Source organism: Chanodichthys erythropterus, chromosome 4 (assembly GCF_024489055.1).
Source record: "Chanodichthys erythropterus isolate Z2021 chromosome 4, ASM2448905v1, whole genome shotgun sequence".
Lineage (NCBI taxonomy): Eukaryota > Metazoa > Chordata > Actinopteri > Cypriniformes > Xenocyprididae > Chanodichthys > Chanodichthys erythropterus.
In genome coordinates, this window is record NC_090224.1 from 36,371,103 (window position 1) to 36,515,281 (window position 144,179).

Genomic DNA, 144,179 nt, shown 5'->3' on the forward strand with positions numbered 1-144,179 from the left:
AATATAATTTAAACGGATGAGTTATAAAAAAATTCACCCCCCTCAGAGTTGTCATGAAGGGCAAAATTAGCAGTATAGACCAAAACTCAATTTGAACCAGACTGTAAACATGTTTTTTTCTGCTGTAAACTTGACTAATTTAACATGATGGTCAATGAGATTCTGCTCACTTCTGCAGCCTGTCCCTAGCGGCAAGTTGATGAATTGCAGTTTAATTCACTTCTGTATTGGCTTCACGAGAAACAGGGGGAGGTTGCCGCTTGGTCTTACGTCAGCAGCGTCACTGCAGAGTCGTGAATCACACTCCGGAGCAGAAGGGGGCGGTAATGCACCAATAAGCTGGAAAAACAGGAAAGAAGAAGCAGCAGCAGCGGAGTCGTGAACGCAGATTGACAACAGACCCGGAAGAGAATACAATGCTGAATAAAGTCATAGTTTTTGTTATTTTTGGACCAAAATGTATTTTTGATGCTTCAAAATGTTGCGGATGTCCTAATCGCCAAAAACAACCACGACAACGTAAAAGTGCATTACTAACGCCGACAGATGAAAGGATTCAATGGAATCAATTCAGTGGAATCAATTCAATGGAAAGGATTCCGGAAGAGAAGACAATGCTGAATAAAGTCGTAGTTTGTTGTTATTTTTTGACCAAAATGTAATTTCAATTCTTCAACAAATTCTAACTAACCCACTGATGTCACATGGACTACTTTGATGATGTTTTTATTACCTTTCTGGACATGGACAGTCTACCGTACAAACATTTTCAATGGAGGGACAGAAAGCTCTCGGACTAAATCTAAAATATCTTAAACTGTGTTCTGAAGATGAACGGAGGTCTTACGGGTTTGGAACGGCATGAGGGTGAGTCATTAATGACATCATTTTCATTTTTGGGTGAACTAACCCTTTAAGAAGTTGCAATAGACTTTTCTTTTCTGGTATGACATAAATCCCAGTGAAACAGCTTTTTGAAATATAGGGTGGGACTTGATTTTGACAATCAGAAATTAATTCGAATGGTTGGTTGGTTGAGTGCTGCCTTTGACACTGTTGATCATTCTGTTTTACTCTCTCGTATGGAATCTGTGTTTGGCATCACTGATACTGCTCTTGACTGGTTTAAGTCCTATCTCACCGACCGTAGGCAATTTGTCTCCATGGGTGGGCACAAGTCTAACATTGGCTCTATCAAATTTGGGGTGCCCCAGGGATCTATTTTGAGTCCTATACTCTTTAGTATGTATATTTTTCCCCTTGGTCATCTTTTGAAATCTCTGGGTCTTAAGTATCATTTTTATCCAGATGACACTCAAATTTACATTCACTCAAAACCTGAAGATCACACTGCAGTGGCGTTTCTCGAACATTGCAATTCGGAGATTAAAATTTGGATGTCAAAGAATTTTCTCTGCCTTAACAGCGATAAGACAGAGGTCATGCTCCTTGGCTCTATTCCCCAAATACGCAAAGCTGGTTCTCCTTCTCTCAGTGTTGTTGGCACTGTTCTCGAGTTTCAAACAAAAATAAAAAACCTGGGGGTGATATTTGATTCTCATCTCACATTTGATCCATATGTACAGAATACCGTTAAAACATAATTTGTTCACCTCCGAAACATCGCAAGGCTTCGTCCTAAGCTTTCTTTTAATGTTGCAGAAAAACTGATCAATACCTTTGTTTTTTTGCGCATTGATTATTGCAACGCCCTGCTCGCGGGAGTATCGAAAAATACCCTCAACAAACTCCAATATGTTCAAAACTCAGCTGCCAGAATCCTAACAAGGACAAGAACCCGAGAGCATATCACCCCTATCTTGGAGTCCCTACATTGGCTTCCCGTCAGGTTTCGTGTAGATTTTAAAATTATCATGTTGACTTATAAGGCCTTACACGACTTAGCCCCACACTATCTATCTGAGCTTTTAACAGTTTATACTCCCAGGCGTGAGCTCCGTTCTTCGGAGTTAGGCCTCCTGACCATTCCCACGACTCGTATGCGCACGATGGGCAACAGGGCTTTCTCTTCCTATGCTCCAAAACTTTGGAACTCTCTCCCCTGTGATATTAGACATGCAAACTCTCTTAGTGTTTTTAAAGTTTCTCTTTAAACTTATTTTTTTAGACTTGCTTATATGTAATTTGTATTTTTGCTATTTCGTATCTATTTATCTGTCTATTTACTATTTTTACTACTTATCTATCTTCTTTATTGTGTATTGACTGTTTATTTCTTTGTACTATGTGTAAAGCGCTTTGAGAATACCCTTTTAAAGGCGCTATATAAAATAAAGTTTATTATTATTATTATTATTATTTGCTATTGCTGTGATGTCATGTTAGTGACAGGTTGCCCCGCCCTCACACCAGGAAACACGTAATCAGAGAAGAGATTTCTATGCAAGAGGAAGGGGAAGAAATTTTGATTAAAAATCACAAGGGAACATGAATTAAAAAGTAATTATGTGCACGGATAAAACATTTATAATAAATACTGCAATATTCCATGAAAAATAAGAATTGTCAATTTTGATTTCATGGTGGCTTTAAGTGTAGATGAATGTTGCTGGAGAGTGTGCAGACATTTGCAGGTCTGTTAAAGTATAGAGAGTGGCATAAATCAGACGAGATGGGTATTGTTATGCTTGGAGTTGTCTCTGCTTTAGGACTGAGCTCGCTCTCAGAGCTGCTGGCAGATTTATACACGCACACACACAATTTATTTTACATTGACAGATTGAGCTGAAATATGAAATCATTGTAGACATGGGCTGCACTGTTGGCAGGAGCCGTGTGTGTAGGTGTGTGTGTAGGTGTGTGTGTGTGTGCGTGTGTGTGTAGGTGTGTATGTGTGTGTGTGTGTGTGTGTGTGTGTGTGTGTGTGTGTGTGTGTGTGTGTGTGTGTGTGTGTGTGTGTGTGTGTGTGTGTGTGTGTGTGTGTGTGTGTGTGTGTGTGTGTTTTTGGCGGGAAAGTGAGTGGATTGAGGAGGAAAGGATCAAAACAGGGAGAATGAGAGGTTTATAGGATGCGGACGAAAGAAGGAACAAAACAATACAACAGAAAAGAGACCAAAACAGCAGACAATGAAGGTATTGAGAATAAACAAAAAGAGATTGTTCATTTCTGATTCATAGCTGTTAGTACCAGGGTTATTATTGTATACTAAAACCCATATCTGATGGAAAGACAAGGTCTAAAAGCATGATTGTAAACATAAATCAATTTAAAAATATATTAGCAGTCATCAAGCACTCATCAAATTGCAGAATAATGTCACCTGTGTGGGAGAAGACGTCCCATCTGCAGATGGTGGTATGATGATGGATAAACAAGAAAACAAAGTAAGTTAAAGTGAAATGCAAGAGGAAATTAGATTACAACTTTTTTCTTCTTGTTAAATGAAGGTCATATTAAAAGTAAAAACTTTTTTTTTTTTTTTTTACTTTTTTTTTACCATGCCTTCATTATTTATTTTTGCTACTTTCCAAGTGCCTTTTGACTTTATTGTTTTAGACTTGTTTCTTTCTTAGTATTAAACCATCCAAATCCATTATATAAAATATTAATTACATTTTTAAAAATTTGATGATCTAAATAAGAGAGATAAACATAAACAAATTAAGTATTTATTATATGAAAATTACAATTGTCCTTGTGACGTCATTTCAACAACTTTGCCAAAGTAAAGTTCTATGAATGAAATTTTATTAGTAAAATGAATGTACTGTTGTCAAGGAGTCACTGAAGATCTTGAAATACGTCGAAGTGTGAAGAAAACAAAGAAATATAATAAATATCACTTGTGAACAGAATATTTTTATTAGGGCTGTCAAGTGATTAAAATGATTAGTTCATCTAATTAATTGCACATCAAATCTGGCTGAGAAATTATCCCCAAAAGATAACTCAAAGTCACAGGGCCAGATTTACTAAACGGGGCAAATTACCCTTTTAAGAGTGCCCTTCCACAAATGCACCGATGGGAGTGGCAAGTTTTGCGTGTGATCTACTGCTGATGTGCAAATTAAAGTACACAGACGCAATCAAATAATATACATAATGACCAACACAATCTATCAAGAGCAGCACAAATTAGCTTTGGGTTGCAAATGAGCTGATGCTCATCAGTTGCGGGTCAACACAGGCATAACTTGTTACATGTAATATACGGATATAATGACAAAAAATGATGACAAAATTGCGAGTTATAAAGTCAAAATTGTGAGATATAAAGTCGCAATGGAGAGTTATAAAGTCAAAATTGATATATAAAGTCAGAATTGTGAGGTATAAAGTAAAAATTGCATAATTTGTATGTAAAAATGCTTAATATAAAGTCAAAATTGTGAGATAGAAAGTCAAAATTGATTAATATAAAGTCAATTGCGTAATATAAAGTCAAAATTGCTAGTTATAAAGTCAAAATCGTGAGATATAAAGTCACAATCGAGAGATATAAAGTCTTAATTGCATGATATAAAGTCTTAACTGCGAGTCAAAATTGTCAAGTCACCTTTATTTATATAGCACTTTTTACAATGCAGATTGTGTCAAAGGAGCTTTACATTGATAACTGGTACATAAATTTTGGCTGCACAGCAAAAGAATAGTGTCAATGCAGGCAGATCAAAGCACTGTTGAATAAATGTCAAGAATACTGTTGAATATCAAATGTCAAGTCAAATGTCAAGTGTCCCCAACTAAGCAAGCCAAAGGCGACAGCGGCAAGGAACCCAAACTCCATCAGGTGGCAAACAAGTGGCAAATAGGTGTTAAAATGGAGAAAAAAACCTTGGGAGAAACCAGGCTTAGTCGGGGGGCCAGTTCTAGTCAAAATTGTGAGATGGAAAGTCAAAATTGTGTAATATAAAGTCTTAATTGCAAGTTAGAAAGTCAAAATTGTGAGATAGAAAGTCGCAATGGAGAGTTATAAAGTCAAAATTGAGTTAGAAAGTCAGAATTGTGAGTTATAAAGTAAAAATTGCATAATTTAAAGTCAAAATTGCAAGTTATAAAGTCACATTTGCAAGTTATAAAGTCAAAATTGCGAGATATAGTCAATTGTGAGTTATAGATTAAATTTTGACTCTATAACTCGCAATTGTGACTTTATTTTATGCAATTTTGACTTTATATTACACAATTTTGACTATAACTCGCAATTGTGAATTTCTATCTCACAATTTTCACTTTACAACTCACAATTGTGACTATAACTCGCAATTTGATTTTAAAACTCGCAATTAAGACTTTATATTACACAATTTTGACTTTATAACTCTTAATTGCAAGTTTAGATATCAGAATTCTGAGAAAACACTCAGAATCATGAGGGGAAAAAAATCTGAATTGCGAGATAAAAAGTTGCAATTATCTTTTATTTTTATTCCTTGGCAGAAACAAGCTTCCATGAGAAACCCCATAAATATGAATGTAATGAAAACAAATGAAAGCCGTAACAATGTTAAAGCACAATCCAATCTAAACCGTTCATCACTTGTGGTCATGTTGTACTTTTGTAAATGATCATGTGTAATTATGCCACCCGTGAGGCATGCTGGGTAACGGCGACTCTCATTAAGCTCGCTCACCGATTACATGCACCAGTGAGAGCTGTGGTCTCATTAGATCTCTTAATGTCTCCCCATAATTCATTTAGCTGCCGTTTACATTAGACGTCTTTTATTTACACGTCGAACACAAGCAGGGAGCCTTCACTTCAGCTCCAGGTTCCTGTTTATCCTCTCCTTCCCTGTGTTTTATCTCCATCCTCCCACTCTCCCGATCCTTTCTCCTTAGACGCTTGTCTCTTTTACTTAAAGTCATTATAGTTCAGTCAAAATCTCTCTTTCTCCCTCTGTCTCTCTCTCTCTCGCTCTCGTTATCTCTGGCCCTCCTACAGACTTCCTCTTCCTTTCCTATTAGTGTCGCTCTGTAACCTAGCAACGGACAGACTGTTTAATCAACAGACAGATTCAATGATGATGAAACTCTAAAATAGGACAGGCTCCGTCAAAATGTCTCTCTGTCTCTATACAGATATGAGCGCACTTTTTTTGCCCTAGTTAAACATTTATATGTGTTGTGAGAGCAGAGAGAGGACCACCTAATAAGCAAACAAACAAAAACAACATAAACGTAGCACTTTTTGTGTGATTTTTGTCATATCCAGTAGGGAAATCAGTGACATGAGTCGTTTGTGATTGTGCAACACATAGATTAGCCTGTGTTTTTTTTTTAAAGGATGTGCCGTTCTTTCTGGGCAGCGATTTATGTTGTTCCCGAAAATAAACCTCTACACATATTTTCCTTGAATAAGATTTAACCTTAACTGCCTGTTCTCCGCTTCACCTCCATGAACAATCTCGCTCACTCCCGCTCGCTCTGTGAAGGAAAGCTCAAGAGTAAATGGTTATCATTTAATTGAGGCTGTTTCTCTTTATTTTCCCTCCTCTCTCCACCTCTCTATCGCACTTTCTGTCCTGTGTGAGCTTGACTGCAACAAATCAGGCTAGACGAGAGGAACATCAGTTCTGCCTGACACTCACATAAACACACACAGGCATGGCTGGGTCAAATACAGAGTTTAGAGACCTGTTTTTTAGCAGATCTACACATTTAATTATTGCTGTTATGTCTAAACTTTGACTCATACTGCACTCTCATTTAAAGTCAATTGCACTTTGATATGTCGATTTATTTATAAAACATATACTTTTAATTTAAATAATATTTAGTTATGAAACAGAGTAGTCATAGTACTGTCAAATCAATTAACATGAGATGTCAGCAGATTTTAATTTCACAATACCTTAAAGTTGTCAAAAACACTGGGATAAAAACAACCCAATTTGGGTTGTTTTTAACAGGTTTTACAGTATATATTTAATATCATTTTTAATACATATTAGAAGTTAAAAAAAATAATAATTTAGAAGAAGTTCAACTGTAATTGACCATCTCTTTTGTCCTGTTTCCACTGTAACGGCGCTGAATCTCATGCTGGGGTTTGTATCATGTTCAGCAGGGGCACTCAGACCGCCGCCCTGCATTTCACTCGTAGCCTAAATGTGCTGTCTCCATAACCTGTCCATAAACAATCAGTGTACAGTTCTGGGAACATATTTTAACATCCTAAGAATTTATATTCTGTACCTTTTTGAATAAAATCATAACATAATGTTCATAACATTATGCATCAGGTGTTTCCATCATGCGAAAAGACAGACGACGCGACGCTCGTGTAGGTGACTCACATCATGCCCTTATATATTGCTTTGCATAAAATTAAATGATATAAAGAACAATAATGAATTTATAGATAAAATAACGTACGCAAACCTGTATTTTACCGAAGGCATGCACCAATTTGACGGAGCTGCACTGCTTTCTCCTAAAGAGGGCGCAAAAAGCCTGCAATAAATAACTCGAGCCCTTGGTTGTTACGTCTGACCCAGGATCTGGGTAACACAAAAACTACGCAAACACTGGGTTGTTACGTCTGACTCAGGATCTGAGTAACACAAAAACTACCCAAACACTGGGTTGTTACGTCTGACCCAGGATCTGGGTAACACAAAAACTATCCAAACACTGGGTTGTTACGTCTGACTCAGGATCTGAGTAACACAAAAACTACCCAAACACTGGGTTGTTACGTCTGACCCAGGATCTGGGTAACACAAAAACTACGCGAACACTGGGTTGTTACGTCTGACTCAGGATCTGGGTAACACAAAAACTCCCAAAACACTGGGTTGTTACGTCTGACCCAGGATCTGGGTAACACAAAAACTACGCGAACACTGGGTTGTTACGTCTGACCCAGGATCTGGGTAACACAAAAACTCCCCAAACACTGGGTTGTTACGTCTGACCCAGGATCTGGGTAACACAAAAACTACGCGAACACTGGGTTGTTACGTCTGACCCAGGATCTGGGTAACACAAAAACTCCCCAAACACTGGGTTGTTACGTCTGACCCAGGATCTGGGTAACACAAAAACTCCCCAAACACTGGGTTGTTACGTCTGACCCAGGATCTGGGTAACACAAAAACTACGCGAACACTGGGTTGTTACGTCTGACCCAGGATCTGGGTAACACAAAAACTACGCGGACACTGGGTTGTTACGTCTGACCCAGGATCTGGGTAACACAAAAACTCCCCAAACACTGGGTTGTTACGTCTGACCCAGGATCTGGGTAGCACAAAAACTACGCGAACACTGGGTTGTTACGTCTGACTCAGGATCTGAGTAACACAAAAACTACCCAAACACTGGGTTGTTACGTCTGACCCAGGATCTGGGTAACACAAAAACTCCCCAAACACTGGGTTGTTACGTCTGACCCAGGATCTGGGTAACACAAAAACTACGCGAACACTGGGTTGTTACGTCTGACCCAGGATCTGGGTAACACAAAAACTCCCCAAACACTGGGTTGTTACGTCTGACCCAGGATCTGGGTAACACAAAAACTCCCGAAACACTGGGTTGTTACGTCTGACTCAGGATCTGAGTAACACAAAAACTACCCAAACACTGGGTTGTTACGTCTGACCCAGGATCTGGGTAACACAAAAACTACGTAAACACTGGGTTGTTACATCTGATCCAGGATCTGGGTAACACAAAAACTACCCAAACACTGGGTTGTTACGTCTGACTCAGGATCTGAGTAACACAAAAACTACGCGAACACTGGGTTGTTACGTCTGACCCAGGATCTGGGTAACACAAAAACTCCCCAAACACTGGGTTGTTACGTCTGACCCAGGATCTGGGTAACACAAAAACTACGCGAACACTGGGTTGTTACGTCTGACTCAGGATCTGAGTAACACAAAAACTACCCAAACACTGGGTTGTTACGTCTGACCCAGGATCTGGGTAACACAAAAACTCCCCAAACACTGGGTTGTTACGTCTGACCCAGGATCTGGGTAACACAAAAACTACGCGAACACTGGGTTGTTACGTCTGACCCAGGATCTGGGTAACACAAAAACTCCCCAAACACTGGGTTGTTACGTCTGACCCAGGATCTGGGTAACACAAAAACTCCCCAAACACTGGGTTGTTACGTCTGACCCAGGATCTGGGTAACACAAAAACTACGCGAACACTGGGTTGTTACGTCTGACCCAGGATCTGGGTAACACAAAAACTCCCGAAACACTGGGTTGTTACGTCTGACCCAGGATCTGAGTAACACAAAAACTACCCAAACACTGGGTTGTTATGTCTGACCCAGGATCTGAGTAACACAAAAACTACCCAAACACTGGGTTGTTACGTCTGACCCAGGATCTGGGTAACACAAAAACTCCCCAAACACTGGGTTGTTACGTCTGACCCAGGATCTGGGTAACACAAAAACTACGCGAACACTGGGTTGTTACGTCTGACCCAGGATCTGGGTAACACAAAAACTCCCGAAACACTGGGTTGTTACGTCTGACCCAGGATCTGGGTAACACAAAAACTACCCAAACACTGGGTTGTTACGTCTGACCCAGGATCTGAGTAACACAAAAACTACCCAAACACTGGGTTGTTACGTCTGACCCAGGATCTGGGTAACACAAAAACTCCCCAAACACTGGGTTGTTACGTCTGACCCAGGATCTGGGTAACACAAAAACTACGCGAACACTGGGTTGTTACGTCTGACCCAGGATCTGGGTAACACAAAAACTCCCGAAACACTGGGTTGTTACGTCTGACCCAGGATCTGGGTAACACAAAAACTACGTAAACACTGGGTTGTTACATCTGATCCAGGATCTGGGTAACACAAAAACTACCCAAACACTGGGTTGTTACGTCTGACTCAGGATCTGAGTAACACAAAAACTACCCAAACACTGGGTTGTTACGTCTGACCCAGGATCTGGGTAACACAAAAACTATCCAAACACTGGGTTGTTACGTCTGACTCAGGATCTGAGTAACACAAAAACTACCCAAACACTGGGTTGTTACGTCTGACCCAGGATCTGGGTAACACAAAAACTACCCAAACACTGGGTTGTTACGTCTGACTCAGGATCTGAGTAACACAAAAACTACCCAAACACTGGGTTGTTACGTCTGACCCAGGATCTGGGTAACACAAAAACTCCCCAAACACTGGGTTGTTACGTCTGAACCAGGATTTGGGTAACACAAAAACTCCCCAAACACTGGGTTGTTACGTCTGACCCAGGATCTGGGTAACACAAAAACTCCCCAAACACTGGGTTGTTACGTCTGAACCAGGATCTGGGTAACACAAAAACTCCCCAAACACTGGGTTGTTACGTCTGACCCAGGATCTGGGTAACACAAAAACTCCCCAAACACTGGGTTTTTACGTTTGACCCAGGATCTGGGTAACACAAAAACTACCCAAACACTGGGTTGTTACGTCTGACCCAGGATCTGGGTAACACAAAAACTCCCCAAACACTGGGTTGTTACATCTGACCCATTTCTACCAGAAAAAAAAAAAAAAAAGCAAAGAAGATCGATATATTTACATGTAATCTCTCAACCAGTAGCATTACATTTACCTCAGGCAAGTCATTTGGTGTCCACAACATGTTAGTTCACTGGAGAAATGAATTCTAGAGGGAGCATTTCACTAAATATATGCACTATATTAGCTTATATATTCATTATATTTACTTTACTTGTTAGTAATGTCTTCATTATTTAATATATGTTTAAATAAATGTACCATTAAAAAACAAGTTATGAGAGTAACTGAGTAAATAATTATATTTCAACAATGAATGGAATAGAAAATTAACTTTATAATTAGATTAGAAGTAAATGCAAAACCTGCCTTATGTGCAATTTACATTTATATATATATATATATATATATATATATATATATATATATATATATATATATATATATATATATTGCAGCCATTTGCTAAAATCATTTAAGTTCATTTTTTTCCTCATTAATGTACACACAGCACCCCATATTGACAGAAAAACACAGAATTGTTGACATTTTTGCAGATTTATTAAAAAAGAAAAACTGAAATATCACATGGTCCTAAGTATTCAGACCCTTTGCTGTGACATATATTTAACTCGGGTGCTGTCCATTTCTTCTGATCATCCTTGAGATGATTCTACACCTTCATTTGAGTCCAGCTGTCTTTGATTACAGCTCACAGTGCATGTCAGAGCAAATGAGAATCATGAGGTCAAAGGAACTGCCTGAAGAGCTCAGAGACAGAATTGTGGCAAGGCACAGATCTGGCCAAGTTTACAAAAAAAAATTCTGCTGCACTTAAGGTTCCGAAGAGCACAGTGGCCTCCATAATCCTTAAATGGAAGATGTTTGGGACGACCAGAACCCTTCCTAGAGTTGGCCGTCCGGCCAAACTGAGCTATCGGGGGAGAAGAGCCTTGGTGAGAGAGGTAAAGAAGAACCCAAAGATCACTGTGGCTGAGCTCCAGAGATGCAGTGGGGAGATGGGAGAAAGGGTTCTGAATACTTAGGACCATGTGATATTTCAGTTTTTCTTTTTTTATAAATCTGCAAAAATGTCAACAATTCTGTGTTTTTCTTTCAATATGGGGTGCTGCGTGTACATTAATGGGGGAAAAAAAAAAGAACTTTATGATTTTAGCAAATGGCTGCAATATAACAAAGAGTGAAAAATTTAATATATATATATATATATATATATATATATATATATATATATATATATATATATATATATATATATATATATATATATTATTATTATTATTATTATTATAGGAACTGAATTTAATAGTTTGGGCTCTGTTGTTAATTGTAACCTTTAATATTATAGTAATGTGCAAGAAAGGGCTCCCTATATATAGTTTACAGCATTAGCTGAGACAGATTTTTTTATCCTTAAGAAATATTTAATTATAATTGAATTTATTTAAACACAGAGGCATTTGTTAAAAAAACACACAAAAAAACAATTTTATACTGAACCGTGACTTCAATACTGAGGTACCTACCGAACCATCATGTGAATTATGAAAATGAAAAAGTGTTTTTAATTTACCTTGTAAAAGCTTGCAGAAAATAGTTTTGTGAGAATCATCCTCAAACCTAATCCTGAACTTGGTAAAACAATTATCTTTTTTTAAAATATGTTTTAAGCCTTAATATGTTTTTCTCCTGTTAAGTTTTTCTTAAACACAGCCCTAACTCGAAAATTTTCCACCAACCGCCACTGGTTCAGACTGAGCCGTTTATTTATTCATTTTTACCAAGATAGAATTTTTATTTTTTATTAAGGTTATTAAAAGTGTATGCATCACAGTGGAACTGCTTTGTGTCTCCATTTAACACACACACACACACACACAAAACATTTCTCTGCAACCCAGAGGACATAGATCTTATTTATGTAGCTTTCACCTACTAACTCTAGAATACACACACAGAAATGCAAACGCACAGACACACAGGCCTCTTCTATAATGTATTGTGCCATTTGTTTATTATTCAGAGATTGGTCTTGACTCCGAAATGTTTTAGCCCTTATCTCGAAAGGTCCCTGGATCGTTTGAGAAATGTGTACACTGTGAGAACTATGTGTATCTGTGCCTGTCAGTGTGTTTGTGTAGGATAGTGCACTGTGTGTGTGTGTCAGCTTTCTGTGTCAGTGTTAAAGTGTGCTGCTGCTCTCTGGAGGTTGCTGTGAGCAGTTCTGACTGAAGTCTTTATATGAAGAGTGCTTTATACTCTGTTGTCACTAGGGGCCGCTGTGGAGCATCATTAAGGCATCATTTCTTGCTTTGTTTGTGGGCTTTTTTGCAGGAAAGAAAGTGTGTCACTTTATGTCAGTGTGAAAAATCATTAGTACAGCCTTTTCAAAGCACAGAAAGAATCTCACATTTATTAGTGTTCTTTCTCTTCCTTTGAAACAGACTCTTCCAGTCCTCTGTCCTACTTCACATTTAAACCCCGAGGAGAGAGACGCTACTGCTTATTGTCCCAATAGAGACGCTGCTGCTTATTGTCTCTGCGTCCCCTGCTGTGGCTCATTGTGTGGCATTCTCAACAAATCAGAACGTTGTCATCCTTCACTTCCTGTGCATGCATGAACACACAAATGCACGGCAAACACATTTCATGTCAAGAGCCCTGCTGAGAAACACATCTTAAACTAGCCAAAGCTGGTTTGTTGGTCTGTTGGCTGGTTTTAGGGGCGTGCTTATTTAATGTGCACTTGTAGTGTACTGCAAACCTGAAAAACTATTAATAAAAAAAAAAAACTACTGTACTGCAGATATGACGATTATGAAATAAAAAGCCACTTGAGTGTACAGAGTACACTTTCATGACTACTTTGTAGCTCACTTAAGTAGGCTACACTGTAAAAAAAAAAGCTTTGTAATAATATCAAATTAAGTGTTTTACTTTAAATCATTGTGTTTTAATAATCTTTTGTCATGTTTTAAAGAAGTACACTTATTTTGATGTGTTGACTAACATACTTAAATCTATGGAAGCTTGTAAAATAATAATTGCGACTTTTTATCTCTCAATTCTGACTTTTTTCTCCTCACAATTGCATGATGTAAAGCCAGTATTATGATTTATAAATTGAATTGTATTGTGAGTTTATATCTTAATTTCTGACTTTATAACTCACAATTCTGACCTTTTTTTCTCTGAATTATGTTAGATATAACCTAAGATATACACCTAAGATATATATTGCGAGATATACACCGATCAGGCATAACATTATGACCACCTTCCTAATATTGTGTTGGTCCCCCTTTTGCTGCCAAAACAGCCCTGACCCGTCGAGGCATGGACTCCTATAGGCCCCTGAAGGTGTGCTGTGGTATCTGACATCAAGATGTTAGCAGCAGATCCTTTAAGTCCTGTAAGTTGTGAAGTGGAGCCTCCATGGATCGGACTTGTTTGTTCAGCACATCCCACAGATGCTCCATTGGATTGAGATCTGGGGAATTTGGAGGCCAAGTCAACACCTCAAACTCATTGTTGTGCTCCTCAAACCATTCCTGAACCATTTTTGCTTTGTGGCAGGAGCATTATCCAGCTGAAAGTGGCCACAGCCACCAGGGAATACCGTTTCCATGAAAGGGTGTACATGGTCTGCAACAATGCTTAGGTAGGTGGTACGTGTCAAAGTAACATCCACATGGATGGCAGGACCCAAGTTTCCCAGCAGAACATTGTCCAAAGCATCACACTGCCTCTGCTGGCTTGCCTTCTTCCCATAGTGCATCCTGGTGCCATGTGTTCCCCAGGTAAGAGACGCACACGCACCCAGCCATAAACGTGATGTAAAAGAAAATGTGATTTATTAGACCAGGCCACCTTCTTCCATTGCTCCGTGGTCCAGTTCTGATGCTCACTGTTGGCTCTTTCGGCGGTGGACAGGGGTCAGCATGGGCACCCTGACTGATCTGCAGCTATGCAGCTCCATACGCAACAAACTGTGATGCACTGTGTATTCTGACACCTTTCTATCAGAACCAGCATTAACTTCTTGAGCAGTTTGAACTACAGGAGCTCATCTGTTGGATCGGACCACACGGGCCAGCCTTCGCTCCCCACGTGCATCAGTGAGCCTTGACCCTGTCGCCGGTTCACCACTGTTCCCTCCTTGGACTGCTTTTGATAGATACTGACCACTTTTAAAAAAGTGCACTTCTTCAGTGCACTTAAGTCACAAGAGTAAGCTGGTTTAAGATGCCTTTTTTGGCTGTGTTCCTGACTCAAAATGTGTTTGCTTTGTGTGTTTCATTGCTTTGTTATATCCGTGACACAGTGGTGCTGAAATACAAAAGTGATTTAATTGGTGAGTTTGGTTTCAGTGCATCAACTGAATTGATATGGATGGCATCCCAACTCTGCAATCTGCTCAGACATCTTGTTTTGAAATCTGTGAGATGAACACAAAGAGAGTGAGGCAGAGAGAGTGTTGATTGAGTGGATCAGATGAGCTGTGTTGTGGTAGTTATAGCTGGCTACTTCCAGCCAGGTGGTCTTCTGGTGGATATGACACCCCCTACAGAGTGCCAACCTACCTCTGTGTCTAAAAATAATGTTGCTGCAGATGAAATTCAGATCTGGACATCATGTTAAAAATAATCTGCAGCAGAGGTGAAGAGTTCAGAGTGCTCTTCAGACACTTTTAAAGGCTTAGTTCCTTCAAATATCTTCGGCTATTAGCAGAGGATGCACTAACGTGTTCTTAACCAAATATTTTACTCATCAGACTTAAATATGTTCAATTACAAAAATATACTTTATGTATTTAATCTCACTTTATTAACCAATGTCTTTGCTGCTGACCTTTGATGATCCAATTCAACCGTACCAACAAGCAAAAATGACTTTAGATAAACATTACATTTGTTTGTTGTTTTTTTAAATAAGATGCAGGGTCCCAATTCAGAGGCCGCATCCATCAAAGGACATGGACTTCAAAGGCCACGAAGGTCAGAACGAGGCATGCAATGAATTCGGGGGTTGGCAAGGCAGCGAAGGATCCATCTGTTTTATCTTTCATTGCACAGGAAACAAAGGATGCATTTGGAAGAGCTAATGTTGAGCGATAAGGCAAAAAGTAAAATCTTGATTTTTTTTCAGAACGATTAATCGATGCACGATTTTGATTTGAACTAATGTTAACTTAAAAACATAACTACAATATGATTCAAGTAACATTCTCTTTATTAACAATCTGGTTAAAAAGGTCTATTCCAACTGCACCACCTGACCAATGGTATTAATGTAAAATATATGACTTATTTGTTAAATATCTTTGCAGAAAATATGTATGAAATATGAAGGCGAATATAGTACAAACGTATCTTAAACATATCCTATTTACTCAGAAATAATATAAAATAAAAAAATGCTAAATATTTATTAGCCAAAAAGAAATAGCAATAAATAACACCAGTAATAGGCTAATATTAACAGCAAATCCTTTGTAAAAACAGAAAATAACAGCAGCTTTCAGCCTATCACCATCATGCAAACATGAAATATCAGACATACAGTAGTATGTTCTTTCAGCTCTTTACAGGTTTTTGCATTCCATTGTGCGATTTGTTCTATTGTTTTTATGTTTGCCGGACGTGTTTAACTGTTGCACTCGTGTCTTTTGCAGCGTCTCACCCATGAAACGGCATTCTAAAAACTTGGAGCTCAAATTAACTCACATCTAATAACATCTAATGCTTTATTATCATTCCACTGCCCACATCTTGTTTTTTCAGCACAATAACGCTTATCTGAGTGAACAAAAAGCTTAAGACTAGCGATGTGTTCATAGAGCGTCACACAAGCGCGGTTAATCGGGCGTGCCATCATGTGGTCGGATCATTTTCTTGTCTTAACTGTTATCATTGCTCAAGTGTCAACATGTCTTATTGTAACGTTTGCTAACATGTTTTATTAAAAAACACGGTTTCTCAATTTAAAAATAATAAAATCTAGCAAAACAATAAATTCGAATTAAATAAAAAAAAATCGCTAAAATTGCCCAGCTTTAGGAGGAGCCTTCGAATTAGGACAGCCTTTGTCACGCCACTGTGACACAATCAGCCTTTGAATGTAACCTTCGAAGCAGCCTCTGAATTGGGACGCAGCTAGAGTGTTGAACTTTTCTCCTGTGTCCTATTCGTCTGTATTCCGGAATATTCCAGCACAGTTGAAAGCTGCGCCCTCTACTGTACAGGTGTGAATCTGCATTTCCTTCAGCCTTTGTTTTTGTTATTAAACAACAAACAAGCAAACGTAATGCAAGAAAAAGAGTAACGCAAACATACCACATTACTTTCCTTAAAAAGTAATCACATCCAGAACAATAACTATAAAGATAACGATAAAGATAAAAATGATAAAAGCCAATCAGAATCCATTCTAATTTAAGGGCTCGCGCATTTAAAATGGTGGATGACATTGCGAAGAAGTTAATTGATGAAATATCCACCACTGTTTGACAAGTCAAACCCCCTTTTCAAGGAAACTTTAAAGAAAATGGATATATGGAAAACAATCGGTCATTCCCTCTGAATAATTGGTGAGAAGTATTAACGATGAGATCATTATGCTAGGCTAGCTAGCAATATAAAATTACCTCAGGTTTCCAGCGCTAGTTTCGACAACATTGTCTTGCTTCCTTTGAAGTTGCTGTGAAAATGACTAGGTGTTGTTTTTATTCCACTATATTGACTTCTTCAGCTAAATTCACTGTTAGATTAGATCGATTACACTAGCTATTCACTCAAAATATAGCATGCTGAGGACATCTGCTGGTTATGCTGTGTAAATGTTCAATGCATGTTGTACACACTTTGAAATAGCAGCGCACGAGCTTAGCATAAACAGACCGTTAACTTTCCTCGACACTGGTTACTATATTGATTGTTTGTTTATTACTAATTATTTATTTTCTCTCTTTCAGGAAGGTGGTATCTTCTTGCCAGGTTGTTGTTGTTATATAAAGAGGAGGAAGAGGGGGGAAAAAACTAATTGTAGAGTGGGAGAACGCAATTTAGTGAAATAACACCATCTCAGGCATTTAAATACCTAAACAGGCATTTAATTCTCTCAAACAGAACATTTGTATGTTTTGAAGGCCCATGTTATTTCCTTCTAATTAGTTTGCAATTCATCATCAGCCCACTGCCACTGGATCAAAGGCATTTTCTTCCATTTCTCTTAAGGCGCGAGTATTTCCTGCCAGCCTGAGCTAGTGTCTCTGGGATTCAATTCTAATATCTCAACAATGGGTCATAATGCATTGCACCGTAACGCTCCAGCCAGTGGCTATTACTATGTGGGTAAAGTTGTGTGGCAGATTAGATGTTTGATGTTTCAGGCGTGTTCGCAGTGTTCGCGCCCCCCGCATGGCTGATTGTTCGGTCGCTGCTCTGGGATACTGGGAGTGAGTGAGTAAACATACACGCTTGCACACATGCTGTTCTCACAATGCTGCGTGTCCGTGAATAGAGCGTGATGTTCCACAAACACACAGTCTGATCCACTGTGAAGTGATACTAATGCAGACCAGTGTGGAAAAGTAACAAAATATACAGGATGTAACAAAATGTTTTCTACTGCCACATATTCAATGTGCAATTCTATTAAAATTCAAAACCCTGTCAATCTGTAGGTGTTATTAGCAGACGGGTGGCTACCCCAGAACATTTGTTGAATATTTTTACAAGATAGGATATGATGAACAGATTTTTCCTCAGCAAGCCAATAATGTCCTGTGTATACTGTAGTAAACTAAATAATTTCATGTTTTTTATGTTAATGCTATTAAAAAGGTATTAATGTACATTTTTGTGTACTGAATTTCTCTCTAAATATAGGTTTTTACCTTAATGCTTTCATTTTTAATGGATACAGTTCCTCTTTTAAGAAAATAAATATTTGGGATGTGCTGAATTAGAGTGCTTGACTCTTGCATTGTCAATAATGGATTTTGACCAAAAATGGATGCACCGCTTGATGAAAATAAATGTTGTGATGTTATTTCCATCAAGAGGTGCATCAGTTTTTGGTCAAGATCTTGTATTGACAATGCAAAAGGTGAACACTCTATAAAGTCTACTTCAATTAATTTAAAGGGGATGTATCATGAAAATCTGACTTTTTTTTATGTTTAAGTGCTATAATCGGGTCCCCGGTGCAAACCCAGAAAATATGGAAAAAGGACAACCCAGTAACTTTGTTTTGGTAAGCCTTTCTCTGCAAGCATGTTAAAAAACGGGACATTCAGATTTTCAAGCTCCGCCCTCTTCTGGAAAGGGGGCGGGAGCAGCAGCTCATTTGCATTTAAAGGGACACACACAAAACGGCGTGTTGTTGCTGACACTCAAACAGGAGCAAATTTGACAAGCGATAATAAATGATCTGTGGGGTATTTTGAGCTGAAACTTCACAGACACATTCTGGAGACACCAGAGACTTATATTACATCTTGTGAAAGGAGCATTATAGGCCTCCTTTAAGGTCTGGACTCAGAGGTGCCAATTCATGTGTGAAAATGATTCTTCATGCTCCCTGCCAACCGTTCTTTCACAATTTGAGCCTGATGAATCTTGACATTGTCATCCTAGAATATAGCCATGATGTGTCTTCATGCATAGTTGTTTAAGAAATGAAAAGCTACACACTCCATAAAGCAGGGTTAAAAGAACTGTTTCCAAACATACATCATGCTAGAAACATAATAATCACAGCAATAATGATCCAATTTTAGACTTTTTTGGGCCGGGCATTGTATAATATATATATATAATATACAGTATTCTAAATTTATAAAGGGGGGTATGGCACCAATTTTGTTTTTCCGACATACTTTTCCAAGGCAAAAATGTTTCCACCAGGCCATTAAGTCCTGATTAATTGTTCCTTTCTGATTTATTTATCTACTATGCATAAATCCCAGAATCTACAGTGGCAGATGAAGGCAAATCTGACCATCAGAAAATAAATATTTCCACACCAAGGCTCTGTTGTGTCTTTTCCTCCACTTTCTGGAGCTCTGAATTACATCATTATTTAAGAATTGAAAGCCGTTCATTCATGTGTATAATAACACAGTACTAATAGGAGGATTTTCACATGCATAGAAAAAAACAAACATACACACATCTCCCGTCTTCTTTACCCCTCCAGAGTCATTGTAAATTCCAACAAAACAAAGAGAGAAATCTTTATGCATTAAATACTTTATACAGTGCTTTAGCTTTTGGCTTTAGTTTAGATCAGTGGCAATTAGATTACATGTGTATTAATGTGCATTTGTTTTCTCGTGACTTGGATTGAGTCTGAATATTATCAGGGATGACTTTTAATGATGTTATAATCCATCTGCTATAATGTAAGAGAACATATGCTTGAACAGTTCAGAGAGGGAATGGGAGAATGAAATGTGGAACACTGACAGCACAGTGTGTTAATTGTTCATTATTACTGCAGGACAAACATGGATCCTGGCAGAACCTGTATGGAAATTCTGTTTATACTTGTGTGACACACAAATACACAACAAGTAATTGTTTATGAGTCTCCTACTAATGAGCGCTTCAAGTTCTGAGATTATATAACACATTCACACACTGCCCGTAATATACAGCAATAATATTCTATTATTTATTTAACAGATGTCCCAGCGAATGTTCACACATGTTCCTATCTAAAAAACAATGGGTTATTTTTGTAACCCAAATACTGGGTTCAGGGCCTGTTGGGTCATTTTACTGGCTTATTTTAATATTCAAATGATGAACCTCCTCACATACTTACCCAGCGCGGGTCAAAGTAACCCAATGTTGGGTAGTCTGTGCTAAACCGGTTAAATCTGGATTTGCTACGGTTTGAGATACGTTTTCTCTTGTTTGGTGGGTGTGTCAAAAATGTCAGCACAATCAGCAGCAACATGTATATAAACCACGCAGTTTTAAAGAGTCAGCTCGCACAATGGGTCAGCTCAAGCTTCAGACATGCCCCGTGTGAATGCAGCGTTAACGTTTCACCTCCGCTATTGATCTAGTGCGCTAGTGTTGCTATGAGTTTGCCGGGTTAAACTTCAATGTATGACAGATAAGATGGCACAAGGTAAAGCTGTTTTCGGTTTAACTTTTTAAACATGAATATATATTAAATTTTATATATATATATTAATTAATATAATATATATTATATATATATATATATAAATATATATATATATATATATATATATATATATATATATATATATATATAAATTTTTATTTAATGAACTGGAACAGAATGCAAAAAATCAAATGCACATGTGTGACCTGCGTGTACAAAAAGTATACGCAGTTACAAAAATACTTCGGGCTTTACCCAGCGCTGAGTTGCCAAATAACCCAGAAATGATTGTTTTTAACACAGCATTTTTTAGAGTGTATAATCCTGCCAATCGCAAAAAAAAAAAAAAAAAAAAAAAAGCAACAGCTGCTTTCCACACTGATGACAATTGTTCTGGCAGCCCTCCAACACCCCAAATCCTTTAGCATTTTCTCCATCGGCTTTGACTCTCTTCAAAAGGATTTTCACAAACTATTTAAACAAATTCAGTCGACCTCAGCCAGGAAATCTGTTGCATCCTGACAAACAGGCAGACATCATTTTTTTTCTGCAAATGAACTAACAACTATTCACACAAACAGCACTCCTTTAGTCACACGTTCAGTCAGCTCAAACCCTGATGAATATGCGATGAAACTGCTCATTTGATAAGATTTTATCAGAAACACCCGGGTGGGAGGTATTTGTCACTTTACACCCTGTCCAGACTGTGAGGTCACAGCACGGAGCTGAAATGGACTGTTGCTTTGTGCTTTTTTCATCCTCAGAGGACACTTCTAGTATATAGTCAGCATAACGCACAGTGCATTATAGTAAATCCTTGCATCATGAATGAGATTGGGTGTTGTGGATGACTCAGAGGCAAAATTGCACTGGACTGAGATGTTGCAGAATTTCTTGTTATGGGTGGACCTCCAAAAACTCAGAAAACAGAAGAATTATATTGTAATACTTGACTCCTTCATTTTTTTTAGGTGTGGCACGTAGTAATGTGACTTGCAGCTAACCTTACCTGTGATTGTTGAAAAGGTGCTGAATAAGTTGTTAGAAGTTGTTTTTTAAAGGGATAGTTCACTCAAAAATGAAAATTATCCCATGATTTACTAACCCTCAAGCCATAGGTGTATATCTTCTTTCAGATGAACATAATCAGAGTTATATTAAAAAATATCCTGTCTAAGCTTTATATTGGCAGTGAATGGGTTGTTTTGAAGCCCCTTAAAAAAATGCATCCATCCATCATAAAAGTAATTAATTTGACCCCAGGGGGTTAATAAAGACCTTCTGAAGTGAGACAATGAGTTTTTAAGAAAAAATATCCGTAATTAAAATAACTATAGCTTCTACCAGATGACCATACACATACTGCTCAAAATTAAAAATTCATTTTAAAATATATTAAAATAAAAAAATGGTTATTTAAAATTGAAAAAAATATTTCATAACATTACTGTTTTTACTGTATTTCATTCAAATGCCTGGTGAGAATAAGACACTTCTTCCAAAAACATTATAAATGGCCACATACAATAATTTGCATGTGACATTTTACATGCAAAGTGTAAATTAACAAAAAACAAATTATCACATCTCTTTAGCGGTTTGACCTTTGACAATATTTCAGATTGTAACTTTAAATATGAATAATTTGTCTAGTACCAGTATAATTAATTATGTGATAATAAGGATGGAAATTGATTTTTAATTTCAAACGCTTTACCCATTGCTGGATAGATAGATAGATAGATAGGTAGATAGATAGGTAGATAGATAGATAGGTAGATAGATAGATAGATAGATAGATAGATAGATAGATAGATAGATAGATAGATAGATAGATAGATAGATAGATAGATAGATAGATAGATAGATAGACAGTTTTTCCTTGTAATATTGTCTCATGTAATATTCTGTGTGTGATATGATGAGGCGTGTGTTGTGTGAGTCACTGCTGACACAGTCGATGCTGTCAGATGAGTTGTTCGACAGCCTCATATCTCTGTGCTGTGGTCTCTCCGCTCTTATTTGACCATGAAGAGCCGGTAACACGACACTGAGAGAAGAGTACTCTGAGCTGCCAGTCAGTCTGAGGAAGGCATGACAAGCTGTGGAGCCCTGGACAGGTGAGTTCAGAGCAAACGTGTTTATACTGCCATGATCACTAGAATGCTACAGTTGTACATATTTATGCTTTTCTTGTGGGTTGATTTGTATTTGTTCAAACACACTCCATAAACCAAAGATAAATAAGGATATAATAGATATAAATACACCTAGGGAGTGTGAATGTCATCTTATGAAATGTCATGTATGAATTGGGCAGATGCTTATAATCTGGCATTCTTAAGGCCCATCAATTCATTTTATTTTATTTAGAATACTTACACTCTTAAAACTGCTGAGTTAAAAACAACCCAAGTTGGGTTGAAAATGGTAAAAACAAAACAGTTTGGGTTGTTTTAACCCATCGGTTGGGTTAAATGTTTACCCAACCTGCTGGGTAGTTTTATTTAACTCAGCTATTGTTTAGAAATGATTGTATTGCTTGCTTAAAATTAACCCAAAATATGTTGGAAATTAATATTTATTAATATGTTTAATAAATGAACATTTGTAAGTAAGTTTCATGAATAATAATTAAACAATAAACATTTATAATAAATGTTCACCTTTTAATTATTATTGTTGCCTCTAGTAATTATGTGTCTGATATTTAATTTTGGGTTCATTTAAAATCAGTCATATAGTCATTTTTAAACAATAGCTGGGTCAAACATTTAACCCAAACGCTGAGATTGTCCATTTTCAACCCAACTTGGGTTGTTTTTAACCCAGCATACTTACTTTATATTGCTGTATTGTTGTAGTATTTATACTATAGTTTATATTTATAAATTATTACAAATATTGAAGATTTATTGCATTAGTTTTCGCTCAGGTGGAGGGAGGTAAAGCGTATACCAGCAGTTATTATGCGCTCGTGTTTAATTGAACTTAATAGTTTTAATCGGTGCACAGGGGAAGCGCGCGCGCGCGCGTGTGTGTGTGAATCAGAGGGAGGAGATGCATAAATCACACCTCATAGATGATGAACAACACTCAAGACACACACACACATATATTGATCACTAAAACAGAGAGCGCTGTAACAGATCATTTCGCCTACAGCGCGATCCTGAGCTTCAGATGTCTTGTTTGAGGTAACGTTAGACTCTCCCACCGAGAGGATGCTTGTTCAGGGATGAGAAGAGCGTTTTCGCAGGTCTTGGTTCCGAACACTAGTTCTGGCTTTCTTCGGTGAGTTTGTCGATTTTGACTCCATAGTAAGAAGTTTTGGCTCGTAAAGTGATGTTTCTGTTCTCTGAGCACACGGGGTTAAATGTTCACATGACGTTGGGTTCACCTGCCAGACAACATCCCTGATTCACGAAATGATCGATTAAAATCATCCAGGCATCGTCGTCTTGTTTCAAAGAGAGTAGTTTAAAGTAGGCCTAAACTTAAATTTAAGAACCATAGAATTGTTTATCATAATTTCCGCCAGAAATCCATAGTTATTATTAGCCTATTTGCAGTCCTACTGTATTGCATATAGCCTACTATATTTTAAACCAGTTTAAGCTGGTTTGTTGGTCTTAGCTGGTCTTTCCCGGAGGGTTTTGTGTACTTTTTAGTTGATCAGGCTGGTTTAAGCAGGGTTTTTTTCTGCACAGGGAAGAAAAAGCATAATTAATATGCAATAGTCTACATTTTCTGCAGTATGCCTATGGTTAAATGATTGTTGATGATAGTAAACATAATACAAAGATATCAAAGTTTACAGTAAGAAGTGGAGCTATCTTGTTAGAAACTCTGATTAACATGGTCATTTTTTGTAAATGTATCTTCCACAACACTTTTCACCACACTTAAGGCCTAGTTTTTCTGTCTTCATGATGTTTTCAGTGTAATTAGTGTTGCTAATGATCTGTACATGCATTCCATATGCATTTTGCTGATGTGTACTGAATAGTTGCTGTTTGGTTAATAATAGATCCATTTTGTTATTGGGATGTTTCTGTTCCTGTGCTCTATGGAATCTTTGAAAGGAAACTGAGGCCACTCTTAATTGGATGAATTTCCACTTGGAAGGAGCGCACAGATTAACTGCATGAAGAGACACTTTAAAACCATACAGAAAGAGATAAAGACACTATAACAGTCTTTTACACTATAGCATGCTTGAAAGTAGTTTTCCAATATATATTCTTCTCTCTCACTATATTCTCAATCATTGTTTTGTTGTCAATAAATGCAATATTCTTCTGTCCTCCACAGTATAACAATTACAGTAGATGGTCACAAATCTGAGGGAAAAAAAAAAAAAAAAAGGTTTAGGATTTTCTAAAACAAACATGATATTAAATGTAGCAAAATTATGTAAGGTACTGCTCTGTTCTTAGGTCAAATAAGCAAATTTGTGACCCTGACAAAGATGGTCAAAAATCTCAAATCATGCTGGATCACATGATCGTCAGGTTTATACAAACTTGTGGAGTTTATTTGGCTCAAATGCTTTCGTTAAAGCGGTCATGACATGAGAAATCAAATTTACCTTGATTTTTTGACATATAAGAGGTCTTTGCACCATTAAAAAGTTCCATAACTTAAAACGTCCTCCTCATTATAAACAAATCACGCTCCAAAAAACAGCTCATTTTGATATTGAGGGATCTGTGACGTCACATGGGAAAATACATTTGAATATGAATGTCTTCAAAGCAAGACATCAACGAATATTTATACATCATCGCACCATAGGCTCCGCCCTCTGGCGTTCAGCCAATTAAAAACCGACATTTGCATACACTGGGTGTGCTTGTCACATCAAAAGCAAATAGAAGCCATTATAATAACTGACACTGGATACAGTATACAGATGTGTGTTCAGTTTCTGACATACTCAACACACTGAGTCTCCCGACAACAGAACAAATGGAAGAGTGAACGAATGTTCACTTTCACACGTCCAGTTTAGACAGCTTGTTTGCGTCTCTGTAGAGACTTCAGAAGGGATCCCAGCATGGATAGTTTACTTACTGGCATCACAGATCACGTGATAGGATAATATGTTTGTTCGGAGCATTTTGTTTTGTCAGCAAGGCAAAGAGTAATGAAGAGTTTGCAAAGAAACATTTGTTGACAGATGAAGCAGCCAACTGTATTGGATCTGACAGCAGCTGCATCACAAACTGTGAGTAAATGATTTCCGAATGCTTTGTCTGTAAATGAAAGTTTAATATTGATAATGTTTTCAGAACACTCTGTGCAGTAGTGAGTGGGCTTTGATACTGCTTCCTATGCAGTGACATTAGCCAATCATATCAGTGGCCTTAAAGAAGCCGTGGCTTAGAAACGGATCATTCTGGACAGAGCGTCGGAATGAAAATTGAAATAAAGTTTTTCTGCATACCGTATATACATTTTTTGCAAAAAACTTTATTAACATTATAATAGAAAAATATAGCTGCAAGCAGCAATTACCGGGGTTCAAGCTCTTTAGGCCTTTAAGCTCAAGTATAAAAAAGTATGTTTTAATTAGCAATCCTGTAACCATCTCAATACTAGATGGAAAAGACCATTTACAGCCAAAACAGGCAATTTGGACAGCGTTGGTCCTAGAGACAAAGTTGTTCAGACTGAGGAGTTATACCATATGGTATGAATGTTGTGGGCATCTGTGAAAAATCACGTGATATACAATCCTTTACGCACATGAAAAACGCAAAGGCAGCCCCCAGTGGCTGATTTCTTTTGAATTTCTCACAGGCTCTGAGTCAAACATGTGTTAAACCTCCGTTAACCTTGTTTGACAGCTGCTCAAACTGCACTGGCCGCGTTTTTCGAGATACGCAAATGTCCTCAAAGGCAGTCTTGGCACCTTGGACAAAGACACCGCATGCCAATTTTCAAGTCAATCAGACTTGGGGTTGCGTAGTTATAGCCATTTTTAAGTTTTTTCCTTGTTATAGTGCCCCCAAGTCGCCACATCCTATTTCACGGAACCACAGAATGGTTGGTGTATAGTTTGGTGAAAATATCTCATTCCATTCATGAGTAGTTACATTTTAGTAGCTCCGCCCACTTTGAATGTTTTGCCGGTCCTTAGGGACCGTAAATCAAAATGACAACATTTTTTGATAATTATTGACAATTAGACTCCAGAGAATTTTGCTGCACTTGTTCAGGCCAAAAACCTAGGACTAGATTGTTTTGAAAATAGTTTTTTCAAAAAAGTCCAAAATACACGTAAAAGGCATTTTGTCCATCTTGAGCCAAGAATTTCAACGATATAAGACACTTTAGCCTTTGCCTAACGGTTTAGGAGTTATGAGACATTTCGTACTTTTGACCTCTGTAGCGCCCCTGTCAGACCGATCGGTTGGTGATGTTGCACTACCAGCCCTCAAAGTTTGAAGTCTCTACAACTTCCTGTTTGGTCTTCCTGATCACTTTTAGTGGAGAATGCTGATCCTTGGAAATTTAAACAATTACAATAGGGTTTCACTTGAACCCCTAAAAATACATGTCATGACCCCTTTAAAGCAAAAGAGGGACAAACCAGTATTTAATTCAAATTGTTATGCAAGTAATATAATAAAAAAATTGTATTAAAAATACAAAACAGAAGCATTTTCACTTGTCATCTTATGATATGAATGGGTATGAATCACAAATACAGATCACCAACGTTTTTTCTCTCTCTCATTTTATTTCTTTAAGGAGGTGTGTGTCGTCTTGCTCGTGCAATAACCGTATCATGGCAGCCTTCAAAGGTGTGTGGACTCAGGAGTTCTGGCGAGCGGTTTCAGGGGAGTTTTTAGCCATGATGATATTCGTGCTGCTTAGTCTGGGATCAACCATCAACTGGGCAGCAAAACAGGAGAACCCTCCACCTGCCGACCTCGTCCTCATCTCTCTCTGCTTCGGCTTATCCATCGCAACCCTCGCCCAGTGTTTCGGGCACATCAGCGGCGCCCACATCAACCCGGCCGTGACTGCGGCGATGGTTGCCACACGGAAGCTGAGCCTGGCAAAGGGTGTTTTTTATTTGTTGGCACAGTGTCTGGGGGCAGTGGTGGGGGCGGCCATCTTGTATGGAGTGACACCAGCGTCGGTGAGAGGAGGTCTGGGAGTGACTTCTGTGAGTATTTTTAATTAAAGGGATAGTAAAATTATGTGATTTACCCACGCTTTTGTCGTAAACCTTGAACACATAAGAAGATATTTTGATGTATGTCTCAGTTTGTTTGTTTTTTGCAATGCAAGTTGTTTTTGTTTTGGACCCCATTGACTTTCATTGTATGAGAACAAAGCATGTGGAAAAAAGCACATTTCTTCAAAATATCTTCCGCAAATGTGTTCCACAGAAGAAAAAGACAAACTGAACTATTAGGGTGGGTAAATGATGACAAATGTTCGGTTTTGGGTGATAATTTTAAGAATTGATTAGTAGTTTTACACCTGATTAAACTAATCAGTAGGGTTGGGTATTGTTTAAATTTTAACTATTCTGATTTCTGCTTATCAATTCTGATTCTTACGGACTCCTAATTTCGATTCCAATAAGGTAAAAAAAAATTAAATATCATTCACATTTATTCTAAGTCTTATTGCAAAACAATGTAGCTGAATACCATGAACAGAAATCAACAGGCTACTTTTGACTATATGGATTAAATATACATACAAAAATACAAAAACAGCTGAATTTATCATTTCAAATATTATTGAAGACAAGTAAACACTTTATTAGAAATTGCACAAATAAATACAGCTGAACAAAGATACGATTGAAAAACAGTGTTTTAAGATTTTCAAGTATTCAGGTACAGAAACAGTAATCAAATATAAAATAATACTGCACTTTATGAATAAAATATAGGCTATACATTACAAATATAGTTACAAAAGTTATTCAGTTAAAAACAGAGAGTGAATTTTCTCTTTTGTTTCGATTAACGTTATTATAGAGACGGCAGCAGGTTTATTAGGCTGCTGTCACTTTAAGAGCTGCACGGGTCCATTATACTGTTACACGTGCATTTTCTTTGTTAAATGTTTACGTTCAGACATAAGACATAACCAACTGTGTTCACGAAGATATTTTGACATATTTTTTGGAAGTATTTGTCTGTTTGAGTTCAAAAAGACACAGAAGTAAACTCAGTTCAATATCGCACACTATTCAGTATGAGAGGCGGCTTTCTGTGCGCCCGTTTTGGATGTGTGCAGAGCACATAAAACAGATCGTGAGTCTTCTTTTCACTTGAATGGTTTAAAATCACATTAAAATCACTTTTTCTGTGCACTCGCTTTGTATGTGTGCAGAGCAGAGAAAACAGCTTGCGCTTTGGTTTAAAATCACATTAAAATGCGCACAGAGGAACCGATGAAGTTCACATTATGCAAATAACTCACTATCGCCCCCCTGCAGGTCAATGCTGAAATCTCCACCGGTCATGCCATTGTGATAGAGCTCATAATCACTTTTGAGCTCGTCTTCACTGTCTTCGCCACCTGTGACCCCAAGCGCAGTGATCTGAAGGGTTCGGCAGCGCTGGCCATTGGTCTGTCGGTGTGCATCGGCCATCTGTTTGCTGTAGGTATTTCCTGATTTGCACCACTAGAAACCAATAAATTAGTTGTATTAAATTGCATGTTTCTTGTGAGCGCTTTAACTATAACTATCATTTCCAATCCTGCACTGTCAGGCACATTTTTAAGCAGTGCTTGAAGATTTTTATCCTATAAAGATTAGTCTCTTGAGGTGTATCTGCTCAGTTCTCCTTTGGAGAATTTGTAGCCTAGCTACAATCCCAAGAGATAGTGGTATTTCCATGCCAATAATCCCAGCAGAATCTGCAGACGAGGTGTTTATATGAAAGCTCATTTGTGTTGCTAAGAAAGTTGGCATGAGAGTGGGATGCCCTCTACATGCCCTCATGTATTTAGGACTGGCACTGAGACAAACACTCCTTAAGACCCTTTAGAGCAGATTTATGATTTAAAGTGCCAAACCACTGTCACTCAGCTTACTCATTCCTCCATCTTTTCCTTTGTTTCATCTTCTCTCACATTGTTTCTTTGCATTTCTTCTGCTCTTTTTTTAGAGTCTCTTCTTGTCTCAAAATTTCAGGCCTGTGGCGGCATTTCTGCAATATGATATATTGTAGCTTCTTGTGCTTCATGATAGGGTGTTTTTTGCTGGTTTCAGCCCAGCGCAGTTATAATGTTCACGTCCTGTGCCTTGATGTTTAAATAACAAATTCACTCGCAGCCATTTGTGCGCCTATGGTCGTGCTGGTCTGAAAATGGCGTAGTCTGCTTGCAGTCTCGCAACTGGCTTTTAAAGGGAATGGGAGATGAGACTTTGGTTTATTGCACATTATGCCCAAAACACACCCATTACTCATTAAGAGAATAGGGACAACCCTTTTAGATCATGCGGCGACCATTTTCTTTATACCATGTGCTTAGATCGTTAAAATAGGCCCCATAAGTGTTTATTAATTGATAATCTTATAATCATAATTCGTTGGAGTTTTACTGCCACAAGTGTTCATATCAGCTGGAAACAGCAGTGACTTGTATGTAAAATTTAAGGCGAGACACCCCAGGTGAATAGAGTAAAAAATAAATAATAGATATCACTATACTTCCCCATTTGATTGATTAAATTAAGAATTGCACAAAAAAAAAAAAATTACAAGTTTTCTGAAAAGTTATGTTCAAATATGCATTTGAGGCATTATTTAATTAAACTGCACTAATTTGCATTCATTTCTAGAACAAAAATCTGAACACTGGATGAAGTCAGGTTGTTTTATTTCTTTTTATCACTTCATAAATCAGAAAATACTGTCAACAGCTAGGAAAAAAACAACTAATTTTCACCATTTTTAGTAATAAAATGTTGTATAAAATCAGGCAAATTATATATGAACAAAAACCTTTAGAATGTAGATGAATAAAACTGTAAAGTTTGGTGTATGTAAGTGCTGCTGAAGTGGAGATTTCAGGCTCAGCGTAGGAGAAAACTCATTTTGAGAAAACCTCTTTTATAAATATATACTATAATTGAAATCTGCAGACACAAATAGATAAAGTGCTTTAAAAGATGCACTTAAAAGTGTATTTGGGATGTTTTCTTTCCACTAGTCTGAAAAAAGCACTTTATGAAAAGCCAAAAAGCCCCAAATCTCAAACTTGATAGATGCATGAATAAGCAGTGCTTTTGCCTGTGGTGTTACATTTTTAGAATTCTGAAAAAATGTAGGTAGAGGCACATTTCCCCCAATAAGCCTATTTTGCAAATACATGCAATTCATAACAAGCGTAACACGTTTTGTCTGTGTGTTTCAGATCCCGTACACCGGAGCCAGCATGAATCCAGCTCGCTCTTTTGGTCCTGCGGTCATCATGGGAAAATGGCAGGACCATTGGGTAAGATTTACACAATATCTTCTGTGTGTGTGTGTGTGTGTGGATAAACAATACAAATACTCATTAAATTACTTCTAAACCCTACATGTATGTGCATAAAGACTGAAGGTCAGCAAGGCCTTTGGAGCCGTGATTGATAAAAGTGAATCTGAAGAGAATTTGATTCAGTGCCAAAACATTTTTAAGCAGAGAATCTTGGCTTTGTTTCTTTAACTCCTACAAAAGAGGCTGAACTATATTTAGCACAAGAAGACATTTACTCTGACCTACCACTGACCTTTGGCATGAAGCTTGATATATGAGCAATATCACACACGAGTAGACGTGCACTATGGCTGTATATAAGCACGGCTGTGATTCGATTCTCAGTGTGTTGATATACAGTCATATCGCATGGCTATGAGTGTAATATTGTGTTCATATAACAGTTTGACGGCACGAGTGTGTAAATAAATAAGAACAACAACAGAGTGTGTTTAAAATCCTCTTTTGTGCAGAAATACTTCCTTCCGCCACAGATTCAAGTCTCAAGTTGACAGTTTAACAATTGAGCCCAAGCCTTCGTTACTAATTATAAAACGTCACTTTAGAACTAGTAACGTCGAGTTGCTTCATTGAAGCTTATTGTTTTATGTAGAGTATTATGGTATTATGAGAGAAAGAGTGACTAAACGAGTGTAAGTGATATCTTTGTCTTTGTCCTTTTAAAAGCTGTGGGGATTTTCCACAGCACCAAAACAGCTTCCTTGTTCTGATTCACTCATAATGAGTTTTTGCCGCCATCTAATGGCGTAATCATTTATCACTATTGACGGACCCTTTCCAAATATGACATATTATTTATATAAAATAATATTTATTGAACAGCAATATTTAAATGAACAACAATAGCCATTATAAAAGACATAAACACAAGCATATAAATAAAAAACACAAGCAAACAATTCAGTCAAATGTACAAAAGTATCGCTATAGCACAGGATTTAAGTTAAATATAGCCCAAATATAAAGTTATGAAACTTAATTTTCCCCTTAAACCAAATCATTTTGCTCTGAAACAAGAAATGTATTAATAAGACCAAATATTGCCTGTTTGATATACAGTACAGTCCAAAAGTTTGGAACCACTAAGATTTTTAATGTTTATAAAAGAAGTTTCGTCTGCTCACCTAGGCTACATTTATTTAATTAAAAATACAGTAAAAAACAGTAATATTTTGAAATATTATTGCAATTTAAAATAACTGTGTACTATTTAAATATATTTGACAAAGTAATTTATTCCTGTGATCAAAGCTGAATTTTCAGCATCGTTACTCCAGTCTTCAGTGTCACATGATCCTTCAGAAATCATTGTAATATGCTGATCTGCTGCTCAAGAAACATTTATGATTATTATCAATGTTGAAAACAGTTGTGTACTCTTTTTTTCAGGATTCCTTGATGAATAGAAAGTTCAAAAGAACAGCATTTATCTGAAATACAAAGCTTCTGTAGCATTATACACTACCGTTCAAAAGTTTGGGGTCAGTAAGAATTTTTATTTTTATGTTTTTGAAAAGAAATGAAAGAAATTAATACTTTTATTCAGCAAGGATGCATTAAATCAATCAAAAGTGGCAGTAAAGACATTTATAGTGTTACAAAAGATTAGATTTCAGATAAACACTGTTCTTTTGAACTTTCTATTCATCAAATAATCCTGAAAAAAAAAATATTTTGTACATCTGTGCACATTAAATGTTTCTTGAGCAGCAGATCAGCATATTGGAATGATTTATGAAGGATCATGTGACACTGAAGACTGGAGTAATGATGCTGAAAATTCAGCTTTGATCACAGGAATAAACATTGTGAAATACATTTAAATAGTACACAGTTATTTTAAATTGTAATAATATTTCACAATATTACTGTTTTTACTGTATTTTGAATTAAATAAATGTAGCCTTGGTGAGCAGACGAAACTTCTTTTAAAAACATTAAAAATCTTAGTGGTTCCAAACTTTTGGACTGTACTGTACACAAAATTAATCTCATGTTTAAACACTATCTACATAAGAGCCAGCAGGAAATACCCGAAGGACTGGCCGAGATGAAGCTGTTCTCAGCGGGTACACGAGCGCTGAACGACAGCTGGCGGCCCGGAGCTCGCATCTGCAAAAGCGTCTAAACAAATAGTAAAATAGGCGCTGTGTTGATATATGAGTCAATTATTTGTGTTCTAAATAACTACATTCTCACCTAAAAAAAAAAAACATTTTGTGACATAACAAGAGCATTTATAAAAAAAAAAATTGGTGGATTTGCTCGACCGCCATGACAGTCGCCGCAAGCAGAGTGATACAAACGGTTCCAGTGCTGATATCAGATTCGAGAACCAGAATAAACTGGATAAATTCAAATAAATTTCTCAGTGAATCATAATACTTATCGATCTGTTGTATAACAGCACCGTACTCTCAATCCTGCTGTCGTACTGAATATCAGAAACGGCGAGTGCGTAGACTGCAGCTCTCTTGGTTATGTGATTTTTAAATGTCATTCCACTTGAAACATTGCACAGCAGTCAAAAGCCAGACAGATGTGGCATTCAAAATAACACGGGTGCATGACACTGGTTGGTGTGCTCCCTACATGCACATACGAGTGTTATGTATCTTCATGAGTGGCGCGTCTGAGCGACTGCTGCTGTCATCGCGATTGATTCAGGGTCTCCCCGCTGGTGCCGTAACATTAGAAAGGTCAAAACATTTCTTTCATGGAGTGTTTACCGCACTTGCGGCGTGCTACACACAGTGCTGTTTTCAAGACGTTGGTGTGAGTTTCATCAATGAAAGATTTTAGGGATTATGAATGAAAGAAAAACATCAGGCGTGAAGTCACATGAAGGCCAAACCGGTAGTGTTACACTGATGAGAGCTGCTGGTGATCATTATACTGTGTGTATAATCGTTTGGAAATAATGAGATATACAAAATGAACTGCATTTTTGACCACAGCGCTGTCCGGGGTCGTGCGGGGTGAACGCATCTCGGTCGCGCCCGCTTCTATTTCTGTCGTCACAGCAGTTAGGAATCCAGATTTGGCACACTTTTGGAGTCAATATCCTTGTCGCACTGATAAAATGCATAAATCGGACACGGATAGTAGAGCAGGACAGATTATTTACTGGGCTGAATATAACGAAGGAAAGGAAAGGAATCATTTTCACAATATATTCAATCATATTCACTCAAAAAAAGCAGACCATGATAAATACAGTGGGGTCCAAACATTAAATACCAGTGAATATGCATCTGTTTCACATATTAAATTGAATAGATTTTTCTTTTCATTGCAAATTATAATATTAGCATAACAATTTGAGTGAAAAGTTTAATATTCATGAAATTAATTGAGCTTATTTATTTTAAATGAATTAAAATAAATATTAAACATTATAATATTATATATCAATGCCGATATATAGTATTATATATTATTAAATGTTTCTTATTATTTTTGCATAATAACATTTCTTAATCGTTTTCATTATTTAATTAATTTAATTAAAATAAATCTACAATTAGTGCAGAATCTTAAATATTTCTTATTAATTTTACATCATAGCATTTCATGTTTTTCAAAATCCTAAAACTCACAATTAATTTCATTTTATTAAAATCAAATGTATTAGAAGAAATCTTAAATATTATTCAGTGGTGCATAATCTTACATATTTTTTATTTTATAATATTTATAAAATCTTATTAATTTTACAGCATTAAATTTTCTTTATTTTTTTTCTAAATCATAAAACTCACAATTTGAGTGAAAAGTTTAATATTCATGAAATTAATTGAGCTTATTTATTTTAAATGAATTAAAATAAATATTAAACATTATAATATTATATATCAATGCCAATATATAGTATTATATATTATTAAATGTTTCTTATTATTTTTGCATAATAACATTTCTTAATCGTTTTCATTATTTAATTAATTTAATTAAAATAAATCTAAAATTGTATATATTAGTGCAGAATCTTAAATATTTCTTATTAATTTTATTAAATTTTGTTTATTTTTTTCTAAATCATAAAACTCACAATTTGAGTGAAAAGTTTAATATTCATTAAATTAGTTGAGCTTATTTATTTTAAAATAATTAAAAGAAATATTATAATACTGTATATACTTATATATAATGAATGCTAATATATAATAATAAATATTTAATAATATATATTATTAATAATATTTCTTATGTTTTAAGATAACATAAGAAACATAAAATAACATTTCCTTATTGTTTTCATTATTTAATTAATTTAATTAAAATTAATCTTAATTTTTTTCAAAATATTAAAACTCACAATTTAATTAATTTAATTAATTTAATTTAATTAAAAACAAATGTAGAATAAATCTTTAATATTATGTATTGGTGCAGAATCTTAAACTTTTTATTTTATAGTATTTATAATATCTTATTACTTTTACAGCATAATTTAACATTTAAATATTTTTCTAAATCATTAAACAGTTTGAGTGAAAAGTTTAGTATTCATTAAATTAATTAAGCTTATTTATTTTAAATTAATTAAAAGAAATCTTAAATATTATAATAATGTATATTAATTCAGATATATTAATACATTTGTATTTTTATTTGTTAATTGTTTTCATTATTTAAATTAATTAATTTAATATATTTAATTAAAATAAATTAACTCAAATAAATTTTAGTTAAAATGAAATTGTATATATTTGTGCAGAATCTTAAATATTTCTTATTAATTTTACATCATAACATAACATTAATTTTTTCCAAGACCCCAAAACTCACAATTATTGTGAAAAGTTAAATTAAAACAATGTATTAATCATAATATTATACATTGGTGCAGAATCTTAAATATATTTATTATATTAAAAAAATATATTTATTATTTTATTATTTAAAAATTATATCAGCATTATTTTTTTGTTTAAATTAATTAATTAATTAATTAATCTTAAATATTATATATTAATGCAGAATCTTAAATATTTTTATTTTATAATGTAATATCTTATTAATTTTACAGCATACAATTTCAATAAGAGTTAAAAGTTTAATTAATTAAATTTAATTAAAATGAATTAAAGGAAATCTTCAATATTATACAGTATATTAGTGCAGAATCTTAAACATTTTGTATAAATTTCACATCATAAAATTTTTTTTCCAAGTCTATTTATTTCCAGGTTTAAATCTGATGAATTGCAGACGTTTGGATCCCCTTTTGAACGAGATATATTCTCTCTCTCTCTCTCAGGTGTACTGGGTGGGCCCTTTAATAGGGGGCATCATGGCTGCCGCTGTGTACGAATATCTCTTCTGTCCCGACCCTGACCTGAAGCGGCGCTATGCAGACGTCCTCTCCAAGAGCCCCTTCCAAATCGAACCGTATCAGGTAGTGGACACAGAAACGTACCCCAGCGATCAAGCCCAGCACATGACCAAGCAGGCAGCGATCCGCGTGCTGGAGCGGGTCGAGAAGAAGGAGAGGGAGTCGGCTGGAGAAGTGCTGTCGTCTGTATGACTAGTGAGATGCACCGAGGAGGAGCTCAAAGAGACGGATCTGATCTAGAGTCGCAGTGTGAATGACTCCCAACACTTGACTTTAATCATCAAGAATGGTCCCTGTACACCAGTCACAGCCCGTAGACCTCATATCCAATAGAATCCACTTTGAAGATTTCAGCCAGTCACTGAACATCCTTTAGCAGATGCACCTCATCAACCGCTGAATCAATAACTAAATGGGATTCTCACATCTAAGCAAATGTAACGTTTTGTTCGGTCTACGGGTTATTACCTGGCAATCAGGGTTGAGATGAGATCATCACCATAGTAATGCAGATCATTTTCCTTCTCAGTGCACTCTGTGTGAGTTAACCCCTTCTGTCCTCTCCCTCTGTCCTGAGTATTTTTATACTTTATTTTTTCCTCAAGGTTATGAATGTTGTCTTTTGTCTGAAATCTGTATAATTGCAACCCTGCATGATTTTTATTTTATTTTTTAACCCTAAAATGCATGATTTTTCCGACACATGCACACAAAACCCAAACATTTTGTGTCCTTCCGACTTATTCTCATGCTCTGGAGAGCTCATGTAATCAATGAGAATTTTATTTACTAGTGTATGCCTAATGGATCTTTCTTTAAAAGGGGAAAGGGGGGCGGGAGCAGCAGCTCATTTGCATTTAAAGGGACACACACAAAAATTGTGTGTTTTTGCTCACACCCAAATAGGGACAAATTTGACAAGCTATACTAAATGATCTGTGGGGGATTTTGAGCTGAAACTTCACAGACACATTCTGGAAACACCAGAGACTTATATTAAATCTTGTGAAAGGGGCATTATAAGTCAACTTTAAAGGATTAGTTCACTTTCAAATGAAAATTACCCCATGATTTACTCACCCTCAAGCCATCCTAGGTGTATATGACTTTGTTCTTTCTTATGAACACAATTGGACATATATTAATAAATGGCAGTGAAGGGGACCAACGAATATGAGCTGAAGAAAGTGCCTCAATCCATCATAAACGTACTCCACACGGCTCCAAAGGGTTAATAAAGGCCTTCTGAAGCGAAGTGATGCATTTGTGTCAAAAATATCCATATTTAACAAGTTATAAAGTAAAATATCTAGCTTCAGCCAGATTGCCTTCTGTATTCAACTTAGGAAAAAAATGGAACTGGCGTTGCGTCAGTAAGTTGAATAGGGAAGAAGTAGCGATTTTTGAACTGCGATTCATAACTTGAATACAGAAGGCGTTCTGGCAAAAGATATATTTTACTTCATAACTTGTTAAATATGGATATTTTTCTTACACAAATGTATCGCTTCATTTCATGAGGCCTTTATTAACCCCCTGGAGCCGTGTGGAGTACGTTATGGTGGATGGATGTACTTTCTTCAGCTCATACTTGTTGATCCCGTTCACTGCCATTATAAAGCTCGGATGCATCAGGATATTTATTAATACAACTCTGATTGTGTTCATCAGAAAGAAGAAAGTCATATAAACCTAGGATGGCTTGAGGGTGAGTAAAGCTTGGGTTAATTCATTGGAAAGTGAACTAATCCTTTAAGTATCCAAACATATTTTGCACACAATCATGCATAATCACAGTCTCAGTTCTTTCATGTTCAAATCTAACTTCTAATTACGTTATTTAGGCTGATTAATTATCTAACCACGTGTTGCATCCATAAAATTATTTATGTAATCAAGTGATGTATATTAACTGTTCCATAATCATTTGAAAACTGGAATATTTATATTATATATTTTTAATAAAAAATAACTGGAATTTCTTACAGAAGCCCGTTCCACCCTCAGAGTTAAAAAATAATAGGCTTCCATAATTCCTGTTACAGCAGGCATTTACATCTCTGTACCAGCAGAGGGCGCCACATACTTAAACTGCGTCGTTAACCTGAAACTCCAGTAATGCTGATCAGGGGTGAGTTTCCCGAAAGCATCGTTTGTGAACCATGGTCGTAAGTCCCATTGAACTCCATTGGTAACGACGGAACTTGCGACCATAGTTCGCTTTGGGAAACGCACCCCAGATTTGTTTATCTGTTGGCGATAAGTACCAGATTTTTTTGTGTGTGTTTGATCTTGGAAAACCTGGAAAGGTTGTTTTAATAATTTTAATAATGTTTGATTTCATGGTCTAAAAAAAATCATAACATTTAAAAAAAAAAGTGTGAATTTCTGTTGAATATGTTCTGATTATGCTCAAATGTTTAAAAAAATGTGTTTGAAATAATTCTTTATATTTGCAATCAGTTTTTGTGAGTTTTTTTTTTTTTTTTTAAATATCCTCATCCCATACAACTGGGAAAATAATGGAAAAGTCCTGTAAATTAATTGAAGCTGTGGGAATCCTGTTCTATATGTTTATGAATCAGAATGGGAGGGAGTGAGAAAGACAGTGCGATGTTTATATTTTTATTTATAATTAAGAAGGTGGTTAATCCCAAGGCTTTTGACTGTAACAGAGGCGGCCCTCCACTCTTCAATCCCTCCCTCAGCTATTTATGGAAATTTAAATCTTAATTGCTCCATTTAAATTAATTGGAGAAAGAAAAAACTCAGCAGTTAGTCTGTTAAAATATTTATTTTCCCATGTGACTACAAAGGAGATCCTCCATCACAACACATAGAAAGCTGCTCAAACTACTGAATACCAGCATCAAAGCCTGTGTGTGTGTGTGTGTGTGTGTGTGTGTGTGTGTGTGTGTACGCGTGCATTAATCCAACTTCACAGTCTCAAGTCATAACAGACATTAAACCCCAAAACAAATGATGAAAATTGTAAAAGCGCAGACTGATGCACACATAAGAAACACAAAACATACATGTGTATGCACACACACGAAGGCACAAAAGTTTTATGTAGTGACAGTTGAAGCCAGGGCCAGAGGCTAAACCCAATAAACAATCTGACTATGAATATTCATGCAAGCTCACACTGTGGTTTTGTGTAATATTAAGCAGCCCAATGAATATTCCTGGAGACAAATGAAAGTGAAGGTTGTCTACATCTTCTACAACGCACTTCCTGATTGTAACACACAGTTTGATTGTTAAACAGTCTGAGGACTTCTTGTGCAAAGCTTATTGACCTTTATGGAAACTGTATTCCTATAAAAATGGCTGCAAATAGCATTGTTTATTTAACTAAGTAAGTTATATAGTCAGTTAACCTAACTTGTAGACTGTAAAAGTGCTGTTTAGCCATTTTGCAAATGTCCGCCAGACTAGTCACCAAAGACAACAGATTATTATGAATGGGAGAAACTGCAATGCGCAATATGGCGGAATACGTCCCGCCTTCTAAGTAAAAGAGCCAATCGCTGATTGGTAAATTCATTGAGTCACTGCCGTTAGAAACCTGTTCCCAAAGAAACCTGAGACTCACGCTTGGGACTGCACATGCGCATTAGCTCGTCTAGCCTGAAAAATAAGCTTTTTAATGCTATTTGAGCATAAGAAACAACATTTATTGGACGGTTCATGTCAGATTTTGTTGCTGATTTGAAATATGTAATTTATTTGGGAGATCGACTAGCAGTTTTTGAGATTTTAGGATTTCGCCATTCAAATAGATAGGACTTGGTCTTGGATGCCGGAAATAGCTGTCTGGAAGCCTTGCAAATATGGCCGCCGAGTGACCAGACCGAGCGGCAACCTCCCTCGGTTTCTCTTGAAGCCAATATGGAAGTGACTTCAACTGCAATTAATTGATTGGCCACTAGGGACAGGCTCCAAAAGAGAGCAGAATCTCATTGAGCCCCATGTTAAAATGCTCAACTTTACAGCATGTTTTTAACCTGGTGCAAATTGTGGTTTTGGTCTATACTGCTAATTTTGCCCTTCATGAAAACTCTGAGGGGGGTGAATTTTTTTTATAACTCATCCGTTTCAATTATATTAAGCCTTAAAGTTCTGCATAATTAAGGGCGTGGTCACTTGAGTGAACGGTGGATTGCACTGCTGTCTGTGGGCCGTCATTTTACCTCAGCTAATTCAGCTGCTGAACTTGGCATCTCTGCCGTGTTTGTGCTTTTTTTGATATTATTTCAGTTTCAGTTTTATTTATATAGTCGAGTCGACCAAAGTGCTGCACAGAGAAATAAAAGTATGCTATTAGCAATAAAATAAAACAATCACAAAGAGTATACAACACTAAATTCACAAAAAGACTGAATACAGTAGTTACTCCAGTCCATAAGCCTTTTTAAAAAGATGTGTCTTAAGTAGAGAACTTAAAAACCTGTATTGAAGTGGCTGATCTCAAGCTAAAAGGCAAGTGTGGCGACCAGGGCGGGGGAAAGCCATGAGGGAACGGTGTGCTCCGGAAGCATAAAAGAAGGAGCGACGACAGTGAAGGATGAGAGAGGACTTCTTTCCATACTTACGAACTGTGTTACAGCAAGTTATTCCACAACTGGGGTGGTGCCACCAAAAACGCACGATCCCCCTTAAGCTTTAAGCGTGTTTTAGGTACTGACAGCATCCAAGCCATTCAGGGACTTATAGACAAACAATAATACCTTGAACTGGATTCTTTACTCAATGGGGAGCCAGTGCAAACTAGCCTAAAAAGGCGAAATATGTTTCCTCTTCCTTGTCCCTGTTAAAAATCTGGCCGCAGCATTTTGGACCAGCTGCAGGCGAGACAAACACGATTGAGTGACCCCCAAATATAGTGAATTGCAGTAGTCCAGTCTTGATGAAATGAATGCGTGGATAATGGCTTCTAAGTCCCTGAATGAAAGAAAAGGTTTCATTTTGGCAATCATCCTGAGCTGGAAAAATGCTGATTTGACAACTGAGTTTATTTGTTTGTCAAACTTGTGCTGGGTCAAAAATAACTTCCAAATTTCATGCATAGGTACCTACAGTGTTAGTTATGGGACCCAAAGTTTTTGAGAGGATATTGGCTGAATCCGGACGTCCAAAAACTAACACTTCAGTCTTTGAATCATTTAACTGAAGAAAGTTTTCTGCCATCCAACTTTTAACTTCACTCAAACACTCAGATAATGACTGGGGAGATATATTTTCATTAGGCTTAACTGGAAGATAAAGCTGTACATCATCTGTGTAACAATGATATGGAATCTGAAGCTTGCGAAAAATATTGGTTAATGGAAGGAGATAGAGAGAAAACAACACAGGGCCTAAGACAGAGCCCTGTGGAACACCACATGTAAACGCAGCAGAGGAGGAAGTCAAGTTTTCAATTTCTACAGAAAAAGTTCTCCCCCTGAGATGGGACATCCCTATTTCATATAATTATCAAATAATGGCTTGCTGTGCAGTTACATAGTCGAGACAGATGTATGTCTGTGTAGATGTGCACACATGCGGAAGATAAACAGAACATATGTTGTTGGATCGACTTGGTGGCATTGGCTAAAAGTTTTGTTTGTGAGATTTACTACAATGACAGTGGCTGGAGAATATGCCTCAAGACACCACAAAATCCGACAAAACTACTTGGATATTATACCTATAACTGCTGCTCTATTTTGGACGCAAGCTTATTTGTTTGTGAGATATACGATCATATACAGTACAAACACTGCTCAGATTGCATCATTTCTTGAAGAACGATGATGGAGAGCAGATCATTCAGAAGAAATATGATGCAAACAATGGATAATATATCAATATTTCACTGATTTAACACTTTTGTGGACAAAAAGTGCTGTTGTTTCTTTTTCAATGGACACTCATAGACATTTTACCCAAGTGCAACGGATTGGATTCATCACGCAATCACTATTTCATTATAAAGGTATGAAGTCCCATCTTGATTTTGTGTGTTGTCATATGCACACCCGACACAAATTACAATATTACTGTTGCTGGAGCATCTGTATCATAAAAAAGACAATGGAAGACAGACAGTAAACCTTTAGAACTTTCTAATGATATAATTTGTTAGTATCTAAGATACATAGCTAATTAGCCTAATAACATGATTACGTGTGGTTTCAACAGCCAAGCATCTCAGTTTCAACCACCTCTTTGCCCATTTTCAGTTATCCAGGAGTAACGCGCTGCTAAGATGGCAGCGGCCACTTTTTCGCTTCAAAACTAAAGGTTTTTTGAATGGGTTTTTGCTAAATCGCCTGAAATAAGGTCTGTGGTAAACACAGCCTCTAAATACTTTCACGTTTTGATCTATGATATAAAACACACCAGTTATAACCCCCTTGTGATTTTTTTAAACCTTTATTGTGTCTTAAAATCGGCGGTTGCTAACAAATTGCTAAAAGGGACTACTTCCTTTGGCGGGACTTTAGACGTCATCATGACAAACAGGACATTTGGACAGCATTTCTCATGAAAAAGTGGATAAGTATTCATACACAGCGCAGATCATAATCAGCGAGCATGTTTTTAAATAAAGTTTGAGGAAGCTTGGTTGTGGTGACGTTGACCATGGTGTGCTGTAGTCCGTTTATAGCATACTGTTAGCTTTTTCTATCTGATGACTTTATTTAGGCTTCAAAATCTATAAATGTTGTGTTAACTTGTAAAGATTATCTTCATAGACAAAACGTGTAAAGGCAGGAACACACCAACGCTGACGAACTAGTGGCTACGAAAGCAGACTGTGGGGTTGGCAGTGTCTGTCTGTTGGCCTGACACACCAAACCAACGCTCGACAGTCGACGGCCAAGTAGCACGTCCGTTCTGCGCTTGTGTGAGATGAAATGCCTTTCCGAACTAGCAGATGGCAGTAGCTGAACAGCCAATCAGAATGATCAGACGGAGTTCCGACGCCGATTCAACATTTCAAATCGGCTGAAAAAAAGCAGACGAGGACCAACGGTGCGGAACACACTGAGAAAACTTAGTTGGCCGACCGTCGGCTTGGTGTGTTCCTGCCTTAAGTGTCATAAGACTTTGTTAAACACAGAGCTTATTTTTTGCAAATTTCCAAAAGTCTATGGGAAAAATGCATAAAGCTTTCGATCGAGGGAACCCGTGCGCCGCTAACTTCCGGTTTGGCCTACAAAAACACGTCCTCTCTGAGGAACTCAATCAGACCATCAAGCCCTCGCGCCAAAACACATCGCGTTTCTGATTGGTTAAAAAAAGCACGGGCCACTCCCCTCATTATTTTTCTTTGTTTTTAGCCTTGAACTGTCAGAAACAGATGTTATAATATAGCCTGTTTAAGCCTATCTGTCAGGTATAGTGACATTTCATGTGTGTTATTCCAAATTTAAATAGCCATTAAAATCCCAGATGTGCTTTTATAAGCATTTAAAATGGCTTGGAATACGGCTCATCCAAATAAAATTAAATTGCGGAAGTAGCTATCTGTTTTATAATTAGGATTTTAAAACGAAAAACACTGACATTTTCATTCTCCTCACCAGGTCAACCCCACAGGTTTATATACCTCACATATACACACACATGCACGAGAACACTCGCAGGATACGCGCGTGCATACATGCATCACACAAGCACTCCATGCGCAAACTCCGAGAAACAGCCGTAACTTGGGGAATTTTGAATTTTAAATGGCAAATCAAGCATTTAACACTTTCACCCTCCTAATAATTTATACAATAAACAGGAGCCTAAGTCACTTCCTTAATAATTTAGACATAAGCTAATGTTGATTTATTCAGCAGGGCTAGTGCCAGCGGGAGACCCGCAGGAGCTGAAATGTGTATTAAAGTAGGACAGAGGCAGCCGGCGCCATAATAACATTTGGATAATTTTATTATGGCTCACGGCTCAGTTCATTTCCCCTTCTGCTCGCTGCATGAAATTGTTTGATTCTCACAATGCCTGGAGTGAACTGAGAAGGTGCCACACACGCACATAAACATATGCAAACACACTTTTTCGCGCAGTTCGCAGCACACCTACTCTCCCTCATACCTTCTCTGTCTGCCATGCGTTCACGACACACGCTGAAGTCTCTCTCAAACACACAAAAACTGAGCCTGACAACACAGACACACACAGGAACAGGCAGATAAATGATGTGTCTCATTACCGGAGATGCGGAAGAGTGGCAGCACTTTCGATGAGAATGGACTGAGATTAACACCCTCTATCATCCCTTCTTCTGTCAGAGAGACAGGCAGCAAACACTAGAGAGCAAGGGATGGATAAGAAAGAAAGAAAGAAAGAAAGAAAGAAAGAAAGAAAGAAAGAAAGAAAGAAAGAAAGAAAGAAAGAAAGAAAGAAAGAAAGAAAGGCTGTATTTGTTTAACTAAAGATAGGATGCTGATGGTGAAGTCTGTCTCCATAGAGAAAGACAGGAACAGTGGAGTCAGCCATAATGCTTTAGCCTCAGGGCTGTGTGTGTGTGTGTGTGTGTGTGTAACGATTTGAAATGTCCTGTTGCAATTCACTATCCTCCTATCATCTTTTCCAGTCTCCTTTCCCTTTTTAAGTAGCATGCGTAATAGGTAATATCGACATCAGTTGTGATTTAAGACTTGTTTTGAATGGCACAGCCTATTTAAAGTGTGAGTAAATAGGCCTATATATGGAATTAATAAGCTATTTTATTTATAGTGATATTTCCAATGACAATAAACACATTCAGCAAGTCACTGGTGAGAAAAACACCGATCATATTTCACACAAAATGACAGCAGAGTTCACAAAATGACATTTCCACACTGTAAGAAATTATTTTCATGATTTATTGTTGTTTTGTCAAATCAACTTAAATAATTAATGTGGTTCAGAGTGTTTTCAATTGAAAGTAGCTAAAGCCGATCAATAGATGACGTCATAATGGCGATTTCACTGATTTATATAAATATAAATATAGATCATTGAGTGAGATAAGAATCTAGATAAGGTTTGTCCAATAATTTTCTAGATTTGTCGCTAGGCTTTTGAAAAAAAGTCTCAAAAGAGTTGAAGAAGTCGCTAAATCTAGTGACAAAATCGCTAAATTTGCAACGCTGGGTTCAGATAACTTAATATTTTGAGTTTCTGTCGATTAAACCAATCGCCTTCATTGTATTAACTCAAATATTTAATTTCAATGAACTCGAGATTAATGCAACTTGCTTTTTTAGGTCAAACCAACAATACTTTTTTTGCAGTGCAGTTAGATGAACTGGATAAGGATTTTTAGAAACCATTTTATAGAAACTGCACTCAAAATGGGCCATTTATCTAGTGCTAATGTTTTAGAGCGAAGCAAAAAATGAGAAAAATACTATATCAATACACTTTTCCATTACATTTCACAATCACAATTTTAAAATCCCCTAATATTTACAGGTTTTCCATAGCCATGACATAGGTTTCAATCTGTGTAATGGCCCTCTCCCCCTCTGTGAGCGCGCCCGTGCGCGCACTCACCATCCATTTGCAGGAAGCGCCTGCGGCAGCGTTCCATCAAAACTAATCATAACCATTCAAATCTGCCTCCCCGCTGCAAGATGTAGGAAGCAGGGCGACTGTTTTACGCAGAAAAATCACCAGACCTCCTTTTTACATCCTAGAATAAGAGAAACTTCACATTTTTTGTGTGTGTATTACAAATAGCTCATTCTTGTGATCGGTTAATTCACTAGTTGTTCTGAAGTGAGCAGAGATCTGCAGGGGCGTTTGTTTGAGAGCGCGCTCTCTCTCTCTCTTTTTCTCTCTATCCGGGTCTGGCCCAGAGGGGTTGTGAAACCCCTGGAGCGACTCTCTGTGAATTCAGCTTCAGCTGGGCTCCATTCCTCAGCGCTTGAGCGAGGGGCGCGGACAGGAGCCCAAACACGGAGAGGTGACACGTCGCTGGATGTCCCATGTTCCAGGTGAGGAGCGCCAGATTGGGCTTTGTGGGGTTTTTTCTACAGAGAGAGGCAGTGGGTCTTCAGAGCGCAGCTGCATGTACGCATGTGCCAGAGGACGAGCGCGTTTGGGACAAAAATATTTATCTTCTCCCAGTTTACATCCTGTCGCTTCCCGATATGTGTAATGGCAGCGCAAAACGACACCTGAAGCAGTTTGCGTTGTCACATGTAAAACTGTTCCGTAGCGCAGCCTCGAATAACTGACTGATATTGTAATGGCGTCCTCGATTAGGTTTCGCGATGTTAGAAGTCGCAAGCTCTTCACATGAGAGGCGAGCGATTGTGGAAAATCTTTCTTTAACACAGCGCATGCCTTTATATTCGTTCCATAAGGGTTTCTGGTTGTCAAACGGCAACTGCCACACTTTTGAATGTTGCCGAGGGCGATTTTCTTGTTTATTTGTGTTTAGCATCGGTTGTTATTTTTAACCGCGATCTTTAAAGTCGAGCATTCCTTCATTCTCATCTTGTAATGCGCTACAGCTGCCGCACGCTCAGAGCGCGAGCGAGAGGAACAAGACGCACGTGCGCATGTTACAATGGAATCGCATTTTAACTGCGTTGATTGTCGCATGATTCACTTTAAATGTATTCTCTGACCGGTGTGTCCTGTAAGTTGTGTTTGCTCACAGCTGTGGCGCCACATGCTACCAGCTCGTGGAATTGCCATTTGTTATCCAAGTGGATGTGTGTGGTACTGTCACCTGACATTGAGTCTGTAGATGTGCGCTCTAATTAGGTTACCTGGCCAAGGGAGGTATACTTTCATCAAAACGGGCATACTATCTATCTATCTATCTATCTATCTATCTATCTATCTATCTATCTATCTATCTATCTATCTATCTATCTATCTATCTATCTATCTATCTATCTATCTATCTATCTATCTATCTAGGGCCCTTCAGCTCATGCTGCCTTATGGGACAGCAGAATCTAGTATATCATTCTGGTGTTGTTCACCTACTATATCATAAACTTTTTTTGGCAAGATATTTTAAATAATGTTGGTAACCAGACAGTTGACGGCACCCATTGACTTCCATAGTAGGAAAAAAAAAATACTATGGAAGTCAATGGGTGCCGTCAACTGTCTGATTGCTCATACTTGTTGTTGTTGTTATTATTATTAGTATTATTATTACATTTAGACATGTGCATAGAAGGCCGTGGGACTGTGAGAAAACATACCGGGAGTGCAGAGTTTACCTCTTAAAGGCACAATATGTAAGATTTTTTGATTAAATTATTGAAAACACTATATTTAGTTGACTTGTGTATTTACATTATCCCAAATGTTTCCAAGAATGTTTAAATCCACAGAAATAAGCATTTTTAATCAGGACACAGACCATGTCCGTGCATCACCAATTAATGACGTCATACCCGTGTGACTCTCAGTTTATGCTTTTATTTTGTAGAAACCATGGAAACACTAAAGACGCTTTAATGTATTGTGTGTTTTATTAGACGGGTGAGCAACTATTTGGATATATCTATAGATAGAAAACTAATTATTGTTATATAGCTCAACACAGAATCTCTTTTTCTTGATTTACCGTGAGTACCCTGTTTTACCATGCCTAGTATCGATCTAGCTTGCAACATGTGCGTAGCCGGAGGAAGCGGAAGCAATCGTCTGCGGCATAATAAAAGCTGGTACGTGTATAAAAGCCGTACGTGTCGCACTTGTCTCTCATTAGCAATCGCTCCAGTGGCATCGGATTCTTTTCCATCGGCTGTAGACGTGAAGACGACACCTCTCGTGATTCTGCGAGATCAAGGCGTCATCAAGCTACGCCTTTGTTTTGAATAAGCGACCTCTAGTGGTGAAAAAAACATATTGTGCCTTTAAGACGAGTAAAGACCATTTTTGTTTTGCTCAAAGTAATAAATTACTAAAAACAAAACAACGTGCATAATCTAATAATCAAAACTCTCATTATGAGCACAAAACAAAAAGTTAATAACATTGTTTATTATAAAATGCTCCTAATATGCTAATTAATAATGCTAAATATATGGAAAAAAAAACGTCTAAAGGCGTTAAGTTGACACAAACCTGGTTTAGTTAAACGGTCGGAGTCATCTGTATGACAGATAAAAATAATTGTGTTTGCTGCATTCTCATTTTCTGCTGCGTTTTAGCAAAACTATCTATATTGCTGCTCACCGTGTTTCTGCTACTGTTGTTAAAATAACATCTTCAGCTCTTAATGTGGCGCTTTATGTCTTTAGCAGGAGAGAGAAGGGCTTGAATGAAGTGCGTTTGGCTCCTGATTAAAATATTAAAGGATGTAGTGCTGAAAGATCATTAACATAAACGACCCTGAACGCTTGAGGTGTGAACCGCTCTGTTGTTTTGACTCACTTTAAACTGTAGAAACAGTAAAATGGCACAATGGTTCCATCCGGACCACAGGACAATCCGGGGTCCGGAACCAGATCGCGGTCCACCGTTTGAATACCACTGCTCTTAAAAAACTCAAAATTTGACCTCTGTAGTTGGCCTGTAGAAGTAAAGGCTGCTGCTTTCCTGAGAAAACTTTGCACAGACAGAAGGACGACAGAGTCGGCACAGCCTCATCTGTTAAATCTGGTAAGGAGTCTTGTATAACTGTAGGGGATCATAAAGTACAAATGTAATTGGTCTCGTAGAGAACACAAGCATTCCTGTACAGAACACCATCACCCACTGAAACACACACAATAGATCGCATGCAGCGAGCTGAATTGCTGCCCACGGACAGGGCAGAGTTTTCTGACTCATTCTTGTAGAATATTCAACATGTTAATGTGAGCTTGGAATCACCTCAAACACAGGTTGCTAATCCTCCGTCTGTCTTCAGCGCTTCTCCGACACATCCACACTTTGCATATGCACCCATGAATATGGATAAGATTAAGAGCAGGATGTCATGCAAGTCTTTCCATCTTTCTGTCTCTCTCTGAGTTCCCTGCGAAACAAACATGTGAAATGAACTCTAGCCTAATGGTCAGATTTAAATGGGAACCGTCCAGAGCCATGCTTATTATTGTTAACTACTGCTGAAAGCATGAAAAATGTTATTTGATATAAATGTTAACTGAAAAATAAAATATAAAATGACGAGAAATGTAAACTTATTTTAGTTCAGCTAGTTGCCAAAGTGACATTTCTCGTATACATTTAACTTGAAGTAAAATAAATAATATAGACATATTTAAAAGGAAAAACAAACAACAAAATTAATAAAAATAATAATAACTATAGTAGTATATAAATTATAAATGATAATAAAATAACATTGTCCAGCACGCAGACTGTTGGAAAAAATAAAATAAAATATATATATATATATATATAATTTTTTTTTTTTTATATATATATAATTTATTTATATAATGCAAAGCTGAATTTTTTACCATCATTACTCCAGTCTTCAGTGTCACATGGTCCTTCAGAAATCATTTTAATATGATGATTTATAATCAATGTTGGAAACAGTTGTGCTGCTTAATATTTTTTATTATATATATTTATCAAAAAAGAACAGCATTTATTTTTTAAAAAATCTTTTGTAGGAATATACACTACTGTTCAAAAGTTTGGGATCAGTAAATTTTTTAAAGAAATTAATACTTTTATGTGTTAAATTGATAACAAATAGTGATAGTAAAGATTTATATTGTAAGAAAAGATTTCTATTTTTAATAAATGCTGTTCTTTTAAACTTTTTATTCATCAAAGAATCCTGAAGAAAGCATCACAGGTTATAAAAACATTAAGCTATTTCCAACATTGATAATAAATCAGCATATTAGAATGATTTCTGAAGGATCATGTGACACTGAAGACTGGAGTAATGATGCTGAAAATTCAGCTTTGCATTATAGAAATAAATTACATTTTAAAGTATATTAAAATAGAAAGCCATTATTTTAAATTGTAATAATATTTCACAATATTACATTTTTTTCTGTATTTTTTAGCAAATAAAAACAGGCTTGATGAGCAGAAGAGACTTTCAAAAACATTAAAAATAGTAAAGCCTCCAAACGTTTGACCGCTCAGAGAGGACAGTCATGTACTACAGGTGCTCGATTTCCATCTCTCCCACACCGGATGGCGTGCTCAAAGATGGTTCCCATCTCTCTCCGAGCCGTACATACCCAGACACACACTCGCACATTCAGTAGTTACTCTTTTTTTGGCCGCCTCGGGCTCTGGCAGTAAGTTCAGCTATATCGCACCTTGGTGTTCCTCTCTCTCGCTCTCTTTCATTCTCTCCCAAGCCTCGGAGGTAGAGGCGATTTGTGATGCTGCGCTCACACTGTTTTTTAAAAAAATGCTTCCTCTGAACTTCTCTATCTCTTCAGATTAGTCAGGGAACAAATTACCTGCCTGCACATAAAAAGCCCCTCTCCAATCCTCCGCACAGCCATGTAACGAGCCTGATCTCCCTTTTGAAGAGTGGGCATGTTATTTTCCCTCTCGCCTGCAGGCTAGCCTGCCATGCAAATGATTATGAAATTAAATTTAAAACTATACATGTATTCAGCCTCTCTCTTATCGCTATCTGCACAAAGCGCATACAAATCAGGCCGGGATCAGGGCCCCGGCTCAGGACTGCACTTTAAAGCTTTGCTAATTGCTAATTGGGTATCTAGGTGTGAAATGGGCTCTGCTAACGAGAATTTAAAATGTGGAAAGGAGGGTTTCTTTTTTTCTGTTTCTGTTCTCTCTCTCTCGCTCTGTCTTTCTCTCTCCTTCTCTTTCCTTTGAGAGATGTCAGAGCTGTTTCTGGTGACATGCCTGTGGGCAGGAATGACAGAATGAGACAAAAGAAGAGAGGTCTCTCATTTCAAAATGGAGGCTCATCCTCACACAGGGATATATGTGTGCTGTGCGGAGGAGAGAAATGAGATACAGGTCCAACGTTACCTCGGCCGTGCGAAAGGATGCCGGTAGTTTGAATAAGGATTCAGGCTTCTAACAAAGGCTGTTGGTTGAGTTCTAGTGAAGGGTAAACCCGAGGACTCGAGTTACAGTGATCACCATCCTGTTATATTGGTATTGTGGCCTCAAGCGAGGGACTTCCTGACAGGTTTCTCCCAAGGAACTTCAGGAACTTCAGTGCCGCACATTTGAGGTCTTTCTCATCTGACACACCTCTTTCAGGTCATGGAGCTCTCTGCTAATGAGCAAAGATTTGAATCGAGTGTGTTAGATGAGGTAGACGTCCAAAATGTTTCATGCTGGAGGGTCTTAGGAGCAGAACACTATGGAAGCTTGTTTCTGCTATGTAATAAAAACAGAAAAGGGATTTGCGACTTTTTATCTCACAATTCTGACTTTTGAGTTGGGTGATATAAAGTTAGAATTGCGAGATATAAACTCAGAATTGTGAGATATAAAGTCTGAATTGCAAGTTATAAAGTCAGAATTGCGAGTTATAAGGTCCGAATTCAGTGATATAAAGTCCGAATTGATTGTTATAAAGTCAGAATTGCTAGTTATAAACTCTGAATTGCGAGATATAAAGTCAGAATTGCGTGTTATAAAGTCAGAATTGAGAGTTATAAGGTCCGAATTGCGAGTTATAAAGTCAGAATTGCAAGTTATATAGTCAGAATTGCATGTTATAAAGTCAGAATTGCGAGATATAAAGTCAGAATTGCAAGTTATATAGTCAGAATTGCATGTTATAAAGTCAGAATTGCAAGTTATATAGTCAGAATTGCATGTTATAAAGTCAGAATTGTGTGTTATAAGGTCCGAATTCAGTGATATAAAGTCAGAATTGCAAGATATAAAGTCAGAATTGCGAGATATAAAGTCAGAATTGCAAGTTATAAAGTCAGAATTGCGAGATATAAAGTCAGAATTGCGTGTTATAAGGTCCGAATTCAGTGATATAAAGTCAGAATTGCGAGTTATAAAGTCAGAATTGCGAGATATAAAGTCAGAATTGCGAGTTATAAAGTCAGAATTGCGAGATATAAAGTCAGAATTGCAAGTTATAAAGTCCGAATTGCAAGATATAAAGTCAGAATTGCGAGTTATAAAGTCTGAATTGCGTGATTAAAAACTCGCAATTGACTCGCAATTTGTGACTATATATAAAGTCTCTATATTATAACACGCAATTCTGACTTTATAACTCACAATTCTGAGAGAAAAAAAAAATTATAATTTTTTTTTATTTAGTGGCGGAAACAAGCTTCCATAGAACACTGCTAAAAGTGACTGGTCCAAAAATTATAGCAAGTAATTAAAACTAACTGCAAAGATTAATTCTGAATTCTGTTTGTGGTACTTTATGGGTACTTTATTCCCTCTGAAATCTATTATTAATTTTAATTAAAAAAAAAGAAAATGCAATTCGTAAATACTATGACTTGACTTGAATACATACTGTATTTTCATGTATTTAAATTCTGAAATTAATAATAAATAATTGTTTTTTGGGGAGAGGGAAGGCATAAAGAAAAAAAAAAAACCTCCTAAAACTAATTTTTGAGTAAAATCATATGGTGCAAACTAGCAGAAAAAAATGGAAATGATGATATAGAAAGGACCCCTGCAGACCCTTATCATGTGTCAATGTCAGTAAGACTAAGAATATCAGATTCTGAATTTGAATTAAATGTCATGTGGTGTGACTTCACCAAACTAATATATATATATATATATATATATATATATATATATATATATATATATATATATACACTTTTAAATTTATAAAATATTTTAAAATTTATTTTATATTTTTATATATTTAAATATATGTTATATTTTATTATACAATTATATTGTATTCAAGGTCTAAGGAAATTTTTATTTTTACTATTACTATTGTTTTTTTTGTTACGCCACATGACACATTAGAGTCATTATTTAAGCGTAAACATTTTTAAAATAATCATAGACACTTTTTTTTGCTATTGACCAATATCTTTTCCTTAAAGAAGGTTCACGAGACTATGGAAAGATTATGACCGTATAAAGTTAATGAGTCAGATGATCGCTGTTGATTTGCTGATGGATGAATAGAGGTTTTTTCATCCCTCCTCTAGCTTTGAGCCCTACTGAGCTCTAAAATCCGCTTCCTCATGCGTTGCCTGTCTCTGAGGCACAGCGCCGGAGACAAACATCTGCCTTATTCTCCAGAGCCAAACCTCAGCTCTGTGCTGTTCATACTGAGACAGCATTGCCTCGGGGTTCTCACGACACACACAAACAGGGGAGAGGAGAGAGGCGTGAATGTTGAAGCACTAAGGAATGTGTTCTTCATCAAGGTCACTCAGGATGATCTTAGTGTAATGACTACAATGAAAACTGGCATATTTTGCCATAGAAATTATTGTATTTAGAGATTAACAGGGCCAAAAGCAATTTCATCCCGAGTACTCTAGAATCATTCGTACACAAAAATATCAATGCATAATAGAGTAAGCCCTGAAATAAGCTGATGCATTTCAGAGGGGCTCTGTTTACATTACAGTAGCATCTATTGTCATACAGGCTATGAGAAAATGAAAATCTGCTCTAACCTGAGAAAGTCTGCAGTGAGTTCCAGCTGAGCTGCATCTGCAAGTCACACATTCATGTATATCAGGACAGAAGTTAAATACAGTCCAGTCACTCTGTCACATCAATAGCATGAAAAGCTGAAAGAAAGAAAAAATCTGTCATCATTCACTCACCTTAATGCCTTTCTTGATTCTGTGGAACACAAAAGGCAACATTTTGAATAATATTCACTCTTTCATGCAGTGACAATAAATGGAGACGGGAGATTTGAAGCTTCAAAAAGGATGCAAAAACACCATAAAAGTATCATAAAATGGTCCTCATGACTCAATGCTATATTGCAAGGTGAGCTCAGCTCAGTGCCGTCAATTCAGCAAAAGCCAAGGCATGACTTCATCCAGTCTCACTCCCTAGACGTGACAGTCCCACTTTCAAGTACTTCACACAACTTTTCCAGCACTTCAAAGCTCAAAAGTCTGAATATTATCCAATTTAAATGTTATTTTTAATGTGGTGGCCAAAAATTTTTTTTGTTCATCCTTCAAAAATTGTCCTCCTTTGTAAAACTAAAAGTTTTGTGATGTAGGACAACTATCACTTGATGAAAAAATTAAAAGAAAAAGTTATTAAATGACCACTATATCCAGCATAGTAGTGACCAGCAATCACTATTATAATATTTTAAAAATCATGTTTTTGTACTTAAGTATGTAGGAAAAGTCACATAGACTTATGAATAACAAAAACCTTTCTTCAAATTGCGAATGAAATTACACAGCGAGTAAAGAGCGTGATTATCCTTGATAATCACTGAAGCTGTCAGTCAGTTCAGCGCAAACTCACTGAGTGCAGCGCCATTGAACTCACATGACATGAATATAACAACAAGATTACTTAAATGTACTTATTTTTCTGTTTTATTTAACAATACAAATTATATGTTAATGCCCCTGGCTCAGCTAGTAGCCACATTGACCGGATCATTGATTCACTGAGTTGATCTGAATCAGAATTGAATCTGTTTGTTTTCATTCTCTCAGGATGGATCTCAAAATTTTCTTTCTTTTTCTGGTTATTTCTTAAGACTTTAAACACGTATGACCACTTTTATGATACATTTATGGTGTTTTATGTGTATTTTGACAGCCTCAGCCCTCATTCATTTTCATTAAGTTGCAAAAAAAAGTGTACAGGATATTCTTTGAGGTAATATAAGTGAGAAAGTAATGACATGATTTTCATTTTTAGTTGAACTGTGAGTTTTCAACATTTTAGAGTGGTGTTTTCCGCCTTCTGACCATCATTGCATATCACTCTAAAAAAATGCTGGGTTAAAAACAACCCATGTTGGGTTAAATATGGACAAACCCAGCGGTTGGGATAAATGTTTGCCCAACCTGCTGGTGTTCTTTAAAAATTACTGTATTGCTTGCTTAAAATAAACCTAAATTATGTTGGAAATTAACATTTATTAATATGTTTAATAAATAATTTAATAATAAACATTTATTAAATTGCTTATTAATAAATATTCACATTTTGATTATACTGTTACCTCTATTAATTAGTCTGATTTTTTTATTTTCAACCTATTTTGGGTCCTTTTTGAGCCAGCCATAAATTAATTTTTAAACAATAGTTAGGTTGGAATCCTAAACATTTAACCCAACCGCTGGGTTTGTCCATATTTATTTTGTCCCAACTTAAGTTGTTTTTAATGCAGGATTTTTTTTTTTATTTTGAGTGAACACAAACCCGTGGCTTGCACTTTACATGCTGTGTCGAAGTTATTCCTACCATGCACAGAAATATCAATTAGCTCACCACACCTTCATCTCTCTCTCCCTCCCATCTGTCACATTCTCTCTTCCTCTCACACATAAACAAAAGGCAGTATACAGACACACACACTCAAAGTATATGGATGGCCTTAGGGTTAGACATGATCACAGCTGCTACTGGAAACTCCCAAATCAAGTCAGCCTGCCTGAGCTACATAGCCCTTTAATAATTAGCAGGTGTGTGTCTGTGTGTGGGTGCATTAAAGGCATAATTTACTGCTTAATTCAGCTGCAGTCCAATACACGCTATAGCTGACCGCTTGCCTCTTTCTCTCGCTTTATCCCTCCAAGTTTGAATGAGAGAGTGTGTGTGTTTTGATTTTGGGCAATCTAGCTCCCCTTTTCCTGCACCTTTAAGAGCGCGTGCCTGTTCTCGTAGCTGAAGGTCACTAAAACGCACAAAAAAGCTCTCAGCTCTGCGGTCCAATATAGCGCATGCGCAGTGCCTCGGGACTCATACACTGTCAGACTGCAATATGGCGAGAATGCCTGGCAGCGGGGACCACTGCTGTAGAGATGATGTTCCGGACCCGATGGTGGGGGATCGGGAGAGAGACGGAGGCTCGGACGAGGAAGAGATTCAGGAGATCCAGATCACTGGGGAAGAGGGAGAAGTGTCAGAAGAAGAAGCCGAGTTAGAGTGGGAGGAGTGCGGGGAGCCCGACAGCTGCGCTGCTGCCGTGGAAACGGGGGAAGCGGTCCTTATGCGGAATACGGACCAGCTCGAGTCGGCGGCTGGGGACCCGCTTTTCGCCGAGGGAGACATGCACCGCTCCAGGCTCAGCGAGAACACGCGCCTGGCCACCCGGTACGCGGTGCGAATCTTCCGGGAATACCTGACGGAGAAGGCGCAAAGTACGGACTTTGAGAGCATGGACAAGCACGCGCTCTGCAAAGTGCTGCGCTCGTTCTACTCGGAGGCGCGCTCCAAGAGCGGACAGCTGTACAGCAAGTCGTCCCTCATCAGCATCCGGAGCTCGCTCAACCGGTACCTGAACGAGCCCCCGTTCTGCCGCACGCTGGACCTCACCAAGGACCCCGAGCTGCGCAGCGCCAACCTCGCGCTCGCCGCGGTCATACGCAAGCTGGAGGAGCAGGGCGCCGGTCCCGTGGTGCAGAAGCAGGCTATCACGCGCTCCGACCTGAGGAAACTCTACACGTCGGCCGTGTTCAGCGCGAGCTCGCCGTTCGGGCTGCTCAACAAAGTGTGGTTCGAGACTTGCATGTACTTCTGCACGAGGGGGCGGGAGAACCAGCGCGAGCTCGAGGAGGACTCTTTCGGGCTGGCCGTGGACGAGGACGGACGGAAGTTTGTGTACTTCAAAGCGCTCGGGCCGTACCACAAGTCTCGTTCCGCCTCCTGGACGAAAAAAAGATCCGACACGGACGACGACAACCTTCCCCGCATGTACGAGACCGCCACGGAGTTTTGCCCGTACGCGAGCTTCGTCAAGTACCTCTCGAAGCGCAATCCTCTCTGCAAGGCTTTTTTCCAGCGCCCGCGGGATCACTGCAGCGACACCGACACGACCTGGTACGAGAATAAAGCCATCGGCAAGAACCTGCTGGGCACGAGGATGCAGATGTTGTCGCGGGCCGCCAAACTGTCAAAGACCTACACCAACCACTGCATCGGCGCCGTCTCCATAGCAACGCTCAACGGCATTGCGGGCATCGGGTCAAAGTTAGCGCCTCTCCACGTCGTCTCCCCGGAAACGGTCAACGGAGCGCACGTGCTGCCCTGCGAGGACGAGCTCGAGCTCAAACCGCAGAAGGTGATCAAACGCCCGCGAACGCTCGTCTATCCGGTAAGCGTTTCGGGACCGGGGGCATCGCCGAAAAGACTCTGCGCGCGCGCCGCCGCGGAGCGCGCGGACACTCCAACGGTCACCTCGCTCGTCTCCTCTCATTGCGAACTCAACGGAGATATGCTCCCCTCACAGGTAATAGCGATTTCATGTCTCTCTAGCACCGCGTGACACGGTCTTAGAATAGCGCCAAAACAATTTCAAATCAGTTTTTCTAACGGCTCTGTTGCCTGTCAATCACGCCAGTCAGAGGACAATTGTGTTTTCACACCACGTGTATTTATGCAAATGAACGAATTCAAGCAACAACCGTGTGGGATGTCAAATTTGACTCATCTGTGTGTCATTTTGTATGGAACATTTGTCAGCAAATCCCAGATTATTTTCTTCATTATAATGTCTGTATACTGGATAACCAGGGCGTTTTCAGTCAGAAACTTAACTTTGAATTCTGCTACTAGTATTTTTTTATAAATAATAATAATAATAATAATAATCTGTGTTTTGATGTCTAATACACCTTTTAGATATGCATTTGCTCTTTTTCCCATCTTTATAAACGAGTCCATCTCCATTTTTGTTGCTGAGGAGCAGCCAGCCTGCGGCGGTTAATTTGGTCACGTGATTAAGATTGATTTCTTCACATGTTGGTGAATATTATTATGCTTTGTAAGTAGGCTGCACTAAAACAGGCACTGATTTCTTCACCCTTCAGCATTAAGGTGAGTGTGAAAAATAAAAGTGTTCGTTGCCTAAAGAGGAATGAGCTAATAACACACCTGTACTCCAGCAAAAACCAATGACTCCTAAATGTAATACCTGTTTGGTGTGTTCTTCAGCTGCATTACATTATATTAACGATCAGAATTAAACAAGATTCATCCTCAGGAGTTTATACAACCTCAGCTATATTGTCATTATGAATGTTCAAGTATTTGCTGCTGTTCTTTTCTGTTTGAAGTTGCACTAAAATCACAGCATGTATTGAAAAGTTTGGGGTAAATATCTATTAGCGACCCCTAGAGGGGGAAGAGAGTGCTGGAAAAACATCCTGGGAAAAAACTGAAAGGCCTCGTCAATTATGACACTGCGTAATTTCACATTCACATCCAATTATATCCTGTTCCCTCCTTGCTAATTAACTGATGTAAAGTGAGTCTATGCTGTTATCTTTCATATCTTCCTCAGTAGATGCTGAGATGAGGGTGAGAAAGCGTTTGGGTCAGAGACTTGGAAACTTTGAGAGACTTTTTACCTCATGCATCCATTGAGTCATATGTTGCGTCCATTTACATCCATTCAAAAATATTTTATGCTCAGCAAAGCATGCATTTATTTGTTCAAAAAGGCTGTTAAAAAATAATATTGTGAAAATTTAAAATAACTCTTGTCTAAAAATGTGATTTCCTGTGATGCAAAGCTTCAGTGTCACATGATCCTTCAGAAATCATTCATGCATGCTGATTTTACACATGATGTAAAAGAAAACGTGATTCATCAGAACAGGCCACCTTCTTCCATTGCTCCGTGGTCCAGTTTTGATGATCACTGTTGGCTCTTTCAGCGGTGGACAGGGGTCAGCAAGGTCACCCTGACTGGTCTGCATCTATGCAGCTCCATACGCAACAAACTGTGGTGCACTGTGACACCTTTCTATCAGAACCAGCATTAACTTCTTGAGCAGTTTGAGCTACAGTACCTCGTCTGTTGGATCGGACCACACAGGTCAGCCTTCGCTCCCCATGTGCATCAATGAGTCTTGGCCGCCCATGACCCTGTCTCCGGTTCATCACTGTTCCTTCCTTGGACCACTTTTGATAGATAATACTAATTCATTTTCCCTGATTCTTTGTTTTACATCCACAATTTCACAGTAACATGGTGTCAATGTATTTCCAATTAGCTGATGGCAGAGCCAATATCTCACCCGTCTCTGGCTTCAAGCACCATCCATGACAGTGGAATAAGTTGTTTTTATTCATGTAACACTTATTTTCACTTTATTGGTTTGCACTTTGTTCTTTAAGGCACATATTACTTTTGTATGTGTGTATAATGTATTTATTTTTGTCAAAAGTCTCTTCCAAATGAATAAAGGCAAACATTTCCCACCCCATACTCTCATTTCCTCATTGTCTACATTGTGAATGTAAAATTAGCCAGAAAATAAAATGCATCTTTGACCCAAGTTATTCTCCCCGTAGGCGCCCTCTAGAACGCCCAGTTGTGCCAGAGATATTTATCATTGGCCTGGATACATGTTTACTTGCACATGTATTACCAAGGGTTAATGCTTGATTTCCAGGTCGCTGTTTAAGCCAGTCTGTTGAACTCATTCTCTCAGCGTGTTTCATTCTTTAAGACAGTCAACTCAGATAGCATTACTCCACTCTGGGCGAAAAATGCAATGATATTGCACTAAGTACACTTATGTTACAGTTTTAAAGGAAATTTTGCCTATGGCTGTTTCATTGTGCCTCGGCAGAGAGTGACCATTGAGATTTAGCAAACACTTATTTCCAAGCACAAGCAGATATTGTGCAAGACAAAGTCCCTACTGAGGCTAATGAGAGTGTGGCTACTGTACTGCTGTTTACTGCTGACAGCGAAATCACCATTAATGCCATAACAGGTCAATTTAATTTGTTGTAACGCAGTTGATAAGGTAAAAGTGATTATCTGTGTTTATGTTGTGAACTATTTAGCATTGTGCTCCCATTCCACGCTCATGATGACGCACATTAACCAAAATGAAGAGGCTGCTTCAGTTTTTTCTGTTAAAATACTTTCCTATTCCAGTTTAGTGTGCAGAGACTGCTATAAGCAAGCCATTGAAAGGTCGATTCCCTGAAGTGTGTAAACACTGTTGCCCTTTGGCATTATCAAAGTGGCCAAACTACCTGCTTTCCAAACAATCAACAACGAGAGTTTGCAGCAGAAGGGGCTGTGGGTGTGTGGTTCCTGCAAGTGACACTGAAATCAAAATTGACACCTGTTTACTTATACACACTGCTTTTGTGTACATTACATTGATGCATAGTGTTCAAATATATATATTACATGACTATTTTTTATGTTTTTGAAAGAAGTGTCTTATGCTCATCAAGCCTTCATTTATTTGATCAAAATACAGAAAAAAAAGGTAATATTGTGAAATATTATTGCAATTTTAAATAATGGTTTTCTATTTCAATATACTTTAAAATATAATTTATTTCTGTGATCAAAGCTGAATTTTCAGCATCGTTACTTCAGTCTTCAGTGTCACATGATCCTTCAGAAATCATATATTTAAATATATATAATCATATATTTAAAAGAAAAAAATTATATTATTATTATTATTATTATTATTATTTATTTATTTTTTATTTTTTTTTGGGAACCTGTGATACTTTTTTTCAGGATTCACTGATTAATAAAAAGTTAAAAGGAACATCATTTATTAAAAATAGAAATCTTTTTTTAACAATATAAGTCTTTACTATCACTTTTTATTAATTTAACATCCTTACTGATTTTTTTTTTTTAAATGACTGACCCTAAATTTTTGAACAGTAGTGTATATTGTTAAAAAAAGATTTCTATTTTGAATAAATTATTTTTTTTTACTTTTTATTCATCAATTAATCCTGAAAAAAAATATCACAGGTTCCAAAAAAAAAAAAAAAAAAAAAGAATATTATTTAAAAAAAACAAAATTAAATATATTGAGCAGCACAACTGTTTCCAACATTGATAATAAATCAGCATATCAGAATGATTTCTGAAGGATCATGTGACACTGAAGACTGGAGTAATGATGCTGAAAATTCAGCTTTGATCACAGGAATAAATTACATTTTTAAAGTATATTAAAACAGAAAACCATTATTTTAAATTGTAATATTTCACAAAATAACTTTTTTTTTTCTGTATTTTTGATCAAATAATGCAACTTTATTATATTACTGTAAAATTTTTTTATTATATATTCTTGCATTGAAATTCTCTAAATTTAAGTGAAAATAAGCTTAAGCGCCATGTTTTATTTTCCTTTTTTTTTTTCTTCCCTCTTGTGATATGACACAGCGGGCCAAATCAAAGGTCTTTGTCCAGTGAGCCCTAAACAGGCAGTAACAGCTTGCCTTGCCTCTGAAACGCTTTTCCTTTTCAACTGAAATCCCTTACTTTTTTCAACCCCTCCCTCACAACCACCTCCATCCTGATCCACTTTTCATGATCCAATCAAATCTTGATGGATAAATTCAGTCTCTATAAAAGTATCATGGAAAGTTCATACAACATGTGCACAGTTTCCTAAGAAAATTTAGCTCCAAATCTACATTCTCCTCCTGGTATGTTAATGTCCGCTTTTCACGATCCCGAATGCATAAACCTAAATCCCAAGTTTTTTTTTAAGGAAAACTATGAATATTAATTTTGAAATTGCTGCAATCTTACCTATCATCTTTTTTTCCCACTCAGGAGAATCGCAGCAACAGTGTGGGCATGTCGACCCGGCCTATCTTGGCACATTCGCCGGTCTCCCCGCTGGGCACAGCTGGCATCCCCACACCTGCACAGCTCACGAAGGCCAACGCGCCGGTGCACATTGACGTAGGGGGTCACATGTATACCAGCAGCCTGGCCACATTAACCAAATACCCAGAGTCCAGGTAAATTACACACAGACAAAGATGCAAAACAAACAGAAATGGACAGCTTAGGTGTTCAAAGGACATTTTTTATAATCTCCATAAATCATAAACAGTCTTTCCAAACAAGCAATTTCAGAAGCTCTTCAGAAGCTGATTTTCTGTTTGTCTTTTGATTCATATTAACAGCAGATACAGCAGTTGGTACTGTATATTACGCTGCTGTCACTTTAATACACAGATCTAATATACACATCATCATCTTTAGAACGCAAATTAAGATATTTTAGTTGAAATCCGATGGCTCAGTGAGGCCTGCATAGTCAGCAATGACATTTCCTCTCTCAAGATCCATTAATGTACTAAAAACATATTTAAATCAGTTCATGTGAGTACAGTGGTTCAATATTAATATTATAAAGTGACGAGAATATTTTTGGTGCACCAAAAAAAAAAAAGAAACGACTTATTTAGTGATGGCCGATTTCAAAACACTGCTTCAGGAAGCTTTGGAGCGTTATGAATCTTCTGTGTCGAATCTGCTGTTCAGAGCACCAAAGTCACGTGATTTCAGCAGTTTGTCGGTTTGACGCACGATCCGAATCATGATTCGACACGCTGATTAATTCATGCTCCGAAGCTTCCTGAAGCAGTGTTTTGAAATCGGCCATCACTAAATAAGTCGTTATTTTGTTTTTTTGGCGCACCAAAAATATTCTCGTCGCTTTATAATGTTAATATTGAACCACTGTACTCACATGAACTGATTTAAATACGTTTTTAGTACATTAATGGTCTTATGGGTGTGGAACGGCATTAGGGTGAGTAATAAATGACATTATTTTCATTTTTAACTGCGGTGTCACGTGAGCGTAATCGTGATGGAGATGATGATCAAAACCAAACAGATGTTTTCATTTTTGGCAGAGTATCCAAGGCATGAGCGGTGTAGGCTCCACCCTCTTCTGGAAAGGGGCTAGTGAGCAGCAGTTCATTTGCATTTAAAGGGACATGCACGAAAACAGCATGTATTTCCTTCCACTCAAAAATGGGCCTTTAAAACAAGCTATAATAAATGATCTGTGGGGGATTTTGAGCTGAAACTTCAGACACATTCTGGGGACACCAGAAACTTATATTATATCTTGTAAAAAGGGGCAAAATAGGTCCCCTTTAAATAACATTTATTCCACTGTCATCTAACTCATTTGGCAGTCAGCCTAAAATTTCCAAAACACGTCATCCTCTGAACACGTCTGTTCACACACAAGTCCTTCATGATGTGTGTTTGCTCCATATGTGTGTGTTTTGTGTGCATGTGTGTGTGTCTTGTCTGAGCTCATTAGCTCACTGACCGGTATATTTCTGCAATGCCAAAGAGCATTATTGTCTTGTAGCTGCTGACTGAGTCAAACATCAGAGCACAGGCCAAAAGGAGCCTGAAGCGCTTTGAGCCAGACTAGCATCCAGTCTCACAACTGCTCACATGTCTCACACAGATCCCGCCTCCCACTGTCCTTTACAGTGGCACAGAAATACTCGCACATATTGTCTCAAAGGGTCTTGTATCTAGTATAGGCCTCGGAAAGCCTTTATAATTGTCAAATAGATGTTTCAGAGAAAGGCACTGGCACAAGTGACAGTTGTGATCCATTCGCCTCTTGGCTACTTTATCACAAACAACATCAATATGACATCGCACTCATCAGAGAGAAAGGAAGCAGGGTGCCAGATGATGACATTTGCGTCGTCAGGAGCAATGATGGCCGCCGCCTCCAGCCATGCCATCCGTGATGCTGATGCAGATGTAGGCTAGGGTTCAGCCAGACTGTGCTGACCGAAAGAACTGTCAGCCGGACAGTCGTGTGTTTATATGAGCACACACTTATGATGTTAGATTGTTTTAATGAACATTTTGACACCGTTGTTCTCAAAATTCTCAATCGTCCAAGTATCAGCTAGTCACAACAATGTTCCCTCAGATTGTTACAGTCATTTATTCTGCAAACTGACATCTCTTTAGACGCATGCAGTGTGCTCTACATTGGTGTTTATTCTACAAAAATGGTTCAAAGTCAGAGTTGGAAACATCTCATCTTGTTTGTATGTATGCAAATTGTATAATATCCAATGTGCACATTTTTAGTAATTGTGCAGTTAATTCTCATATTGTACTTTCAGAGAGTTTTGGAATATTTTTCCTCTCCTTAAAATTGTCACTACCAAAACACAAGGATAAATAATTTAATAAGAAGGATTACATTGACCTATTAAGATTTTGTTTACATCTACCTTGTAAATATATAATATATATAAATAAATAAATAAATAAATATATATATATATATATATATATATATATATATATATATATATATATATATATATATATATATATATATATATATATATATATAATTATTAGTATTATTTTTTTTTTTTTTTTTTGCTGTTTTATTAAAAAAGTTTTTACAGGTAAATCAATAACAATTACAATTTTAACAATATTTCAAGTGTAATTTATGAGATTTGTTGTATTTTTAATCCAATCTTTCTTTGTAAAAGGCATAAAGTTTATCATACTGATTTCAAAGTGAAGGATTCATTAGTTTGAATATACAGTGAACCAAACACTATCATAACATCTTAGTTAATAATTCAATATACTTTATTTTTGACAAAACATCCCATGTTTCAGTTGTGACTGCACATTTTCGGTAGTGACAGTAATGTGTTGGTAGTGACCACAAAACATTACAGAATTTTAACACTACTAAAATATTAATTATTTGCATAACTGTACTAAAATTGTTTATTTCCACCAAATAAAGGATTGTGTGTTCCTTTTTGTCCAGAATAATCATGTCACTACCGAAACATCACCACGTTTTGATCGTGACTGTTTCGGTAGTGACAATTTTAGATACTTATGAGTCTAGCTCAAAGATGATAATCAACAAATGGTTACCTAGCACCGTTCTGAACAGTTGTATACACATAAATCTAAATTTTATCGAATAACACTCAAAAAACAATGATGTCACAACCGAAACTTCATCACGTTTCGGTCATGAGTGTTTCGGTAGTGACAATTTTAGAGACTTTTGAGGGGTTAGGGTTCGGGACAGCCACCTCCCAATTGAAAGTAACCAATAAATGATAATTTTATGCATATTAAGCTTACTGATATTTTAAATATTATTGTGGGATTCAATAGTTTATAGAAGGATTTAGTAAACATCTAAATATCTTAAATGCTTTTTAAATGTGTTTTTTGGTTGTGGGACATGGGGTCAGTAAGACTTTTTGAATTCTTTTATTTAGTTTTATTCAGTTCATTAAGTTGATCAAAAGTGACAGTAAAGACATTTATAATGTTACAAAAGAGTTCTATGTTAAATAAATGCTGTTCTTTTGAACATTCTATTAATCAAAGAATACTGAAATAAAACTGCATCATAGTTTCAACATTGATGATAATAATAATAATGATGCTGAAAATTCAGCTTTGCCATCACATTTTAAAAGATATTAAAGTAGAAAAGTTATTTTAAGTTGTAATAATATTTCACAATACAACAGTTTTTAATGTATTTTTGATAAGCCTTGGAGAGCATGAAAGACTTTTGAACGGTAGTGTAAATGTAGATTTGTATTTATTTGTGTATATATACATGTTTGCATGTGATTGTGTTTTAACAAGAGAAAAACCTTGTATAGGAAAGCAAGTTGTTGTTGTTTGGTTACATCTAAATCTTTTAATATCCGACTGTTCCTCTCTCAGGATTGGCCGTTTGTTTGATGGCACAGAGCCGATCGTATTGGACAGCCTGAAGCAGCATTATTTTATAGATCGGGATGGACACATGTTCCGCTACATATTAAACTTCCTCAGGACATCAAAATTGCTCATCCCAGATGACTTTAAGGTAGGACTTTAAATCTGATGCTGCATCAGTATTATATTATCATCCGCATTATTTAAAGAATAAAGGAATACTGTCAGTTTTGACTCACCATCATGTTGTTCTGAACCAATATGCTGTTGTTTTGTTCATGAAACAGCAGTAAAAAGTTACTTTGACAAATCACAACACAATAAAAGAGTTTGTAACACCGATTGAATGAGGGGTGAACATCAGTTGTGTCTGTGCGTCTGTGTGTAGGACTACTCTCTGCTGTACGAGGAGGCCCGGTATTTCCAGCTGCAGCCTCTGCAGGCTGAGCTGGAGCGCTGGCGTTCTGAGCAGGACTCTAGGTACACATCACGCATGTGTGAGTGTGTGGTAGTGCGTGTGGCCCCCGAGCTGGGAGAGAGGATAACGCTCAGCGGTGATAAAGCCCTCATCGAGGACATCTTCCCAGAGATAGGAGACGTCATGTGCAACTCTGTCAACGCAGGCTGGAACCACGATTCCACTCATGTCATACGCTTCCCTCTAAACGGATACTGCCACCTCAACTCTGTACAGGTGCGTAACACCTTATACACACCTCACACATACCTGACAATACCATTTATTTCATTTTTATGAAGCATTGATCACTTCTTTGTATTGTTTGAGAACATGAGTCATGCAAGTTATGAAGTCATAATACTAGTTACTTTATAGGGTATAATTTTTTTTATATTATATACATTTTTCAATTGTAGTCTTTTAAAAAGACATCTCAAATAATAAACTAAGTGCAATATAGTGTAGTCAAAAATATCGATTTTTCAATATCGATACTAAAATTTCTCACATACCAAGATGTCAATCACTCGTTTCGTTTGCTCCGGATGAATATTGTTGGTGTTTCAGGGCTTGAATTTCAGTGTGGGATTGCGTGTATTCCGCATAATTTGACACAAAGATTTTATGCTCACACCCAAAGTGTGCCACATAAAGCCGCCTCTCAGTACTAAATTGAGATCTTTTTCACTGCTTATTGTGCTTAAACAGTCAAACAAACACAAAATAAAGTCAAAATGCCAGTCTTGGTGAGTATTCATGTAAACACAGTCAGTTTTTTTTAAGTGAACATAAACAGTTGAGAAAGAAAATGCATGTGTAACAGTATAATGGATCTGTGCATCAGGTCTTAAAGTGACAGCAGCCTAATATACCTGCTGCCAAATTACAAATTAATTATAGAGATCACTGCTTAATAATTAACTGAAAACTTGTCCACCAAATCAAAGTCACGTGGTGCAACCAACATGCAGGAAAACAAAAAAAATAAAATAAAACACAAATGATATCATAGAGAGGACCCTTACGTGACTATCAACATCAATAAGTCTCTTAAAATATCTGATAATTTACGCTTTTTATGACAAGGCAAGGTTCGTTCAGGTTGTAAAATGTCATGTGGTATGACTTCCCAAAAGCATAATGATATTTAATTATAATTATATTTTATGTTATTGCTATATTATTAATAATAATTCATGATATTTGTAAAAAAAAAAAAAAAAAAAGCTTTATATTATTATATAAATATATATAAATATAAATAAATATATATATATATATTTATACTTTTTCAGTATTTTTATTTTCTTTTATATAATGTATACTATATAATGTATACGCCACATGTAACCTAGTGCTGTCAAATCGATTAATCACGAAAATCGATTAATCGTATAAACATAAAAGTTGTGAGTATAAATTATTATATTGTGTGTGTGTGTGTGTATATATATATATATATATATATATATATATATATATATATATATATATATATATATATATATATATATATATATATATATATATATATATATAATATACACACATATTACATAAACACAAACATTTATGTTAGATGTGACTCATCGCGCTTAATTGATCTGACACTACTAAAAAATGGAACCTGGCTCCATCCAGAAGCTTCAGCTGATTTAGCATTAGAAAATACAAACACTGGCCAATAATTAGTCAGGAATGAATGTACAATATGAGCGCAATTTTTTCTATACTGTTCTCTGTAACCATTTCATAATAAGCCAGTGGTCCCCACAATGTAAATGGGTTTATAAATCATATAGAATGAGTTTTTGTGAAAAAGTAAAAGTTTGCACAGTTTCCTGTGAGGGTTAGGTTTAGGGGTAGGGGCAGGGTAGGGGGATAGAATGTACAGTTTGTTCAGTGTAAAATGCATTGAAGTCTATGGAAAGTCCCCACAATTCACAAAAACAAACATGTGTGTGTGTGTGTGTGTGTGTGTGTGTGTGTGTGTGTGTGTGTTTCTAGAGGCTGTCTAATCCTGTTTGCTTATTAAATCTTTTGGCCCCTGGCATTTGCCGTCACACTAATGGAAGCAGGAGATTGAGAAAAGTAGAGGCAGAAGACAGGAAAGAAGAAAAATGAGAGAAAAAGAGAGTTGAAGGACAAAAGCATAGTGGAAAGTCACAGAGAGCACACAGACAGAAAGTTTGACCTGTAAATGAGAGGTTGTGGGCGGAAAATACTAAGAAAGAGAAGGATGGTGGAAAACTGTAGATGGAGGGAAATTTAGTGACGCAGCGCTGGAGAGCAAAAGAGAAAGGGATGTCCTGAAGGCACGCTAATGGAATGTGATCTCACAGTTCTGTGGAGCGAAGATCTGTGGGACTGGAAGAAACAGCATGAGAGAGAGAGAGTGAGGGAGAAACATACAGAAAGAAAGACGAAATAAGCAAGTGGTTTAAGTATCTCATTTTATTCAGCTGAGAGAGCTGCTGGACAGATGGTTTATAACACTTTTGCTGTGCCGTTTTCCTAACAGAAGACGACAGTGATTCTGCGCCAGGGGTGTTCAATTAAAGGGATAGTTCACACACACATGAAAACACTGTCACTGTTTACTCATGTCGTTCCAAACCCGTATGCTGTTTTCTCTCTCTCTCTGTGGAACACAAAAGCAGAATACAGGGGTTTGTTTATTTTCATATTATTTACTGATTAATTCAAGATATATTTTCTGAAAACAAGGCTTAAAGGGATAGTTCACCCAAAAATGAAAATTTGATGTTTATCTGCTTACCCCCAGTACATCCAAGATGTAGGTAACTTTGTTTCTTCAGTCGAGCGCAAATTATGATTTTTAACTGCAACCGCTGCCGTCTGTCAGTCAAATAATAGCAGTGATTGGGAACTTGAACAATAAGAGTCGAAAAAACTTCCATAGACAAATCAAAATTAAACCCTGCGGCTCGTGACGACACATTGATGTCCTAAGACATGAAACGATCGGTTTGTGTGAGAAACCGAACAGTATTTATATAATTTTTACCTCTAATACACCACTATGTCCAACTCCGTTCAGCTTCCTGTTAGTGAGGTCAAAAAACGCGTTCTGAAGACGGAAGTGATGTCTCGCCCATATACTTCAATGAGCGCGAGACATCACTTCCGTTGTCAGAGCGCGATCTGACCTCACTAACCGGAAGCTGAACGAAGTTGGACAGAGTGGCGTATTAGAGGTAAAAATTATATAAATACTGTTCGGTTTCTCACACAAACCGATCGTTTCGTGTCTTAGGACATCAATGTGTCGTCACGAGCCGCAGGGTTTAATTTGGATTTGTCTATGGAAGTTTTTTCGACTCTTATTGTTCAAGTTCCCAATCACTGCTATTATTTGACTGACAGACGGCAGCGGTTGCAGTTAAAAACCATAATTTGTGTTCGACTGAAGAAAAAAAGTCACCTAGATCTTGGAGGCACTGGGGGTAAGCAGATAAACATCAAATTTTCATTTTTGGGTGAACTATCCTTTTAAAGGGATAGTTCACCCAAAAATGTTCATCATTTACACCCCCTCATGTTGTTCCAAACCTGTATGAGTTTCTTTCTTCTGTTGAACACAAAAGAAGATATTTTAAACAATGTTGGTAACTAAAGAGTTGATGGACCCCATTGACTTCCATAGTATTTTTTTTCTTACTATGGAAGTTAATGGGCACCTTACCAACATTCTTCAAAATATCTTCCTTACAAAATATTGCTGTTACAAAATATTTCTATTTCAAACAAATGCTGTCCTTTTGAACTTCATATTCATCAGTTAATCATGAAAAAAAGTTTTCACAAAAATATTAAGCAGCACAACTGACTGTGTTCAACATTGATAATATTAATATATTATTTTGAGCAGCAAATCATCATATTAGAATGATTTCTGAAGGATCATGTGACACTGAGGACTGGAGTAATGATGCTGAAAATTCAGCTTTGACATTAACATTCTATATTAAAATAGAAAACAGTTGTAATATTATTTCATTATATATTTGTTTTTACTGTAGTTTTGTTCAAATAAATGCAGCCTTGGTAAATATAAAGCAGAATTTATACAGTTTTTTTTTTTTTATGCATATGCAGTCGAATGCACAGCCTTGAAAATTATACTTCGCTATTATGACTCAGGCGTTTGACGCATATGCATTTTGAGCAATCTCTCGCCACGAGTTACAACCCATGTAAACATCTTTGTATTCTTTCATGCTAGAGTTGTATAAATGAGGATACTTTAACCTCTTCACACAATCTCTCGTCTATGTAGGCCTCCATTGTCGCTGTAGCTTGCATGTGTTCCAGTGTCATGAGAAATCGAGTCCCCCCCAGGAATCAGGTCTCTTTTAGGACCCAGGTGGTAATGCCTGATCAAAAGGTGTTGTCATGATGTCTTGCCTTATTATAACCTACTTTACTATTGTAAGATGTTTAATACATTAAGTGCACAAACAACATGCTTGAAATATAAAATGAATGCCTATGTTTTGCAGAATAAAACAAAATGGACAAAGGTATTGGAAATAAAAAACACTTAACATAATATAAGCTTAGCTAGCAGGCTAAGCAGATGTATGCTATGCTAGTACATAAGCTAATTAAAAACAGTAAGAACGAGAAATGCTTGATTTCACAACCTATAGCATACTAGTAAATAAAACATGTCATTTAAAAGACATTGATCATCATTATAACACATTTTAAACTATATAAATCATAAAAAGATTTTTGCAGCAATTATAATCGGGTGCTAAAAATACCACCCATTAAAAGTCAGTTGAACCAATGGGATCACTCGGGTCCTAAAGGAGACCTGATTCCTGGGGGGGGAATCAAAGAATATACACTAACAAGAAGCGACACTCAATAGAATGTTCCATTGCAACATCGACGCCCAGCAGCAGCCCTGCGTTTCTGCCATTTTGGGGTGAAAGTGAGTCGTCAGTCCACTAGTTTCTATGGTGATATCAGCTGCTTTGTTAAAAAAAATGTGCATTAAAGCTGAAATCCAACCTGAATGATGACAACACAGAATAAAATACAATCACTAGTGATCATCAAATCCTTTTAACAGTTTATTTTACAGATTTTGTGTTTAAGTCTTCTACTTTTTTCACAAAACCTTTGCTTTCTAGAAACCCAGTCAGTTTGGGTTAAAATTCTTTGAAGTTCAAGTAATTAAATTAAGGACATGCATCAGAAAAATTGTGAATGTTGGACAATAAATATATGAATATAACAGCTTGATTTTGCAGTGTTGTCTAATGTCCGTTAAAGCAAAAGTGTCCAAAAGTGTGAATTATGCGATAACGGACACAGCAATGCATCATGTATTATAAGATCATTATTTTTGTAGCGTGATCCATAAAAATGTACAATATAGCCTATTTCAATTCAGATAGCGGAGTGATACTATTATTATTCCATTAGATCTGATCTATATCGCTGCAAACATGATGATCTTAAATGTATTAATTATTAATTTACCATTAATGAATGTGTAAAGTTGCATAAAATGGAAATACTCAATAACTACGTTACCTCAGATGGATGAATGGTTGGATTCCACAACTGGTAAAATAAAACATATATAAGACAATACAACATTTACTGTAGGAGCCATACAATTTACTGATGATTTCATTTGAAAAATGTTCTATTGTGCTTCTGATTTGGTTGTGAAATTTGGTGATTTTGGGTACGTAAGATGTGAAGGATTCAATGGTCCAGTTAATATTTTCACCCCATAATGGCGGCCGCACTACCGGAGCGCAATCTAGTGGCTGTTACCCAAAAAGGATAAGAGTTTCGCCTCTTGGGTTCTAAGCTCTTTGGGGGAATCGAATTCTCACCACACCGGTCTGTTCTGTTTACGCAGTTTTTCTTCGACTACACCTTGTGAATCAACGGTTCACTTCAAAAATTAAATGCTGAAGTGAAGTATAAATTGTGCCGCCCCCAAATGATAGTGTATATTATTTCTTTGGACTGTTGGTACTGTAGAATATGAGTGACATATATTGAATATGAAAGGATAGTGATTTGGTGTGTGTTTGGGAATTTTTGTGTTCATCAGGTTCTGGAGCGACTGCAGCAGCGAGGCTTTGAGATCGCTGCTTCTTGTGGAGGTGGTGTGGACTCAACCCAGTTCAGTGAGTACGTTCTGAGGAGAGAGGTCAAACGAAGTCACCGTGGGGTCACGACCTCCGTCATTCGAATCAAACAGGAACCGCTGGATTAGCTGCCTGCCCTGACAAACAAACTGTATATGGTATTTTTAACTGAATATAAGGGATGTTTTGTTTATGTTGTAAGCCTACGAGACATATTTTCATTGGTACTGTCCCTAAATAAACACGTTCAAATAAGAAAAAATGTTGTTTAAAACTCAAATGGGAATTTTTCCGAACTTCTCTGGCCATACTGAGTGATCTCCATTCGATTCCCTATATGATGGTTTGTTTTAAAACTTCACGACTGACTGCACTTTTGCTGGATTTGTCTTCACCATGACAGCTATAGAAGCTAAACTAATGTTAGACTCCATATATGACACCCTGTAAAGAATTTCATTTGCCATACTTATTTAAAAAGCTGTTTGATTAATGATTTATGTTGCTAATCTTCAAGTGTTACTCTCATAAATAGCATATCACACCAGGGAGGAATAGCAGCTCTAATTAGACAAATACATGCACACACATAAAGGTTAAACCACAGCTGTGGGTTTCCGGAGGATCAAATGAATAGATGAACCCTCATTTTGTCAAACACAGTCACGAAACTGAAAGATTTCATTAAAAAGTGTATTTCTTTCTCCCACTGTTCTTCATTCTTATTTTAGCAGACAAGTTCAAATAGGAAAAACTGTAAGCCAGTCAGAAGAATTTCTCTTGTGCTGTTACCGGCAGTATTTTTATTTTTAATCTTACTCAGAAAAAAAACATTTTCTTTTTAGTTTGACCATAAATTTACAGTGTCTGGCTACACTTTAAAACTGGTTTATAATCCATGAGATTAAAGTTTGAGAAGAATGTAATGTGATATTGTTAATAAAAGTTTTTAAAAATCACCAAGACTTGTTTATTGACATCTGGGAAATATAAAAAACATAAAGCACAAGATTCAAAGGTATGCCTTTTCACTTCAAGACTGTATTTAAAAATGTTGTATTAATAAAATGCAAATATAAATGCACATATTGGCAGGATTTCATTCCAAGAACTTAAAGTGAGCATTTTATTGGTTATTGGATCTGAACGAATACGACTTTGATTGACCGAGTCAATAAATGCTTTTGAATCTAAAAGTGATTCGGAACAAAGCATCTCGTGGATCTCATGATGCTCGTTCAGTTCACGAGTCGTTCACAAAAAAATGGTGGCAGAAGAGTTGTAAAATGTAATTAAACAAATAAAACTTTTTGCATTTGACAACATTAAGAAAAATCTGTTGCTTTATTGTAATTTCTAACGGAATAAAAGCGCAGTTGATTCGTGAACAATTCAGTTTCAATGACAACACACACACACAAAAACACAGTCACTTTTTGCCATCTACTGGCTTAAAGGGTTAGTTCACCAAAAAATAAAAATTATGTCATTTATTATTTACCCTCATGCCGTTCCACACCCGTAAGACCTTCGTTAATCTTCGGAACACAAGATATTTTAGTTGAAATCCGATGGTTCCGTAGGGAGCAACACTTCCTCTCTCAAGATCCATTAATGTACTAAAAGCATATTTAAATTGGTTCATATGAGTACAGTGGTTCAATATTAATATTATAAAGCGACGAGAATATTTTTCAAAACAATGCTTCAGGAAGCATCGGAGCACAGATGAATCAGTGTGTCGAATCTGCTGTTCGAAGCGCCAAAGTCACGTGATTTCAGCCGTTGGCAGTTTGACGCGCGATCTGAATGATGATTCGACACACTGATTCATTTATGCTCCGATGCTTCATGAAGCAGTGTTTTGAAATCGACCATCACTAAATAAGTCGTTATTTTGTTTTTTTTTGGCGCTCCAAAAATATTCTCGTCGCTTTATAATAGTAATATCTTAATGTGTGTGCTGAAGATCAACGAAGGTCTTACGGGTGTGGAACGGCATGAGGGTGACAGCATTTTCATTTTTGGGTGAACCCTTTAACTGTAGCCTGACTTCGTCATACTCATATTCTAGGCAGAATGTGAGTCTGATACTGCTCCATTGCACTTGAATTATGGGGCGTGTCTTAACCGAACCAGTAAAAAACAACAACTCTGCACTCAATTGGATAGACCTACAACCAATCAGAGCAACGCAGTAAGTGACGTATGTTGAACTTGTACTTTTGCCGAATCCCGTTGGAAGGACGGCAAACACATCTTTCCCATCGACAAATGCCTTGATTGCGGTTCTTTGTTAGTCTTTTAAAATTAATGCGCTGTCGATTTATTTTATTACTAGTGATGGCCGATTTCGAAACACATGCTTCATGAAGCTCCGAAGCTTCATGAATCATTTGTTTCGAATCAGTGATTCGGAGCGTGTATCAAACTGCCAAAGTCACGTGATTTTAGTAAACGAGGCTTCATTGCGTCATCACTGTTTCGAAACATTTCAAAACAGTTCGAAATTTCAGAGGTTCACCGGTAGAGGACGATGATAAAGTTAACCCATGAATCATGCAGATTCACCTGAGAAGCATTGAACGTCTATGGGTTTTACCTGATCTCTGATCAGTTTTATAAATTTGTAGATTTTTTAATTAGACATTAGAATAATTAAAATGAATAATGGTAGTTATTAATCTCTTATTGGCCTGTTTAGCTTGAGCCATGGAACAGAGAAACAAGCCTTGAAAATTGATAAAAGAACAGATATAAAGTCACTCTATATGTAGCCTAATCTTATTAGAGAATGGACTATATGCACGGAGCGTTCTTTAGTACTTCCGCATTAATATAAGCCAGCTCGAAAACTTCCGGTGAGATGTCATTTGCTGGTGTGTTGAGCATCAGTAGTGTAATACTTAGTTTATAATCAGAATATAGTCACTTAAATAGTGTGGCATAGCATTAATTTAGTTATTCAAACGCAAGACAGCATAAAAAAATAAATAAATAAAGACGTACCTCAATGTTCCTCCTCGGCTAAATTCAATTCGACCATTAGTTTTCACACTTTTATGTGGAAAAAAAGCTTCAAAAATTAAATATTTATTGTGCACTTTAGTTAGATTAATTGAATAAATGTGTGTTTTCACAAGTGTGCTGAAATCATTGATCTTGCACTGCACTGACTGACAGCTGCTGTGATTACAAAGGGAGAGCACGGTGCTCGCTTTCTGTGTAATTCACAATAAAAGTTATTGTTATTCATAAGATTTTGTGAGTATTTCATACTTCACATTGACAAAATGTATTTTAAACCTAGTTATTTTATCATGTTTAATATTTAGTCAAAAACGAAGTGAAAAACGTTTAGAAGAAATGGCTGATATGTGCGCAAATAAATGCTACTTTGCCGCCATCTGGTGGTTAAAATGCTAATTACTGTCTTTTTTATTTTTAGATAAGTGTTTTCTATCAAATGTTAAATTTCCTATATTTTTAAAAGTTCGGTTTTACAATGGGGACAATCTCAGAAGGATGAACAAATAATGTTTGTGGTCATCACAGTGGCTGCGTCCGAAATCGCATACTACATGAGTAGGTACTACATTTGAATTTGAACGTACTTCCCGACCGTTAAAACAGTACGTTCTATATAGTATGAATATGAGTAGTATGAATGGAATTCGGACGTACTACATCCGCCATGTTAATGTTGTCACTTGTCATGCGTCGTCACAACAGCGCGCAAATTTAAATATGTCAAAGTATAATCACCTATTTAGCTAGGAAATTTTACCTCAGAATTAAAAATAACATTTGAAGTGCTGGGAAAAAATGTGTGTGCGTGTCTAATTACAGACACGGCATTTTTAAACAGTCCCAATAGCTTCGTCTTTATTGCAATCAATAAAACTGGTTTATTGGCAAATTAGGTAAATGTGATAACTACATTAAAATATAAATACAACATTAAAAAGTCAACCATAGATGGTTTTGTGTCGATGTACAACGACTACAGAATGAACAGCTAACAGTTCACCGGAAGTGCTCGAGCTGGCTTAACGACAACCAGGAAGTAACCCGTGCATATAGTCCATTAGTTAATTGCATTTAATAGATTTTACTTTCAATAAAACATTTGCAATAGATTTGTAAAAGGTGTTTTTACTGCATGTTTAGTTTGAGTTTTGTTGCATTTACACTCTTTTGACCACTAGGGGTCACCGTGGAGTCAAGTGTCAGATTGTTTCGAAGCCTCGAATCATCACGGCACATTTGATTCAACTGCTTCAGTGTTTCACGAAGCCTCGCTCTGCCCATCATTATTTATTACAGATGTGATAGCGGAATATAAACATATTACTTCTCCAGCTGCAGTCATCGTTGGTGAAAACCAATTCAACCCAAGCGCTCTTTGATGACGTGGGTGGTTACGTAACCACAGATAGCCTGTCCATCATCGATTAAAGCCCGCCCTGGCAATTTGATTGGCTCGGCCTTCTGGGAGCCGAGCATACTCCACAATGGATCGAGTCCAGACCGAACTTCCCGTCCAAAAAATGTTGTTGGCGAGGTTCGGGCTGGCACACAGGCTACTTTAACTGTGTAACGTTAACGTGCAGAAAGAATCACTGAACCATGAATAGTTTTGATGAATTCAAAAGATTCGAATCTTTTGAATGAATCACAATTCCGTCACAAGATGGCCAAAGCTGAACATCCGTCGAGTCTTCGACGCGTTTGTACATATAAATTTGATTATCCGAGCACATAGATGGGAAAAATCGTTTCAGGTTGATCTTTTGTACCAAATTATTCAATTTGAGTTTAATATATCGTAAACGTAGGCTAAATAATGTCTGAAACATCGGGCTCAGATAAATTACACGATGATCAGTCTCGTGCGCCAACAGAGGAAAGAGAAAACATCAACGACGCGCAAACAAGCAACAATGAAGAGTCGCTGGAAACCGCGTTAGACAAGAAACGACTCAAAGACTCAAAATCTGATGAAAACAACAACCCAGATTCAGCTTCCCTTAACGGGGAAGGAGAGCAGCTAAAACCAAATGTAACAGCTGCTGTGATTTCCAGTACCTCAGCCTCATCTGAACCCTCTCCAAAGATCATAGCAGGTCCTGCACAGATCCGACCCACCGCGCCAGTGGTTGTAGGGGCCAGGGTAGTGACATCCAGCGTTCAGGGACCAGGGGGGGCCACCAGTTTGGCTCTGGTTCCTCAGCCTGGAAGGGTGTCCGTGAGCTCCGTGGCCATAAGCCAGCCCAGGGTCACCACACTGACCACAGCCAAAGGGGCGGTCGTGACATTGCCAAGGATTTCCACCCCATCACAAAGTGTACCAATGACACGCACCCCTCAGACTGTGCCACTGCAGCTGCCTGCCAACTTCCAGGTTCCACAAGGTGTGTTGTTTCAGGATCTAATGTTGTCTCATGTCTTGGTGCACACTAACTGTAACACTATACTTAACCATCAGGCCTACTTATCAGTCTTCTTGGCAATGTCTTGCTGTCTCTCCCCTGCCTCTGAAGGAATGGTGTTAATCCGCAGTGACAGTGGGCAGTTGATGTTGGTGTCTCAGCAGGCTCTGGCCCAGGCTCAGGCTCAGGGAATGCTGCCAAAACCAGCCAGTGCCAATGCTGCTGCTATAGTTAGACCTCCATCCTCACAGGTGTGTTATTTTGGTCAGTCTTTTTGGCTGCAGGGGTATAGAAACAAAAGTGATATGACGTGGTTTTCAAACTGGGGTCTACAGATCAGGGAAGGGGGTCCATGGACAATCTGGACAAAAAAAAATTGCTGTAACACTTTACAATAAGATTAAAATTAAATAATTATATTATTTAATTAAAATTAAAATATTATATTAACTAACATGAATATCAATGAGCAATGCATTTGTTACAGTATTTAGTCTTTGTTAATGTTAGTTAAAAGTGCAATATGTAAGAATTTTGCAGTAAAATATACAAAACCCACTAGGCCAGTGTTATATATTTTGTTCAGTTGAGTACTTAAAATATCCCAAATGTTTGCAATTATTTGTTAATCGTGAAAAAATTGCAATTTTTACCAAGGCTCTGGGACGTGTGAGGAGTCGACTGTCAATTGCGTCATACCCGCGTTACCCTCGGTTTCCGAATATTTGCATGTTTTAATAGACAAGGGAACAACTGTTTTGATATATTTATAGACAGAAAACTAATTGTTGTTATATAGCTCAATGTGTTTAGTCTTATTGTCTAAATCGAATTTTCTTGATTTTTTTTGCAAGTACCATGCTTTACCATGCCTCAGAGAAAAACACTATTTTGTCAAGTAGCTAACATAGCATAATCAGATGCAGCTTAATTTTTAGTAACAGTAATACAGATTTTTCTCCATCATACAATACGTTTTAAAATTAATTTCATGCCATTTATCAACACAAGCCAGCCAGCATTTAATATGATATTCTAAATCTTACTGCAGTGTGTAACAGTGTCTCACAGCAGCCGCCGAGCGAACGCACAGAGTAACGTTATAACATCATTTTCAACACTCTCAAATGTTTCTAATATGATAAACAGAGCTGCGTTACCTCATACTCATGACCGGAAAAGTGGAAGCAGTGCCGGCGACTGTGGCATAATAAAAGATCTGCTGCTCGCGGCGTGTGTCGCACAATCGCTCCAGCGGCCTCGTTCAGCTCCGCAACACTCGCTCCTGCTCTGCTTCATACTACAGTAACGTTAATAATCGCATCTATGAACATGATTTGTTCCCAAGTTCTATCCTTATTCTTTTCCACCGACTGTGAGGTGAAGACCACGTCCCAAGATTCCGCTCTCAAACTTGGCGTTATCAAGCTACGACTTTGTTTTGATTAGACCTCTCGCGGACAGAAAATATTACATAGTGCACCTTTAATAAAAATAAAGTTGTTCATTGTTAGTTAACATTGCATTAACTAATGTTAACAAAATACAACGTATGAGTAAATGTTGAAAAATTAACATTAACTAACTGAATTAGTTATCTAACATTAACTAATGAAACCTTATTGTAAAGTGTTACCAAAATTGCTAAATGTTTTAACAGTAATGAATAATAAAAAAAAATCTTGTTGTATGCATATGCAGTTATGTAAAAATAATAAAAAAAATTCTCTACCGATAGCCGATTATTCAGAGTGATATCTGCTGATAATGATACAGATAGTTTGGGTGTTCTGCCTTTTATACCTTCTATGAAATTAATGACAATTTCAATATTTAATTATTAATCATCAAATTTTGAAATATTATATTTTGAAAGAAATGCAAATTAAAACTTTATTCTCTCTATTTCATAAACATGTATCAGAGTAACTGGTATCAGTTATAAACACAAACACATTACTCAAATTAATATTAACACACATCAACTAAATTCTGAAGATTAAGTTAATATTTCTTAACTTCCTCTATGGTTTGATTCATATAATTACTATTAATATTTAACATCAATCTGGTTTCTTACATTTTCTTTACACAAAGCCCAAATGCAATACATTTTCCTGCCCTCTTTTGATTGACAGGATATATCGGCCCTGAATATCAGCTGTTTATATACTATTAGCCTATAACCGATAATGTGAATATTTGCTTTTATCGGCCAATAGCGATTTTTGGCCGATATATATCGCTGCATATTTCTTTCTGATTTTATGTATGCCTATTTAAAGTATGAAAAGTGTCATACAAATACATTTGAATTTATTAAAAGTAGAGATGCACCGATATATCGGCCAATAATCGGTATTGGTTGATAAAAGCAAATTTTCACACTATCATCAGATATAGTGTGCCGATATATCCTGTCAATCAAAAGAGGGCAGGAAAATGCACTGAATTTGGGATTTATGTAAAATCAGCTAAGAAGAATAAAGTTTTTATTTGCATTTCTTTCAGAATAAAATAATTAAAAATATAATAATTAATTATTAATTGTAATGAAATTATCATTAATTTAAAAGAAGGTATAAAAGTCAGAACCCCCAAACTATCGGCAGATATCACTCTAAATAATCAGTATCGGTGGAGAAATTAAAAGGTTATATATTACATTATAATGTATTAATATTTATTGATTTTATTTCTTTTAAAATATGAATATTTTAATATTAACACAATTATATTATAATTGTTTAAAAATATAACATTTAATACAAAATAAATATTTTCTAGATACCATTTAAATAATTTATTTTAGCTCTAATTAAATTATAAATAAAAGCTGATCAAGTAATGTTGGAAAAAACATTCAGTTCATCAAACATGTCATGTCAAAATCACACTCAAAAACGCAATTTAATTCATAGTACAATTCCATCTAATTACATATTTTAATTGAATAATTGATTTAGGATTGTTCAGTTATTCAATTAAAATATGTAAGAATTATTTAATTCAATTTGATGTAATTTTACTTTTAATGAAATTGCGTAAGTCTTAAAGTTTTTTTCACTGTTTTTCACAGTATAAATGGATTCGTAACCTGCAGAGCCCTCTCTATCCACCTTATTTTTCAGGTAAATTTAATGTGTCTGGCCTCTGGTGTCATTCACTTCCAAATAACTTCCAGTTATTTTTAACTGTACAAAACAGCTAATAAATTGGAAGTCTCACACATTCACAAAAAACACCTTACTTCTGCATTGAAAAATAAGGTGGATATTAGGAAGAGGGTCCCTAGCAAGGGGGGATAATCATATTTGGTCGTCCCTAGCATTGAAATAGTTTGAAAAACCATTATATAGCATATGTTACAAGCATTTAATTTCAAATCTTTTTTTTTTTTAAAGTGAACTTTCAGAAATGCACCAATGTATTTCACATATCTGTTTTCACAGGCGACTGTAACTGCTACACCAATCATCAGAGTTTCTCTCCCAGCTTCAAGTGCATCAGCTTCTACCAATATTAAACTTAACCCCACTCCAGGGACTGCCGTTCAGAAACCACCCAGTGCTACAGGGACCACTATTTTCACGCCATCATGTACAACAGGAACTACCATCATTAAACCAGCCGGTGTTATAGGGACGGCCATCAGAAAGCCCAGCTCCACCATTGTTATCAAAGCCAGTCAAATGACTCCCAACAGCAGCACATCAGGGACCTTTAACCAGAGGACTAATTCTGTCACCGCAACTACCGTAATTAATACCTCAGCTGTAAAGGTATTACTCACGTCGGCTGCATCAATTATTGATCCAAACAACAACAAAACTAAAAAATGATTCATACTCTGACTCCAGGGCAAGATGTTGACTGAAATGCATTGTTAGCTTTCTCTCAGTGATTTAAATAGAAATGTAGGTCATTCAGTGTCGCATTCATCTACCTAATCATGTCTTTGCTTCATTTGTCTGCAGTCTGTGGGTAGAGGTGCTCTCTCCAGCCAGAGTAATACCCCACGAATGGTGTCTCCTAATGTAGCAGCCAGATCCAACACTTCATCAGCCCCAGTCACTGTTACAGCTGTGAGTTCATGTGTGTTGGGATGCATTGATATTAAAATATGATGGCTTATATTAAAAATTTGTAACACTTTACAATAAGGTTTTATTTGTGAACATTAGCTAAGGGGTCAGATCGTTCCACACCTGTAAGACCTTCATTCATCTTCAGAACACAAATTAAGATATTTTTAATGAAATCTGAGAGCTTTCTGTCCCTTCATAGAGATTCAACTCAACTACAACTTGAACAACGTGAACACAAAAAACGCATGCGTTGTGATGCTCTAATGAATGCACATTGCAGATCAATATTTTCGTAAATAAAGTGGTAAATTATGTTTTTTTTTTTGCACAAAAAAAGCACTCGCATCACTTCATTAAGCCACTGGAGTCACATGGATTATTTTAATGATGTCTTTACTGCCTTTCTGGACCTTGAAAGTTGTAGTTAAGTAGAATCTCTATGGAGGGACAGAATTTGATTTCATCAAAAATATCTTAATTTGTGTTCTGAAGATGAATGAAGGTCTTACGGGTGTGGATCGACATGAGGGTGAGTGATTAATGACAGAAATTTCATTTTTGGGGGAACTAACCCTTCAACTACATTAATTCAGATGAACTAACAATGAAAATAATTCTAAAGCACTTATTAGTCTTAGTTAATATTAATTTCAACATTTAATAAATTTAATAAATATTGATTTATAAATACTGTAACAAATATAATGTTCATTGTTAATTAATTTTATACATTAACTAATGGGACCTTATTATAATGTGTTACCAAAATGTTGTACTTTTTTGTATAAATAATTAAAAAATAAAACAGTAAAAACTTAAAATGCTGCAAATAAATTTAGGCATCACAACATTATAATATACAGAATGAAAAATGGAAATGAATGTGCTAAATATTACATTTAACTGTTATTAAATAACTTTTAATTATTGTTATTTTTAATTATTAAAAAGTTCTTAAATCAATGTTAGATCATTTTAAAAAATAAAATTAGAGGAAATGAGCATATATATATATATATATATATATATATATATATATATATATATATATATATATATATATATATATATATATATATATTAGTTGCAAGAAGTATATGAACCACTTGCAGAAAATGTAAATATTTTTCATACAAAATCATACATTTTCAATCAGATCATACAAAATGCATATTATTTACATAAAAGATGTATATATATATATATATTCGCCAAGACAAAAAAGTAGCTGAATTTATTAAATTGGCCCCACTCAAAAGTTTTGGTGGTACTGTGTGTGGTTACCTGGATGATCCACGACTACTTTTTTGTTTTGTGATGGTTGTTCACGAGTCTCTTGTTTGTTCTGAGCAGTTAAACTGAGCTCTGTTCTTCAGAAGAATCCTCCAGCTCCTGCAGATTCATCAGTTTTCCAGCATTTTCTGTATATTTGAACCCTTTCCAGCAGTGACTGTAGGATTTTGAGATCCATCTTTTCACACTGAGGACAACTGAGGGACTCAAACTCAACTATTAAAAAAGGTTCAAACATTCACTGATGCTCCAGAAGGAAACACGATGCATTAAGAGTCGAGGGGTGAAAACTTTTGAACAGGATCAAAATAACCACATTTTTCTTATTTTGTTTAAATATCTTTTTTTTTTTTTTTTTTCCTTCCTTCCTTTTGGAGCATCAGTGAATGTTTGAACCTTTTTTAATAGTTGAGTTTGAGTCCCTGGAGGATTTTCTGAAGAACAGAGCTCAGTTTAACTGCTCAGGACAAACAAGAGACTCATGAACAACCATCACAAAACATAAAAACAGTCGTGGATCATCAGGTAACCACACACAGTATTGAGAATCAATGCTTCACATACTTTTGAAAGGGGTCATATTTATAAATTCAGATTTTTTTTCTTGTCGACTATATATATATATATATATATATATATATATATATATATATATATATATATATATATATATATATATATATATATATATATATATAATATAAACATTTTTTATGTAAAATCTCAATACAGTTTTAAATAAAAAATAACATGCATTTTGTATTATCTCTCTTATTTTGTTTAAAATTATTTATATTTTCACAAATTCTGCAAGTGGTTCACAAACTTTCTTGCAACTGTATATATACAATGCTTAACAAATGTATTAGACCACCTGTCATCATAAAGAGAAAATGCATATTTTAGGAATCTGACAAAAACTAAAAATGTTATTGTCATTTATTAGGCAAATAACAAACTGAAACAACTAAATAGTCTTTGTTCACACATAATAACCCAAAAAATCACATTTTTTATTTTCTATGGCCTCCTTTGGCCTTGATAACAGCTTGCATTCTCGCTGGCGTTATGTACTTATGTACTTTTCCACAGTCTCTGTTGTTATTGACTTCCAATAATTATATTTTAGCATTAGAAACACTACTGTGACTAAAGAGCTTACACATACTGGTGTGGACTAACCATTACAGAAACATAAAAAATGACTTTGGTAATCATCGATACGTTTATGGCACAAACCTTACACTGGGTGGTGCTCTAATAAATTTAAGCACTATATTATGTGCATCATAAAACTAAAAATATTTAATTTTGATCTTTATCATCAGGAGACCTTGGAGAATGTGAAAAAGTGTAAGAACTTCTTGGTCACTCTTATGAAGCTAGCATCGAGCGGCACTCGCTCTGCCAACATGGCCCAAAACGTCCGAGCTCTTGTCAAAGGCCTGCTGGTATGTCCCTCGCTGCTTTCAAAACCAATGTGTCACATACATCACAACACATTATACGTTTAAATGCGCTTTTGCTCTCTTCTCTGCATGTAGGATGGGAAACTAGAGGCAGAAGAGTTCACTGACAAACTCTACATAGAGCTCAAATCATCCCCGCAGCCATATCTAGTGCCTTTCCTGAAGGTGATTGCAGCTTTTTCACTTTTATACCCCATTTAGATGTCATCAGCAACTGCGACAAAGTCAGATGGGTACATATGAGGGTACTGACCTCATTTTTGACCTGATTTTAAGATGAAATCTATTATCAGACCTTCACAGCTCATGTATGAATGAGCCACAACCTCTTTGGTATGAGCTAAATTAAAAAACTGATGTTCATTCTTTCAGAGGAGCCTGCCAGCTGTCCGTCAGCTCACCCCGAACTCGCAGCTCTTCATTCAGCAGTGCGCCCAACTCAAGCCCTCCGATTCAGATTCAACCAAGGCCGCAAACCAGAAGCCAACTGCGGCCGTCAGCTCCGCCCTCAAACCCAACCAGCCAACCAAAACAGCTCAGCTGGTAAACCCCGCCCCCGGCAGTGTCATTCATCATGAAGATGATTTCAGGGGTTGGCCTATATGAAACAAGGAAGAGTAATTCGATAATAAAGAAAACAAATGATCATTCAGTGTTGGTGTTTTCACCATGGAAACAAACCTGCATAATTTTAATGTTAATATGCAGATATGATTTCTCTATCAATAGTTAGAGCACCATATGGTGTCTGGAATTCAGGTATGTGTGTTTGGGGGTCCTGAATACAGTGTTTTGATGTTTTATGTAATAGTAGACTCAGTAGACTGTGTGTGTGTGTAATTTCACACTGCCTCCTTCCCAGTGCACTGGTTCATTTTTATGACAGCCTCTCTTCACTTTGTCTTCATTTCCTGGTTAACTCACCACCGCCCACGGTGTACAGGCTAATTCACTTAAAACCACCAGTATCCCACAAGCCCAAGCAGAGCCAAATTAGTTTTACACCAGAGACAAAGATGCATGAGTCTTACCCCATTTCGTACCAGGAATGTCATGTTATCATATTCAAATAATGTCATGATTTGTTTTTCTGTAATCTAATATCACCATTTTATTGGACGTCTTGATGGATTTCCACTGAAATACAGAATCTCATTTCCCATATACCTGAATAGACTTTAGAGGTTCTGATTACTTCACAATCAGAAAGTGCTCTGAGGGTGTGCAGGAAGTGCTCCTGTCTAAAATGGCTTGTGTGATGTCCTCGAGGTGGACCGAACCCTGCATACCCTGCATTTTGCTTATTTGCTGTATTTATTTAGGAATAATATTTGCATGCTGAGTTCTTATTGCTTTGGTTTTTACTTTGTCAGGTGATCCAGCAACCTAAAGGAGTGATCGTCAAACAGTCTTTGGCATCAGCTCAGGTGGGCTTACCTGCACAGAAGCAGACTCAACCCAAGCAGATGGTCCTTCAAACCAACACTTTCCCAACAGGTATAAGCTATGCTTTTCCTGCTTTTTTATGTTTTTTGAAAGGAATCTCTTTTGCTCACTAAGGCTCATGGTCAGAATTTTTGGCACCATTTGGTAAATATGATCAAAGACATTTACATTTATACATTTGGCAGATGCTTTTATCGAAAGCGACTTACATTGCATTATACTATACATTTGTATACGAGTATACAAACGGCTGTGAAAATAAATCTGCATTGTTTATCCTTTTATTTTTTCATTCAAAAAATTTGCAAAAAACAAACCTTTAATGGAAGTAAAACTATTCAAATTGGGGAAAAAATTTCATTATGTAATAAATGTTTTTCTCCAAAGCACGTTGGCCACAATTATTGGCACCCTTTGAAATTCTTATCAGTAAAATATCTCTGAAGCATATTCCCAGGAATGACTAGGAACATGAAATTGTCCAGCCATGACTTATAAACATGAGGAAACACAAAGGGCAAATTCCCCAAAATCATCATCTTAATGAGTAAAACCAAAGAATATAGTTCTGATGTGCAGCAAAAGATTGTTGAGCTTCACAAAATAGAAAGTGGCTGTAAGAAAAAAGCTAAAGCATTGAATCCACTATCAGGGCAATAATCAAGAAATTCCAATTAAATAAAGATGTTACAAATCTGCCTGGAAGAGGACATGTGTCTAAACTGTGCTAATGAGCGGTGAGGAGGAAAGTTTGAGTGGCCAAAGACTCTCCAAGGATCACAGCGGGAGAATTGCAGAGATTAGTTGAGTCTTGAGTCTCAGAAAGCTTAAAAATAATATATCTCAAATAGCACCAAGTTGTTTGGGGTTTCAAGAAAAAATCCTCATTACTCCTCCAAAAACAAACTCCAGAACACTCAGTTGTCAGACACAACTCAAACTTCAAATGGGACTGACTTCTTATGGTCAGATAAAACTAAAAAAAAGTTTTTTGGCAGCAAACCCACCAGATGGGTTTGGTGCACACATGAATAAAAAGTACCCCATGCCCACAGTTAAATATACTGCTGGATCTTTAATGTTATGGGCCTGTTTTTTTTTTCTGCTGGAGGTCCTGGACATCTTGTTCAGATACATGGTATCATGGATTCTAGCAAATACTAACAGATAAAAATCAAAACCTGACTGATTCTGCTAGAAATCCAATAATGGGCCGTGATTGGATCTTCCAACAGGACATTGTTCCAAAACAAACAACAAAATCAACACAAAAATGTGCCACAGAGCACAAAATGAAGCTTCTGCCATGGCCATCCCAGTCCCCTGACCTGAACCCTAAAGAAAATGAGATTCTGTATGGAGAAATGATCTCTGATCTCTTGTCAGATGTTCTCCAAACTCATCAGGCATTATAGAAGACGACTCAGGGCTGTTATCTTGGGAAAAGGAGGTTGCAAAAAGTATTGAATTAAAGGGTATGATTGATTGTGAGCAATGTGTGTTAGAGAAAAACATTTATTTCATTTTTCTCCAATGAAAGGTTAGATTTTTACAAATTTCTAAAATAAACAATGCAGATTGATTTTCACATCCTTCTTAAATCATATTCACCAAGCGTATGAATAATTTTGGGCTTAACAGTGTGTGTGTGTGTATATATATATATATATATATATATATATATATATATATATATATATATATATATATATATATATATATATATATACATGAGTAAAAGTTTTATTGATTAAAGCTCAACACACTGAAAGACTAGGTGAGCTTTTATTACTTTTCTGCTTCTTTCACCTTCAAGTGTCCCAATTCATTTTGAGCTGATAAAAATATCTGTATTTTTATTCTGTCCCCACAGGTGCTGTTGTGCGGCAGTCCATCCTTCAGGCACCTAAAACATACTTTTCCCAGCCGCCCCTTCCAGCACAGGCACACGGCTTCAAGGACAGCACCTCGGGCTCTTTCCGGTAATAGCTCTGACTCGCGGCCATTCCCTGCTGCACAGTGGCTGAATGTGCGTATCGGTTCTTTACAGGATGAATGTGAGAGAAGGCAGTCACGTCGCTGTAGATTAAGATTTCAAGATGAGCTACACCATAAGCATATTCATTTTAAGGCAAAACAGTGAAGTCCTATTCTTTCATTTAGAGATGACGATGACATTAATGATGTGGCCTCCATGGCCGGAGTGAACCTGAGTGAGGAGAATGCTCGTATTTTGGCCTCTGGCTCTGAGCTCGTGGGATCAGTGATCCGCTCCTGTCAAGAGGAACCCTTTTTATTCCCATCAGCCCTCCAGACACGAGTGCAGCACATTGGTAACTTCACCAAACCCATTCAATTACACACACACATTTATTTTATATAAAATACTTAAAGTCCTCCTGTGGTGAAAATCAAGTTTTTAATGTTATTTATATGTCTATGTGGCGTTTTAATATGCTTCAGGACAAACCATGTGCAAAATCATCAGTCAACACCATTGCAGAGTATTTTCTGTTTAAAACTGCAGTGATCTAAAGACAGTCTCTAAAACGCGGTTTGAAATCGCCAGTGTTTCTGACATCACAAGCTACTTTTATAGACCCTTTTACAGCCCCAGTGATCAAATAGTTGCGCGCGCATTTTGGCAACGGAAGTGGTGTTGTTGCCTATTGGTTTTAACGTGTTAGCAACTCTGAATGTTTTTCAGGGCTCTCAAGTGTCACGCATTGAGCGTGACAGTCACTCATTTCGGTCTTTTGTCACGCACTCCCGCCACACATTGTATTTCTCACGCAGAAAAACTATTTTTCATATATTTAATATGCCGCTGCGCCGGGCAGGAATCAAGCGCGTCTCCCCTGGAGTAGCCTGCCACTTATCAGCCAATCAAAAAAAGAAAGAGGCCACACAGTAGCCAATCAGAAAATAGCACTATTGTATCTGGGTAAGATTTAACGCAACAGCCAATGAAAAAAAAGCATATCCTGGAATTGTTCGGCATCATCCTCGTTCACCCACAGAGGAAAACACTGGAGCTCTGAGCATCACTTTGAGCACAGAGTAAGTCATGATCTCATATTTTAATGTTACAACAAATTCACAGCTTGTTTGACACAAACAATGACAACTTGACTGCTGTTAGAGAATGTTTCCCAGATAATCAGCATCAGTTTTTCATGAGTGTCTGAACTTAGTCAACAGTTTTACAGCCTGTTCACTGAAAACACCTGATCAGTAGTCTAGACCTAGTTATATTTTCGTTATCACACGATGACTGACATTTTGTCACATTAAACATCTCTCTCTCCAAATAGGCTTAATAATTTTAATTTTAATAATTAGCACTAAATAAATTATAGTGTATTACATCGTCGATGTTATTGGTCACTTTAAAAATCATGTCATGTTGTTGGATATTTGTCATTCTTGCCTGTCTTTAAAACTTGAGAGCCCTGGTTTATGTATATATATATCTGGCCACTGTATATACTGTATATTTGGCCATCTGCTAACGTCTTATATCCACTCGACTACACGGATCTGATAGCCGGATACCATTTGATAAAGTCAGCTTTTTAAAATAACTATCTGTCTTTGTTGCTTAATCCGCTCGCGAATCTGTAGATATATATATCACTTTCGGAGTTGCTAACACGTTAGAACCTATGGGGAACAACACCACTTCCGTTGCCAAAATGCGCGCGCATACGTTGCTACGTCATCATTGTGTACAAACAGTAAAAGGGCCTATAGCTAATCACATCAACGTGTGGGCGGGCTTTAGCATATCATTAACTAGCTGGGAATCTCGAGAGAAGCCAGTATAATATATAGTATATAATTCACTCTTCCTCTTCTTCTTCTGAATCAGTTTCTGTTTCAAACATATATGGCTGAATTAAACCAGTATTTTGCCATTGTACAGCGTTTACTACAGTAAAGTTGACCGAGTGGATCAGGTATTCTGAGCTTGATCGAATGAGTGGAGGCGGGGCTAATTTGCATATTCATTGATCCGCGTATACTAAATGAAGCAAGGGTGTAGAGTTACATTCAAACTATTTTAAGGCACAAAGAATTTTTTTCACAGGTAAAAAACATTTAAATATGTCATTTTGGTGATCAAAGATGAGTTTTAAGGGATAAAAGTATCACGGGGGACAGTTTATTTACAATATTTATAGAAGACAGAATAACCAAAATTGTTTGCTGTTAGCTGTTGTCATGACAACCAGAGTTGTCATGGTTGTTGTTTAAGGCCAATTCACACAGACAGACCGACGCCGACAGTTACGTGATTACAGCATGTCACTCATCAGACATCATAATTCTGATTCAGCATGTTCAATTGGTGAAAACAAGGTCCGACAGATGCCAACAGAGGTAACACAATGATCTGATAAAATCAGACGAAGTGTCTGTTGACGTCTGTCGTCATCGGTCTTGTGAATTGGCCTTTAGTTGAGCATGAGAATACGAATACTAATAATAAAAAAATAAGCATTTTGGGTTTTGGTGCATAATGCATTGTGAATTCTGCATTAAAAGGCTGCGTGTCCCTAAAGCAGTTTGCTGTTTTTTTTTTTCACTTTTCAAGGCTGGGGGAAAATCTTGTAGACCAGCTAAATCATCTTCCAAACTGGAAGAGTAGCTGAAGACCAACTTAAATCCACTATGACCAAAAACCAGCTGGTTTAAAGTGTTTTTGGGACTCTGACCCCCAGTTTCACTGTCAAGGCTTAAGTCTTGTCCCAGACTAAAACACATATTTGAGTCATTTTAACTGAAAGAAACTTGTACTGACATATCTTAAAATATGTCAGTGCCATTGTTTTGGCATTCTCAAGTTGCAAACCAGTAATTTTTTTTGTAAGGAACATTTATAAAAGCTACTTAAATGTCCTAATTGAACTAAAATCTAATTCTGACTTAATCTAAGTCCTGTCTGTGAAACCAGGCCTGAATGTAAAACAAAACACTTCCAGCCTGGAAGAAAGAGAGTCTAAAGTATGGAAGCTTGTTTTCACCACTGAATAAAAAATAAAAAGGTAATTGTGACTTTATTTCCCGCAATTGTGAGTTTATGTCATGCAATTCTGACTTTATAATTCACTATTGCGACTTTAGAATATAAACTGGCAATTTGCAAGAGAAAAAAGTCAGAATTGTGAGATAAAACGTCGCAATTACCTTTTTTATTCAGTGGCAGAAACAAGCTTCCATACTAAAGGCTCTGATATACTCAGACAAAGTTATTTTTCATTCTTCACTTAGGGATAAAACGAAGTTCGAAGTACGTGAGCAGTGATATACTGTTAGCAATCATCTGCGCTGCAGAGAGCGGCATTTAGATGAATATGTAAATATGTGCTGTGCGCTTTCCTCTCAATAACAAAATAAACACGCAACAAAATTGATAAAACAGCAAGCTTTTTTTATATAAAGCATAAGAAATGCATCTGATCATAGTGCCATGGATATGTTTGCTTGAGCTCTGCAATTCGGCACTCGAGTAAAGTCAGGTGACGTTTATTTATTTAAAAAATTAAGCAGCTCTACAGTATTAAACATGAAAAACAGAGAAGTGTCTCGTTTCATTAGAAGTACAACTTCATTTAGCATATAGCAGCTCTCCACTGTGTTCACATTTTCAATCGCGGACATCTGACCTCGACAGACTAAACAGGAGAAATAAACCACAGAAGATTTACAGGTGAAAGAAGGCGGAGCCTCAGAGCCACACCTACCTATTATGTAATCGCCACTGACCAATGGTAGTTGTTTGCCAGCCGTAGCAAACTTTTCCTGAAAAGGAACTCCCAAAACAAACTCCCAACGAACTTAGCTTTGGCCTGATTTTGCTCGAAATGACGTCACATCAGTTCTTTCTTCAATTTGGGCCTTAACATTGAGAAAAAGAAACGTGTAACATTACTTTTCATATATCGTGCTTAGTTAATTTTTAATGAGCAATTTAGCAAGTATTGCAGTGTGTTTTAAAAGTAACATTCCTGAACATTGTTGTCCATGTTTCGCTGACTTCACTCGGCTATAGTGTTCACTGTTTTTATTGTACGTGAGAGTATCTTTACTCAAAGTGATACTGCATTTCCCCCCATCTCTGTTTGTCAAAGTCTGTTCACCTCCCTCAGCTCTGCCTCTACGGCATGCATCCTGTCTGTGTTTTTTTGGGCATATGTTGCGCTGTGTTGTGACACGCGAGTGCAGTCTCTGTCTTTGATCAGTGGTATCTCTGACGAGCCTGTTCTGCTTAATCAGTATGCTAATGACTGCCGAGCCGCGCAAAGTTGCCAGAGTGGCAGGAATCCACTCTGCTGCACTGATCAAAAAAGCGTCGGAACAAGGGAGAGAAAGGACGACAGAGGCGGAGGGAGGGAGAGAGGGAGATAGCCAGGAGGTAGGGGGAGTCGTGCGGAGGAGGAGGAGACGAAAAGAGAGAATGTGGAAATGAAAGAGACAGGCTTGGCCTCGCAGGAACTCAGTCCGCATCAGCAGAAAGGGCAGAAATGAGATGGAATTGGAGTGTTTGCAGATGTCTGTCTACTCAGCAAGCGTAACAGACCAACAGGAACAAAGCATGTCTGACATTATGGAAATGTGAATACAATATAAACAGCAGAAGAACAACAAAATCACTGGATTCCAGCTTGATGAAGACATTCGCCTCTAATTCTACACAATTTCCATTTCTGTCAGGCAGTAAATAGATCTGTTCAAATGCTTAATTAGAGTAAGATTCATGTGATTTTTGAGGAACTCTGTGATTATCAAGCCCACAACTTGATTTAATTCATTCCACAGCACATTTTTTTGCAGATTCCGATTTTGAAATTAGGTGATTATTATTAGGTATATTTGAATTTCTTGTTCAAGGGCTTTAAGCACGTGTAAAAAGGTATTATGTTTTAATTAGTAAGCCTGTAACCATCTCGATCATAGATGGAAAAGACTATTTATATCAAATACAGGCAATTTACCATAGGAAATATATAGTTTTTAAAGCTTTTTTAACAGTTATCGAGGTTGAGCCAAAAACTTAGGACTAGTTCACCAAAGTTGTTTTTTTAAATAATCTCCCATATTTAATATTTAATGGCAGTCCTAGAGGCGAAGTTGCTCAGAATGAGGAGTTTTACCATGTGGTATGAATGTTGTGGGCACGTGCGAAAAATCTTGTGATACACAATCCTTTACGCACGTGAAAAACGCAAAGGCGCCCCCCAGTGGCCGATTTCTTTCGAATTTCTCGCGGGCCTCTAGGGCCATGAATCAAACAGGTCCAGCTAGTTTCGTTCCCAACAGCCTCCTTTAACCTTGTCCGATAGCTGCTCAAAATTCATTGGCCGATGGCGGACATGTTTTTTGAGAGACGTCAGTGTTCTCACAGACAATCATGGTGCCTCGGACGAAGACACCGCATGCCAATTTTCAAGTCAATTGGAGTAACGGTGAAGTAGTTATAGCTATTTATTGTTTTTTTCCTTGTTATAGTGCCACCAAGTGGCCAGTCGCTGTTTCCTTTTTCACGCCACCACAGAATGAGCTCTTACATGGGTGTGCTGAGTTTGGTGAAAATTTTGAATGTTTTGGGACCGTGAATCGAAATTTCATCTTTTTTGATAATTATTGACAATCAGACTCCAGAGAATCTCGCTGCACTGGTTTGGTTCCGATCAGGTGGAAAAACCTAGGACTAGTTCGCAAAAGTAGGTTTTTCAAAAAATCCAAAATTCCCGAAAACCTCGCCACTACGCGCATGAACTCCTAGTGAAATGTTAATGAATCTGGTCATTGAAAACAAAGAAAGTCAATAGAGTGAGTGCTTCTCCCATGTTAAAATGTGTGTGATTGTGTGTGCATAGGTGGTTCTCTGAGCATCACAGAGGTCTGTCCTGATGTACTTGAATTGCTCTCTCTGGCAACACAAGAGAGACTCCGAGACCTGCTGGAGAAGATAACTCTTGTTGCACAACATCGACAGATCTCGTATAAGGTATAAACTTATCTTTTACACACAGTAGACAAATTATTTTTTTTTTAATTTCTAAGTGAAGCTGGTTTCATAAAAAAAATTTTGGTTCAGAGAGGTCAACATGAAATCTGCCCGGGTATGCTTCACTTTCCATGCCCGGACGTGTCTCACGCGCAATCGTGTTTGCGTATCTTTCAAAGTATACTCAACCACGGCTGATGACCGAGTTCGACACATGCGCAGTACAATTTTTTTTCTATTTTTTTTTCTATATAAAAGACATTGTGTTGCCAACGGGACATTCGCTGGGCAGGATCGGAGAAGAAAAATAGTGCATCCACCATTGCAACATAGTTTAGAAGATACACCAAGAGAACAAGAATCAAAAACGATGGAGAAGGCATGCTTCTAAGTTTACTCGTCTTGTTTTTGAAACGCTCTTTCAACACTCTTCTTCGACGACTGCACACTGTGCTCAGTACTGTGCTTATTGCCACCTAGTGAATTCATTCTGTCCTGCTTGTGTGTGCCGTCCGCGTGGTCTCGAAATTTGGGCTTCACCCCGAAGTATATTTTGGCCTTTATCGCGCAACGTTGATCGGATCACTTTATTCCACGGGGAAAAAATGTTTGTCTTCAGAATATCAATCTTTCTGTTTCTTTTCTTTCCTTTCCGGATGGCGGGAATAATGATATCAATAGACAAATATCTATCTATGCAATGGCTGCATCAGAAAACCGCATACTTCCCTATTAAATAGTAGACAGGGAAAAAAGTATAAGAAAAGAGTAGTGTGTCCGAAATTCATAAAACCGTAGACGAAAAGTATATTCTGAAGAGATTCTGAAGTGCACATTAAATGGACACTTTACTATCCCATAAGGCCACAGGAGAGATTGTACCAGAAGTAGAGCTTAGATTCTCTGATTCGCCGATATTTCCCACCACCGTCCTCGGGTGCATCACGCCTGCTGTGCGTGCTATTCAGTAGCTTAAGTGCAACATGGAGCTTGAAGAAGCAAAGAAAAAAAATTAAAACGGGAGACTTAACTTTGATTAAGTTTGGAGGAAAATCGGAGGTATGGAAACATTTTAAACTAGTCATGGGGAGTGACAACATATGTGTTGGCTTTGTCTCGTGCATTAAATGCGGCAGCCTGCTCGCCTATGACAGAAAAAAAACGGAGGCTTCTGAATAAACAAACAACGCAAGTTTACATGCTTACATTAAGAAAATAATTAATAAATGCACGCACAATTAACTTGATAAATGTTACAGATATGTTTTACTATGCACAAACAAATGCCCTTCAACTTACATGTGCAAAATTCAGAATTAAATGATTGTGCTGCAATTTGTACAAAAAGAGAGTAGTAGCCTACGTGTTTTAGCCATTAAATAAGCACATTTAGTTTCAAGTTTGTTTTGAAGAAAGATTTTCTTTAAAGTGAATTTCGTTTAGTATAAATTGTATCTTAATTTTAATACGTTTTACATCAACCACTTGCCTGGATTTAATACATAAAAAGCAATATAGCAGACAATATAATAATGACATGGAGGCGCCCGACACACGCTGTCACTGAATTTACAAATGCTTGCTTGTTGAATCTTGCTTGTTGCTCACACACATATTATGTTGAAATAACAATATGTTGAAGTAACATTAATAATAATTAATCTTTATGAATATTTGATTGAATGCTGAATGTTGTGCTTGTTCAATTTAATAAAATTAAAACTTTTATTATGATAATTAAAATAATTGAATATTTAAAATTGAGTGACCAATTTTTGCTCATTTATCAATAGTTTTTATATAAACCGCCCATGGTTATAACGGCCCACATATTAAAAATGGTTGGGTTTAAATCGGGCTCATAACTACAGTGGACGTGTCGGGCCGGGCCAGGCTCGTACACAGCGTGCTCGAGCTCCGGTAGGGTCGGGCTTGATTTGTTGGGCCCGATCTAAGCTCTAACCAGAAGGACAGTGATGCTGTAGGTCACATGACAATGACAGCATGACAGATGTACTACGTTTGTACGTTCATACTATATAGAACATACTTTTTAACATTGTCAAGTAAGTACTTATTGTGCAGCCTGTTTTTTGTTTTTTTTCCTGAATTACATCGCATTATGGAAGTAAAATGGGATTATTGATTGATTATCTCAATTGCGGTCATTCTCACGTGACATTGCAGATAATTATATGCACGCGTTTAAACAATTTAAACTTCTGATATATGGTTTTCTGAGCGCACACATCTGAAGCACGCGCACAGAAAGCTGGCTGTCAGGCGGCACGTCGTGTGAGTATTAAACTAAGTTCTCTTTCTCATCTTATTGAGTTTAAACTGTCAAACACACACAAGGTTATGTTAAAGGGATACTCCACCGTTTTTTCATATTAAACTATGTTATTCCCTTAACTAAGATGAGTTGATACATACCTCTCTCGTCTCAGTGCGTGCACTAAATCGCTCTGTCTTGCAGCGAAACTTTGTTAGCACTTAGCTTAGCCCAGTTCATTCAATAGGGGCCAAGCAGAGAAGCTACCAAACACCTCCACGTTTTCACTATTTAAATACAGTTACTCGAGTAGTGTAACTCGACCTAGGACGGTGACACAAAACAAAACGTTGCGCTTTTCTAAGCGTGTAAAATGGATAACTATATTGTATGGCGGAATACCATAGCAAGTGCTCGGGAGCACTTTGACTTGGCGCAGTAATATCTTCACTCGTGAAAAGTCCCTCGCTCCCTCTCCTGTAAAAGTCACGTTGGTTCTATTGACGGAAATGAGAGGGAGGAGGAGAGGGAGCGGGGGCCGCAACGTTTTGTTTTGTGTCACCGTCCTAGGTACTACTCGAGTAACTGTATTTAAATGGGGAAAACGTGGAGGTGTTTGGTAGCTTCTCTGCTTGGCGCCTATTGAATGAACTGGGCTAAGCTAAGTGCTAACAAAGTTTCGCCATAAGACAGCGATTTAGTGCACGCACTGAGACGAGAGAGGTATGTATCAACTCGTCTTAGTTAAGGGAATAACATAGTTTCATATGAAAAAACGGTGGAGTATCCCTTTAACAATACACACTGTTCACATAAACACAGTCTGTGAATGTAAACAGCAGGGAAAGAAATCACATGAGAAATTAGATCTGTGTATTAAAGTGACAGCAGTGTAATATACAGTACCTACTGCTGTATCTGCTGTTAATATGAACCAAGAAAAACAGAAAATCACTCACTGCTCTTGACTGAATAACTTTAGTGGCTTTAATAAGAATATGTTTCTAACTTGAATGCTGCTGTTCAATGCTCTGCTGAGGAGATAAACATGGCGGACTGTGTACAGCTCACTGAGGGGAGGAGCTATGCTAATAGGGCAGTCATGGGCGGGGCTTCTGAAATCCGCTCGTTTGGAGAGACTGTTTGATTTATGGGGATTATAAAGAAAGGAGTGGGGAATTTTTACCATTATAGGCTGGTTGTTTACTGTACATTCTGTGTTCAAACACCTTATAAAAGTCAATTTTGCATAATAGGTCACCTTTAAGGCTATTTCATGTTGACTAAACTGGTGTGTACCACAGCCTCGAATTTTGTGTCTTTCTGGATGCTAATGTGTTTCTGTGGTGTGTGTTGTCTGATGAGGATGATTGGCGCTACAATCAGACCAATGACACGCGCTCTCAGCTGAAGTTCCTGGAGCAACTGGAAAGACTGGAGAAACAGAGGAGAGAGGAAGAGGAGCGAGAAGCACTGCTCCGCATTGCCCGAGTAACTAGCAAACACAGCAAAACACAGGAAAAACACCAGCAATCTGTCTTCATTTCTAATGTACCGTTTTTTTCTCATCTATTTGTGTGTAGAGTCGCTCAAACAGCGAAGACCCAGAGCAACAGCGTCTGAAACAGCGAGCCAAAGAGGTAGAAGGATTTGTGTGTTTGTTTTTAATAAAAATACATACATCCCTCTTCCACAACCTGTTTTTCATTCCTTCTGCTCCCTTGTATAGCAATGAGGACGATCAATACTCTTCATAAAGTCCCATTTGTGCCCCACATAGACACACACACACACACATACATACACATACCCTGGAGACAAGGCTCTCTAATTGGGGGCTCATTTTAATTGAGTCTAATATTGGGTCTGGAATTGAAGCCTGGGGCTAAACAGGGAACAGAATGTAATGAAAGCCCTCTGGATGAGTTGTGTGTCTGTTTACAAGGTAACGCTCATCCACTCGTGTGTTGGAGAGCACGTAACATATTTGTGTTTTCGCACAGGCCTTTCACTTGGGTCCTTTGTTATAGGCTATCGGTGAAATCAATAGAGCTAAAATGAAAGATTCATCACCAATAACAGCTTTCTGTTTTTTCCCCAAACATTCCACATGGATTTGGGTGAGCCAGTGGAAATATTGATTGTATTTTAGGTTGCCTGTCAAACGCATATTCTCTCTTTTTCTTTTTTCTTTTTTTTTAGATGCAGCAGTTGGAGTTGGCACAGATGGAGCACAGAGATGCAAATTTGGCAGCGCTGGCAGCCCTGGGGCCCCGTAAGAGGAAACCTCTGGAGGCTCCCGGCTCAGGGGCCAACCAGGTACCTGCACGTGTCCATACAACCACCCCTCTGCGTTTGTGACTTCCCCTGTGTACCGTCTTCATACTTCACTCTGTGCAGATGTGGAGGAAATGTTTGCATACCTGTTCAAAATCACTTGCATGCAAACAGTTTGGTCGTTTTTGAATTTCGGGGTGTATTGAGACAAGCTGTGGCATTTATTAAGCACACATGCAAGTCTTCCTGTGTGGCCATATGAAATTGCACATTTGCTTTTGTCTCTTAAACATTAGTAAACTCCTTTTAGGAAAGGAATTGGTATATTGTGTTACTTCTTAAGAGCTCCACGTTTGGCAAAAAAATCTCCACATGCATTCAATTTATCAAAAGTGAAGTAAAGGCTTTTAAAGTTACAAGTTAGTGTTATTTGAACTTTCTATTCATCATCAATCTCAAATGGCAGAAAAAAATTAAGCAGCACAGCTGTTTTCAACATTGAATATTAATCAGAAATGTTTCTTGAGCAGTAATTCATCATATTAGAATGATTTCTGAAAGATCACGTGACACTGAAAATTCATCATTGATCACGGGAATAAATTACATCTTTATATATATTCAAATAGATCATATTTCATTACTTTAATAAAATATTTATATTAATAATATTTCATAATATGACTGTTTTCACTGTGTTTTTGATCAAATAAATGCAGCTTTGGTGAGCAGAAAAAATCTTACTCCAAACTTTTGAATGGCATTGTATATGACTAAAGGGGAAGGACTGTAATATACAATGTGTTATTTTTCATGATTTTATTAGAATTTGAGAAAAAAGGACAAGGAAAGACTGAACAAAAGACCAGAGGATTGTATGTTAGTTTAGTTTAATTAGTTTTTACATTTGTGAATTCCTTTAGGCAGAGAGGAATACTAATAAGTGAAAAGATGGTTTTGAGTTTTTGTAAGCTTAAATTACACAGGCCTTTTAGAAAAAAACTCTCTTTGCCTTGGGAAGTTTAGTATTTGCCTCTTTTTGAGGTTTGATCTCTGTAGTTGAATAAGCATCTCTATAAAGAGCCAGTGCAGTTGGCAGGAAAACAGTGGAGGTTAAAAGACTCCAACCTTGTGTTTCAGAAGTTAAATTATCTGCAGCAGCATTTATTTGATAACTGCCTAAATATTTCTCTTTATTATTCTGTATTTCTTATTCCAGGATTGAGATGAGTTTATTCTGATGATTGAATGATTTCTCAAAGGATAATGAATTTTAGCTCCCCTTGTGAAAAAGAAGTGTGCTTTATTGTATCGATTGTTCACTTGTGATGCGTGAAAACAGCATGAGAGTGAGTAAATGCAGAATTTGCTTCTTTTTTTTTTTGATGAACTAACCATTTACAGTTTGAGAATAGTGTTTCTGACACATTCTTGGGATTTAGAATTGATTGATTGCATTGATCATCTGACGCACATATATGCGCTGGAACTCACCATAACACATTTAGTTTTAGTAGTATGTTTATTCAAAGTATTTAGATGGTTTATTCTAACGTACAGTGCATTAATAGCGAGAGAGGCGGGGCATGTAATTGACTGCATTGAAAGCGTGAGTACTGCGTGGGGAAAAAAAGGATTTTTCAGTTGCAGTGACATTACTACACTAAACTACTACATATAATGTTGAATATAATGTATAATAAAGAAATGGGGGAATAGGTCCTGATAATTAAATAATAATAATATTTTATTATTAATAAAGTAACAGTAATTAAAAAAACTCTTCAATTTGGCTTAATGTATCGCGAGCGTATGGTGATTTGTATTGAATCGTGACATAAGTGTGTTGTTACAGCCCTACATAACAGTAGCCCATTAAAAAAAAAAAAAATCTTGCAGATAATATAATATTAATTAAATGAAAGGCCGCTTAAAGGGATAGTTCACCCAAAAATGGAAATTCTGTCATCATTCCATCAAACCGAATGATTGAGTGAATTAATCTGAACAAACCTTTTTAGTTTCAGATTCAAAAGTCACTGAGATGAATCTTTCATTAAAAAGGTTTCATGTAATGTAAAAAAACCCTTCCTTTTTATTTGCAAAAAGGCACATTCTGTGCTTAAAACTCACTCTTTGATACATTCACTGACTTTCCTAAGAGAAAATTCTGTCTCTCAAGTTGTTCCAAATCTGAATAATTTTCTTTGTTTTGTTGAACTCAAAGGAAGATATTTTGAAGAAAGTTTGTAACCAGGCCACTTTGGGGCACCATCGACTTCCATAGTAGGAAAAAAACTACTATGGAAGTCAACGTTGCCCCAAAACTGTTCAGTTTAACACATTATTCAAAATATTTTCCTTTGTGTTTAACAGAACAAAGAAAATTATACAGATTTGGAACAACTTGAGAGTGAGTAAATGATAGAAATTATAGAACTATCCCTTTAAGTGTACTTAAAGAAGTAAACTTTCACACATGTATTCTCTTTTAAACAACAACAAAAAATACATTTACACTTAAAAGGTGCACTTTGTAATAATGTAAAATTAAACGTTTTACTTTAAAGTACATTGTAAAGACATCACTAGAGTACTCCATGTGACTCCAATGGTTTAACGTCAATTTTATGAAGCAACACGAGTGCTTTGTTTGTGCAAAAAAAAAACATAATTTACCACATTATTTACAAAATAATCCAAAGCGCATTCATGCAACGTCAGCTCTCGCATCAACATGGGATGCATGCGTCGTGATGCTCTCGTGAATGCGCGTTGCAGATCAGTATTTTCATAAATAAAGTGGTAAATTATGGGGTTTTTTGCACAAACAAAAGCACTTGTGTCGCTTCATATCATGGAGTACTTTAATGATGTCTCTCCTACCTTTCTGGACCTTGAAAGTTGTAGTTCTCTATGGAGAGACAGAAAGCTCTCAGATTTCATCAAAAATATCTTCATTTGTGTTCCGAAGATGAACGAAGGTCTTCCGAACGACACGAGAGCGAGTAATGACATAATTTTCATTTTTACTTTGCATTATATATAAATGTAAACTATTATACATTTTTATTTAATTCCAACTAACATGCAATTAAGTGTCTGAAAACATTAAACGAGCATACATAAATGCAAACTGAATGTACAGTATAGTTTTTACATTAAGTATGCTAGAGTGTACTTCTTTTTCACAAGGGCTGTGTGATGATAGTAAATGAGTGCTGCTAATTTTTTGTCATTACCTATTCTTAGACTTGATTTCATATGAGAAAAACCACATAGGCCAATGTGGCTCAGGAAACTCATTCCTTGTGTCTGCTCAGTTGTCAGGTTCATACGGCCAGTTTGCTACTCGAGCACCGATTCGAGTCACTTTGAGAGATCTGACCTTCTGCATGGAGCAAGACCCCACGTTCAGACACACTCTCATGCTGTATAGAGCGTTTCTAGGCTAGAAAACCACACAAAAACAACCTCTGTGTTTGAGCAAGTTCTTGAGATTATGTGTTATTTTCTCATTGTTCTCATTTTTTTTGTTATAATTCTGTGTTCCTGTTCTTGTTTTGATTATTGAATAAACTGTACAGACATATTGACTGGTAAGGAAGCACAAAAGAATTAATTAAACACTATTAGCAGCAACGGTTTGTGTGGATCTTTTATGTTTGTATCGCACAGTTGTGTAACTTATCTATATTTACTCCTCAGAAATGATTTTTTTTTTGCTAATACGATCATGCTGAACTATTGTTGCATTTTCTAAGTCGACTGGGGATCATACAGAGGGCTGTTTATACGCTCCAGGGCAGTGGATGCCCTGAACAAAGCACTGCTAACCAATCACACAAATACTGCCTTAGGCAACCAAATCCACCAATAACAGTGGCCGAGACAACAGTACTGACCAATCAAAGCAGGATACTGCATCAAAGCCCAAATCAGCTGAAATTGGCTTGAGACTGACCGACCAATCAGAACTTGACAAAAGAACTAGAGCAGACCAATAGGAAGTACAAACAGCCGGAGGGTTTGAAGCTGAAAGAAACAGGGCAATACATACCCTCAAGATCAAGACAACAAGAGCCAAAATCAACAGATCAGGGCCAGGATGTCTCTCCTGATCCACTGCTAACCGATCATCACTCTTAAATGATTAAACCGAGATTAACTAAAGGGTAACTAACAATGGCGTAATTGACCCGGGTTTACCTCTGATCATTAGCATTGCCATTCTTCCTGAACTGTCATGCACGTCTTTGCATTTGTGAGTTGAATGGAAGTTCTCGAAGGGAGTCGATTTTAATGTATGCCTCGCCTCAGCCTCAGAAACTTAAATACTCTGTGTGCTTGCCTGAGGTACAGGATTCTGAAATATTCCATTACCTCTGAATAATCATGAATGAGAAGCTGGGAGCTAAATATTGATATGCCTGCAGCATTCACAGTCCCCTCAGAGAGTGTGAGCACATGCTATTCAGAGGTACAGAAGCACATGCCAATACAGGCTTAGGAAAGTCAGTGAATGTATCAAAGAGTGAGTTTTAAGCACAGAATGTGCCTTTTTGCGAATAAAAAGGCAGGGTTTTTTTACATTACATGAAACCTTTTTAATGAAAGATTCATCTCAGTGACTTTTGAATCCGAAACTAAAAAGGTTTGTTCCGATTAATTCACTCAATCATTCGGTTAACATCGTTACACCCAGGGCTTGACATTAACTTTTTTGCTCACCAGCCAATGTGGCTAGTGGTTTTCCAAAGTTACTAGCCACTCAGCATTTTCACTGGCCACAATTTTGCTGCTAGGGAAATTACATTTTATGTGATGAAAGTTGACAGGCATGCTTAAATTACTTGATTTTGAGTCATTTTACTTGATTTACCAGATTTAAATCCCTTTCAAACTTACAAATGCAGATTGACCACCCAAATCAAGATTATACATTGTATATATCAGGTAGGCCTATGTATAGTTATTTTTGTTAGGCTATGTAAAAAGAACAAAGAAGCAAATTACAAATAGTAATTTAAAAAAATATATATATTTTTTTTTTTCAGATAGCCTACATATGTTTATTTAGCATACATGTATACATTCATTTAACATTTTTTGATGTTTGATTAACATTAATGACAGACAGGTATTTATTTGGGGGCTGCTGAATGCATGGACGTCATATACTGACACATATCCAGTTTTTACCCACTTAGCCGTAAGCCATAGCCGACTGTATTCACGCGAGATAATCCACACGATGCATTTTGACATCTGTGTGTGCGTGTATTTGGGCGCAAGGAGAACTGATCGCGCGCGACAGAGAGAGAGCGCACGCGAGCGCTTCTGTTGTGTCATTCAGCGCGATTCCGCCTATCCCGCCTTCACTAACCGCAAGTTAATCGATAAAGAATTGTGACTGAATTGTAATTTTGTGATACGACGATCTTGGCTATTTTTCATTTGGCTGTAGGCTAAAGTAATATTCATCCCGCCAAAGTGGCTAGTGGGAGTGGCTGTCTTACCCGCCACAGCTGAAATCTACCCGCATTTGGTGGGTTGGCGGGTGTTAATGTCAAGCCCTGGTTACACCTGTAGGTGAAAACCAGGGCTTGACATTAACTTTCTTGCATTTTCAATCATCCATATCATGGGGAAAAACTCCCATAGATATTTTTTAATATTATCTCATAATTTGGCAGCAGGTTTATTAGGCTGCTGTCACTTGAAGACCTGATGCACGGATCCATTACACATGTGCTTTTTTTCTCAACTGTTTACGTTCACTTAAAACATCACTGTGTTTACATGAATACTCGCCAAGACTGGCATTTTGACATTATTTTGTGTGTATTTGACTGTTTAAGTGGTGAAAAAGAACTCAATTTAGTACCAAGAGGCGGCTTTTTGTGCATGCACTTTGGGTGTGAGAATAAAATCTGCGGGAATGAGTAAAATTATGTACAATATGCACAATCCCACACTGAAATTCAAGCCTTGAAACACCAACAATATTCATCTGGAGCAAATGAAACGAGTGAGTGAGAGGAGGAGGGTTTGTGTGTCGACTCGCTGTCAGAGAGATGAGAGAGAGAGAAAGAGCAGCTGGTATCGTGTGTCTATTCTGAGGAAAATGAGTATTGGAAGCGTTTCAGATATTTCAGTATCGCAAATCGACATTTTTGACAACACTATTTAAATTAGTTTATTATTTCAGATGCCTTTTTTTGAAAGACTACAATTGAAAAATGTATATTATATATAAAATTCAACCCACCAAAGTGACTGTGTCACACGCCACTGCTGAAATACACTCACATTTGACGGGTGTTAAAGTATTAGTTTTTTAATTTTCTGATAATTTACTCACCCCCAAAGATATTTATGTCTTTCTTTCTTCAGTGGAAAAGAAATGAAGGTTTTTGAGGAAAACACTCCAGGATTTTTCTCCATATAGTGGACTTCACTGGGGTTCAATGGGTTGAAGGTCCAAATGTCAGTTTCAGTGCAGCTTCAAAGAGCTCTACATGATCCCAGACGAGGAATAAGAGTCTTATCTAGAGAAACCATCAATCATTTTCTAAAAAAAAAAAAAAATGTATATACTTTTTAACCACAAATGCTTGTCTTGCACTGCTCTGTGATTTGCCACGCATGACGTAATCATGTTGGAAAGGTCACACGTGACATGGGCAAAAGTACCGATCCAATGTTTATAAAGCAAATGTGCAAAGACTAAGTCAAACGCCCTTTAAAAAAAAGGTAAAACAACGATGTTGGACAATTTTGAAGCCAAATGAGAAAATGAGATGGAGTTTTTCCGCCTGCACCACAAGTGACCTTTCCAACATGATTACCTAATGCATGCCACATCACAGAGCAGTGCAAGATGAGTATTTGTGGTTAAAAAGTATTTAATTTGTATTTTTTTAGAAAATGGCTGATGGTTTCTCTAGATAAGACTCTTATTCCTCGTCTGGGATCATGTAGAGCTCTTTGAAGCTGCACTGAAACTGACATTTGGACCTTCAACCCGTTGAACCCCAGTGAAGTCCTGGAATGTTTTTCTCAGAAACCTTCATTTCTTTTCGACTGAAGAAAGAAAGACATGAACATCTTGGATGACATGGGGGTGAGTAAATTATCAGGAAATTGATTTCTGAACTGAACAAATCCTTTAATATCAAACCCTGGTGACAAGAGATTTTCTTTTTGAGTGTTAGGTATGAGTAATTAGCTACTGTAGTTTGGCAACATCAAACTATTCAAATCAATTGTGGGTCAAGTCTAATTGTCTCAATTAAAATGGAGTCTCCAGTGTTCTAAATTGGATGCTTAATTTAATTTATCAAAGTATTTTTACATGCGCACAGTTATAATTAAGCAGATTTTTACAGGCGTTCGGTATTATGGCGTTCGTCACGCATTCAAGTTGAAAATGTAACATGGAAGTAGCCTAAAGAACAACTGAATTAGCCTATATTAAACTCAAAAACTATCTGAGTTCAGAATGCTGAAAAATATTAATTTCTGTCATGAATCTGTTTTTCATACATAAAGCAAACCGTGAATGCCGAGTGATTAACTTTACACCATTTGCTACAGACTTGTTTTCCGCTCACTGATCTCTAGAGATTATAGAAATATTCAGTCAAGAGCAGTGAGCGATTTTCTGTCTTTTGTTGTTAGATGAACATTGAGGACAAAGTCAGCAGTAGGTTTGTTAGGCTGCTGTCACTTTAAGAGCTGCAACACTTTTAAAGCACATGTAAACATACTCAGCAGCGACTCCGAATGAGGTTCTTCAGTCAAGGATGGTTGACATCAGCATTTCATGGTCCTGCTCGCTCACTAACTGCATAAACACTGTGCTCGACGGACTCATTGAAGAGCCAGTGAAATTGTTCCAGACTGCAGCTCTTCAATTCAATTAATTATTGATTGTTTCATCATCTGCACATGCTGCTAACTGCCTCGGATCAAAGGCACAGAGTATGTGTGCGTTCTAGGTTTCCGTCCCTCTGACAGCACGTCAAATGGAGGAAGACAGAGGTAATTTACCCGTCATTATTATGCATGAGTGCGCTCATGAAAACAAAGATGTTTTTAATGTTGTCTGAGGCATAGTCTCCATTCATACACTTGGGCACACAATAATTTTCCATCCCAAACCGCTCCAAAACTCCTCTCAGCAGAACAACTGAAGCTTGTAAACAGAGTTTGAACTTGCTGAGCACTAAAGCTTCAGCCTGAGGAGGTCATTGAGGTAAAAGTGTTTCATAGACAAACTGTCCGAATTAAACACGTCCATGTTATTCTCACACAACATTGGTTACAAATAAAACACATTAGTTATAGTATTTATTAATCTTTGCTAATGTTAGTAATAAAAATCATTGTTTATGTTAGTTCACAGTGCATTAACTAATGTTAACAAATACAACATTTGATTTTAAAGGATTAGTTAACTTTCAAATGAAAATCGCCCCAAGCTTTACTCGCCCTCATCCTAGGTGTATATGACTTTCTTCTTTCTGATGAACACGATCGGAGATATATTAATAAATATCCTGAGGCATCCAATGGTAGTGATCAGAAAGTGTCTCCATCCACATCCATCCATCATAAACATACTCTACATGGCTCCGGGGGGTTAATAAAGGCCTTCTGAAGCGAAGTGATGCATTTATGTAAGAAAAACATCCAAGTTATGAAGTAAAATAACTAGCTTCCACCAGACTGCCTTCTGTATTCAACACTAACCACTTCTCAGTCTCAAAAAGTACAAAAAATTAGTGGCTTACGACACCTAAACGGTCAAATACATACAACATTATGTCAGAATTACTGTCTTTGAGAGTATTCAGGTACACACAGTCAGTTTTGTATTGTTAAATAGTTCAGAAAGAGACTGTTGACCAATTTGACAGCGATGATGTTTGCTGGGCATACCTGATAGCAGAAAATGAGTTGAGCAGCAGTCTGTGTGAAGACACGGAATAAAAGAATAAAAAAGTTAATTTCAAGTTTATATCTCACAATTGACCCTCCGCAAAGACCCGCCCCCTTACTGTTGCTTCGTCCGACAATGGCAGGTTACTTATATTATATTAAACATTATTAAAGTCCCAGCTTTCAAATTAAGTAATTTTTAAAGAAATTCGAACAATAAAAACCGTTCTGTGGCTCTTTAATGTGTCGTGACAGATCATTGTAGCATCTCAGCTCAAGCAGCTCGTGAACCGATCATCTCTTCCTAATAGTTCATTTATAGCAGGGATGGACAACTCTGGTCCTGGAGGGCCAGTGTCCAGCAGAGTTTAGCTCCAACCCTAATCAAACACACCTGAACCAGCTAATCAAGGTCTTTAGGATTAGTAGAAAGTTATAGGCAAGTGAGTTTTTATCAGGGATGGAGATAAACTCTGCACTGGCCCTCCAGGACCGGAGTTGTCCATCCTTGATTTATAGCATCAAATAAACATGAATGAACATCAGAAGGAATGTTGTTTCAAACACGGAAATATGTAAATACACATCATTTTTCAAGTTCAGTACACCGAGGTTAATCTTCTAACTCCTGACTGCTTTGTCGGACAAAGTGGCGGATTTGCCGTTATGATTGGTTAGATCGCTTGTCAATCAAACTCCCGACGAAGGGTCAATTCTTTTATTTCTTGCAAATCTGAGTTTATATCTCACATTTCTTACAAAGAAAGAATTGTGAGATATAGGCCTACGTTATCCTGTCTATCTATTTATCAGAATTGCAAGTTTATACCGCGATTCTGACTTTTTTCCCCCCTAAAATTGTGAAATAAACTCACAATTGTGAGTTATAAAGGCCGAACTGGGAGTTATAAACACAAAAATGCAAGAAAAAAGTCAGAATTGTTAAAAATTTTATGGGTTATGTTTCAAAGTTACAAATGTAAAATGTTATAGGCTTAAATAATATTTCATGCTGTAACTGCTATGAACTGAATATTATGTAGACTTACTGTTACATATTCATGCTTTAATAGTAGACTAATCATCGCAGGTTTCATCAGTCCAGTCTGTAACTTGAAACAAACTTCTGCGTTTAGCTTCAAAAGGCGTTTTCAACGACGGTATTCTACAAAAAAGAGATTTTTTGCATTCCGACATCCAAAGCTACAACAAAACGTTTTTCTCTTTTTCTGTGGATTTTGCACATTTTCCTACACTTGCTGACGCTATTTTTCTGCAAGAAAAGCTGCGTCTCATTTCTAATGAGGTGTAAAATACTGTAACCTTTTTCTTTGCAAACTATGACGTATGCAGCCTTCAAACGCGACCTCCGGAGGACACAGACTTCGAAATAAGTCAATTTTATTACGGTTACTTTTCTTTAATAAGACGTCCTTGATGACGTATGCAGCCTTCAAATGCTCCCTCCGGAGGACGCAGCCTCGGAAATGACACAAACTCTTAAAGTGACAGCAGCCTAATATTCCTGCTGCTGTCCGTCATGTTAATCAAAGAACAAAAAAAAAAGAAAATCACTCTTCTCTTGACTGAATACGTTTTATAAGTTTAATTGTAAGCATTAATCTGCATTTAATTATTAGTTTGCAATTTATTTATTTTATTACTGGCTTTTTTACTTACATTTGCATATGCTGTCAACTATAGAAAGAAAATTGGTATCTGTAGGTCACACACACACACAAAAAATGCAATCAGCCAAGAAAATTGCAATGGGCTCATCTCTAAAGACAGAAAGACATCAGTCCATTGGTACAAACCAAAAGAGTTTATTAGGAAGCATCAGTCAGAGCACATTCCCCCAGAATTCTCAAGTGGTGGTAGAGAGCAGCTTTACAGAGGAGTGAAAACTGACCACAGGACTCGCTCGACAAATGACTCGCTCGGCAACTCCCAACCCTGAAAACGCTTTCGAAAAATATTTCCTGGAACAAAAACATATTCATGCATGCTGTGGGTTGAGAAGACTGAGAGGCTGTGCTGTTAACGGATGAGAGGCAGGAAGGGAGAGGGTACAGTGAGGGCCTGAGCCAAGTGCTTCTGCCCGTATAAACAAAACTACACATTCACACGGGCCATTTATGAAGACTTCTTCTGCTTTTTCTTCTCCGCCTCCTCCTCTTTCTCCTTCTCTATTTCGGCGACCAGCGTCTCGATCTCTTTGGACTCCAGAATCTGTGAAAGGAGAGGGGGGTGCAACAAACGTGTCACGTGACTGATTACTGAGACAGTTCCAACATTAAATGGATGACAAGAATGCTGCATCAAGACAACTCTAAACAGATGAAGAAAATCATAAATCAAATGTACTACCTTTAGGGGCTGGTTTCTCCGGATCACAGCCAGCTCGATGTTCTTGCCCCCGGATTGCACAACCTGTGCAGCACAGATCATATACAATTGCCTCAGCAAACATGTTACATCCTGTCAACTTCATGATGTGAGAGTCTGTTTGGCACGCATGTAACTATGGTAACGTGGTGTTTACCTCTAGTAAGGCTTTGATGGCCAGTTTGATGGCATCATTATCACTCGCGATGGCTTCGTCTGTGTAGTTTTTCTCCAAAAACTCCCTCACCGTCTTCGCGCTGCGCCCGATAGCGTTCGCCTGACAGCACAGGAGAGAAGAGGGTCAATACGGCCGCAAAATGGGTCACATCTGAACACTGTGGAAACAAATTTTACCTTCCATGCATGGTATGTTCCAGAGGGGTCCGTCTGATATAGACGCGGAGTCCCGTCATAGTCGAAGCCAACGATGAGAGCCGAGATACCAAAGGGACGGCGTCCGTTGCTTTGAGTGTAGCGCTGTTGCACAAGAAAACACAATCAATACTGACAGCAAAATATCCAAAAGAGTGAGTTCCTGCAACAGTGCAATTAAACTCTGTACATTCATTCTTTTCTTACCCTCGGGCTGCATGATTAATCAAACTGAAATCGTGATATGGCTTAGTGTGATTATCGAATCGCAAAGGCTGTGATTTATAAATAAATATATGCGCGTGCTTCAGAGTGAAGCGTGGCACTGTGTTCTTTAACATGCAAACACCTCAAACCAATGAGGTCAACAGAACGAAAGCTTTAAGGACTTCCTGCCATTTTCTGTCAAAAGCTTGATGGTTTAACGTTTAAAATTAAAAAATTAAAACATCCATGAACGTTAGTATTGTGATTTTATAGTTGTACAGTAAAATAAAATTATATTATTTTTCAAAAACACTTTTAGTGAAATATTGCAATGGTAATATTTACTATTTTGTAAATATTTTATTTATATATTTAAAAACACAGTATAAATATTTATTTTACATTAAAAAAATGTTTTGAATAAAATAATACAATTATTATAATAATAATAATATTATATTGATATATCATCACACAGTTTTGGGCCATGCACAATGTGCAGCCCTACAAACAAGAAAAGCAAACCTGGAGTTAAACAACCTCAATCACAATTTTTATCAGGATAAAAAATAGCATCTAAAAATTAAATGTTTCCTAAATCACGCGTGCATAAGCCCAATTTGGGCTGTAATTTTTTTCTTATGTGGACATCTGTAAAAATAAACTTGCATGACACCTCTGATAAAACTCATGCATTCGGATGGTGATTTATTTATGGTGGAGGAACGAGTTTTGGTCACGTGGTCTGCTGTGAATAAAATGGCACATGCGTGGAATAATGAAAATAAATGTATATTTAATGTCATAATATATTTGATTATTTAAATCTCCTGATTAAAAATAGGAAGATAGACACGCTATATAGTTAAAATGGTTTTGTCTTGCATTTTATTTCAAATCATGTCATTTAAAAAAAAATGAATTTATCAGAAATAAGTTGACGTTATTGGGCTACATATTTTAAAATGGCATCGCACACCTGTTGCTCCCAGAATAACTGCCCATTTGTGCTTTATTTCTCTTTGTCCTTTTTGTTCTTAACATCTTCCTGTCGCTGTGGTGGAGTGGTGATGAAATATTGTTCTTGTACATACTTTTCAACATTTCCATAATAAATGTCTTTAAAATGTACGCAAATTACAGTGAAGCTCAACACGTATCATATGGTGCTCTGCAGTGGCCAAAAAGGATTTAAACAGTGAATTTTGCATTGATCTCTTCTTTTAAACTCAGAGATGTGGATTCGGATAGTAATTAAATTACACACACCTTTGGTGTTTGGCAAAAAAAAAAGTAGGTAATTTGACCAAGAATTTTTACCCCAGTGGTTAGAGAAAAACTCGGACGGCAATAAAATCAAAGACGACTGTCTGTAAATGGTGAAAATACCTTACGTCCCCCGAGAAACAATTACCGTCTGAATAGGGCTGTAGTCTCAGCCGCAGACGTCACACTCACAGATCGTTGGCTGAGCGTCTGATGCACAAGGCACGCAAAATAAGGAAACACTTAGTTTTAAAGTCATCATCTGATTGGTTGAATTCCTGGGAGACGCGTGTGCCTGGAAACAAAGCCACTGTGATGCCAAACCCCCTCGTGAAGAAGAACGCCATCGTGTTTACAACTGTGACAATGAACGCTTAACCAGGATCAACTTAACGCTGGATTTTCAAAAGAATGTGACCTTCGCGGCTCCATTGTTGCAGTAAACTTTCACAACGTTCTTGAATGTATCTTTATTATGTGCACGCCAGCCTGTTATTGTAGGGATGTCGGCTTTACATTTTCACACCCCTAAACATGATTTCGAACAAAACAAACTTTGATTGGTTGCGTTACATGTCAATCAAATGTCCTCATGGGCAGTCCTTGGCCAATGAAAGCTGTGATAGAGTCGAGATCTTCTGCTGTCTAGCTATAACTATGTAACTCTGTATGACTTTCGTTCTTCTGCAGAACACAAAAGAAGGTATTCTGAAGAAAGATGTGCTGCGTCCCATTCGCCTACTTATACTACGTCCTAAAAGTATGTACTGTTTTTGAAAATAAAAAGTACATACTTTTGAGTGTGTAGTAGAAGAGTATGCAAGCTTTGGGACATACTACCTCGTCATAATTGCGTCTTTAACGGACGTTCTGTCGCTTAGTTACGCAACCTGTGACCGTTTAAACTGCCTTCAATCATCTTACCAGAGTTAAAATCCTCCACATTCAATTAAATTTAATTTCCTACCGTTTTGGAGAGAAATGTAGTCGCACATTGATCAGCCAGTCATGGGTCCTTCATGCAATAACTCTCCTCATCTTTGCATAATGATGCATTTTAAAGTTAATGACCAAACGCATCGTTATAGAAGTTCACAATGCTGCTGCAGATGAAATATAATGTGGATAACATTTAATAAATATCTTTTCGTCAGGTTAGATACTGATTATTATTAATCATTCAAGCCCCTTTATCTTAACCGCTCTGCTTAACTGTCGGTCTCACACATCCTCCATGTTTGCAGTTTTTTTACACTTTTTATTCATATTTGTAGTTCTAATCGAACCATCATCCACAGCACAATGTGTTAGCCGTTAAAAGTGTGCACGGATCTGCACTTCGAATTCTAACCGGAAAAAAGTAGACCACCAGGTGTCTTTGGAATACTCATTTCAACATACTACGATTTGGGACATACTAATTCTTTTTTTGAATACTATTTAGGACGGATAGTATGCGAATTGGGACGCAGCAATGGTGTCCAAACAACATCAGACCCCACTGGCTTTCACCAAAAACACTGAAGCATTTTTCAATCTTCTATTGTGATCCACAGGAAGAAAGTCATACAGGTCTGAAACATCATAAGGGTGAGTAAATGACAGAAGTGTGAACTATCCCTTTAAATGGCCTGCATGTCAGCTGGAGTGAGGGTCGTCACCTGTTTGAGTGTGGCGATATAGCGAGTGATGTACTCCACAGTAACCGGGTCCTCCACTGTGAGTCTGTGGCTCTGGCACTCTACTCTCGCTCTGTTGATGACAATCCTGGCATCTGCCGTCAGACCTGGACCGCACAGAAACAACATTTAATCATGCTAAGAGCACCTGGACCATCCATATTATAAATAGAGATCGACCGATACGTCGATTTACCGATATTTTCCCCGGTATTTAAGCATTTTACCATAATCGGATATCGGTTTTACCGACAAACGCCACCATCTTGTGGGTGTTTTGAGAATTGCGCACATTACAGCGCATCTGAGGGGAGACGAGACAACGGTGTGCACAGGTAAAGTATACTTACCTACTTTGCTGTAATTAGTAAACTTTATTTAACATAACAGCCATTAATGCACAAATTAGATGTGTTGCATAAATGCCTGAAATGTAGCTAGTTTATGCAGCTCATCTCTAAGAAATAAGTCACGTAAAATAATCTGTCAAGTCCTGTCCCAATAAAGATGTAACTTTGCATGAATTAAATAATACAGCCATGAATGAGCACAAGTTGGAAATAAAAGCGCTGAATTTAATTCTCTCTCTGTTGTCTGTGCTCATCATTAGTCTCGTGAAGTCGTCTGCATTTTGCTGTTCATTCAGCGGGTTGATGCTAACTTTTAACAAGATTCACTTGTTTAAAACACCATAATTATATAAACATTTACTATATAACCTTTAATTTGCTAATAAACATCCAAGTAAACGCAACTCTATGGAAATTAATCATTTATTATCTCTGCAAGCAATCGCAGTTTGAGTATAGTGTAAATGCAGTAAATGCAGAGATAAACGGCGCTTTGTCAGCAGATATTTCATAATCTAGAACGACAAAAACATTATTAATAATTCTGATATAACATACCAGTTGAGAAATGTAATAAAATACGTTTTGTTTGTTATACTCCAATATTCCAGACATTATTAAGTTATTTAACATTATCTAGTGAATTATTCTTCACTCTTTAGCCTATTAAACATCTTATAAATCTACTAAAACTGTAGTTTAAAATGAAGTTTACATTTCTGCAAAGTTGATATGACTCCTGTCTTTAATATATTTAATATATTCTACATTTATTTTGCTTATTGTTAACATTAGTGTTGCTGCTGATGCTTTTTGTGAATAAAATTATTTTTGTAATATGAAGATCAAAATTATCATGAAAGACTACTAATTTTCAACAGAAACAGTTTAGTAACAATGCACTTTTTATTTTATGCACCTTCAGACCCCTCTGTTTATTGGTGTATAAATAAGATTTGATTTGTTTTCTGCAAGGAGGGAGTGATTGTTATAAATAAAATGGTTTGTTCAGTTCAGTGGTGGTGTAATCTTCCCAAAAACAGTAAACAAATATTGGTTCTGCATATCAGTTATCGGGCACATAAACACAAATTATCGGTACTAAAAAAAAAATGAATATCGGTCGATCACTAATTATAAACAACACCTATCAAGTCAAGTCAATGGATTTTAAATAATTATCTAGTGGCACCAATTGAAAGGGTTAAAACACAAAAAGTTAGTCACCATTCACTCTCAGTGCATCTTTTTCTATACAATGAAAGTGATGCAGATGAATGAAGAAGAATGAATGTTACCTGCGAAGGCCATGCACACATGCTCATCTAGAGCACATATCTTCCTGACCGTCCTCTCCTCCTGAAGCTTTGCCACGGACTTCTTCTCAACACCCAGGACAACAATATCCTTCCCCCTGATTCCAACCTGAGATGTATAAAAATATTTCAGTTAGTTCAAAACCAGATTTGAATATATCTGAATACTGGTAACACTTACAGACAATAAAATAATTCAGTGTGAATGCACAACTTATTTTCATTATATCCTAAAAACTATGGGCACAGCGCCATCTAACGGAAATCTGGCCATCACACAGTCTTGAGAATGAAACTACATGAATCATGCAGCTACAGCAGACGAGAAATAAATCGTAATACCAAAAAATAAACGATTAAAATGGCATTAATGTTATTTAGGGATCCTTTAACAGTCGTGAAGTTTAAAATGCATCTAATAAATCCAGTTTCTGGAGCTGTAACTTCAATGATTAGTCCGCAAAAATGTTAAAACCCATATTATTTTATGATTTTTTTAGTATTAGTGTACTAATGTAATATTTGCAATGCATTTATATACACATGTGATCAAAACAAAGCGAATCAAATAATAAATCTATCTATTAATATGTTTAATGTCAGGATAGCTCATGCTAATATTAGCCGCAACATGCAAGTCACGCTTAGCTGTAACACATCAATAAAAAGATACTAATTAAGCGAACACCCTAGCTACTTCAAAACACTCTCACTCAATCACAGTGTTTACTCCTTTATCCAGCACTCGTCTGCTAGAACCATCCAACAGCACATTTTGAGAGTATATTCGTGTAGCCGTTAGCCACCGCGCTGCCGCTGCGGCTCAAATAAACACTCACAGCTGTGGAGCCCTTCTTTACTGCTTCCTGAGCGTATTCCACCTGGAACAGGTGACCGTCGGGAGAGAAAACTGTTATAGCTCTGTCATATCTAGCTGCCATTTCTGCACACTAGACACAAAAGCACGAATTAGGGTGAAATAGTTGCCTCTGACTTTCGACTCGCAGAACAGGAGGTTTCGAAATTGATTTGCGCATGCGCAACACCAGCGCGCATTGAATGACGGGACTTGTAATCCTTTTTTGTATAATAACGTTTATTTATTTATTTAATGATGTGTTTTGTAAAACTACACACATGTACTTATATTTAGTGTACAGTAGCAATAAACTGTATTTTCTCCATGGAATGTGTACAAAATGTGTAAAAGTATTATTTTTTGAAGGGGGAATGGCTGAACGCTGGCATTCTCCTGAAAATTAACACATGATATATATAAATTTCAAAGAAAAAGTCAATATGTTTGAATTTCTGTTTCTTTGTTTTGCATTATGTAAATAATACAAATATTATATTTGAGTATTAACATTTCAGAAGTCTAGATATTTTATTTTTTATTTTCAACATATGTTTATTATTTATTAAAGTATATACAGTAATAATAATAATTTATTTATGTATATATATATATATATATATATATATATATATACACACACACACAATACATTATTATTACTGTATATATTTTAATAAATACAATTATTATTACTATTTATTGTATTATATATATATATATATATATATATATATGTACACAGTAATAATTCATTGTAAAAACAGTATATTATATATATATATATATATATATATATATATATATATATATATATATACACACACAATAAATTAATAAATTATATATATGTACACACAGAAATAATAATTTATTGTGTAAACAGTTTTATATATATATATATATATATATATATATATATATATATATATATATATGTACAATAAATTATTATTACTATTTATTGTATTATATATAATATATATATATATATGTGTGTGTGTGTGTGTGTGTGTGTGTGTGTGTGTGTGTGTGTGTGTATACACACACAGTAATAATTAATTGTGTAAAAAGTATATATATATATATATATATATATATATATATATACACACAATAAATTAATAAATTATATATGTACAATAAATTATTATTACTATTTAATATATATATATATATATATATATATATATATATATATATATATATATATATATATATATATATATATATATAGATATAGATATAGGTATATATATATATATATATATATATATATATATATATACAATAAATTAATATATTATATATATGTACAATAAATTATTGTTACTATTTATTGTATTATATATATATAATATATATGTGTGTGTGTGTGTGTAGGTAGGTATATATATATATATATATATATATATATATATATATATATATATATATATACACAGTAATAATTCGTTGTGTAAACAGTATATATATACATATATATATATACAATAAATTAATAAATTATATATGTACAATCAATTATTATTACTGTATATATTTTAATAAATACAATAAATTATTATTACTATTTAATATATACATAAGTGTTTTTAATTTTTCAAATAAAAAGTCAATATATTTGAATTTCCTTTTATTTGTTCTGCATTATGTAAACAATTTGAATTTTTAAATACATATTTGAGCAGTGCCAGCTTAAACAAATTTTAAAGACATATTAAAGAAGTCTAGACATTTTATTTTAGATTTTATTTTTGCCAAAAGAAGCTTAAAAATCGGACTGAGACGATATGTTGTCATGTCCACTCCAGAGCTGTTCAGTCAGTCGATTTAACTGTGATATCATACAAGTCCTCAGCAGTTTTGAACAAATGAAGACAAGTTGAGAAGTACCTCTACAAGCATCTACCAACACTTTCATGCTTCTACTTCAAAGGCCATTTTGGTGCCACCAAACCTCTCATCAATGCTTCATCAAGAGCACGGTAAACCTGCAGAGAACAGGCCACAAGTCTCCCGTACCTTATTAAAAATGTCCTTTTAATTAAATTCAACAAATAAGAATACATTAAACTAAATATGATGCATCCGGGAATAGAGGGGTTTGTGTTCCGAGACCATGGAGCAGTGTTCAAAGAGACAGAAATGCCCACCCACCAGTATTCCTTAGCTGTGTATTCCCTCAAACCAAGCTAATGAGGACCTTCTGTAGTGCTCACAACCTCAGCATTTCTTACGGGAGTCACCTGTGTGGGACACAAGAGCTCTCTGAGCAAGTGTGACCCAGCTAATAACATATTAGCACTGTTCTGAAGTAAACCAGGTTGCGGGAGCTATAAACATATGGAAAAGTGCACTGGTGTGTGTCTGTTCAGGAAGATTTTTCTTATGTTTTCTGGGTGTTGTGTTACTAATGATTTCCGCGATGCAGAATCCAGTCATGAATATGGAATTTACTGTATAATGCGGAATGTCACTGAATTTCTCCAATATTTGATAAATATATATAATATATGTAAAAAAAATAGGTCTGTACACTTCAATCAAATCATGATTTAGACTAGTATCTGAGAATATTAAACCGCAAAAAGACTATTTAAACATGAATCTTAACATGAATATGTTCTGTGTCTGTGTGAATGAATGGCGCAGACGAGCGTTTTCATTTCCCACACACACACACTGAAGCACACAGTGCCACGAGAGCCCATGGTGTTTTCAGCCTCTGCCGCCTCTCTATATGAGGACATGAATGCATGAACTTTATCTCCAGAGCCGCTCCGAGAGTCACTTCATGAGCATTTTACTGTTTCATTTGAGAGAAACTATCCTTATATCATAAACACAGGGAAACTCAAAGGTCTTCACAGCAACCTGTCAAAATAAAAGTTTGGTTTAACTTGAAGAAATTGTGACAAATATATTAGGCCTACTTTTGTACAGTAGAATTTATCTGTCTTAATGTAATAATAATACTAACCCAGAATAATAATAATAATGATATTAAATTATTATTATTAAAACTTTATTTAAGGAATAATCACAATTTTTCTTCCATGTTTTAATTTTAAACTTTTAATAAACTGTTAAATTGTATGTTTCATTATTTAACTGAATTAGACATGCTTTTTGATTACAAAAAAATAATAATAATTTAACCATTAAAATGGAGTCCAAAAAAAAAAATGAAAATGGGGGGAAAAAAATGGAATTTGGAAAAAAATAAAACAGAATTTGAGAAAAAATAAAATGGCTTTCATAGGGCCCTATTACTGCACTCAAAAAAATCTTGGGTTATTTTTTCTACCCAAATCTTGGTTTGAGAATTTGTGGTAGACAATATTTTACATGTTTGTGTAGTTTTTGTGTTACCCAGATCCTGGGTCAGACGTAACAACCCAGTGTTTGGGCAGTTTTTGTGTTACCCAGATCCTGAGTCAGACGTAACAACCCAGTGTTTGGGTAGTTTTTGTGTAACCTACATCCTGGGTCAGACGTAACAACCCAGTGTTTGGGTAGTTTTTGTGTTACCCAGATCCTGGATCAGACATAACAACCCAGTGTTTGGGTCGTTTTTGTGTTACCCAGATCCTGGATCAGATGTAACAACCCAGTGTTTGGGTAGTTTTTGTGTTACCCAGATCCTGGATCAGATGTAACAACCCAGTGTTTGGGTAGTTTTTGTGTTACCCAGATCCTGGATCAGACATAACAACTCAGTGTTTGGGTAGTTTTTGTGTTACCCAGATCCTGGGTCAGATGTAACAACCCAGTGTTTGCGTAGTTTCAACCCAGTGTTTGGGCAGTTTTTGTGTAACCCAGATCCTGGGTCAGACGTAACAACCCAGTGTTTGCGTATTTTCAACCCAGTGTTTGGGCAGTTTTTGTGTTACCCAGATCCTGGGTCAGACGTAACAACCCAGTGTTTGTGTACTTTCAACCCAGTGTTTGGGTAGTTTTTGTGTTACCCAGATCCTGGATCAGATGTAACAACCCAGTGTTTGGGTAGTTTTTGTGTTACCCAGATCCTGGGTCAGACGTAACAACCCAGTGTTTGGGCAGTTTTTGTGTTACCCAGATCCTGGGTCAGACGTAACAACCCAGTGTTTGGGTAGTTTTTGTGTTACCCAGATCCTGGGTCAGACGTAACAACCCAGTGTTTGGGTAGTTTTTGTGTTACCCAGATCCTGGGTCAGACGTAACAACCCAGTGTTTGGGTAGTTTTTGTCTTACCCAGATCCTGGGTCAGACGTAACAACCCAGTGTTTGGGCAGTTTTTGTGTTACCCAGATCCTGGGTCAGACGTAACAACCCAGTGTTTGGGTAGTTTTTGTGTTACCCAGATCCTGGGTCAGACGTAACAACCCAGTGTTTGGGCAGTTTTTGTGTTACCCAGATCCTGGGTCAGACGTAACAACCCAGTGTTTGGGTAGTTTTTGTGTTACCCAGATCCTGGGTCAGACGTAACAACCCAGTGTTCGCGTAGTTTTTGTGTTACCCAGATCCTGGGTCAGACGTAACAACCCAGTGTTTGCGTAGTTTTTGTGTTACCCAGATCCTGGGTCAGACGTAACAACCCAGTGTTTGCGTAGTTTTTGTGTTACCCAGATCCTGGGTCAGACGTAACAACCCAGTGTTTGCGTAGTTTTTGTGTTACCCAGATCCTGGGTCAGACGTAACAACCCAGTGTTTGGGCAGTTTTGTGTTAACCAGATCCTGGGTCAGACGTAACAACCCAGTGTTTGGGCAGTTTTTGTGTTACCCAGATCCCGGGTCAGACGTAACAACCCAGTGTTTGCGTAGTTTTTGTGTTACCCAGATCCTGGGTCAGACGTAACAACCCAGTGTTTGGGTAGTTTTTGTGTTACCCAGATCCTGGGTCAGACGTAACAACCCAGTGTTTGGGCAGTTTTGTGTTACCCAGATCCTGGGTCAGACGTAACAACCCAGTGTTTGCGTAGTTTTTGTGTTACCCAGATCCTGGGTCAGACGTAACAACCCAGTGTTTGGGCAGTTTTGTGTTACCCAGATCCTGGGTCAGACGTAACAACCCAGTGTTTGGGCAGTTTTTGTGTTACCCAGATCCCGGGTCAGACGTAACAACCCAGTGTTTGCGTAGTTTTTGTGTTACCCAGATCCTGGGTCAGACGTAACAACCCAGTGTTTGGGCAGTTTTGTGTTACCCAGATCCTGGGTCAGACGTAACAACCCAGTGTTTGCGTAGTTTTTGTTTTACCCAGATCCTGGGTCAGACGTAACAACCCAGTGTTTGGGCAGTTTTGTGTTACCCAGATCCTGGGTCAGACGTAACAACCCAGTGTTTGGGCAGTTTTTGTGTTACCCAGATCCTGGGTCAGACGTAACAACCCAGTGTTTGCGTAGTTTTTGTGTTACCCAGATCCTGGGTCAGACGTAACAACCCAGTGTTTGGGTAGTTTTTGTGTTACCCAGATCCTGGGTCAGACGTAACAACCCAGTGTTTGGGTAGTTTTTGTGTTACCCAGATCCTGGGTCAGACGTAACAACCCAGTGTTTGGATAGTTTTTGTGTTACCCAGATCCTGGGTCAGACGTAACAACCCAGTGTTTGGGTAGTTTTTGTGTTACCCAGATCCTGGGTCAGACGTAACAACCCAGTGTTTGGATAGTTTTTGTGTTACCCAGATCCTGGGTCAGACGTAACAACCCAGTGTTTGGGTAGTTTTTGTGTTACCCAGATCCTGGGTCAGACGTAACAACCCAGTGTTTGGGCAGTTTTGTGTTACCCAGATCCTGGGTCAGACGTAACAACCCAGTGTTTGCGTAGTTTTTGTGTTACCCAGATCCTGGGTCAGACGTAACAACCCAGTGTTTGGGCAGTTTTGTGTTACCCAGATCCTGGGTCAGACGTAACAACCCAGTGTTTGGGCAGTTTTTGTGTTACCCAGATCCCGGGTCAGACGTAACAACCCAGTGTTTGCGTAGTTTTTGTGTTACCCAGATCCTGGGTCAGACGTAACAACCCAGTGTTTGGGTAGTTTTTGTGTTACCCAGATCCTGGGTCAGACGTAACAACCCAGTGTTTGGGTAGTTTTTGTGTTACCCAGATCCTGGGTCAGACGTAACAACCCAGTGTTTGGGCAGTTTTGTGTTACCCAGATCCTGGGTCAGACGTAACAACCCAGTGTTTGGGCAGTTTTTGTGTTACCCAGATCCCGGGTCAGACGTAACAACCCAGTGTTTGCGTAGTTTTTGTGTTACCCAGATCCTGGGTCAGACGTAACAACCCAGTGTTTGGGTAGTTTTTGTGTTACCCAGATCCTGGGTCAGACGTAACAACCCAGTGTTTGCGTAGTTTTTGTGTTACCCAGATCCTGGGTCAGACGTAACAACCCAGTGTTTGGGCAGTTTTGTGTTAACCAGATCCTGGGTCAGACGTAACAACCCAGTGTTTGGGCAGTTTTTGTGTTACCCAGATCCCGGGTCAGACGTAACAACCCAGTGTTTGCGTAGTTTTTGTGTTACCCAGATCCTGGGTCAGACGTAACAACCCAGTGTTTGGGTAGTTTTTGTGTTACCCAGATCCTGGGTCAGACGTAACAACCCAGTGTTTGGGCAGTTTTGTGTTACCCAGATCCTGGGTCAGACGTAACAACCCAGTGTTTGCGTAGTTTTTGTGTTACCCAGATCCTGGGTCAGACGTAACAACCCAGTGTTTGGGCAGTTTTGTGTTACCCAGATCCTGGGTCAGACGTAACAACCCAGTGTTTGGGCAGTTTTTGTGTTACCCAGATCCCGGGTCAGACGTAACAACCCAGTGTTTGCGTAGTTTTTGTGTTACCCAGATCCTGGGTCAGACGTAACAACCCAGTGTTTGGGCAGTTTTGTGTTACCCAGATCCTGGGTCAGACGTAACAACCCAGTGTTTGCGTAGTTTTTGTGTTACCCAGATCCTGGGTCAGACGTAACAACCCAGTGTTTGGGCAGTTTTGTGTTACCCAGATCCTGGGTCAGACGTAACAACCCAGTGTTTGGGCAGTTTTTGTGTTACCCAGATCCTGGGTCAGACGTAACAACCCAGTGTTTGCGTAGTTTTTGTGTTACCCAGATCCTGGGTCAGACGTAACAACCCAGTGTTTGGGTAGTTTTTGTGTTACCCAGATCCTGGGTCAGACGTAACAACCCAGTGTTTGCGTAGTTTTTGTGTTACCCAGATCCTGGGTCAGACGTAACAACCCAGTGTTTGCGTAGTTTTTGTGTTACCCAGATCCTGGGTCAGACGTAACAACCCAGTGTTTGGGTAGTTTTTGTGTTACCCAGATCCTGGGTCAGACGTAACAACCCAGTGTTTGGGTAGTTTTTGTGTTACCCAGATCCTGGGTCAGACGTAACAACCCAGTGTTTGGGCAGTTTTTGTGTTACCCAGATCCTGGGTCAGACGTAACAACCCAGTGTTTGGGTAGTTTTTGTGTTACCCAGATCCTGGGTCAGACGTAACAACCCAGTGTTCGCGTAGTTTTTGTGTTACCCAGATCCTGGGTCAGACGTAACAACCCAGTGTTTGCGTAGTTTTTGTGTTACCCAGATCCTGGGTCAGATGTAACAACCCAGTGTTTGCATAGTTTTTGTGTTACTCAGATCCTGGGTCAGACGTAACAACCCAGTGTTTGCATAGTTTTTGTGTTACCCAGATCCTGGGTCAGACGTAACAACCCAGTGTTTGGGTAGTTTTTGTGTTACCCAGATCCTGGGTCAGACGTAACAACCCAGTGTTTGGGCAGTTTTGTGTTACCCAGATCCTGGGTCAGACGTAACAACCCAGTGTTTGGGCAGTTTTTGTGTTACCCAGATCCTGGGTCAGACGTAACAACCCAGTGTTTGCGTAGTTTTTGTGTTACCCAGATCCTGGGTCAGACGTAACAACCCAGTGTTTGGGTAGTTTTTGTGTTACCCAGATCCTGGGTCAGACGTAACAACCCAGTGTTTGGGCAGTTTTGTGTTACCCAGATCCTGGGTCAGACGTAACAACCCAGTGTTTGGGCAGTTTTTGTGTTACCCAGATCCCGGGTCAGACGTAACAACCCAGTGTTTGCGTAGTTTTTGTGTTACCCAGATCCTGGGTCAGACGTAACAACCCAGTGTTTGGGTAGTTTTTGTGTTACCCAGATCCTGGGTCAGACGTAACAACCCAGTGTTTGCGTAGTTTTTGTGTTACCCAGATCCTGGGTCAGACGTAACAACCCAGTGTTTGGGTAGTTTTTGTGTTACCCAGATCCTGGGTCAGACGTAACAACCCAGTGTTTGCGTAGTTTTTGTGTTACCCAGATCCTGGGTCAGACGTAACAACCCAGTGTTTGCGTAGTTTTTGTGTTACCCAGATCCTGGGTCAGACGTAACAACCCAGTGTTTGGGTAGTTTTTGTGTTACCCAGATCCTGGGTCAGACGTAACAACCCAGTGTTTGGATAGTTTTTGTGTTACCCAGATCCTGGGTCAGACGTAACAACCCAGTGTTTGGGTAGTTTTTGTGTTACCCAGATCCTGGGTCAGACGTAACAACCCAGTGTTTGGATAGTTTTTGTGTTACCCAGATCCTGGGTCAGACGTAACAACCCAGTGTTTGGGTAGTTTTTGTGTTACCCAGATCCTGGGTCAGACGTAACAACCCAGTGTTTGGGCAGTTTTGTGTTACCCAGATCCTGGGTCAGACGTAACAACCCAGTGTTTGCGTAGTTTTTGTGTTACCCAGATGCTGGGTCAGACGTAACAACCCAGTGTTTGGGCAGTTTTGTGTTACCCAGATCCTGGGTCAGACGTAACAATCCAGTGTTTGGGCAGTTTTTGTGTTACCCAGATCCCGGGTCAGACGTAACAACCCAGTGTTTGCGTAGTTTTTGTGTTACCCAGATCCTGGGTCAGACGTAACAACCCAGTGTTTGGGCAGTTTTGTGTTACCCAGATCCTGGGTCAGACGTAACAACCCAGTGTTTGCGTAGTTTTTGTGTTACCCAGATCCTGGGTCAGACGTAACAACCCAGTGTTTGGGCAGTTTTGTGTTACCCAGATCCTGGGTCAGACGTAACAACCCAGTGTTTGGGCAGTTTTTGTGTTACCCAGATCCTGGGTCAGACGTAACAACCCAGTGTTTGCGTAGTTTTTGTGTTACCCAGATCCTGGGTCAGACGTAACAACCCAGTGTTTGGGTAGTTTTTGTGTTACCCAGATCCTGGGTCAGACGTAACAACCCAGTGTTTGCGTAGTTTTTGTGTTACCCAGATCCTGGGTCAGACGTAACAACCCAGTGTTTGCGTAGTTTTTGTTTTACCCAGATCCTGGGTCAGACGTAACAACCCAGTGTTTGGGTAGTTTTTGTGTTACCCAGATCCTGGGTCAGACGTAACAACCCAGTGTTTGCGTAGTTTTTGTGTTACCCAGATCCAGAACAAGAACAAATTCATTATTGTTCTGTAGATCGCTTAATTTTATGCAAAGCAACATACAGGGGCAATGTGAATCACCTACGCATCCGTCTTTTTGCTTGATGAAAATGCCTGATGCCTTGCATAAAATGCTATGAATTTATTCAAAAAGATATATAAATATAAATAAATATAAATACTTTGGATGCTAAAATATGTACACTGATTATTTATGGACAGGGTATGGAGTCAGTCACAACATTTTTCAGCTGTTAGTGAAACGCAGGGTGGCGGTCTGAAGTTAGCAGTTCCCTCTCCGGCACGAGAACCAGCTTCATTACGGAGGAAACAGGACACTTGAATTACTTATAAATTTACTTCTAATATTTGTTAAACAAGCTTAAATGTAAGTAATTTGTATCAAAAACGATATAAAATATGCTATACTGTAAAATATGATCGAAAATTATTATAAGGGATTATATATAAGGAATTATCATATTATCATCCAATGGTTGTGTGGAGTATCAACCCAAATTGGATTGTTTTTAACCCTTTGAAATCTACTGTGTTTACAGGTGTTGCTCAGTCTGTAATTTAAATTATATTCATTATTTTTAAAATTGCAAATTGTTTCCTTGATTTTTTTTTTAAGTTTTAAAAAAACATTTTCTCTGCGCAACTAAATTTATTATTATTTAATATTATTTGAGATATTGAACAATTTCAGTCAGTTGCAAAGGAAAATTTCTTACATTTTGCAGGTAGAAAGTACCCAATTACAACTGCTTGACCTTGACCTCAGTTACAGAAACACTGAAGTGAAGTCTTTTTCATTTCTGATCCACTCTAGATCAGTCAGTTTTGTTCACCGACTGAGCTGGGATCATCATCATTAGCAATCAGCTTCATCTCTGGCTCTGTAATTAGCTGATTAATAAAAATTAACCTTCAAAGTTCATTAATATCACACCATAATTAATCTTGATGTCCTGGTTTAAAAATGCCCCAAACTCTTTTTTCATTTCCATGAACTGGCAGTGGTAAAATGTTCATAAAGATAATTGGCTCATGAGATTGCATACACTGCAGATAATCATGAGTAGCCTCTGTTGGAATGCATTACAGAATCTCTTGAGAAAACTATTCTTAAAGGGACAGTTCATCCTTAAATCATCACAAATGGTCATTTACCTACCCTTATGAATTTCTTTGTCACAGAAGGAAATAATTATTGCAGAATATCCAAGATGCTTTTTCTAATCTGAATTTATTCTGTGGAAGAGAGGCATTGTGAACATTCCTCAAAACTTCTTCTTATTTGTGTTCAACAGAAGAAATAAAGTCATGCATGTTTGGACTGAAATAAATATACCTTTAATGGCCTAACTATTTCTTTAAGAGCTATAGCTATACACTCTATGTTTTATATGAGCAGTGCGATATGGCTGTATATCATCACGGCTGTGTTTCGGTCGTAGGTAATCACAGCATGCTGATATACAGTCATATCGCACAGCTACGAGTGTGATATTGTGTTTATACAACAATTCAATGGCACGAGTGTGTAAATAAATAAGAACAACAACGGAGTGTCTTTAAAAACCTTCTTTTGTGCAGAGCTTCCTTCCGCCACGGATTCAAGTCTCAAGTTGACAGTTTAACAGTTGAGCCCAAGCCTTCGTTACTAATTATAAAACGTCGCTTTAGAACTAGTAACGAAAGAACATTGAGTCACTTCATTGAAGCTTATTGTATTATGTAGAGTATTATGGTATTATGAGAAAGAGATCAACTAAACGAGTGTATTACCTGCATCTGATATAGCGTTCATTCTTCAGATCGATGTCCATAATATTATATCCATTGTAAAAAATCTGTTTGAATGTCCGCTGAGGAAAGCGGCATCTTTGTCTTTGTCCTTTTAAATGTTAAGGGGATTTCCCATGACAGCAGATCCCTGTATAATTCGTTCAGTCATTTTTATTTATTTTTTTTATTTAATTTTGAAAATAGAAAAATGAGAATATGGCTCCTTTATAGCTAGCCATAGGTGAATTTATGTCTACACAGAAGAAAGCCCCATCTCGGCTCTGGCTCAGTACTGTTTATGCCAAGTCATTCGTTGAAGATTAAATGTAGTTGCAATAAACTTGTTAAGAATCCGTACAACTGCAGCTGAGGAGGATTTTATTGTTATTATTACAATATTATTATTGTTATTATTTATGTGGAACTGAAGAAGAACTGATGACTGCACAACTTGATCTTTGACTGACCAACCAGATGAAAGGGGCGTTTCATTCCCACCCACATGAAGATATCGAATATTCCAGCTGATTATTAATTTTTCCACCCCTGAACGAAAAACTAAAAATTGAGCTGATTCTGATTTTCCCGTTTTTTTTTTTTAAATGAAAAAATGAAAAAGAAGCCATTTGCTCATTTTTATATTTTAATATTAAATCAAGGATGACAGCACTAAAACAACTTCCTTGTTGTGACTCACTCATAAAAAGAGTCTTTGCCGCCATCTAACGGCGTAATCATGTATCACTATTGACGGACCCTTTCCAAATACGGCATATCATTTATATAAAATAATATTTATTGAACAGCAATATTTAAATGATCAACAATAGCCATTATAAAAGACATAAACACAAGCAAATAAATAAAAACACTAGCAAACAATTCAGTCAAACGTACAAAAGTAGCGCTATAGCACAGGATTTAAGTTAAATATAGCCCAAATATAAAGTTATGAAACTTAATTTTCCCCTTAACCCAAATAATTTTGCTCTGAAACAAGTAATAGATTAATAAGACCAAATATTGCCAGCGGGAAATACCCGAAGGACTGGCCGAGATGAAGCTGTTCTCAGCAGGTACACGAGCGCTGAACGTCCGCTGGCAGCCTGGAGCTCACATTTGCAAAGCGTTTAAACAAAATAAAATAACAATTGTAAAATAGGTGCTATGTTTATATATGAGTCACATATTTGGGGTGTAAAAAACTACATTCTTGCCTTAAAAAAAACTCCTAAAACTACAATTCGTGAAATGTAATCCCAAAAAAATATGATGGATTTGCTCACCCGCCATGACAGTCGCCGCAAACGGAGTGATAAAAACGGTGAAATGGTTCCAGTGCTGATATTGGGGGAATGTTGCATGGCTCTCAGCCAATCAGATTCAAGAACCAGAAAGATCTGTTGTATAAATAGTTATATATATATATTATTTGATTATGAGATTTTATGAGATACTAGCGACTGATAGTGAATTTGTTTCTGTATTTCTGTGGAAGAAGTTTTAGAATAAAGTAATTTTTGACATTTGGTCATCAGAAGGATTTTTCAAAAGTTAATCAATCAAAAGAACAATCTAGGGAAACTATAGCAGATCCACTGCAAACTATTTGTTTTAGAACGGTATAATAAAACCAACTGGATGCTTGAGGATATGAATCAGAACTATAACAGCTCTCATCCCTTGAGATAATCTGATTGGCTGACACATTATTTCCTTCAGGATCTCCTTTGCGCAAAGGTTGCCTTTGCATGTCAATACTGTCTATTTACAGCAACAATATAGGCCTATACACATATTCACAAATAGCTTAGCTCTTTATACAGTTTATTTAGACTGCAGATTCATACCCGAGACAGTTTAAATCAATACTTGGATACTTAATCATAAAGTCACTTCGAATCACACATAAATGACCTAAAGTGTTCACGCTGGCACCTCAGAAGCCCACAGACATGTTATGCTGTTGTGTCTTCATTGCAACATCCTGTCCTTTATTCACAAAACAGTCACAGACAAGTGTCTCAGCAGCTAATTCAAAACTCATTAGAAACAAGCAATTGCAGGGCAGACTCCCAAAGGGATGCAGCTTTCTAATCAACGTTCCCTATCCTGCAAAGCCCATCCAACGGGGCGGCTCATAACTAACGTTTCCACAGAGAAATTAAACCGAGGCGTCATTATGAAAGGAGATGCTCCTCTGATGATTTCATCACGACAGTGCCATATGTTTGATGGTATATTATAGATATTGATAATGTTATAGCGTTTCGTCTTGGATAAGTTGTGCCGTTTCTTCTGATTTTAAAGAAACAAAAGCAATAATTGACTAAACGTTCAAGCTAAATGGGTCAAACTTCATGTGGACTTACTACTTTTTTTTTTTTTTTTAAAGAAGGCAAGAATATCAATTTTATGCAAAGAGATTTTATATATCAGTGAGTTTAAATGTAGATCAAGACTCACTTAAAGGGATAGTTCACCAAAAAATGAAAATTTTGTCATTTACTCACGTTGTTGTTCACAGAAGTAGATATTTTGAAGAATGTTGGCAACCAGACATTTGATCCCATTGGACCCCATAGACTTCCATAGTATTTTATCCTATGGAAGGCAATGGTTTGATTACCAGCATTCTTTAAAATATCTTATTTTGTGTTTAACAGAAGAAAGAAACCCATACAGGTTTGGAACAACTTGATGGTAAGTGATGACAAAATTTTCATTTTCAGGTGAACTATCCCTTTAAATCTTTGGCTCCTCAAATGTCTCTTTCAGAAGAGATTTCAAACTGTGCTCAGATTTGTCAAGATAATCTGCAATCAAAATACAAACTCAAACATCTCACATCAGATTCTTCCAAAATCAAACTATTTGAGATATTCTAACCTCATATACACAATATTTTCATTACTGTTTACATGCAATTATTTTACTGAAATTCAAGTAGAAACAAAACAAGACAAAGTTAATATTGTCGTGAAACATAACTGAGAACTCTTGAGCAATAAAAATGTCTTTTGGGATGCCGGTGTGCGTGTGTGTGTGTGTGTTCAGCGATTACGCATCTCGCGCGCGTCCCCGGTGGCGCAGAGCGTGTACGGAGTCATCCCGCTGCTGTAGGCGGGGGCGAGCCCCTTTGCCCGTCATATTAATGTGCTTTCCCTCTATTCTAGTCCACGAAACAGCACGCAAGTATTGGCTCTTGTGTTGTCCTTCGTTTGCAAACAGTGGACAGGAACTTAACCCGTCTGTATTGACAGCTGCTGAAGTCCTACAATGACTCGTCGAAAGCAGGCGAAGCCCAGATCTTTGAAAGGTACGAAGCTTTTTTCATTATTATTTAATCACTTGCTTCCTTGTCTTGAGTGAAATCAGACCGCGGGACAAACCGAATGATTGATCCCAATTAGTTGCAGATCATTAGGCTTCAGATTAATGTTGAGCAAAGATTAAAATTGTTTTGGAGCAGAACTTTCATTTCACTTCCATTGCATTTTCGAGTAATCTAATTTACATACAGGTAATGCACATGATTCAGATATGAAAATCCATGCAATATTATACACTCTAAAACATGCTGGGTTCTATTTAACTCATATTGTTTAAAAATTACTATATGTCTGGCTTAAATTGAACCCAAAATATGTTGGAAATTGGACACAATTACTATAGGCAACAGTAATAGAAAAGGTGAAAATTTATTAATAAACAATTAAATAAATGTTTAATTATTATTCATTAAACGTATTAATACATGTTCATTTATAAAACATAATAAATGTCTATATCCAAAATATTTTTGGTGCATTTTAAGCAAGCAATACAGTCATTTTTAAACAATAATTGAGTTAAATAAAACAACCCAGCAGGTTGGGAAAACATTCTGGGTTAAAACAACCCAATTTGTCCATTTTCAACCCAACTTGGGTTGTTTTTAACTCTTTTTTTTTTTTAGAGTTAACTCTAGGGTTGTCTCTTCAGCTCAGCTAGTCAAAACTGAATGTGTGTGTGTGTGTGTTAGATAGAGAGAAAGAAATGTTTTGCCCACATCGCAGGAAAAAATACCCCAACAAGTGTGGTAAAATCTGGAGGAAAACGGCTTAATAAACATACTAAATAATGCCTTAATGAAACTTTATAGGATTCATAAATGTTTATGTGAGAATTTAGTAGGGAACAGAAAATATTAACTCGGTATAAAAACAACAGAGGTCAAAGGAAAAGTCTCAAACATGACAGAAAACGAATTTGTGTACATATGAGTGTTTGAAAGTTCCCTGAGGTTTTAAATCTATTCATTTCCTGCAGTCATCATGTCATGTGGCTCTGTTATGTCACCTTGAAATCACAGAATACAGATGCCAACATGCACACACAATGGTACTCCCCTGCTGGATAAAAAACAGATCAAAATGGTGATATTTGTTTACTCTTTGCTTTTTTCAGGCCACAGGGGTGCTATAGTGTATGGTCCACAAGAGATGGAAAAAAATGCCATTTAAGTGTTTGATTTCTTTGAATTGTTATATTATATTTTGATACTATGGCCATGACCTTTTCTTGCAATCAATCTTTTCTCCACAGGTCAAGATGACAGGTTAAATACAAAGGAAGATAGTGTGATTGTGGGGAAGAAGCATTGCTCCTTGGAAAGGAGAAAAGAAAGGGACGAGGATAGGGAACAACGTGGGCAGGAGAAGGATGAAGATGAACATGAGAGTGCAAACATACAGCAATCAGAATGCAAACCGACGTACTGCCATGGTTCAGGTACACACAAATACATTCCCACACCAGTATCCTTTACATTATTAAACTGTGAATATTTTCTCCATCTCTCTCTGTATCACACCGGCAGATTAAAAAGAAGAGAGACCTCTAGGGTTTTATATTCAGGGTTTAGTGTTTCTGCATGTTTGTGTGACCTTTGAATTATGTGTGTTTGCAATTCCCTATATGCACAATAACAGAATGAATCATGCCTTTACAAGTGATTTTGGATTTATGATATTTTGTAATTGCTAATCATGTGAACGCATGTTTTTTAATATGTTTTATCCTTTAAAGCACAGATACATTAGATTCAGTGTATAATTTGGTACCATGATTCGGGTTTTGTACATGTTCAGTACTTTAAAGCATAGGCACTCCATTTGTTCAAACTGTGAATCCGGTCCTCTCACACTGACAGCAATTTTAGTCACAGTGGGACTGCTCATTATGTGGCCACATACCGAGCAAATTACATCTAAAAAAAAAGTGTGAAAAAGAGCATCCAATTCATGTTTTTGGTGTTTAGTCTGCTCTTATGAGTTATATTTTAACCTGCCAGACTTCAGCAGGACAGAGCTCTTGAACTAGTAGAGAGGAATTCATATAGTTGTGGTTAAAGTGAGTCGTGTTGAGGAAGCTCATCATTTAAAGTAGTTCTCTACATCACAATTTAACAAAACGCAGCAATGCAATTCACCAAAAACAGTATTGGGACTTAAACAGTCTTGCACAAATAACAGTTAGGGTATGAATTAGGGTTACAGCAAAACAAAAAACAGCTGTGTCAGTTTTCCTTGTTGGCGAAAATATCTTGTTACTGGAAAAGCTATGTTACTTTAACACCATTTCGAGTGTCACAATACTGAAAATGTACTTAATTTAGTTAGTTAATCCCCAACACTAATGGTGTCTGTTCTTCTGTTTTTGGCAAACTTTTTTTTATGAAAGTTGTAAATACATTTTCCTCTCTTCTCTGTCCATAGCAAATCATAATGTTGGGGAAGATGAAATATGTTGTTTAGCATCTCTTTCCCCTGCTCACTCCTCCGCTGACCATGAAGATAGATGTGACCTTGGATTCAAGGGAGACACACATAGAAATCATCAGAGACTGTGCAGGAGGGCAAACACCCCTTTGCCTGGAAATAGTTCAGTATCTCTCAAAATATCCCAAACGGATATCAGCAGTGAGAGCCCCACAAAAAGCACACAGGGCTTGAGTAATCAGTATGAACAGGGTAGTGCTATGTCCTCCCGACATCTCTCTCTTGTGGGGGAATCTGGGAAAAAACAACCTCCAAATTTTCCTTCACAAGATCAATCAGGCTTCTCATTGGCAGAATGCACCTGTGCAACCTCACACATCTCCAGCCCAGCCACTCCAAATGCTGCAGAACTGGCTCCTCATGTAGAAAAGAGAAAGTCTCAGTTTGTCTCAAACAATTGTTTAGGAATCTCCAAAAAGCTCAAAGTTTTCAATAATTGTGTTCATTGTCACATGGACCCTACAGCACGTCCACAGACCCAACTCAAGGACAATGAAATCCACTCAAGTTCTGAGACTTTTCCATCTGAGCACCAGAAAGAGGCTAATGTGATGCTAGGACACTCCGTGTTGCTTGAAGCCGCAATCACGGCGGCTGTTCAGACGGTTCTTCAGTGTAGCTTCTGTCCCACATCTTTAAAGGACCTGAAAGCCCTTCAAGAGCACGTTCGCCAATCACACAACTCGGCTTTAATCGAGAGCAACGTCTTTTTCTGCTCGCAGTGCTTCCGAGGATTCCTGACAAAGGACACGCTAGATAATCACGTGCGGCAGACGCACTGTAAAAACCAGAGCCTGAAACTAGATCCAGATGCGGAAGAAACCGCAGAAAGGAAGTCTTTGCAATTCTGTCCATACTGCGCCCATTTGCCTACGTTTAGCAGTAAGGTAAAACTGACGCAGCATATCAAAAAGACACACAAGAACTTGATGAACCTTAAAGAGGGGAGGACAATGGGTTCACCCCAGTCAATCAAGAGTCTGGCCAAAAAAACTAGCCATGGTGTATTACCCTCAACCGACTTCATCTGTGACCACTGTGGGGCTAAATACACCAATCTGGATCTGTTTCAAACTCACTTGAGTTCCCACCTGAAGAGTATGCTTCCAAAACTCACATGTCCAGAGGATTTCCCAAACCAGGAATCTTTTAAGGAACACACAGTATCTCATTTTAGCAATTCATCTACGCTCTACATCTGTGAGAGCTGCAGTAGGTCCTTCACCAGTGTCAAAGACTTACATGGGCACCTACTTGAGATGCACACCGTTGTGTTTTACCGATGTTCCCTCTGCCAGCAGGTGTTCGACTCTAAGGTGTCTATTCAGGTTCACCTGGCCTCCGAACACAGTAACAAGAGAACCACGTTCCACTGTACGTCGTGCGAATGGGACTTCAAGCAAGAGCATGACTTGCACCTGCATGTCAAACAGAAACATCTCGGCAAACAATGCAAGATGTACAGTTGCATCTTCTGCGCAGAGTCCTTTACCACAGACATCGAGTTGCAGTGTCATATCACAACACATAGCGACAAATGCAGTCCCTGCGTCTGTACCAACACCAGATCTCCCCTCGAGGTCGAGAAACTCTGTGCCAAGAGTGCTGAAGGTAACAACGTGACCCCTCCACCTGTCTCCGAACCAGTTGCCAAGGACAGCGCTGGAATGCTGCCAGTGAATAGTGAAATAAGAGTCGGTAAGGTGGAATTGCTGTTCAGCCCTCCCACCGAAAGCAAAGGAAAGGCAAATCTGAACGATCCTATGTTTGCCTGTGAAATCTGTGGTGCCTCTTACACCATGCAGTCCTTGCTCGCCAACCACCAGCTGCGAGATCACCACATCCAGCCCGGGGAGAGTGGCACTCTCAAGCGCAAAGTGGAGGCAATCCAAGGGAGCCACAAATGCAAAGACTGTTCCAAGACCTTCTTCACTGAGATGGCACTGTGGGAGCACGTCCAGACTCATCTAGGCCCCACCAAGCACTGCCAATGCCCCATCTGTGGAGAGCGCTTCCCTTCCCTGCTAACTCTGACTGAACACAAGGTCACCCACAGCAGGAGCTTGGACACGGGCAACTGCCGCATCTGCAAGCTTCCTCTTCACAGTGAGGAGGACTTCCTGGAACACTGTCAGAGGCACCCAGACCTGCACAACTCGCTGACAGGCTTCCGCTGTGTCGTGTGCATGCAGACTGTCACCTCCACTCTTGAGCTGAAAATTCATGGAACTTTCCACATGCAGAAAGTCCAGGGTGATGATCTGATCAGCAGCTGCATGGATCCCTCCAACCTTAATCCTGACCTTAAAATCTCCTCAAGTGTTGCTCAGCAGGAAACGGTCACTATGAATGTCAGTACGTTTGAGCATAGACTCAGAGACAATAAGACTAGCATTTCTGTAGTCAATTGTTGTTCGGCTACGGCACTCATACCAGAGGAGAGAAGCAATAAGAACACTCTCACCCAGACCACAACAGTTTGATCTTACCCTAAATAAAGGACATCATTACAAGATATGTACACAAAATGCTGGGTTAAAAAAAAGTTGGGTTGAAAATGGACAAACCCAGCGGTTGGGTTAAATGTTTGTCCAACGTGCTGGGTAGTTTTATTTAACCCAACTATTGTTTATAAATTACTATATGGCTGACTTAACTAAACCCAAAATAGGTTTGAAATAAATAAAAAATCAGACACACAATTACTAGAGGCTACAATAATAATCAAAAGATGAACATTTATTGATGAGCAATTTAATAAATGTTTATTGTTTAATTATTGTTCATTAAACCTATAAATGTTCATTTATTAAACATATTATTAAATGTTAATTTCCAACCTACTTTGGGTTCATTTTAAGCAAGCAATGCAGTAATTTTTAAACAATAGTTGAGTTAAATAAATCTACCCAGCAGGTTGGGCAAACATTTAACCCAACTGCTGGGTTTGTCCATTTTCAACCCAAATTTGGGTCAAATATGGACAAACCCAGCCGTTGGGTTACATTTTTTAATTAAATTTTTAACTCAACGGTTGGGTTTGTCCATATTTGACCCAAATTTGCGGTAAAACAACCCAGCATTTTTATTGTATAGACTCTAAAATTGGTGGGTTAAAAACAACCCTAGTTGGGTTAAATATGGACAAACCCAGCAATTGGGTTAAATGTTTGTCCAACATGCTGGGTAGTTTTATTTAACTCAACTTTTGTTATAAATGTTATATAACTATTGTTATATAAATGTTCATTGTTTAATTGTTATTCATTAAACTTATAAATGTTCGTTTATTAAACATATTATTAAATGTTAATTTCCAACATACTTTGGGTTCATTTTGAGCAAGAAATACAGTAATTTTTAAACAATAGTTGAGTTAAATAAATCTACCCAGCAGGTTGGGCAAATATTTAACCCAAATGCTGGGTTTGTCCATTTTAAACCAAAATTTGGGTCGAATATGGACAAACCCAGCCGCTGGGTTACATTTTTTTAATTAAATTTTTAACCCAACGGTTGGGTTTGTCCATATTTGACCCAAATTTGCGGTAAAACAACCCAGCATTTTTATTGTATAGACTCTAAAAATGGTGGGTTAAAAACAACCCTAGTTGGGTTAAATATGGACAAACCCAGCAATTGGGTTAAATGTTTGCCCAACCTGCTGGGCAGTTTTAACTCAACTATTGTTTAAAAATGACTAAATTACTAAAACAACCCAATTGCTAGGTTTGTCCATTTTCAACCCCACTTTTTTATCCTAGCATTTTTTTATAGTGTACACTCTAACAAAATGCTGGGATGTTTCAACCCACATTTGGGTCAAATATACACAAACCCAGCCATTGGGTTAAGTTTTTTTAAATAAAATTTTTAACCCAGCGATTGGGTTTGTCCATATTTGACCCAAATTTGGGGTGAAACAACCCAGCATTTCTTAGAGTATACTCTTCTGATTGTTTGTGTACTGGAGTATCTTTTCACTTGTACATTGTATTATATATTTAGGCCCTGAATGCATGAAGACATGTTTCGGAGAGGCTGTTTTCTCACTTAAAAGCAGTTTTCTTGTTTGAGATGCTTTGCAAATGACTAATTCTCCCAAGTGCAAAGCTAATCTTCACTGGACACTTGTGAGGTTCTGAACTCAGATTTACTGCCATATTTGGATCATTTCCTCTCTCTTTGTTAAGATAAATCCTTGTGTTAAGAAATGGAACTGGATCTTTGTGGATCTAGACAGTAATGAGTTACTGATGAGTGAAACTACAGATGCACAGAGGGGCACAAAAGAGGATGAGATGTGGGCAGTGGGACTCGATGTTCTGAGGGAGAGAGTCATTAGCAGTGTTTAATCTAATTGAAATCTGAGCAGGCCTCTTGGTAAACTTTATGGATTAGATGTAGGGCTTTTGGACAATGACATCTGATGATCACAAAAGAGTTGTAATGTTATGTATTTTTATTTTGTATTATGTCTTTTTAGTAAAATACCTTAATCTCTTTTTTCATATATAATTTTGACTCAAAATTTCAATTATGTGTCTTGTTAGTTGTATATCTGTACATAATGTTTTATTGCAAAAAAGTAAACTGTGTTTATGGGTAAATGTGTATGTGTGTAATTGGTGTGTGTTTGCATTTTCAGGTCTCCATGCTCTAACAAATGCTGGGTTAAAAACAACCCAAGTTGGGTTAAAAATGGACAAACCCAGCAGTTGGGTTAAATGTTTGCTCAACCTGCTGGGTAGTTTTATTTAACTCTACTATTGTTTAAAAATGACATTGCTTGCTTAAAATTAACCCAAAGTATGTTGGGAATTAACATTTATTAATGTTTAATAAATGAACATTTATTATTAAGTTTAATGAATAATAATTAAACAATAAACGTTACATTGCTTATTAATAAATATTTACCTTTTGATTATTATTGTTGCCTCAAGTAATCGTGTCTGATTTTTAATTTCCAACCTATTTTGGGTTCATTTTAAGCCAGACATATAGTCTTTTTAAATAGTTGGGCAAACATTTAACCCAACCGCTGGGTCAAAACAACCCAATTGTCCATTTTCAACCTTTCTTTAGGGTTGTTTTTAACCCAGCATTTTTTAGTGTATTGTTGATAAATAAAAAAAAAATTGAAAAACACTATCATATTTCTGGACTAATGCAGTTTAACAATGATTTTCTTAGTCTTCAGTAAAACATTTATAAAACCATAAATTAAAAATAAGAATAATATAGTGATTATGCCATTAATAAACTGAAATAAGTTGTTCTGTTAGAAAAAAAAAAGTTTTAACATTTCTTAGCTCCTTAAATGATATTATTATTATTATTAAAGTATTATTTTTTCACTTGATACTAAACCTTGTTACCATACTTGACAATAATACATCTGGGCCATACATTTTAGGAGAACAATGACTTACTTCTGGGCTTTATTAGGGGTGAAACAGAATGACAGGATTTTCCTTCCTCAATACTAGTGTGCATTTGTGTATCTTTTTATTAGCAGTACAACTTCCCATTTCATGAACAAATGATTTCATCTTTGAAAATGTGTGTAAATATATGCAATGCAGCACAAAGTGATGTTTGTGCATGTTTTTGAGAATGGAAATTAGGTAATAGAGCCATGTGAAGCTGGAAGCCACCAGGACAAACTGAGCACTACCTCATTTGGAAATACCCCTCAATCACCATGACAGCAGCTGGGGTTTGACCACAGACACAGGAAGGAAAAGAGACATAATTTTGGGCAAGGCTGTGCTGTAAAAAATTGTCTGAAACATTATAATATTATTAATACACTCAGCCATGTGAGTGCAGGGTGTTAAAGAATCTGTAAATACTATAAAAAGTCTGTATCAGAAACATGATGGGGTTAATGAAGGGTCTGCTCCAGTCTGCTTTTTTACTATCGTAATACAAATGCGGATTTATTATTTTCATGCAATGGAGACGAGTGATCATCCCAGAAAATACACGTTTGAACGAAAACATGAACTTGGTTTTCCTTTTGTGTGTCCAGGCTTTAGGCCAAGATAAAGTCGGCTGTGAAAACATGATGCCGGGTAATGCCCGGACCATCTGTCAATGAGCGTCTCTCGAGTGGGTCGAGTGAGAGGAGAAATGGCAAAAAAAGAAGGCGCAGTAGAGTTTTTAAGGTTACGGGGTTATGGAGTGTTACTGGCACAGAGATGGCAAATGTTGAGATTGTTTTGCTTAACATTTTTAATTCTACAAAACCTGGATTCTCCATTTAAAAGGTGCATTAAGTACAACATGGTGAAGTGTTATTCTTACAGGGATAAGAGTGAATATAAATCTACAACTGAACTGCCATCTCAAAAAATAAAGCTGACTAAGATCCTTTATGTTCGGTCAGACCAGCTGTCCAGGTGCACTCCCAAGAAATTTTAGGTCTGTGACATGTCAACATCCTCCCGGGATGGAAACTGGGGTGAAAGGTTCCTCTTCCTAACGATGTCCAACATCATCACCTTGTTTTGTTTTTTTCCACATTGCGTCACAAATCATTCCTCTGTGCTCTCACATATCCAACAATCCCCTGAGTACTTCTGCAAGCGGCACCAATGACAGGGTTTTATCCAATGATGTATTTAAAACCAGTTTAATAGAAAGAGAAAGGGAGCCAGGATGCCCCCCTCACAAACAGGTGAAAAAAAATGTTTACACAAAATAAGATATTTTGAAGAATATCTGTAAACGGTTGATGATTGACTTCCATTGTATGAAAAAAATACTTTTGAAGTTAATCAGGTGTTCTTCTTTAAAATGTCTTTTGTGTTCATCAGATGAAAGAAATTCATACAGGTTTGGAACAACCTGTAAATAAGTGATGGCAGAATGTTCATTTTTGGGTGAACTATCCCTTTAAATACATGACTGAGAGGTAAAAGTGGGACAGCACTCCCCCCTATTGGCTGAATATGTGACATTACAGCATCAGTCTCACAATTTGTTTTTAACTGGATATTTGTTTGTAACTGGATTTTAACTACTCTCAAACTATGTTTAAGATCTTAAACTATGTTGTCAAGTACAGTAGTGATGGTCATTCGTCATAATGCTAATGAACAAACTGTACTGGGACTGTTGTACAGCCTATTTTTGATTCTATGGTGTAATTTAGCTTACACTATGAAGTCACAATACATTATAATAATTATATATCTGAATGTGATTTGCAATAAGGTCAAATTAAATGTTGCAGCATTTTCAGAGAACATCTACAGGTTTAGCGGAAAGCGCGGGAACGAATAAAAATCATTGAAAAAGCTTTTTTTTCACATGTTCACATCATGACCAGCAGGTGGAGGTGCGAGATTATGTGTAAATACGAATGTGTGTGAACGTTAAATTTCTTTAATATACATGTTTTACATACTAGGCTACGTCTCGAGGATGTGAAGCTTCTGGTTAGTCCACGTTTAAATAAAATGTTCCTGATAATTTACTCACCCCCATGTCATCCAAGATGTTCATGTCTTTCTTTCTTCAGTCGAAAAGAAATGAAGGTTTTTGATGAAAAAATTCCAGGATTATTCTCTAGTGGACTTCAATGGAGCCCAAAGGTCCAAATGTCAGTTTCAGTGCAGCTTCAAAGAGCTCTACATGATCCCAGACGAGGAATAAGAGTCTTATCTAGAGAAACCATCGGTCATTTTCGAAAAAAAATACAACTGTATATGCTTTATAAACACAAAGGATCGCCTTGCACGTGCTTCCACTCTCCGTATTCTTCAGAAAGCTTACGCTGTATGTCCTACGCATTCCCTATTCTACTTACGGAACGAACGCAGCGAGTTTTTTTTTTTTTTTTTTTCGTAAGTAGAATAAGGCGTAGGACATACAGCGTAAGCTTTTTGAAGTATAGGCTACAGAAAGCAGAATCACGTGCAAGGCGATCATTTGTGTTTATAAAGCATATACAGTTGTATTTTTTTCGAAAATGATGGTTTCACTAGATAAGACTCTTATTCATCGTCTGGTAGGCCTATCGTTTAAAGTCCTTTAAGCTGCACTGAAACTGTAATTTTGACCTTAAATGGCTCCTGCAGTCAGCTGTTTCCCGTTATGTCCCATTATTCCCACAGATTTACCTGTTTCAGGATGTTTGTACCAAAATACAGTTAAAGGAATAGCAGGTGATTACCCTGACAGTAATTTTGGCGCGTCCCTCAGTGTGCACGCATGCGCACAATGAATAGGAAAAATATTTTTATTTATTTATTTTTTTTAATTAAAGGGTTAGTTCACCCAAAAATTAAAAGTATCCTTTAATTTACTCACCCTCAAGCCATCCTATAATTACTATAATAAAGGCCTTCTGAAGCAAAGATATGCATTTTTGTAAGAAAAACATCCATATTTATAACTTTATACACTGGTCATTATACGTGTCAACTCAAACAGAGGTCTCTGGCTCAAATTTCTGATTTTGTTCATATTTTTTCTGTAGAAAGACAAATATAAATAGTGATGAAAGCCAAAATATTAAATGTCACAGATGTGTATTTACTGAGTAATCCACCATTTTGTAGAGGGGATCAAAATGACCATTTCTACCAGAGATTTGGAGCCAAATTAAAGGGGTGTAAAATGACATCATAATGTTATTTTTACACAGAGATTGGTAGGTCTATTAGTAAAATCTGTTGACTTTAGCAATCTTTGTTTCATTATATGCCAACAGTGAGAGTTCAAAAATGGCAAAAGCACTTCTTGTTTTTTGTTTTTGTTTTTTTGCCTCATGTTTGCATGCCTTTAACTCAAGAAGTATTAAAGATATCTTAATATTCCCTCGATGGTTCAACCCCAGAGATATGGAAACGTCAAAAACCAAACGTGGGTCACTTTGCAAACAGCTGATACTTTTTTTTTTATTTTAAAGAGGAATATCTAAAAAAACAAATAATGTTGAAACTCGTTTTTTTTTCTATAATCTCAATGGCATAGAACTGTCTGAGTGCCATAAATATTATTTTTCTAAAGTCGTCAATCATGCCTGTAACTAAAAGTATTCAAAATATCTTAATATCCTCATAAATTCTCATTCTTAATACACTTTCCTTTTGAAATCTTCATTTTCAAAGCCCTATATATTTCAATAAATGATGGGATAATGTTAATTTTTGGGTGAACTAACCCTTTAAATGCATGACTGCAAGGTAAAATGGTCAAAGATACCATTCAAACGTTGAACCCTGTATTTTAAAGAAATAAAATATTAAAAAAAAACATTACTTGCAAAAATATATCGATATTACACTAATTTTGGAGGGCATGAAATAGGCTTACGGTAGGTGATGTGTTTTAAATAAAAGGTTCACAACACTAAAATATATGGTTTTGAAAGGTGATCCCATGGGAGAGAGTGATGAATCCCCACAGACAGTTAGGTAGATCTAAGGGCCGAGTGCCTGAAAACAGGATGTTTCTGTAGAGCCTTCCTTTGTTAAAGCATTAATAATTCACACACTTCATGAAACATATCAAGATGGATACTCTGAAAGAAAGAAAGAGACAAAAGGAAATGGCTTTAAAGGAAAACACTCAAGCTCTGGGGATCTGTTATAGATTTGTAAAGAACTACAGTAGGCCTAGATCTGTATTATAGGCCAAATAATTCACTGCCATATTTACTATATGTGGTCTGCAGTCTAAGATAAAGAATAGTCTATTTTCTGAATGTCCGTTGTTAATCATCTTTCACAGAAACATCGTTTGTTTCACACATTTGATGTGATGAGAGATGTGTTAAGTGGAATTTAAGAACACATGACCGCAAAGTGATGCAGGACGATTGCAATTTACCAGCCAGATGCCCAGTGCTTCACAACAGGGGCGGGAACCTCTGCTATTGGCTGAGGACAGCTGCTGGCTACTTAATTATTCACTGAGAGAAGGGCCGATTAGGAACTTATCTTGGTCACTGAGTTAATTATTCAGGAAAAACATACCAGATGACCATGTGTTTGTCTGGCTTGTAGCTTTTGCATTAAAGAATTTTGTTACACTCAAAAATGTGACCGAGGAAGGATGTTGCACTTGCTCAACATTTAATCAATGATAGATGTACAGCAGTAGTCAGCATTTTCCTTTTTTTACTCATGTCTGTCACATTTAAAAAGCACACAAACAGGTCAACATGAGATAGTTCAGACCACAGAAACCAACCGTTTCAATATTTAATGCTGAACAAATTATCACATTAACTCATTAAAATTACTTTTCATTGTGTCCTGAGAATGTTATGTGTCTTCGAAACACATATTAAACATGTTTTTAAGAACAGCTTTTCCAAGTTTATGCTGAGTTTATATATGAGGAATTCTGTTACGCTCTTGTAATCTTGCTCAAGCTCAAAGAATAGCATTATGTGCAAAAATGGCCATCATAATTTACTGGTGACTGTATGAGAAAAGCTCGACTGCTAATTATTAAAGTCTAATTTACAATTGAGACTTGGGAAAATAGGACAAATCAAGCAAAATAAGTGTTACACCAAAAAAAGCTTGAAAAATAATACAAGAGATTTTGTACCTGAAAATGACATTCGTTAAAATAACATTAAAACAAACAAAATTCAACATAATGCAAAACTATAAAATCTTATAAAAAAAAACAACAACAATAATTTAAGTAATTATATGCATGTACTTGACAAACACTGTTATCAGTAAAAGGCATGCACTTTAACGTAAATTATTTCAGAATGAAAACAGTGA

At 37.2% G+C, this 144,179-nt stretch overlaps 7 protein-coding genes across 7 annotated transcripts in view; 5 read left to right on the top strand and 2 right to left on the bottom strand.

The window, feature by feature from the left end:
* Nucleotides 1-22,678: 22,678 nt before the first annotated feature.
* aqp4 (aquaporin 4) lies at nt 22,679-37,527 on the top strand. Its single transcript, XM_067383492.1, has 5 exons — nt 22,679-22,756; nt 27,396-27,816; nt 29,110-29,274; nt 31,038-31,118; nt 36,427-37,527. Exons 1-5 carry the CDS (start codon nt 22,731-22,733, stop codon nt 36,691-36,693), a joined length of 960 nt encoding a protein of 319 aa, XP_067239593.1. The 5' UTR covers nt 22,679-22,730; the 3' UTR covers nt 36,694-37,527.
* An 8,586-nt stretch (nt 37,528-46,113) lies between these two features.
* LOC137018771 (BTB/POZ domain-containing protein KCTD1-like) lies at nt 46,114-73,677 on the top strand. The gene is made up of 5 exons (XM_067383493.1): nt 46,114-46,487; nt 62,162-62,352; nt 66,116-66,260; nt 66,498-66,803; nt 72,676-73,677. Exons 1-5 carry the CDS (start codon nt 46,479-46,481, stop codon nt 72,838-72,840), a joined length of 816 nt encoding a protein of 271 aa, XP_067239594.1. The 5' UTR covers nt 46,114-46,478; the 3' UTR covers nt 72,841-73,677.
* LOC137018807 (uncharacterized) lies at nt 56,363-57,865 on the top strand. The gene has a single exon (XM_067383526.1). It carries the CDS (start codon nt 56,363-56,365, stop codon nt 57,863-57,865), a length of 1,503 nt encoding a protein of 500 aa, XP_067239627.1.
* A 3,881-nt stretch (nt 73,678-77,558) lies between the features above and the next one.
* Nucleotides 77,559-102,461, top strand: taf4b (TAF4B RNA polymerase II, TATA box binding protein (TBP)-associated factor). Its single transcript, XM_067382911.1, has 15 exons — nt 77,559-78,126; nt 78,256-78,395; nt 81,597-81,926; nt 82,122-82,229; nt 84,854-84,976; nt 85,070-85,159; nt 85,367-85,546; nt 86,368-86,491; nt 88,314-88,422; nt 88,604-88,773; nt 94,324-94,454; nt 98,095-98,220; nt 98,313-98,369; nt 98,932-99,048; nt 102,330-102,461. The coding sequence occupies exons 1-15, from the start codon at nt 77,559-77,561 to the stop codon at nt 102,459-102,461; spliced, it is 2,505 nt and encodes an 834-aa protein (XP_067239012.1).
* A 7,301-nt stretch (nt 102,462-109,762) lies between these two features.
* On the bottom strand, nt 109,763-116,570 carry psma8 (proteasome 20S subunit alpha 8). The gene is made up of 7 exons (XM_067384848.1): nt 116,370-116,570; nt 115,513-115,639; nt 113,847-113,971; nt 110,695-110,817; nt 110,498-110,617; nt 110,323-110,385; nt 109,763-110,184 (listed from the first exon to the last, which is right to left on the bottom strand). Exons 1-7 carry the CDS (start codon nt 116,469-116,471, stop codon nt 110,089-110,091), a joined length of 756 nt encoding a protein of 251 aa, XP_067240949.1. The 5' UTR covers nt 116,472-116,570; the 3' UTR covers nt 109,763-110,088.
* A 14,306-nt stretch (nt 116,571-130,876) lies between these two features.
* znf521 (zinc finger protein 521) lies at nt 130,877-135,902 on the top strand. Its single transcript, XM_067382912.1, has 3 exons — nt 130,877-130,916; nt 132,185-132,370; nt 133,357-135,902. Exons 1-3 carry the CDS (start codon nt 130,877-130,879, stop codon nt 135,900-135,902), a joined length of 2,772 nt encoding a protein of 923 aa, XP_067239013.1.
* Nucleotides 135,903-143,470: 7,568 nt separating this feature from the next.
* gpr132b (G protein-coupled receptor 132b) overlaps nt 143,471-144,179 on the bottom strand; it is an 8,192-nt gene continuing 7,483 nt past the window's right edge. Inside the window, exon 2 of the mRNA XM_067383494.1 lies at nt 143,471-144,179. This exon is cut by the window's right edge and continues 2,889 nt beyond it. The gene's annotated coding sequence lies outside the window, so the exon portion shown is untranslated.

Coding starts and splice junctions, on each gene's coding strand:
- LOC137018807 (XM_067383526.1), top strand. CDS start 56,363: ATGGCGAGAATGCCTGGCAGCGGGGACCACTGCTGTAGAGATGATGTT.
- aqp4 (XM_067383492.1), top strand. CDS start 22,731: ATGACAAGCTGTGGAGCCCTGGACAG. Junction 27,817..29,109: donor GAGGTCTGGGAGTGACTTCT/GTGAGTATTTTT, acceptor GCCCCCCTGCAG/GTCAATGCTGAAATCTCCAC. Junction 29,275..31,037: donor GCATCGGCCATCTGTTTGCT/GTAGGTATTTCC, acceptor TGTGTGTTTCAG/ATCCCGTACACCGGAGCCAG.
- znf521 (XM_067382912.1), top strand. CDS start 130,877: ATGACTCGTCGAAAGCAGGCGAAGCCCAGATCTTTGAAAG. Junction 130,917..132,184: donor GAAGCCCAGATCTTTGAAAG/GTACGAAGCTTT, acceptor TTTTCTCCACAG/GTCAAGATGACAGGTTAAAT. Junction 132,371..133,356: donor GACGTACTGCCATGGTTCAG/GTACACACAAAT, acceptor CTCTGTCCATAG/CAAATCATAATGTTGGGGAA.
- psma8 (XM_067384848.1), bottom strand. CDS start 116,471: ATGGCAGCTAGATATGACAGAGCTATAACAGTTTTCTCTCCCGACGGT. Junction 110,618..110,694: donor GAACATACCATGCATGGAAG/GTAAAATTTGTT, acceptor CTGTGCTGTCAG/GCGAACGCTATCGGGCGCAG. Junction 110,386..110,497: donor CCATCAAAGCCTTACTAGAG/GTAAACACCACG, acceptor TGTGCTGCACAG/GTTGTGCAATCCGGGGGCAA.
- LOC137018771 (XM_067383493.1), top strand. Junction 62,353..66,115: donor ACCAAATACCCAGAGTCCAG/GTAAATTACACA, acceptor TTCCTCTCTCAG/GATTGGCCGTTTGTTTGATG. Junction 66,804..72,675: donor GCCACCTCAACTCTGTACAG/GTGCGTAACACC, acceptor TGTGTTCATCAG/GTTCTGGAGCGACTGCAGCA.
- taf4b (XM_067382911.1), top strand. CDS start 77,559: ATGTCTGAAACATCGGGCTCAGATAAATTACACGATGATCAGTCTCGT. Junction 88,423..88,603: donor AGCACCTCGGGCTCTTTCCG/GTAATAGCTCTG, acceptor TCTTTCATTTAG/AGATGACGATGACATTAATG. Junction 88,774..94,323: donor GACACGAGTGCAGCACATTG/GTAACTTCACCA, acceptor GTGTGTGCATAG/GTGGTTCTCTGAGCATCACA.